Here is a 144179-nt window from a genome sequence, read left to right as displayed (position 1 = left end):
TGGCGATTGCAGCCTACGTGTGATGGGCACGGCTGCTCCCAGCTCGGCAAGGAGCCTCCTACCGCTGCAGGCCCTACACCTGCTCACACAGCCCTGCCTGCACGTAGACCCTGGCAGCCCCTGTGGCATTTGCTGGGTGGGGGTGGGAAGACCATGGTGTCATTTACACACGGGTTGAACAAACCAGGTGCAATCAGTTTGGGTTTGGCTGAAGAATCCTCCACCCAGTGCAAGCTATTTAACTCCTGCAGTGCCAAAGCTTTGTGCATGCCCATAGCAACGAGATCTTGAGTCTGCAGAGAAGAAATCTCTGGGTCAGTCACTGTTCTCCAAGGCACCATGGGAGGGTCAGGTCCTATTGAAGATCTGTTGCCTAAAGACACATAGCCAGAGCTCCAGCTACTGTGCTCTGAAAATTAGTCTAATCTAAACACTGAAAACACACAGTAAATATAGTAAAATCAATTGCTATCAAAGTTGCTCAGGCTGCCCACAGAAGTGGATGCCGCATCCCTGAAGGTGCCTAAGGTTAGAATGGATGGGGCCCTGGGCAGCCTGCTCTGGGAGCTGGCACACCCGTCTGCTTTCCAGAGGCTGCAGCAGCACTTCTGGTGCTGTCCTGGTGATAGAGTGAATATCCAGCAGGGAGCTGAGGAATGGCTTAACGATCTGGTGCTTGATTATGCTCCATGCAGGTTCCGGCACTTCACATGTAGATGATGACTAACACTAAGGGGTGGTTTGGGGACTGCTGGGGAAGCAGCGGGAGCAATGCACTGGACTACCCCTGGACATTGGTTCATATCCACTCCATCTCCATTCAACTGTTGAGGCAAGACTACTGGGCCACAGTTATCTTTGGGCTGCAAGCTGCTTCCTGGAACATCCACCTTTTGCCTTCCCACACACCAAGCTGGCTGGCAAGATCTATGCATCTTGTGGCTTTTAGGAAGGGAGATTCTGGGATGCAGTTTGTAGGGGCTGGACGGTGATCCATGCCTGAGTGTCCATGAAGTCCACTGAGGGCTGCTTACGTCCAGTCTGTTTTGCTGCTTGAAATTAACACTATCATGACAAAACCTTACCATAGAAACCCGTATGGGAAAGCAGATCATCTGGACTGAGAGGAACATGTTTCCAGAAAGCCCCAGGACAGTGGATTTCATTTGAGTTTCTGCTCCAGTTGTTCTTCCAGCTCTTTCACAAAGGCTGTATGAAGCAGGGGAGGGACCTGGAGGGAACTCCCGTCTGAAAGTATCTTAACACCTTGCTGGACCCTTGCCAAATACATTTTCACATTAAGAACTATTAACTAGCAGGAAAAATACTTCTCTCGACCCCTGGGGGGTCAGTGAGATACCCAAGTGCAGACACAAGACAGAGCTAAAATCTGACATAAAAAGCCAGGGTTGCTCACCTCATTCAGGAGCTGAAGCCCAGAGAAAGGGGCACAGCTTCCAGGAGTGGACAAAGCCTGCAAACCCTGCAACAAAGGCTACTTTTCAGCCGCACATAAAGGAAGGAGGGCCCAGCTCTGCCCCTCCAGGCAGACTCCACCCCTCGCAGCGTGGAGGCCTTCGCAGAGCGCCAGGCACATCTAATCAGCTCTGACAGACAAGACAAGGCAGACGGCCACCCGCCATGGGCACCCCCGCCTCTGCTCACCCGCAGGCTTCCCCGCAGCCACACGGGTGCTGCCTCAGTGGAGCTGCTCACGCCGGCCCCATGGCACCACTGCTGCCCCCTGGCCCTCACCCACTCTGGTCAGCACACGCAGCCGAAGCACTATGAGCTGCTGTTTAAGGCACAGCCCAGCGCTGATTAAACAGGAATGGGGGCAAATCCTCAATGATTCGCGTTTCCCTTCAGACAGAAAAAAATCCAAAATTTCAAAGAGTTCACTTAAGCATCTTGGGTACAAACAAGTCAGTGTTGGAGGCAGAGAACAGCTCAAAGGAGTCAGACCTGTCTCAGAATAGCAGGGAAGACTGAATATTTCCTAAAATTGCCTCTCCTCCACTTCTTAGATCAGGGTTCAGTATAGTCCAGAGCAGGGTGAGAATCTAGCTGAATAAGTTGAATAAGCATTGCTTAAAAGGGAGGAGGCAGGAATTCACCAAAGCAAAGAGGAGGAAGAGAAGAGAGAGAGCAGAGGCTCTTTTTAGAAGTGCGGGTACCACTTTAGTCTACAGTGGCCAGGAAAACTGGTTGGAAGCCCCAGGACTCAAGCAAGATACTCAGCCCTGGAAGCTTGAAGAAGAAAGGACTTGGCAGAAAATCCTCTGCAAAGCAAGGAATCATTTCTGCAGCAGAATATTCAGCTTGCCTTGCTGCAAACCAACTCAGCCAGATACTTGATCATGCCATCAGAATATTAGCACTCGACTCCGCTGCTCTAATGTAGTCTGTTGTCCAGTCCCTGTTTCACTCCTTCCTTCAAGAAGCTACAGATCACAGCACATGGAAGGGAGAAAATCACTGCTCTGGAACTGCTCAGATTAAAGAGAGGCCAACCAAATAAGAGCCAATTTAGGGAAGCTTTGGCACCATGCAGGAAGTTGAGACTACCTGTTTGATGTGCTGCTGAACACAATGTATCAGTTTCTCTTTACTCTTCCTCTTTGGGACCAGCTGTCCACAGCACATATCATGGTGCAGCGGTATTAAGCCAAGGCAGCTGGAATGCTTGCATGGAAGCATAGCAGATATAGCATTATTGTTGCACCACATTAATTTTCTTACTGCCTTAAAATATAGAAGGAGACTGAGAGACCCAGTACTGGGCAGCTGGACTGTGTGGCACCCACGTATCACAATAAAGTTGAACTGCACCCACCTATACTGCAGGACACTATTTGCACTGAGGGCTAGGGGTGCCAGCATAAGCCATAAAGGCCATCTGAGAGCTTTGCACACATGCCAGCTAGGACTTGAAGAAGATAATACCACTTCTAATAAGAAGACAAGACACCTAAAAACTTCACTGAAGAAATGACATCCTCATCCTGATTTTCTATGTGTCCCTTCTGAAATAATAAAAAAATAAAGCAGGACAATTTTAGCTTTTAGGGACACTTTCCAGGGCACAGCAACACACTAAATCATCTCTAGTCACCACATCCCAAGGAAACAAAAGTATGCCTTCTAGAAAGATTATAATCAGTTGCTTAGAAGCATGTGTATACTTCTCCCAAATAGGTACAGAAAAGATAAAGCTACACTAGAGCTGTAGTCCTGTTTCAACATGTCAACTAGTAAGACTGTTGCTCCTAGTCTAGCTGTGAGTATCTGGTGGTAGAGAGGCTGAAAATTTAGAGCTAAATCATAACTACCTTGGAAACTTCTTGTTAATGAAGAAATGACTGTGTAAAATGTTTACTAGCATTCACAACTGCATTTTAATTATCACTTCTGTTGAAAAGAAGTATAAACATACCCAGATAGTAGTGGAATGAGGAAAAACTTTGTGGACACATCCTGGAAGGGAAGAACCAAAAATTTAATCCCTGGGAACAGCACAATCAGGACCCAGAAGGCTGACAGCTGGAGTGATGGGTGAGGAAAGAGAAGGAAGGAGACAAAGAACCGGGCTCACTTAGTGATGTTGTGCTGCAGCCTGTTGTGGTTAGTCTCTGCTGCATTACTGAAGATGTCACTGTATCTTTCTACAAGTTTACAATTTCCGGGAATCTTCCCCACTAAACTTCCTGTGACTGCACAGAAGAGCACTGTAATTAAGGTGAGCCACAGAGCAGGTATTTGGAGGTAAAACAACAGAAAAGGCGTGAGGATGAATATAAGCATCAAAGGAATCCAAACAGATCCTGGGCTTTGGGTCAGGGACAATCTGAGAAGGAAGGGGTTCTGCAGACAAATGGAAGGCCCTGGAAAGAAAAAATAGAAGTTCTTTGATCTGAAATTCTGCTTTATTTTAAAACACACATACTGCAACAGAGATGTGCACACACACACACACACAAACAAGTCAAGTATCCACATGTACACAATTGGTTCTGGATACTCCTTCTTCCTTTAATTGGTCCCAGGTGAAGCATCAACAATCACATCTGGAAATTTTTATACAAATGGCAGGAAAGCCAATGACTTGGGTCACAAATATTTCACGCTCTTTCTTTGCCAGAAACACAGGACAAATGTGGTTTACATCTGCCTCCCTATAAATACTCACACTTGCAAGATTCTCTGCTATGGCTAATATTTCTGTTTGCACAAGCAGAGCTGGTCAGCCTGCTACCCTTCTCACCCAGCCTGGATTTGGTCAGACCTGAGAAACTGGACACTACGTGACACCTGCAGACCAGGTCAGCTTCTCATTAGGATACATACCAAGAGATGGCAAAGATATACCAAGTGACTTGAAGATACAATGCACAGGATCAGATTTTATGGATAAACATTTTTAAAGGCTGCTGCAGCCTCAGCTTTCCAGTCTCTCCATGAGACCACAGGAGAGGCACACCCAGCTTCTGCCAAATGTGCAAACTCAGCGTAGCATGCAGAAGCTCACCTTCCAAAGGAAAAAACACCAGTACCCTTCAGTTCCCCACTCTTCCTGCCTCAGCTGCTAGCAGGCTTGCTGAAGAAAGGTAGTACTGGCAGTAGCCGTGATTCTTAGCCACTCATATTCAAGAAGAAATTGTACTGATCCTTGTCCATGATGCACCAAATCACCTAGCTATTTTGGCTTAGTCTGCACTGGTGCTGCAAAACGCTGTACAAATTCAACACATCTCAGTAATAATGGCCTTGCTTTGAGGCATCGAAGACAGGATTCAGACTAAGTCTTAACAGTAGCACTGTTTCCTAGCAGTAATTGTACTCAGCTTCATTTTGAGAAGAAGCCTCAGAGAGAGCACAATGTCCTCAATACTGTCATCATGTGGGCCAAAGGCCATTACTGTCTTCATTACTGTCTGTGATATCTGCGTTCTGAGGAATGCAGAAATGCATTTATCTTTTCTTTAGTGCTAACTGGTTCTTAGAAAAAGCACAAGATCTTTTGGTTCTGTGCTCTTCTGAGATATCCCACTAGTGTAGATGCTAGTGTTAGACCATTTTTAGAAGAACTGCAAGGTCTGCTGGATGCAGTGGTGTGTACAAGGAAGCCACAATTGGGCAAGAACAGCTTACACACTTCTAAGGAGCCAATTCTGATCTTACCTGCGGTAACTCTGTGTTGCTGAAGGGGTAAAGAGACTGCAGCCACGACCTAACAAGATCCCAGGGGGAATCTTCCAGAGCAGTCCATCTGGCAGTTTTTCATTCCTTCAACCCCTGAAACGGTGGATATGGCAGTAGCTATTTACAGAGCTCTGCCAGCCTCTGGGTCGCAGGTGTTACTGCACTGCACTCCTACTGCAGCCTTGGGTCTGCAACTATAAAACCCAGGATGATCACACTGCTTAGTCGACTTAGAGCAAAAAATATTCCCTCATGGAGATTGCCCACAACCCAAGACAAAGATTTACCTACCTCTGAATGGCTGGTGTTATACTTCAAGCAATCAGAATTTGTAATGGACAAAAGAGGATCCAAGCAAGATGCACATTCACTTGAAAAAACTGACATTTTTAAAATACAATGTTTAATTAACACATATAATTTACCACAAGTTTCAAAGCTGAATTTTTATTTATTTATTTAGTTAGTTATTTAAGGATTAAAGAGGTTTGATTAAAGATAGCATCTTCAGATAACTGATTCATTACATTTTCAGAACATTCCATCAGCCAGTCTAAAACATGTGATGCCACTGGGACCTGTCCTAGTCACTCATTCTAAGAACATTTACAGCCTTAACAAACTGCTACTTCATTATCTGTTCTGGAGTTTTCCTTTGGAACCCCTACACAGTTCACTGCTGGAAGAAGATCACTGAGCTGATGAGTGAATTGTTGAAACCATCATGAATTGTTCAAACCACACCATTCACTTCCAGCCCTTCAGGAGCTTTCCTGAAGCCCAGACCAGGCTGGGCAGCATTGCTACAGGACAGAGGTGGTGCGAAGAACCAAGAAAATGAATCAAGTGGGAGCAAAAATGTCCTTTTTCTGAGTACTGATGGGCACTGCTGTGCTCTGATTTATTCTCTGTAACCTTTTTAAGGGCACACATTAAAATGACCTCTCCACGTGTCTCCACCAGTGATCATCTGGTATGCAACAGGTGTGAGGCCGTTGCTGTTCTTAACATCTTTTAAACGTTCTACCAGATGAAGAGATAAATTCCCTTTGTTCCTTGGAGATGGAGTTTCTTTCATTTCCTGCATAAGGATGCAGTCCACACTTCCAGTAGAGGGAACAGATGATGTAGGCCTAGAGGCTAAGGGTGCATTTGCATGGCATGGGTTATCAAGTGTTTCTTCAGTATTAATCATTTATGCCCATTGGACTGTACGTGTCTGGTAACAGCAGTACATTTCTAGGGGCGTGCTCTGTTTTGCAAGAGCTCAAAAGATGAAAACCATCCTTTCAAATCCCTTTGCACTCAAGCCCATGGACACAGTCTCCTTAAAATCAAAGCTGAATTTAAGGACCCTGATTTGACTTATTTGCATACATGATTATGCAGATCATCTTACTGCTTCTTATCCCACTGCAGCAGACCTGCCATACTAGGCTGCAGAAGAGCCCCCAGGTCTGTGCCACAGTGGAGAAGATTGGATTATAAAAATGGACACATGCCTGAGAACAGGTCCTAGCTGCATTTTCACGACTCATCAGCAGGCACATGAGAAAAGTGTGATTTAACCCCTCATTGTCAGAGAGGTAGGGTAGAAGAAAGCATTGCAGCAACCATGGAGAATGCTTAGATATAACAGATGCCTTTGTTTGAATATGTTTAAGGAAAAACTGCAGAGGCATTCTATTCCTGCTGCATGCAAGAGGGTTAATGATCTTAAGCCACCAGCTTCAGCACGAAGTCCCCAGAAATAAAAATGGTAGAAGATTTCCAGTCCCAGGATCATCACAGGGTGAAATGTCCCACTCACCTCATGGTGTGGGTGCACTATCTGCTTGTGCTGCAGCAGCACACACACTGGCTGACTTGAGATGTACATTCTGCATGGCTGCAGAGTTCCCTTCCATTCTGCTGCTACCTTCAGGCCCCCACATTTCAGCTGCCAACCTACATGTGTAGCATGCACACCAACGCTACCTATACTGCCCAGTTGTCCAGGATGCCACAATCCAGTACCTCTTTGCTCTTTTATGGTAGGCTTTACGGGTGAGTCAGTGCAGCAGCACTCCTAGGGTTAATGCATCCCTAGGCCAGAATATCTGAGCATCTGTAGGAAGTGGAACATTTTTAATGCTGTGAGGAAACTGCTGCATGGACAATAGAGACAGAGAAACCAGGCTCCATCAAGTGGAAATAGATTCACTGTTCAGGGATGCATGGAAAGTGCTGAGTAGTCACAAGATGTATTTTGCAAGCTCTAAATAATCTCTTACTAGGGCTAATAAGGCACTTTTCGTAAAACTAATGTGAAAAATAACAAAAGAAAAACATAATTGCCATTTCTGGAGAACATGGCCCTTACGAACCAGTCATCTCCCAAGGACTCATTTCATACCAGCAATAACTTCAAGGGCTTCAAGAAACACTGAAGCAAAACTAAGTATCTGGATTTCTCTTTGTTCTGAGAATTAAACTCAGGCTACTTTTGGCCAAGAATTACTCAGCTTTTAAAGCCAGTATGGCCCAAACTAAAATTTCCAAACCAGGGCAAATTAAGTGGATTTGGCTGAGTTTTCTTTGGAGGGATTCTGCACATGTTTTGTTAACCCTGCCAGGACTAGGAACACAAGGGAAATTTCACCAACACCGCAGGTTGATCAAAACCACTAACATCTTCAAGTGATGATGTTTTTACCCACCCTGGGTCTGTCACCCTAACCTACTCTTTGTAAACATCTGAGAAAGCACGGTGACATGCAGTAGATGACACATGTTAATTCCAACTAAACTTCCTACTGCAAAAGCAGAAACCAGGTGAGAACAAACAGAGTGGAGTCAAAATCAGAATTAATAAAACAGCAGTGTTAAATGTAGCCCTAGGAGTCCCGGAGGACCTTGATTCAAATATCTGCAGTTTGAAATGTGAAAACAAAAATTTCTTCAGTTACAGGACTCCACGTTCTCCTAACTCAAACTTCAGCTTTGATGCTCCTCAAAGAAAAGAACAAATGTACAAAGCTAGAGCATCTGGATCATATCTGCGCTCTAATCCTGCAGTTTAGATGCCAGCTTCCTCTTCCGTGGTAGAAATCCATCTGCAAAGTCATGCTCAGAAACAGGAGATCAAGCAAGCATCAGCTTTTTTTCACTGCTTCTGAATTAATACCAGGGTTTTGCTGTGGGGTTTCTTGCACCCCAGCTGCTCTGCTTTAGCCATGGCACCATACTGATTCTGTGGTCAGAGGGATGACACCAACAGAACAACATCCGTATTGCTCCAGCAAAAATTATTCCGGCAACTTCTAAGATGATTACTAACCTTCCACACATTTGTGTTTGTTTCCTCACAGTGGAATTCAGAGTATGTGGTGGTGGAGTCTAAACAGACTTAGAGGCCTGCACATGACTGCCAGTCACAGCCACTCCAGAGAAGAGAGAGAAAGCAATAAGAAAGAAGGAAGCCAGCTGTCAGAAGGAACATCCATGTGGACAAAGCCATCCAGATAAGTGCTGCAAGGAGGAACAGGGTGCTGAGTTCAGTGCATCCTCAGGGACAGAGCCTGGAAACAAGAAGTGCTTGGATGTTCTCAGCAACAGCACTATGAGCTAGCTGCTGGCAAGAACTATCCATGGCAGCATTCACACATCCTGTTTCTCTTTCCGCCTTTTGAAGGTATCAAAGCCTACACACGCACCATCTCTCTTCTCTTAGGTCTCTTCAGGAATGGACATGGACCTCCCCTGTTGCCTGTAAGTGAATCTGTGTGCTGACTGCTAGAGGCCTCCATCTCCATAGATAGGACTAAGGCAGCTCTTGTCAAGACTGACCAAGAGCTTCATGCCCTAATAGTAGGGCATTCTTCTACTCCTCTGTTCTTCTTCCTGCCCCTCCCCAGCGTCCTGTGGCACCAGATAAAACAGCCCAAGGTCACAGCATGCTTTATCTGGGAGCTGTTGTAGCATCCATAGTGTCCTGTCCCCAGCCCAAGAGTGAACAGTGCCGATGCAAGGCATTCAGCCCAAGCCAGCCCAAGTGTAGGCTCCAGAAAAGTCTCCCCATCCCTGGCTGGCTGTCTCCCATGTGGCAATGCATAGCACTGTTCACTGACTATTGGCAGAGCCCAAAACTGTTTTTATTAGAAAACACTGAGGCAAGCCTTTCCAAGCCTCAGAAGAATCATCTTGTAAAGATCTGGGCTTGAGATGCCAAATGATTGCTGCTTTGGCGGAGTCTGCACATTCATTTTTTATTGGTCACAAACGCTTTCCAGATGCTGGCATGCTGGCTGCAGATTGCAACTCTGGGGACCTGGCTTCCAGCCCTAGTCACTTTGTTAAACTCTTGACCTGCTGTGGGTTAAAAGAAGCAGGGAATGAGACTGAGTCACCATGAGGGCACTGCTAAGAGAGAGCACACTACACAGCAGAGACCCATTTCAGAAGTTTTCTGTGCTCAGCTGGCATGGAAAACATTTAAGGTGGTCCACAGCAGTACAGCTGCCAGAGATGGTGAGAAGTACATGCAGTGTAACACCAGTCTGAGGTTTAGGGGCAGAGACAGAGAAGCTGCCCTACTGCTGGATTTTCCACAGTTCAGCCTAAGCACTTTCCATCTTCTTTTTCCCCTCTACACAAGTGATTTCTCATCCCTGATCCAAGACTAAAGTGATCCTCTGAGCCAGAGCCATGTGCAACATCAGAATGAAAGCTGAAGCCAAGAAACCTTCCTTGGGTTCAGGTTTCATGACAAGCCTGAAACTTGTTCATGAGGGAGGTTTGCGTATCTCTGGTGGTGGGGGGAAGAAGGGGGGGAAGGCTTTCTGGATTTTGAGTTGTTACAGGATGTCCCAAATAAGGGGAAAAAAAGAGAAGTTAACAAGCAGAAGGAAACACAACTTTAATAGAGCTGTTTGATAATTTTTTTAACTGGAAAAAAATCCATTTGAAAAACACAGCTGTTAGAAATATTTGTGTATCGTCCCCCCCCACCCTCCACCCCCCCTCCCAAAATATAGGGGATTTTTTAAACTAACATTTTGCATTTTTTAAATATACTTCTCAACTGAAACTCTTCTGCAGTGGATAACTTTCTTTAACCTCAGTTTTCAAGACGAAAAGTTTCTCTCAGAATCCCAGTTCAAAGAGAGCATGAGCTGAAACAAAACTTTTCATTCTGCCTTGAAACATCCAGCCAAAGTAAGTGTTTCAGAAAAGTACTTCCATTCTGAATTTCTGAAAAGGAAAGAAAATGGTTCCTGGCTAGCTCTGCTGACCTAAACACATCTCTGTCCTCTCCTGTGTGGGCTCCCAGCCATGGGGCTTTGAGGGGCAAGTTCCTGGGCATGGCCCCTGCCCAGAACATCACCTCAAGCTCTGATCAGTGCTCTCCCCATTTCCACAACAAAATGCTGCCTGAAGCACAGCCCTGAAAGCTTCAGGTCTCTCTGCAAGGCACAGATAATGAACTGCACTGCTGCGGATGCCAGACAGGACAGCGGACAAGATGACGGTAAAAGGTGCAGACAAGTGCTGGAGACTCACAGAAATAACACAACTCCCCTGCTCCTCACAAAATGATGTGGTGGTGCCAGTAGCTGCTGACACTTACTCTGCTACTGGTTCAGCTGCAGGAAAACTGGGCAGAGGTCAGACTTGCTGCCATTCATCCTTGTAACTGGAGTTCAAGATTTTCAAGTCACAGGATGCTCAGGGATGTGGGGTGCCTCACTGCTCCTTTTACCAGTTAATCCCTAAGCTGTCTTCAGACCTCCATTGAAAGCTTAGCGTCATCCAAAGGCAATCAGGACCTCAGAGCATAGAGGGCTACTACGGAGTCTTGAGCAACACAAGGAGGAGAGAGTGGGCCAGCATTCCTCCAACCTTCAGCAGCCACTCCAGACACAAGACAATGGCAGGGGATGCAGCAGGTAAGCTGCTGTCTGCTTTTTTGTACTAATTCTCCTCAAAACAGACTAGCTCACAGCAATCCTGCCTGATGATCTGTTCAGCGTACAGAAAGCTTAGTGCTCCTGAGGGGCACTGGGAAAGGTTTTATCACATGGAGCTAGTCCAGCGATACTAATTAAATCAACACAGTAGAACTGGGGGCTTTCTTGAGTTAAGTGTTGCCACTTGAGCCAAATTGAACCTCACATCACAGGCAGGTGTGCTTCCTAGCCTCCAGACAGCCCTGCCAAACTCGTTTCACTTGTGATACTAAGGCCAATTCCAGCACAGCTTACAGAGATTAATAAAATAGTGGAGCAATCCAGAGTAAACCCAAAACCTTTTAGGCTCAGCCAAGTGGAAATCCAGCCTGACTCCCTACTCAAAAACAAACTGAGAAAAATAAAGAAAGTTTTACATAATAATCTATCCAGTGTTACAGCAGACAGGGTTTCTCCAAGGACATTATGTAATGTCTCGTAAGGGCTTTTAGACGAATTATCAGGCAACTTGCACAATTATTAAAGTGAAAAACAGAAAAACAGGTGAGCAGTGGGTGTGAGAATATACATCTCTTCCTGTTGTACATGAGCAGCAGCAAAGTAATTCAGAATCAGTGAGATGCCATTGGAGATAGGCTTACGATACACATTTCAGATGTGGAGCTGACAGGCTGCAAAGTTGCTTAGAACTGACACTTGGTCCAAGCAAGTTCCCTCGAGCACAAGGGAGAACCCCTCCACAGTGCTCTGTCGAGAGACAGACTCCCTGATGTATGTTTGCTGCCCTCTTTATATCTTTAGGCCTTTAGACCAGCAAGCACTATTCTAGGACCAATCATTTGTGCAACAGAGGGACAGAGCATCAACCACATCACTGGACACCCTGCTCCTGTGCCTCACCACCCTCACTGTGAAAGATTTTTTCCTTACACCTAACTTTAATCTACCCTATTTGATCTTGAAACCATTTCTCTTCATTCTATCACCACATACCATGCTAAAAAGTCTGTCCCCTTCTTTCCTGTAGTTTTCCTTTAGATACTGACAGGCTGCTATCAGGTCTCCTCGCAGCCTCCAGGCTGAACAACCCCAGCTCTCTCAGCCTGTCCTCATAGGAGAGCTGTTCCATCATTTTGCTCTCCTTTCTTGGCATTTACTGCCCCTCCTCATGTCCTGGAATATTTATAGGGATTCTCTCAACCTTTCATTTTGCCAAACTGAAAAGGTACATCATACATTCATCAAATGAATGAATGCTCTACTGAATACTTTGCAACAGAACAAAGGAAGAAAAATCTGCAAAGTGCTGTCACAACAGTGATTACTGATGCAACAGATAGATATGAGCACGCAGAAGGCAACAGAAGAATAAGGTGGTTGGTACTGAGAGCCATTTGAAAGAGAAAAGAGTAGGCACTTGGCAGAATGAAGAAGAATTAACTTCCAGGCATGTGGAGAGACCTAATACTGCTTAGGACCAAGCCCCTAGGCAACAAACCAATGATGGATTGCAGTAGAATGAACTTTTCCTACAGAGTGGAAAAAAACAAATGCTCCCAAAATTTTTGTACTAAAATTTCTTTTCAGCAGACAGCTCTAGTAATTCTACATGTGAAATCATGGAACTGTACAACAGTGAACATAAATACCCAATATTCTCATGTGATTGCTAATATCACAACCATACTGTAACCAAACCAGCCAGGCCAGCAAAGGAGAATGTCTTTCAGGTGAATACATGCAAGTCTCACATGATGGTGAGATGAGATGGGAAGGCCTTGTCTTGTCTCCTTCTGGCTCCATAGTGCTTTTCAGTGCAGCAAAATAGCTTATAAGCATATTGTCCTCTCTGCTGTGAGTCCAACCCAGTGATACATATGTGGACCCAAGCCAGTAAATGCAGCTGGCTTAAATACATCTCTGTGAACTGTGCTCCCAACAAAAATTGCCTTAGACTCCATTTTCTGGCCAAATTACTCCTGACATTTTGAAACAGCTTCTACTGGAAACATTTTTAAGGCTAGGTTTTGTACATGGCATAAATAAAATAATTCTATCTGACAGAATTATTCCAGATTTCACCAGGGCAGCTGATATAAAAAATCTCATATTTTGTAGGTCTTATAAACTCTTCTGTGACATCCTGTTGGTTAACTAACTTATGTATTTCACCCCCGGGGCTACTGCGTCAGACTAGAGAGTGAATAACTGAGTTAATCCATTACACTGTGTTGCTTCCCTCAGAGAAAACAGCACCTCACAAGACCACAGACCATGTAATTTAAGGTAAGTGCAACCAGTTAGGTAGAATTCGGGGAGATAGGTCCAGTCACCCAGGAAGCTTTAAAACACAGTCATGTCTCTTTCAAATGCATTTAGAGCTACGTTTTCCAGGTTTAAAGGCTTTTACTAATCACTGCAGCAAGCCACTAGCAACACCTACTGTTTAAATGATGGGTGTCTGACCAACAGATCTTCTGCTCCCCCTAGCACTTGTTCCTATTATTGCAGATTATTGCACTGCCAATTACTACTAATTCGACAGCGTTCTGATTGCAAAGCTGGGTTTCTCTCTCCCACATGAAACCTGTGGGAAGGGAGGATAGGTAAAAGGAGAGCCATGAGAATATTCCCTTGAACCAACCTGGGAACAGCTGGTTTCAGCTCACCCCTATGCAGACTGGCTCACACTGCTCTGCTCTTACAAGTAGCTGCAAGCACTTACTTATGCTGAGGTCTACTATAGGCCAAAGAGGCTCACTGTTTTTGCCTCTGTTCGGGCATTTCATTCTCATTAAATTCTGGATTGCACATGGACTGGGGAAAAGACATGGCTGTAGTGTCAGTGCTTGGATTTGCACTCTCAGACTTACCCACACATGTGCATGACTGCACACACACAGCGCACAACAAAGAGTAAAAACATCCTAGCAGTTCTTCCATGGAATTCTTCCATTTGGAAGGAAAGGAAGAGTGGGTCCAGTGGCCCTTAGCAAGGGCTGAAGACTAAAGCTAATAAAGATGATAACCTCATTCTTAACTAAAACAAGGCCAAGCTGTAAGGAGGATGAGTGAAATACAGAGTTCTAGGGGGCAATCCGTGAGAAGAAAACTCCAGTGGACATACCATTCAGGTTCCCTGTGGCAGGGCAGGAGAAGGTTCCTCAAAACAAACCCTGGGGCTAGGGAGATAGGAGTATGACTAATTCAAGCACATCATACCTCCTCCCTCTGAAAACTAAGGAATCAACACTGACAGGGAGCTCCTGTCAGTTTGGGACTGGGATTCAGTCTCCAGGCATTTCTTAATCTCACTACTTTGTTGACTGGTAGATCAATTTCTGTCTTAAACACTGCCCTCTTTCTTCCTCTATTACTCACCTCTGCTCTTAAGTGTAAAATGAGTCAACTGTGTAGCAAACCAAGAAAGAAAAGGAAGACATGTCTTCTAGGTAGATTTTTACCATCAAAGAGATTCTGGTATCTCTGCACTATGTAGTAGTCACTCTAATTCAAGAACAGAGGAAACAAATAAGATCAGAGACTGATGTTTTATGGAAGTTGAGATTCACCCTCTCTGCATGTCATCATTTACCACCTTAGAGAAAGCCCAATAGCTGTGGGCTTCCCATCCAGGTCTGGCTCCTACCTGGCAAAGCTACAAACTAAATTAGTCACTGACTTCAAGTAAAAGCAGAATTAATAAAGACTTGTCAAGCAGCCAATTCAAAGTGGGAAGACCTGAGGAGGAGGCTGAAAGTTTGATGGCTTTGCTGGCTTGACTGGCTGCCATGATGCCCAAGGATGACCAATGACACTTTCTTGGACAGGAGCCACCTCCCGCAGGGCCCACGCCCTGATGAGAGTCTTGCTCCCCTCCAGAGCAGCTGGCTCCTGCAAGGTTCACTGCCTCAATGTTTGCTTCGTCCCAACTCCTGAAACAGGTCTTACTTGTACAGGAGCTTGGTGTGTCTCTGCTATTGATAATTACACATTTATTGAGCTTGTGCAATCCAAGCTCCAGCTTCAGGCCAAAAGTTCATTGCTAGAGGGGTTCAAGAATTTCCTCCTGAGAATGGAGCATTACATCACTTGCCAAGTGTGTCAGGCAGTTTTCCAGCCTCCTGTTGGGTTACACCCATTTTGACTGCTCTTGTGGCTGGATATTGTACATGCCTGGATGTATCTTTGTGCTCCACTGGGTTCATTGTCTCTGTACACTCCAGACACCAACAAAAACAAGGCAGACTGTCACAGCCCCTGTTGTCACAGCCTAAGGAACCCAGAACAGCTGAAGGACTTCTCCTGAGGTCAGTAAATAAGAATGAAATTCAATTTCCTGGCAGCAGACAACCAACTGTTGAATATTTTGCATGTATACCTCTAAAATATCAGACCATTCTTTGCAAATCTCATCACACAGGCAGTCAAGGTTGGCAATGACATTTTTTCTGATGGAACGCTTAATAGTCTCAGGGACACACCACTTATCATGCTATGGATGGGGCATACATTATAAAAAGTGATGGCTCCTCCCCAAAAATTCCATTTCAGCTAAGCTCGATGTCATGTTCATTTTCCATTATTCTTGTAGCATCAAGAAGAACTGAATCCTTAATAGTATATCATCATTCCACACTTAAGGGAATACAAATACTGGTCATTCTCTTTGCCATTAAACCATCATTGCCTGTCTTTTCACACACATATACCTGAAGACACTGAAGTTAAAAAAACAGCTAATCTTTAATTCTCATGCGTGATGTTATGTCATGCTGCCATGCTGATTAACAGAAAAATCACTGTGCAAACAAACTAGAACTCTTACACAGGCAGTTTTAATTTGTTATGGAGTTTGACACCATTATGGTAGAAAATTAGGGTAGTAATGAGCAGATAAGCCAAGATCTAGCTGTAGATAGATACCTACATTGCTGTAGATACAAGGCTCCTTTTCCCCTATGGAACCTATCTACAAGCTCTGTGCTCCCCAGACTTCAGAGATCTGTATTCAAAAATGCGCAGGGAACTCATAAATACGATTTGGGGATATACAAGCAGCACAGCCTGGTGATTTCTTTCAAAGCCAAGGCTGCCAGCATCAGTATAACCTCCCCAGCTTCAACTCTGTTGCAAGGGACTGCAATGAGCCTCCAAATAAAAATCCTGTTGTTGTTGACCAATAACTGTGCCAGACCACCTTAAATGGACACTGTGCCCATCTGCTCTTCCTCTCCTCCCCCACACCTCCTCCCTCAGGGTTGTAAGCCATCCTGCAATATTTTAAGTAGCATTGTTCTCCTCCCTTCAGAAGCCCCTGGACCATCTGAATGGCTATATATTCTCTCCATGCTGTTTGTTATTCCTGAGGACATGCACATTGCTGAACATACTAATAAAAATTTCATAAAAGAGGTTGCCAAAGGGGTGCATATAAGGGGATTTGTAAAGCACACACAGTCTCCATTTGCCATTAAGAAAGGGCTGCAGCAGGCAAAACCAAGCACTCCTGTACAACAAGAAGGAGCTGTGTTACTGAATGAGACAGAAAGGTCTTAGGTGACAGACCAAAGATCTGTATCATCCAGTATCCAAATTAAACAAATACAAAAGTGAGTTCCTTTGCAGTTCCCAGCAGGTTAAGTGAAAGGTGCGAGGAATTAGCAAGAAAATGCCTGTGCAAGTCATGCCAGTGTAATAACTGCTGTGCATGCGTGTTAATGTACTGCCTGCTTACTCATCCCCTAGCAGACTGCTTGCACCTTCACTGAGCAGAGATTAAAACACAGGGAGTAACATAGTGACTAAAAATTCTTTAATCTGGTCTGAGAGTAGAGTTCAGTGGATGCTGTGCCCCACCTCTAAGCTACTTCTGTGTTGGTGGTGAAGTCGCACACGTTTTATCTGAGCTGTACCTCTGCCTCCTGGATGGAAAGTACAGTGTAAGTATATTTCATTACAATCAAATGCAACCAGTAAAGAAACAAAAAAGCCCACAAGATCTGTAAGCACATGTTTTGCCTACACTCAAGAGGCAGAGCACTTAAAGGATCGTAAATAGATGACTTTGTGAAGCCATACGTTAGGAAATTACTGAAATGCAGGTTACTGGCCTCACAGAGAGTTACAGCCCACGTGGAATGAGTGCTCTGCCATAACCAAGTTTACTCATCATAATGGATTGTAAGTTATATTAAAACATATCTCTACAGGCTCGTCATGATCTGTTCTTGTAAAATACATAATTAAAGAGAAAAAATGTTAGAAATCAACTTTCAGTGTTGGGCTTCCAGTATTTGCCAGCTCTGCCTCAGACAAGCAGAGACAGCCTCTACAGGATTCAGTTTTGTAGCTGCTGCTATAGGAATTACTTAGAAAGTAAAGGAAATACTTATGGAAGCAGCAAGCTTAAAGGAACCTACTATCTTAACAGTCAGAAAAGCACTTGCACACAAAAAGTCATACTGTCCAGAGGTGAAGCCTTCTGGATTATGTGAAATACATTGATCCAGACATAGGCATTTGGGTGGGCTGTTGGCCTGAACCCCTGGCAGGAGGCTGTGACATGAGGGAAATATCTGTAGTGTTTTCCACCCTACCCTCATGCATGATCTACTGATGTACCACAGTGAACATTGGTAACTGTTCTACTGGCAAACAGATGTGTGCTGCATGAAGCACCTTGGCTAGAATTTTACTAATGTACAAGAATGTATTCACTGAGAAGAACAAATTCTTTTCCAGATGACAATTTGTGCTGAATATTTCATACTCATTCACCAGTTCAGCAAGTTCCACGTATGTACATACACAAAACATACAGATGTTCATTATAATTTGCCTAGTGAACATCGTATGTATTTAATCAGTTTTGAAGGTTAACCATATTTTAGTATTTCCACAAATATCTTTGGAGCCAACTTAATTAAACACCTCAATTGAACTGGGCAGCAAGTTTTCCTCAGAAACATTTATAGCAACTATCCTGCAAAACCAGCTACAGGCTCCAAAGCCATCCAGAACGTGCTCCAGAGCCAGAGACCTTTAAAAGCCTCTTCCAACTCAAACGATTCCATGATTCCACAAACATACAAAAACACATGCTCATCTCATAGTGTACATGTGTAACTGCAGATGCCCTGCTTCTCTACACTCATGCAGGACAGCTATTGTATGTCAGCAGTAATTTATGCTGGGTTTTCATATGCAGTGTACATCTTATTTTCACACACCAGCTCAGTGTATATATGATCAGATTGCAGGCACATGTGCACATGCATGTGATGTGAAATACTCTGGAAAGCTCTAGGAAAATGTTCTGTCAGACGTTATGTTGACAGATGTAGATGCAGCGCCTCCTCCAACTTACAGAAACCAGTCCAGACATCACCTTTCCATATGCACAGCCAAAACTGGAGTGTTAAAAATCCAGCACTGACATAACATTCAGTATTTTAATTGTTATCATTTGACCCTTTAGTCCACACTTGTTCAAAGCAGCTTCTTTTTTATTAATATCTCAGCACACCGTGCAACACAACTTGAGTGTCCTAATTTAATTTTAATTAGTGCTGACTTTTTCTTTCCTCGCTAATGAAACAGTGCTCATTATGAAGTATAATTGAAGACCCCTAGGGGGAGGGGCATCTGGAGACCTCATTGTGTTGGTACCCGGCATCCTGCCCAATAAAATTCCCTTCTGAACGAAAGCAGTTTTATCATTAATTCATACTGCAGGGGGGCTGACTAGCTGCCAGCTGCTGAGTTCGTACTGCTCTTAGGAAGAGCCGTTTGTTTTCTCCAAAGAAACAACTCCAATTTTCTAATGACTAGAATACTTACATCATAAATCCTTCACTCTTGTTGTTAAAAGTATTTTTGAACATGGGCTGTTACGAAAGTGTGCCTCTTCATTAGATGCAGACTATTCATGAACTTTTTCTGTTTGTGATTTTAATTGAGCTTGAGTGATATAAATATTGAGTTGTGGTTCACTCCTTTTTAAAAAAATAAATAAGAGAAAGAAATGTGCTCAGTTTAATAGCAGTCTGAGATGACTCAGGCAATTGCAGCAAGAAACAAACTCATAAGAACGAACTGCAGGTAGGTGGTTAAATGACTATCTCTGGAGGCACACATGGAGTGCCAATAGGAATAGATGTCTTTATGCTCAAAGCATCCCCAGAGCCTCAGTTTCTTTGCTCTATAGGTGTGCAATCATTGCAACTGCACTGAAAAATTCTTCAGACGATTGCACGTATTTTGTTTCTGGCAGACTCAGGACTTCTTGTAATCTGGCTTCAGACGTTTCCCTTCACACAGTTACAGGATACAACACAGCTGCCACTGAATTCTCCCTGAAGAATGACAGAGTACCTACAGGGATTATTCAGGGACAGTTATTGCATGTTAAAATCATCTCCTGATTTGATCCAAGCTAAGTTTGGAGCATTTCAAGCCTCCCGAACAACAGGACAGAGCAAAATAAGGCCTCCAAGCTTACCTAACTGTCAGAAATGGCAGTTATTCTGGCACAACAAGTGCCTGGGGTCTGGGCTGTTGGTACCATGTCTTCCAATAGATACGCAGATCTGTTTAGGAAGGAGATACAGATTCACACATACAACTTATTTGATTTTGCATTAGAAGTTTAATTTCCTCAGCACAGGATTAGGCCTTTAACCAGGTTTTAGCTACAGTGAGCTGGCATCTACTGATAATCCAAAAAGTTTATATGAAAAAGGTATCTCCTGCCAACAGGACTGCCAAAAAACACACATCCTTTTTGCCAGCGCTGATCATAAGAAGTGGCTGATTGGGATTTTCCTCAAAACCAGAGGAAGTATGTATCTTATTTAGAGCAGTGGAGACTCAAAGCTCTTTTCCTTCCATGGCTATAAACACCACCACAGATTATATTCTAATAAATAACTAGAGAGTGCGACAACAGAATGACACACAGTAACTCTGAATTTTGGGCCCCCAAAAAATCTCCTATAGCGAATGGCAAAATTACCATTTTGTTTCTGATTCAACAGTGCTTCTCTGGGCTAAGGTTTCCCAGTCAAATTTGGCACATGCACACTGATCTGCAGCACCTTATGCTACTCCATTACAGGGCAACATCTGCCTAACAAAGGTAACTTGTTTCAAAGGTAACACGTTTCCAAATTTTTATTGTCCCAGTTGAAAGAACAAGTATTCTCCAGGGTTGAGACACAGCTCAGCACCCCTGAGAGCATGGGCAGACTGTACAGTGCACTCAAAACATGGAAGAGAATGATATGTTTACACAAATCTAGTCAATTTCCCCAAGCCTCAGATCAATGACTCTTCATTAACTTTCCTCAGATAGCCCTGAGTAAAGAAGCTGCAGAAGATCCATGGACTATCGTGCATTTAGGTGACTCCTCTTCCAGCTTAGTTTTGGAGCTGGACTACAATTTAATTGCATCTTGTAACAGAAAAGCCTGCGTTCTTTGGGCCATTATAAGCTTGGGCTTTGGTGATAGGAAAGTTAAGGGAGACCCAGGGAAGGGATTTTGCCTACTGAATAACAGCACCCATCACCAGCAAAATATCATTTGTAAAATTCAGTTCCTTTAATAAAGAAGTGTCTGACAGACACTGCTGCTGTGTTCCTGCTATTAATCTTATCCCAGTGCTGTTACATTAGGGGATGTAAACTATCTTTTCTCTCTAGCCATTATGGAAACTGTGCAATTCACATCCTCCCAGGAGGGCTCCAATTAGCCAAGCCTGCATCCCTCTTGGCTTTCCATCAACTTGCTGCATTATGCTGGGCTGGAAAAACTAACCTCCTACCACAGGCATGAGCAGAAGGCCTGCAGTAGCGCATCGCTGCTGACTCTTCAGATACATTCTCTCTAAAGTTGTAGGTTTTGGTCTCATCAGCAATTCTCGAACCTTGGAAAGTGAATCCAACGATGAAATATTTTAAAGTAGCTAAGAGACAACAGAACCACACCTGTGAACTGGGTAAAAAAGGCAAAGGCTGCACGTGACCTTAACCAGACTACTTTTACCCACTGAGCACTGTCATACATTAAATGCACAATGAGACAACTGAGAGACACATTTTACAGTCAGCTCAGCTATTAAGATTTGCTAAATTGCATTTCAAAGTACTTCCACTGCAACCCCAGTTTTATACACAAACCAGAGAGTTCTAAGATGTTATTAGAGTGGCTTTACTTTGTTTTGCTTTATCCAGTTTAAAAGTAAATTATTTCTTTACTGTTTCCATAGTTAACCTCATCTTAGATGTCAAGCACAAAATTATTCTGGCTCTCTCAGATGAGATCACATAAGAATGAATCCTGTCCACAGGAAGTGAGGTCCACTTCAGTAGAGGATGGGTGCAGTGGCTGGCAATGTGTCTGAAACTCTGATCACACCTCTCATTCTACATACAACTGACAAATGATGTTGCCAATTCCCTGGTTGCTAATTCCTGCTGCAGCCGGTCTAACATCCAAATTCAGTAAAAAATAATAGTAATAATAATAATAATAATAATAATAATAATAATAATAATAATAATAATAATAATAATAATAATAAATTAAATCATAGTTTTTAGTTATTTCAAAAGAAGAACAACCGTACTGACTATAAAAAGATTATAATGAAACAATGGTCCTGTTACAAGTTGGTTGCAATTGCATTAAGAATATGCTGAAAAGGCATCCATAAATCAATACATCTTTGGTGCTGGCCAGAGACAAGCTTAAGTAATTAAATAACTCAGCTGATTTCAACAGGGCCAAATTTTTAAGCCAGGTCTTATGGAGATCAGGCTCTGTATACCTCCCTTACAGATGAGCCAGAGCTGCAGACAATCCTGAACATCCTCCTGCAACATCTGTAGGAACTTATCTCCTGTGTCTGTTCTAAGCCTGTCAGAAGACACACTTGGGCAGCAGACTGTCCCAGAGGGGCTGCTCCAAGATGTTGGTATACACCTGGGCCACCAGGGAACTGAGTGCTTGGCACAGATGCAGCTGCTCTGAACCCATATCAAAGAAGAGCATGAAAATGCAGAGAAGTTGGCTCAAAATCTGCTTATCCTAGAGAGTACAGTGCTGGCAAACATGTCTCCTTTGTTCCCAGCATTTTAAGGAATGAAGGACTTTTGGAAATAAAAATCAGTGCATCCACTACTCATTTGGAGCCAGGGAACAGATACAGACTGTAGGATGACTGCAAGGCAGCAATTCAACTGCCTCTCCACAACTCTGAATGCATGCTTGCTCTAAGTAGGACAGAATACAGCAAAACAGAGCTGAAAAACCTTTAACCAAACAGTACTAATATATTAAAAATATGTATCTTTTTCTTCACAGAAGGGAAAAAGAAAAAAAAAAAAAAGAAAAAAAGAAAGAAAGGAAAGAAAGAAAGAAAACAACAAAAAAAGCCTGAAGCCAGTATTTCATTCATAGGCTACAGAAAAGCCCCATCCTCAAAGACTGTATGAGCCTAAATGTGTCTGTGTTCTACTTGACATCAATGGGCATGTTTAACGCCATGAGGCATGCATAAAAAGCAAGTTGAGCTAATAGAAGCAGGAAAAACTAAACTAGAATAATAAATATAAACCTTCAGACACAACATAGGTCCTCAAGTATGTCTGTGCACACATGCTTCTTCACTGCCACGTATACATATCTCTCCTTGCATTAATAGAAACCCTCTCCATTTGCCACTTTCTTGCTCTTTGATTTTTGGCCATTCTGCAAGAGCAAACACCTGCAGTGTGATGTTTTACTACTTAGAGGTGTTAAAATGTAACACATGCAAGATGGGTTTAACTAACATAGGAATAGACACCTGCGAAACTGGTGAGGAAAAGAAAGAGGCTTCCAAGTCCTGCATAAACCTGCACTTCCATGCAAGAGAACAATGATGAGGGAAACCTTGTCACCCTGTGTAATTGGAATCATTGAATAACTCAGGTTGGAAAAGACCTCAAGTTCATCAAGTCCAACCGCAGCCTAACCATAGTACCCTAACTCCAACAACCCTCTGCTAAATCATATCTCTGAGCAGAGATATAGGCACAGAATATGCCATGTGCTGGCAGTACAATCAGCATCAACTTAGCTTAACTGAGCACAGGGCCTTGTGGTCACAACTGCAGTAGAAAAGCAAACTGGCTGAAATCTCCAGGCTTAGAAACAATCCTTCAGAAAAGTCCTTGCCTGTGGGTGTTCAGAGCTGGCAGCCCCTGCTGCCACCAGGCAAATCCAAGATCAGCAGTTCTTGGCACTGGTTCCTGCCTGCCCAAAGCTCCTGCTTTTGAAGTATGCCACACTGCACTTCTTGCACATACAGGGTCTGCTTTGCAGGCTTCTTGTTACCTGCTCCTCCAGACAGACTGTTCAAGGCTGTCCGTGAATAACAGTTTGGGGGCCTATCTTCACTATGCTGATCCGATCTGAATTATCAGTCTAAGGTTGCAAAGCCAATTAGAAATGAATTTTTATTTCCAACGGGTTTCTTCAAATTATTAGATCACGAGCCAAAAAAGCAGCTTAGTCCTTCAAAAGCTGTGATTTGTTAAGGACCTGGGGGCATTTTGGCAAGTTCTTCACAGTTCAATTCAAATATTATCTCCTTCTCTATGCTGCCAAATTTCAAGATAAACCTCTCTTCCACAGATCACTCGGTGTCAGTATGTGTCTGGTAGCAAGACTGCAGTCTGCATCTAGGCTGCTGGAACAGTCACAGGTGGGAAGAGGACAGAATGCACATGATTTGATGGGGCTGCAGAAATCTGCCCAGAGATCAGTGTTTGGATGACAAATCTTGCAGAGCACTGCCATTCACCATGTAGTTCTTTCTTGTCCTCATCACTCATTAACATAAGTCTCCATTAAGAAATCTGATATGTTCCAAGTAATCCCAATCCAAAGTATCCATTACTTATAGGCTGATTTCCTAAGAAAACAAGTCCTATGCAATTCAGCTTTGTTACGTGTTTGTGCAAGTTTCTTCATTAATAATCGTGAGATTTATTAATACCTGCATGCTACAGAACCTACAGAACAACCTACAGAACCCAGGAACCTGGGCATCGTACGTCCTAGTTGGAGTAAGTGATATGAGTTTGGACTCACGAACCTCTGCAGATGCCTTTGAGACTCCTGAAATGACAGGGCTCAGTAAATGCTCCAGGAGCACTGCTGCACATCAAGATGCTGCCACCTAATGGCAAGAGAGGAGGAGCAGCAGTCGGGTAAAACTACCATTTACAAGACTCTTAAAGGTCTGGGTTTTCTTGGCAGACTTTGGGAAGGACTGAATTTAAGATTAACTCTGTAGGAAATTCCATTCACTCTCCAGCCACTGCTGCTCTTTCTAGTGGGTATGTGGATCCCTGAATGCAACCTTTCCATGCCACTATTTACTGGTCATATAGTAAGCCACTGCTATTGCCTCCAACCCAGTCCTCTCCATGCATCCTAGTCAGGAAATCCTCCCTTGCTGTGTCACACACACATTAAATATCCATCCCTGTGATCCACACACGACTGACCTCCCCATTCCACATTACAGTCAAGATGAACTTCTTCCACTACATCACATATTTAGTATATCCCTTTACCTCCTTCACTCAGACAAAATGAATCTCCCTAGTATTGTCAATAATAATTTTCTTTATATCCTGACTAACAATACAAGGCAACCTGACGGAGCACTTGGGCAATAATTCAATCTTAGCTTCTCACCGTTCATTAAACTGCATATAACTTCACCAGAGCTGCTGCTGAATTATACTCTCATTTCCTTGTGAGAATCATATATTATTCCCCTGGGAATAGCAGCAATACAGCTAAAGATGAAATAATTTGTTTTAAAAACCCCAGGATTGTATCTGATAGCACATCATTTCTTCATCTCATTACTCACTTTGCATTAGTAATTAGCAGAGGTTATTTCCTCCATTCTCCTCCTCCCTTTTGTTTCATTTAATGTCTGATAACATTAGTCCATGGGAGATACGATGCTGTAAGATTTTAATACAGCTGAAGTGATTGGGATCTTTGCTGGAGGCATGCAAACCCTAGGAAATTCAAATTCAATTTAGCAAACAAGAAAAATCACTTCTCACCACTCTGCCCTGTACTTTGGCATCTACCCCTTCCCCCAGAGAATGGGCCCACTCTGGGCCCTGCACAGCTGCATGGCACAGGGTCAGGTGGTTTCTGCACTGCCTTCATGGCACAGTGTCATTCTCTCAAGTCTAATGATAAGCACATGATTTTTCTGAGTCCACAGTAGTTTCTCATGAGAACTTGGAAGCTATTCTGTGGTACTGCTGTGCAGGGGATAGGGAGAGTTTGCTATATGCTACAGAAACCACAGAGGAAGCTGTAGCTACACACGATCAAAATAAATTAAAAAGTATGCAACTGAAATTTCTGCCTGCCTTGTGCAGTCCCCTCCACTCTTCCTGGCCTTTGGAGAGCTCCCTTTTGTCCAGCACATATAATATAATTCCCTATTTCCTATAACAATGGGACTAGATTGCCTTTAGTAAGATGGCCACTGGTCACAAAGCAACTAAGAGCCACTATGACATGCTGGCATCAACCTCTATCATGAATCTGTCTCCCAGTCTACATCACAGAAAAAAGGGCTAAAGAGCCCTTCTATGGCTCTGGTAAGCTGTGTGCTCAACAGCCAGGCTCTGCCTTCTTCTTTTCCATGAGCTGCTTGTTCCTGGGGAGTCTGGGGACAGAGCCCAAATGTTTCCCCTGCTCCCCCACATCAGTCTCCTGATACTGCACAAGTTGCCTGCTGTTAAACCTTATCCTGCTGAATACCATGTGTTTGATATTAATTACATGTCCGAGCCCCATGAAAGTCATTGAAATTTAATGAGATGCAGGGATAGAACCACTGAGCCAATGGCATTCATTAAGGGTTGCCATGGAGATCAGTTTGCCAGGCTTGACCCATATTAAGTGCCACTGGTCACCACCAAAATAGGAAAAAAAAGATGAAATTATGGGGGGGAAAGTAGCCAATTCCTGAGGGGTCTGAGCACTAGAGCTCTGACCACGTTTAGTCAGCACAGTTCTGGCTCAGCAGCTCAGTGCATGGGCCACAAGTCAGCCAGAGAACAGGGCTTTAATGGAAACTGGGTCTGCTCCTCTGTGCCATCTGCAGAAAAGAGAAAAAAGAGCAATTCATTCACAAAAAAAAAGAAGGCAATGAGCTCTTCACACTTCTCATTTTATCCCTTCAAGTGGTGCAGCTGAACAGGGCTGCCACTAAACCACATTTTGTGTTCTGCTTCTAAAATGATGCTGCTGTTCTTAGCGGATATTGGTATTGTGGCTCTAAGTCCAGGGAGATGGAGTGAGAGCGGCAGAAAGAAAGGCTGCTGCAACTAATCATGGGAATGTTAAGATGGAGAAATGTAATAATAAAAGGCCTCAGAGAGAACCAAGGATTCCCTACAATACAAGCCCTGCAGCAGCTCTGGGAGAAATGATACTTCCCACACAGCCAGTTTGTGCAGCTCCAGCCAAATCCCTCATTCTGTCCTTTCCCTCTTGCCCCATGCAAAACCGGAGTCACAAGAAGTCATTTTTTCTCTCTTTTTGTCTAGTGAGATAGAAGCCAAATTAAAACAGAAAGCCTCCTGCCCACAGGCTTTTCAAGTGCTTGGGGGAAGGGGGAAAGTTGACCTGAGACAGCAATTTGTAGTTTCTCAGTATAAACAGTAATAATAAACAAGAATGAATTAACCAGATCACTAATATGTCTACTTTCCAGACCATCAGTAATCTGTAAGAATCAGGCTAAGATGCAATTGCAGGAGCAGCTGGGTGGAGTCAGGGCTGTCTGCTCAGTGAAGGACTGATGCCCAGGCAGTCCTTACCTCTCAGGTAAGCCTGGTATCAGCAATGCAGCCCCTTACATGGATCTGGATGCAGTGATAGGGTACTGCAGCAGCAGAGCTTCCTCTGGAATCCCACACATCTTGTAATACTTTGTTTTTCAACCTTAGTCCAAGCACTCACATACAATCAAACACACACAACCGTCACATCTTGAGTTCTAGAGAGGAACCTGCAAGAACAGGATGGTTTATGTCAAACTTCATTGAAAAAAAAATGCACTCATCACAAACACAAAAGTGTAAGTTATAGTTTATAAGGCAACTAACCCCGAAGCACAAGGGCCACCCTTTGAAGCACAACCAGAAAAACAAAGAAATTGCAACAAACTTATCTGAGTACATCTGGTTCACCTAAACCATCTGCAGCCCTGGGAAAGAACCTCATTGCCAAAAACAGCTGAAACCTTATCCTTACAGCCTACGGGGGTTCAGATAATTATATCTGACATGAAAACTTGTAGCATATACAAAAAAAAAAACTGGAGGGGGAATAAAAGGTCAACTGTATAAAGATGCAATCACTGCAGAAGGGGCCAAGTTACAGCATGGTGAGCTGTTTAAGCAGCCAAGATAAATAAGACACAATTAGAGTTACATTGGCTCACCCTTTTGAGATCCCACACGTGGGTGTATTAACATAAGAAAAAAGGGGCCAAGTCATCAAGACTTGATGCTTATTTAACTTGGCCCATTTCAAGGCTCTGCGTGTACCAACTTCATTCCATTTCTGCAGCAAACACCTCATTTTCTATATTTTTGTATTTGTAACCTGCTTTCTGATCACATTTCTCTTCTTTTTATTTTTTTTTTTTTCATTAGAAAAAGGATGAGAAAGGGAATGGAACCTGAACTCACGGCCTCCTACACCTAAGTCAGCAGACTGCATCCCTTTGTGCCAGCCAGCTCAAGGCCTTTGGTGAAAAACAAAAGCACAAGACTTTCCAGCATGTTTAATTAACAACCACAGGGAGCGTAATACAGCCTCACAAATGGAATAACGTACTGAAACTGGCAAAAGAAAATAACACAGAGTTGAAGTTTACTTCTGGAAGGATGCTGAATTTCATGAGAACGCAACATCAGCACTCAAAGCCTGGCTCTTGTAGAGATGCCCAGCACCGCGCTTTGGAGCCAGCATTGCACAGCCACTGCAGCACTTCAGCGCTGAATCCACTGTTTCTACATAGCTACCACACTGAAAGGGGCTTGAGTACAGCAGTAAGACTAATACAGAACACTTCGTAGAGCTGGGTCCAGCTCAAAGTTCTTTATAAAGTCAAACATGTATTTAGGTAGTTATTACCATCACAGTCACTCAGGTTCCATCTTGCTACTTTAGTCATACCAATATCACCACTGGCAAAGACAGGAGGCTGGCCCTGTTTCTTGTTTTCAACCCCAAATGCCACTCTGAAGATGCACAGGAACCACATCTCCAAACTTCTGAAGTACCTTAATACATGAAAGAGTACCCAGTTACATGACAGCAGGAAGACTGTGGTGATAACCATTTGGGGCACAGATCACATAGCTGGAGGGATACCATACTGATGTATCATGCTGTAGCGGAGCAGAGGAAAGAATCAGTAGTGAGAATCTTTCACTTAGTGTATCAGTTTTGATAAGTCTGTTAAGGCCCTGTACCTAGCAACAGGATGAGATAGACTTACTACAGGCAAACAGCAAGCCTGCCAAGAGCAGCCTCCCGATGACTTCAGCAATGCGTTACTGTGGAGCTCTGGAGGGTATGCAGTATTACAGGCGCTCTCGTTTTGGTAACTCAAATCCACTCAATCATTCATGGGAAGATAGCTCTCTAATTTTTTCATTACGTTAAGACTGACAAAGTCTCTGGAAAACATATTCAATACTAGTCATCATAACACAGAATGCTATGGGCTGTGAACACAGGAGTTCTGTAGATGACAGTGAACAATGCAGCATAGTTAGCTAAGCTGCAGTTCTGCAGTGTAGTTGCCTAGAATAAGACAAAGAGGATGCTAAAAAAAAAGATGCCATCAATTCTGTAGAAAATACATACTTTAAAGGTTCATCTACACAGAGCACTCTACACAGAATCACACCACAGATGTGCTGGCCCTGTCACTGCTGCAACAAACTTCTGCAGCCTCTGCTGGCTGTCAGTTCAGTAAGCATCTGCAAACATTACTATCAGAACTGGAGCCCCAGAACAACACCATGTGATTTTCTGTGCAGTGCTCTAAGTCATTAGAACTGGGTGAAAGTACTGCTAAATTCATGTTTTGTTCATTGCACATTGTCCTTCAGCAGCTTTCAATCATTTACAAAGACAGCAATGTTTTAGGGAAGAGCAAGTCTGCCTCTTTCTCTAGCATTCGCTGTCACCTTTTCTGCTCTCTGGTCTTGCTCCTGTACTAGATGAGCGCTTTCAAAAAGCTGCCTGACACATGGCAAGCACTTTGCCTGGTTTGCAAGAAATGTGTTGTTTTAACAGAGTGGTGATCTGTGAAATTCTCATCCTCGTGCACCAATGCAACCCCATAGAAGACTAGGGGAAATCTGCTCTCAGTAAAGCACAGAAGCAGGTGATGGCTCATGGAGATCTTCAGAAGAAAGACATGACCAAGGCACTAGCTGTCATCCTCTTTATGCTGGACTCTGGGATGTTTCAGCTTAGGACCTGAGCTTGACAGGCACGTCCTTTGAACTCCCCTGTACCCAGCATGTCTTTCTGGGCCACGGGCACATTCAGACAGGCTACCCTGACACTTCACAAACAGCTAGACGGCCTCCACTGCCTGTGCCTTGGGAACATCCACTCACCTAGTTAATCCCAAAGTTCAAGGGGGATCAAAGTGCACAGAATTTTTAACAGTGGTGCCAGGTTCAAGTGGGCCCTGATACAAGGACATTAACTACTGAGCCAGGATGAGAAAAGCAGAGAAAAGTAGCAGAGGTCTGACCCAGGGTGGCACACAATGAGCCACCCCAGGAGGCTGGAGCCTGTTCAGGGACATCTGGTCCTAAGAGCCACACTAACCTCCCCTCCCTCTTTCCTCCTTTCCCTCCCTCCTGCTGCATATTCCCCCTTCATCTCTGGCAAAAAAACTGGCTTCCTGCAGTCACAAGGAGGAGCAATTACCATATGGGCTTGCCGCTAGGAGACAAGAGGGACGCTCAACATAGCAGATGGATCAGGGTGAATCATGCAGGGAAGAACAGATTCTCCCCATATCTCCCTGCTTCCTCTGCCAGATATTTAGGAATTCCTGCCCAGTTTTATTACACACAAGATGAACCTTATTGTCAGCTCTTACTGCCTCAAGCCAGAGAGGTATTTTTGTTGGGCTATGCTTCTCCCTCCAGCCCCACACTCCCCAAAGCCACAGACACAGGCTCAGACCAACTAACAGAAGTACCCAGAGGAGAAACCCCATCATGCAGCCCCTCTTCCCCTCTCCATTCATCACTGTCAAGCTCCAATAATGGAACATTTGCATCCTTGATTTCCCACAGTAGCTCCCCCAACTCCCCTAAAATTAGCAGTCCACCTATATTTACACAAAAACATATCTGCTATACGTCTGCTTGTAATGAAGGCTGCAGAGGGAGGGCAGAGCAGGAAAGCGTGATTTATCTCTCCTGGTGCTCCACAAACATTTCTGGCCCTGAGTAGCAATACCAGCTTTCATTCTTCATGTTCTCCATCATCCTCCACAGTGTAATGAAGCCAAGCAGTGGTACTGCTGTTACTGGGAGTTTGTTCTCTTTGTTTGCATCATTATCACTTCTCTCCCTCCTTTGTGAGCCTTCAAATGGTAGTATGCAGGCATGGCTAACCAGTTGCCATAGCAATCCACTGGAGTCCTTGTCATATTGCAGGAAGTAATATGAAAAAAAAAAAAAGCTGGATTGTAACAAAGCCAAAAAAAAAAAAAAAAAAAAAAAGAAAGAAAAAGAGAAAGAGAGCAAGCAAAGGAGGAAAGGCATCTTTTCCACTCCTCCTCTATTCCACCACACACCACACTGGCTCTTTACAAGAACACAACTTTTGGGGACTGGAGTGGAAAGTGAGAACATTGCTTCAACAGCCACACTGTCAAAAAGCAACACCCACAGGGAAGAAAATAGGCATCCCTCATTCACAAGTATGTCAGCACACACAGCATGCAGATAACCTCCATCCTTGGAATGCTTTATGCACCACTTCTCCCTCTGCTAAATGATGCACTACTCAACCAAAGACAAGGCTTTATCTAGCACCCCTTACGCTTAGCAAGACCCAGATCCTTTCCACAAAGGACAGGGAAACAGCATGTTTATCCAGATGGTACAACTCTGCTTCAGAAGGGAGCAGCTCACCACCTGGATTTTGCAGAGGCTGATGCTGGTCCTCAGTGACTAGAGGCCATTTATTTCACTGCAGCAATTTCATTTGCTGTTTTTCCTGGGTGTACTTGGGATGCTCATTTGAATAAAGTCTGTACTGTTGTTGTTCGATAAGAATTAACACAGCCCTTTACAGGGCTTGGTACTGGGGCCCATCTTGTTTAATATTTTTATTGATGACTTAGATGAGTCTATTGAGTGTACCCTCAGTAAGTTTGCAGATGACACCAAGTTGGGAGGTGGTGTTGATCTGCCTGAGGGTAGGGAGGCCCTCCAGAGGGATCTGGATAAGCTGGATCACTGGGCTGAAGTGAATGGGATGAGGTTCAACAAGGCCAAGTGCTGGGTCCTGCACTTTGGCCACAATAGCCCCATACGGTGCTGCGGGCTTGAGGATGAGTGGCTGGATGACTGTGAAGAGGAAAGGGACCTGGGGGTGTTGGTTGATGCTCGGCTGAACATGAGCCGACAGTGTGCCCAGGTGGCCAAGAGGGCCAATGGCATCCTGGCCAGCTTTAGAAATAGTGTAGTCAGCAGGAGCAGAGAGGTGATCATCCCACTGTACTCCCTCCCTACAAGAAAGACATTGAGGCCCTGGAATATGTTCAGAGAAGGGCAACAAAACTGGTGAGTGGTCTGGAGCACAGGTCTTATGAGGAGCGGCTCAGGGAGCTGGGTTTGTTTAGCCTGGAGAAGAGGAGGCTCAGGGGAGACCTCACTGCACTCTATAACTTCCTGGAGGGAGGCTGTGATGAAGAAGGGTTTGGCTTCTTCTCCCAGACAAAGAACAAGGACCCAAGGAAATGGTTGCAAGTTGTACCAGAGGAGGTTTAGATTAGACATAAGGAAAAACTTTTTCTCTCAGAGAATGGTCAGACACTGGAATGGCTGCCCAGGGAGGTGATGGAGTCACCATCCCTAGCAGTGTTCAATAGGTATCTGGATGAGGAGCTATGAGATATGGTTTAGTGGCTTGTGGTAGCAGTGGTAATGGGAAGGTGGTTGGACTAGGTGATCTTGTAGGTCCTTTCCAACCTTGTGATTCTATGATTCTATGAAAATAGCCTCCAAACTGAGTATAAGCATCAGCCCAATCACTATGACATACAGCTAAGTGCCATGTAAATGAGTCTTTTCTATAGAGGAGTCTAGTAGAGGAATGCAGTAAACACATTCCCTAAGACATCCTGTTTGACATCAGGTCCAAAACAAAGATTAGAGTGCCTGGGCTTAGTGATGCTGCAGATGATGCTCAAGTCAGCACCAAAGCCATGTGAGTGTCATTTGCTCTCTGCTCCAACTTGTGCTGCTAATCACACACTGTGGATTTGTGTAGTTATGAACTGCATAACTGGGAGCAGAATCCAGCCAATGATACCAGAAAAACAGACTTGGGTTCATCTCCAAGACCAGGCCCTCTTCCATGCCTTCCCTCAGCCCAGAGTCTTCACTCATCTCTTCCTCCACCTGTCTCCCTCCTCTGTTTTAGACATTTTGATTTCCCTGTAAAAATATTTAAGGGATAACGTTGAAGGTTGTTATTTTGTTTACATTGCTGTTCATTGTTCCTACCTTTCCCCCCCCCCCCCCCCTTTTTTTTTTGTTAAATTCATATTGCATAAACAGGTTTAGGAAGCAAGTAGATGAAGACTCCATCCCCATTGGAGAGCATGTGCCTAATGGGTAGATTTAATTCATATGAAGCACGCTGTACTCTTGTAAGCCCTGCCTGGCATATTAAACTGGTGTCTTACATCTCATTCCATGGTCAGAAATATTCATTTCCTACATCTTAAAGACTTGAGACTCATCCATGAATAATAATATTAATAATTAAGCACCTGACTGCAGGGCTATACTTTGAGCATCATAACACTAATCATTTGCTTATCCCATGATAATTATACTCCTCTCTCCTATTTCTACACTCAGCCTTATTGGTTAACCATTTGCTTGCTAGTCTGTTTTTTGAGACTTCATCAAAGTGGAATTCAGATCCTTAAGTTTTGCCTTCTTACCAAACTGATGAGAAGTACTCCAGACTAAGAATCATTTCTTTCTAAAATAACATCTCTTTGTAGCACCACATCAAGACAGGAGAAATCTAATAATTGCTATTACTTTTTAACAGCAGCATAGAAGCAGCATCTTCTATTCCTTTCTTAGAGTCTGTGAACAGTAATGTTCCAAAAGACAGCAGTTAAGGCTCTGCTGATAACCATCATTCTTGCTAGGCTCAAAATCAGAGGTGGACTGGCAATATGGAGCAACATGGATGTGTTATATGACCTACAGTCCTCTAACACTGACACTAAAAGACAAGAGTCAGAATGGCTGACTTCAATTTCAGTGCTAGATTTCAGAGCCCTGAGGTACAGATACATGCAGAGCTACCTCCCAGAAATGATTAACCTCATTCACTGATGTCACATAGAGCACATTAGGTTTTATGGAGGAAGCAGATGCCCATATGGCTTGTGGTTCCCCACATCTCTAAATGCAAGTCACACAATGTAAAACAGTGACACTATTGCTCTTGTCCATAGCTTTGCCTGGGGCTCAGTCTGCATTAGAAAGTTGGACAGCTTTGTTACACTAAGATCCCTACAAATTTCCACAGCCAGCCAGATCTTGTCTTAAATGCACTCTAAGCAGATTTCACTATTCCTGCAGGGAAACTGGGATCGTCATCTCTTACAGCCCAGAGGCAAAGATATGCAGAGGTACACAACATTTTTTCTTCCTTCCCAACACCACACTGCCTTTACCCTCTGCTTTATTGGTCAAACAGCTGCATGGTAAGTACCTGGAAGGAACTTGGAGAATCAGATCAACTAATACCAACAGAAATTGTGGAAAGCACGTTTCTACCTTTTTTTCCCCTCCATAAACTAATGCAAAGCAATGAACTTTCTGACATGTTCTTTTAATATATATTGGCCCAGTCTATACCAAAACATTTGTTTATTTTTACAATTCCTACACACTGTTATAGACAACACTTTTTTGTCTTTTTCCATGAAAATTCACTTATCAAAGATTCTTTTTTTTTCTTCCACCATGTGCCAGAGACAGAAAACTGTATATCAAAGCCATAGTACATTCAAATAAAGTCACTAAGCTCTGCTTTAGATGCCTGTGGATTCTGATTGTGACTATACTAGTCCAAAGACAGCAGCAGCACATATTCAATCAGAGCATACTTAAAAGCTATTCTATGGTACAGTCAAAAGGCATACATGGTGTGAATCGTAATCCCAAAGACTGACACTAAAATTGCCTTAGATGTCTCAGAGCTGAATATAGCTTAGCTTTTACATATTAACCTGGCTTTAAAAGCATTGTATTTCTAGTATTCAAACTGCAAGCATGATGCAGGGGGATAACTTTTAAACAGGTAGGTGGGGTCTTTTTCCATTGCAGACCACTGCTGAGTTTAAGGTTTATAGACCACAGCAAGCTTGCCTCAATTGCTATTAGAAAGTGATGCCATCTTGAAGTAGCACAAAGGCAGGTCTCAAAATAGCACAGTTTCCTTCCATGTACTTGTCTATATAATGTAGTTCACTTTACATGGAGAGGCAGAAGATACCATTTATAACATCATTGTATATCTACATATAGAAAAGCTGTACCTGGATGCTGACACAACTTGGCTACAGTATCTCCACTGTAACTGTTTCCTTTTCAGTCTTTCCTCATAAATTAGTTATTTTCTAAGTTAGATAATGTGCATTTAGTTCAGATGTGAGAGGAAAGCAATTGGCTGTTGGGAAAGACTGCTCTGTGCCAGAGCAGGTTCATTCCACTTTTGGAGAAAAGCTTCCAGATACTGAGGTATTTATCATAAAACACGTCAAATTAGCATCGACATTCATATAATTTAAGAAAAAATAACTTCTACTGGAAGCACACTTAGTTTTCCTTCTCATTCCAAACTCAGCACAGCCTAGTGACAGGTGGGATGGCTGCAGTGATGTAGCCAGCTTCACACTGCTCTGCCTGCGCCAATAGCAGTGCATTTTCCCTGGAGTTCTGTTCAGCAGCTCAGGACCTCACACACTTTGGGATTTCAGTACTTCAAAGTCTGGCATTTTTGTTTGTTTTCCTTTTTGTTAAACAATCCTTAGCAAATATTTAAATGCGAAGAGCTTCACAGCAGGCAAATTACAGAACAATCTGCCCAGAGGGAATGTTCCTCCCTAACTGGCACAAGTTGCAGTTTTGTGCCTTGGCATACACAGTTCCTAGAGCTTTATTGTTTGATGTTACTTTGCCCTCTTTGATGCAGGTGTCCCTGTAGCAGGGGACACACCATTTTCTTTAAGTACTATAAAATATTTGCCTTTCAAATTATGAAATATCTCCTTCCTCTTCTACTGTAGCATGTACAGAGGGGAGTTCCTCAGCATCATCATATTAGCCTTCATTTCACATGCTGGGATAATCCTCCATCATTCCCTCACTCTCCAAATGAAACTGATACAAGATGTAGCAATATTGTTAAGCTTGCTAATGCTCATTGATGGATAGCGCTGCAGTTGTCTTGAAGAACAGAGTCCTTGATGGATAGCCCTGTAGTTGGCTAGAAAACAGGAAGAATCTATGCCCTTGTACTAAATGGATAACAACGATATACTGACTCCTTTATGCCAGGCAGATAGGGAAGTTCTGCTTTGAATCAGCTCATTTTGTGTAAGCAAGGATTGTGTAATCAAGGCAAAGAGCTAACTGAGCATTGGTGAAGACAAGGTTCAACCAGTGAACACAAATGAAAAAGAAATTTCAGTGCAAAATCCATGTTTCCACTTTTCCCCTGCAAGCTTTCCACAAGCCCGAAGTTTAATTATGCTTACTCTGCTGGAAAAAAGGTCAGACAAGGATCCCTCAGCCAGGCACATGAGGGCCAAGCTCTGCACAAGGCTACCCCCCTCCAGTGCCATCCCCAGTGCATGCTGTGACTGCAGAGCAGTCCCTGCACTGGATCCCAGCTGCTGCTCACCTCCAGTTCAGTTTTGCCTGACCTAGCCCACCCTGCAGCACAGGACTTGCACTTTTCACATGTGGGTGCCACAAGTTGATATCCCATGCAGGAGAAGAGCAGGCCCACAAAGGGAAGCATGCTAGGCCCAGCCCAACCTGGAATAATTTATACTTGCCAAGAAGAATGGCCAAAGCCATGGGCAAATCATCTGGTAACATCCTAGGAAGAGAATGAGGAGCAGCTGTGCCAAAGAAAACAGTGTGAGCTGTCTTGTTCCAGTGTATCATTAGCACAATGTATCATTAGATACAATGGCACGTTGTATCCTCTTTCCAGGGATACTAGGACCCAGCAGAAGGTGTCGCTCGAGCAGCAGTCAGGCAGTGACTTCAGCCAGGACTTGCCCTCACTCTTTGGATTTATATATACCACATTGCTCGGCTTTGCTTTGAACTCAGGCAGGGAACTGGGTAATTCCCTCCTCAAGATGAAGCTAGGGTAGAAATAAGAAAAAATGTGAACAAAATTAATCCAGGACAGTGATAACCTGAGGACTGGGGTGGGAGGATTTATTCATTTTCTTGACAATAGCCACAGAGAAGGAAAATGGTCTCCTGCCTCTCCTCAGGGACCTGAATTGAATTCTCAGAGCTGCCAATCAGATCAAGAATTTAACAGCTTTCATTCTGTGGGGAGGCTCTCTGGAGCCAGCAGGTCAGCATCTGGACGCTGCCCGAAGCCTACACAAGCAAAGCAGCCAGAATCAGGAATGTGCCTGGCTTGCCATGCAGTGGGAGATTCTAGAAATGTACAAAGAAACAGTTTCTCACAAAGCTGGAGAACCAGAGAATCCTGAATTATTTCACAGAAACAGCAGGGCACAAGCTTCAGACCAGAAATCACAGGCATTTTGACACACAGTGTTGCTGTAAACCCCACTTTGAGAAATCCAGACCCTGACTCGCTCCTGATGACTGACAACTAACTGGTTCACTGGTTCCCATTTGGAACAGCAGTTTTGGGGGAGCTGTGCCAGCGCGTACAAAGAAAGAGACCCAATGCTTTATGAGGTTAGCTCTTCTTCTAAAAAACTTTGTAAATAATTAAGTGGCACCTTATGTGACTTTTAGACCACAGCTTGCAAAATTAACTGCAATCAAGTGAATGTGAACTGTTCAGACTGCAGGGAGGATGATAAGCTCTTAGGGCCAGTTACTGCAAAGCTGTATTCCAGTTCAGTTGCCACTGACATTAGTGATAATTCCACAAACCAAGTGCAAGGTGCTGCACCTGAGTTGGGGCAATCCCAAGCACAGATACAGGCTGTGTAGAGAATGGCTTGAGAGCAGCCCTGAGGAGGTAGATTTGGGAATGTTGGTTGATGAAAGATGCAACATGAGCTGGCAATGTGTGCTTGTAGTCCAGAAGGCCAACCGTATCCAAGGCTGCATCAAGAGATTCATGACTAGCAGCAAATGGAAGGTGGTGCCCCTTTAAACTGGATGAAGGTAGATTTGGAGTAGATATCAAGAAGAAATTCTTCACTGTGAGGGTGCCCAGAGCAGGTTGACCAGAGAGGTTGTGGATGCCCTCCTCTCTGGAAGCACTCAAGGCCAGGTTGGATGGGACTGTGAACAACCTGGGCTGGAGGGAGGCATCCCTGCCTATAGCAGGGGGTTGGAAATGGATGATCCCAAAGGTCCCCTTCAGCACAAAATATTCCATGATTCTGTGGGTCCCTACCAACACAAATCATTATATGATTCTATGATACATATTTCTATATGTTTAGCTTATATAGGTTAACTGCAGCGAGTCCATCACATACAGTGTTTTTTTCTAAACATTCCTGATGTATACAGTTGCTATATTTATTACTACAAAGTTTGCACAGCTGCTTCTACAGAAACAAACAGGACCACATGGGCATTTCTGATGCTAGCAGTTCAATCTTAACCTCTCTGTGGTTTTATTTCTTCTGCTTTTGATAAATGCTCAGCAAGAAAAATCATGGTGGAAAGAATACCAGCCCCTGATTTGTTCTTTCCTGGGACGTTTACTGTACTGACATTTTTTCTGCTGCTTAAAGCATGGCACAACCTATGTAAGATGCCATATTCTAAAATCCTGGAAAGACTGGGAACCATCATTTACTGCTAGGGAATTTCCTCAGAAATGGGTGAGCCAAAGACAGGATCTTCCACTACAAACACTAGAACTAGTCTCAAACCACAAAATTCCAAAAGAAAATTAGCTATTGAGATCTGCCAAACCCAGCACACAGTGAATTACACAAAGGTATCACTGGCATTGCCTCATCTTTCCAGTGCACCATTACTCATCCAGAATACAAGAGGACTTCATATTCCATTTGATAAGCAAGAATTTTTAGTTACTCCCAAAGAGAAACATTGCAGTAGTACTAGTAAAGACACTGACATTATGCTTTGTATATTGCATGTTTACCTATGTTAAGTCCAAATTATTTTGATATTATCTGTGAGAGGGTGGATATCACCCATTAGAAACTGATCACCTTTCTTTTTAAGGAGAGTGTTTCTATACAGAAAAGAACAGTTGATGGGAAGAAGTACCAAGACTTCATTAAGAGCACCAAGCAACAGGTTATGCAAATAAGTGACAGAAAGGAAGGCTTTATTTTAGTGCAACCTGCAAATGAGAACTCCATATTACTCTTATTCAGTCATTTATGGTCCTGTTTCCACTTCAGTTTCCATAGTAACCTGTTGTCCTAAATCTGCAGTACTTATAGCCTTTTAGTGTCATGGGCTCTTTTTTACAGCCCTAATTATACCATCATCCACAAGGGGAAATGGCTAGGATGCTTTTCCCACCACAGAAACATTCAGGAAGTGCTACTCTGTAGACAGAGGGAATATAAAACCCAACCATAAACCTTCAGACATCATCCTTTTTGGACAATTCCCATATGTCACAGATGTATGTTTTATTGTTTGGGTTCTGAAGTGGGCCACAGCAAAAGTAAGTGTGGAATCTGCAGAGAGGAAAATAAGCTTAAGGTTTAGGTCAGCCTTTTCCTTCCATTTTTTCTAATCTGTAGTAAAGAATACGTAAATATGACTGAAAAAAAAAATAGTTTTAAACTGACTACTTGATTTTACATGGATTTAAATATACATAAGCTTGAACAGGGCTGTCAAGCCATATGGCCCAGAAACACCTCTCACTGCCAAAGGAATAAAGCTCGTGAGCCTGTTCGTTCATTTTCACTCAGCCCTCAGGTCCGTATAAATTTTCTTCTCAGCATACAAGGGGTTAAGGTTCCCACCTATGCATTCCAGATAGACTCAATAAGACTTTTTTGGTGTGCTAATACAAAACACACAGAGACCTTTGTCTTCCTACATGCTGGTAAAACGCCTGTTATGCTACGCAGATTATTACTGTTATTATTATTTCTGGCATGGTCACTCCTAGCTATGGTGCTTCAAAGCGAGGATATTAAAAACATAAAGGCAGGCAGTCCTTTGGAAACAAGGAATTGGAACAGCAACATCAAGAACTTTTATAGTACCCCTTACTGAAACATCTGGGGGAAGTATCATCTAAAGGTTAGTGAAGATAGCTAAAAGGCCAAGACACCTACATTCTGTTTCTAGGTCTATCTTAAGTACCTTAAAGTACTACTTCAAGTACCTTAAAATTACAAAAAAACAGCATCTACCATACTTTGATTTTTTACAATAGGTAAAGAAGTTTTCTAAGATTTACTGAAACTTCCTTTTATAAGCAACAGTAAAGGACTTGTCTACACACAGAGACCCCTCTACTACCACTCCAGTGGTCCAATGTTATTTCAGGGTATAGCCAGTCATCATAGCCCAGAACCAAAGCCCAACTCCTGCAGCTGCTACCTATTCCCTCCATCTCTTCCATTTCTCTTACAGAGAGTAAGTTGCAGTGGAAAAAAAAGAGCACCTCCACAAAAGAAGGTGAACTCCAGCATTTTTTCTTCTCTTTAATTAATAATTAAAGAGGGAAGCACAGCTCAACGCAGCAATTACAATTCCAAAAGTGGGAACTAACTTAGTGGAAAAGGTTGAGTAGCAACTCAGACATGACCCCAATCCAGAATAAACCCAGAAGGGGTCATCAACTCTTTTAAATTCCTTACTATATGCAATATAAAATCACTTACTGATGATGCAAAACATGACAGTACTTGCACAGGCTATTCAAGGAAAATTCATTACCTTGGTGTGCTACATACATATTGCTGCAACAGAGCAGTGCGTGTGAGCACATTTACACCAACTGTGCAGTTAATTTCAGCAATGGGGATATGGCAGAAAAGGGAAGGAAATGCAGAATTGTTGTATATCATCTTTTTTAAGGTATGTTATTAGGCGACCTATGCAGCAAGTGTCCCTCGGAGATGGGTCATGATAAATTCATGAGGCATGTGATTTTGACCACACAGTGCTTTTGTCGTGTCTTGTTTCCAGCTCTGTCTTTTGCCAGCTCTAGAGAGTTTTCTACCTTACACAATAAATGGATGATTCAGATAACAAGAACTACTCCGTGACAGATGGCTCTTCTGACACACCGTGCTCTGGAAGGGAATGGATGCCATAAGAATTCACAAGTCTGGGAGATGGTAGCACAAGCAGGCTAACTGAAGGAGTTAAATCTCACCTGCTCACCACATATGTACAGAAGTACTAACAGCGACCAGTCCTCAATCAGCTGGCCTTAGACAAAGATGCTATCTACTGTACATGTGCAACTAGACTGAATCATTTGTACTCTTGGGGGAGAGTAATCAAACCAGATGTATCACAGAATGATCTATGTCTCAATTTGCCCACTTGTAAAATTTTATAGCTGGGAGACACACAAAGAGGATAGGACTTGCATCAGCCAAGGACTGTGTGCTAAGCTTGAACTTTCTTGCTGGGAATGATATAACCATCACATGCAAGGTGTGTGGAGCAACTTGAAACAGTGGAGGGAAACAGTCACTTGACAGCCCTGCTACTCCCCAGTGTGCTGATGTGGTACTGGTACAGGCTGCAGGTGACTTCTAGCAGCAGGATCCATCTCACAGTGGGGATGGGGCTCCAGTGTCACCTGAGCTGATGTTAGCCACGGACCCAGCATCCTTCTGCCCAGGTGCAGAGAAAGAGAATAGCTTCCCTTCCCCCAGGGTTTTGCCTGAAAGGGACTGGTGCTTTTAATTAATAGTGCTTTTAAGCACTATGTATCAACCCCCCAGCAGCCACACACAGGCACGCCTTCCCCAGCCTTCTTCCTTAAGAGTCTCAGGTGGGATTCACTCACTTGCATTTGCTGCTGCTTAATTCAGTCAGGCTGGTAAATAATTCAGCAGTCACTCAGCCAACAGACTGGGGTTTCTGACAGTGGAGAAATGACAGAAGCACCTTCACTAAATACACACACACACATATGTACTTTTATTATTGCTATTATTATTTGACCCTTTTTTTTGATGCCTCTTTTCTACCAGAGTGACCACCGAGACAGTTGAGAAGCTGAAGAAAAGAACAATTTCTCCAGTAAAAGGTCACTTAATGAACAGAGCCCAGTACACAAATTGGCAGAACAATACAGCATATGAAATAAAACTCTGTACATGACAAAAGCCTTGCAACAAAGTATAGGGGCTTTTATTGCATTCTCTAGATTAAATATATTCAGAAGTCTCTTTTAAAACACACAAAAGGAAAAAATACATTCTTTATGTACATATGAAATACCACATAGCAGGGACCACGTACAGTGCAAAGTATGAACATAGCTACACATGATATCACCACTGTGGACAATTATCAAGGATTTTTTTGAACAATTCAACATTACTGCTTCCAAAGAGAAATGCATGCCCTTCACTTCCATGTTATATTCTGGGATCATGCAGGGAAGTTTCTTTTCTTTTTTTTAAAAGGTATTATAGAAATCCTTGCATCACATGAAAAATTATCGAACTCTACAACTTTACTGCCTTCACACATTCATGATTAGAGTACAATTTATTTTTCTATTTTTTAATCATGATTGCAGCCCAACTCCAAAAATCCAGAGGAAAAAAAATAAATAGAACCTGGTAAGGAGAAAGTAATCAAATAGACTTATTGTTGCAGTGTCCAGGAAACAGGTACCCACATGCACACATGCATACACAAAAGGTGGAAGATAGCAAGGTGTGACTGAACATCTCTTATTTATTACAAGTTTGGAGCAAGGGCATTGGGTTGCTTGTGTCACTTCAGCAGTGAATCTTTAGAGTCACTCAGTATGGGATGTCATTCTGGTAGTACTGAATCATATCATAGGTCCTACTCCTAGAGAAGAAAAGCAAAGCCAGAGGTAAATGATAGTTACAGAAAAACCAAAGCACTGCAACCACTGTCACAAAAAAAAAAAAAAACACAACAGAAAAACATCAAGAATCCACAGAAATAAAATGTGGGTGAAGCTCAAACACTATGTTTTTGCTACACTCAGTTTTGTCAGAGGTCACCTTTCCTTTAACTGTAGAGAGAAGACATCTATAAATGCCAAACCTGTTGCTGAGGAAACAATTCTGGATGATCTTGATAATGAAAGTTGCAGCCTCCCGTTCAGTCATGTTGGGGCTGAATCTGTGTCTATACAGGAAAAACAACACCACCACAAACAAACAAAAACAGGAGTACAAATTAGTGAGGTTTCATTTGAGCATGACACAAATGTGTTTCTGTGAAAGCTCAGCAGAGAAAGCTCTGCCCACATTGAACTCACTTGCTGCAAGTATGTAGATCCTTCAAGACAACCTTGTACGTAATAGTAGTATTTTAAAAGCACTTGTCTTTATTCTCACAGTGGAGACTGAGGCTGCAAACTTTTGACCAGCTGAGTGGTAACAGCAGACCTCTCTTTCAAGACAGCTGTTGCTTGTAAAATACCTCAGTACCTAGCAATGACTGTGAGTTCCAGCCCATTACACTTCATGAATTTGTGCTTATTATTTGTGATTGCAGAGCTATTCTGGAGGCATTAGCCTGAAGGGCTGTTTAAAATATATGTTTGTATAAACTTTTCACATTACAACACAGTCCTTGTTCAGTACTGCATTATCTGTCAAACAAATGTTAAGTTGCTGCTCCTCCAGTTCCAGCATCACTTCAGATACAACACATTAGTTCTCATTAAAGCAGATCTTCCCTTCATGGTCTTGCTTTCACAGCGCTAAGAACTTTAAGACAGAACATGTACTCACACAGTCACTTAACAGGTTGAACCTAATCATATGAAAAGGCCTCTCAAAATCCTGCTTTCTGAGATATCTCTAAAAAAATCTTAACGTTTTTATAACACTAAGAAATGTAAGATATGAGTAGCATGACAACAACACTCGCTGCAGAAATTGTGACAAACATGCTACAAGGAGCAAGCATTATGAACTTTTTCCAATTCATATGCATGCTGACTTACTTTAACAGCTTGATTGTCTGCCCTCGGAAACATGGCAGCCCTGTATCCAGCATTAATGTAACCAGTGAGACTACAGCATCCATGTAAGGCCTAGAACAAAAAAAGAGGACAAAAAGGTGACAACAGCTTCAGTCAGTAAAGCAGGCACTAAAGCTGGACTACACTTTTTTCTGTAATTAAAACATAATCTTCTCACATCTGTTGGCAGAGCTACATCATTGCTTGTGATCTCTTACTTTAATTAAATTTCATTCCTTTATGTTGGACTATCACAGATTCAGAATGCTGCAAGATGAGGAGCCCTCAAGGAAGATTATATAAAGCAAACCTTTGGGAAATAATACTACTTTGGCAATGGAAAGGTTGATCGGTGCATCAAAAGAGTGCAGAGGGCTGAAACCAGTGATACTACAGTAACAGATTATCTTCTAATTCCTAATTACTCTACTACATAATTATCTGCTACATCAGCCCAGCTTCCCTTCTTCCTCCTCTCTTCCCTCTCAGAGGAAGCTCCCACTAATCTATTACCACTCTGCCACCGAGGTGACATTTCTGGCTTGACACAAAACTTTCCCTAGATTGCATCACTTCACAGAAGCAAATAGTGTTCAACTCCAAGACAGCCCCTGCTGGGGCTACTTACTGAGGAAACTAATTCTGTAAGATAACATCAAAAATATTTCACACGCATGATGATAGAACAATCCCTTATCTGGGCTCTGTCATATTGTCCTCCTAGCCACACACATCATTCACTTCACATCCATTTAGTACTCATTCTCCCTGTTAAAGCAAAACCTGTGATGCCAAGTGGGAGCCCACGCCAGAGCAGCCACAAGAACTTGTGGCCCACAAGCACTCATGCTGGACCCTCAGCTCCTCGTCATCTTCCTCCTCCTTGCCCTCTTGTCTGCTTGTTGTAAAGCATAGTAAAGTTACATATCTCTAACATTACTGGCTGGTAATCACAGCTGAAAAGCACAGCCACAAAACCTCTAATATTTTATGGGGGAAACAGTAGCACTTGTTCCACATAATTAACTCTAGCTCAAATGGTGATTAAAATGATTGTCCCATTTGGCAAAGCAAGGTTATGATTCTCCTGAAGCTTCTTGTTGAAAAGTTTTAATTAACAGCATGCTAGATTGAAGAAAGGAGATTATCACAATTATAAATTGAATATAATACACATTCTTCTCAAATGTCCTAAGATCAGGAAAAAAACACTAAGTTAGGCTGCAAAATTTAAGTGTTACGTAGTTTCATGCATCAGTTGGACAGACTCAGACCCTCTACAGAGCAATGTTTATTATTATTTAATGTTCCATCTGGATTTTGTTGTGCAAGCACTTCCACTTTTGAGCAGTGAATAATGCTTTACCTGACTGCCAGATAGCCTCTGACACACATCTCCATGAACCATTTGAATGGAGTTGCTTCCATTTTTCCTCCCATTATCATCACCATCTCATCAGTCAGCTTAATGTCGGGCTCCCAGCCCAGATTACCACCAGGTGAGCTCTCAAACATGAATCCAAAATCTGCACACAAAAGATAAGCAGCTTCAAACATTCTGTTGGTTAGTTGTGCACTGTCAAAACTGAGAGAAGAGAGAAGAGGTGCATTTCACATCATCATAACTATTTTTCTACTAGTATTTCAATGCCAAATGGAAAAAAGCTTTGATAAAGTGTAGAAACACCAACAAAAGAATTGTTTAACATTAAACAATACTCAAGGATGATGACATCAGATAAAGTTAGGCTTAAACATCTGCACAGTTCTAGAAAAGCAAAGCTAATGCAGAAGTTACAGCGTTATGCAATTATATGAATTTACTCATGAAATTTAGTTCACACCTATGCAGCAAAAAAAAGGAACCCAAATATGTATTTATACATCCATACATATTTATATACACTTGTATATGTATGTATTCATAGGTATGTATAAATATACACGTATAATCTACACGTTTTCCCTCCTGAAGCTGGTAAAACCTTGTAAAACTGAAGTTATGCAGAATCAACTAAGACAAATATACATACAATACTAAAATGGCAGGAAAAATGTCCCACGTATATTTAAAAGTTGAAATCTGATTAATCTCGAATTGAAATTCTATTAGCAGTATTTTACAGCAGAAAGAAAAGTTGACTATGACTGACCAATGTGAATGATGTGTCCCTTTTTGTCCAGCATGATGTTGCCATTATGCCTGTCTTTAATTTGGAGCAGAAAAAGGAGAAGACTATATGCAGCCATACTGCGGATGAAATTATAGCGAGCCTGTACAAGCAAGAAGTCAAAGCAAATAAGAACTCAATAACTCACTCATCCCAGAAGCAGATACAGTTAACATTTTTTTTTCCTCTATTCATGATTAGTTTGTATTTATGTTCAATAATATTCTCCACATATCTACAGCTGCAGTAATTTCCTCTAGCTAGCTTACTCATAGCTAAAATTATCTACATCAGAAGCCAGGTACAGCATTACAGTAGTAATTCATTAATTATTTGTCATTATTTCTTACGGCTAGAACATTACTCAGCTGAAATTGTACTATGTCTGCTAACTGATATTTTACCTTCTGGAATGCAAGAGTAGACTCATCTCCATATTGCCTTGTAAAATAATCATACATCCCAAAGTCTGTCTGCCTGCCCAGCTGGTCACGAGACGTACAGTCAGGAATGCATTCAATAACACCACACTGAAAGGGGAGAGAAACAGGTCTGTACAGCACACTCCCAACTCACTCTATGTGGCTCTTGGCAGTCACAGAGGTCTCCCAAGAGATATGGGAAAGCCTGCACATCACCAAATACAGAAGTTCTAGTATGCTCATTAAAAAACCCTGTATCTAATGTTTGAGAATTTCCATTCAACATAAGACACAATCAATTTGTGACTTTCCAGAGACTTGCACAACACTGTCCCCCCAAAAAAAAAAATCAAGCAACAAACATGAATAACTACAGGAAGCAAGATTTCAGAGCCAAAAGCTTTGGAAAAGAAGGAGGAAGGAGAGGAAAAACTGTGTCAGTAGCACTCCAAGTATTTGGCATAAGTAAGGTGCACAATATTTCTCTGCAGAAATATTAACTTACATGTGCAGAAAGTTTTTGGGTTTTTTTTGTTTTTTGTTTTTTTTTAAATTAGGAACTACTTTCTACAGCTGCAGAGTTAACTGCTCACTTACCCCAGGAGCTGTGGCCACCACTCTGTAAGGAAACACAAAGAGATCCAAGCCTACCAGCTGAAATATGTTCTTGAAGAGATCAATGATTTGTAAAGCTAACATGTCCTGTTATGTAAGAAAAAAAATTCACAAGCATTACAGGGGTTACGGACCACAAGTCACATGACAAAAATTCTCTGAAGAAATCTGAAGTGAACATAAGTTTCCCCAGAAGGCTGTGCATACACTGTGGCTCTGGGGAAAACCATGTAAAGAAAAGAGTGGGTAGCAAACAAAACCAAAGGTTTAAATGTTGACAACCTTTGACTAAGAGGGATACTATTAACTTCAGAGATAATAGCTAGCATTCTCCTTTAATCAAAAACAACCAAGCTTTGGTATACAAGATAGTACAGTGTGTCACCTTGGAAATTACTCTGACATTACCAATTGTTCAATTGAAAAATAAGCTCTAAAAATGATTTTAACATTATGGAATTACATGAACTGTCTTGTAAGAATGACATTTGTATCCAAGTCAAATTTTCCAGAAGAGTATAACACAGTTCTCTCCCGTAATCCATACCTAGCAGGGATTCTCAAAATTCCAAAGAAAAGATATTTCCAAGCTAAAATTACTTCCTTCTTTTATATTGTCACCTGCAAATTTGTTTTATATAACTGCAAAGCGTAGTAGCTTTGTACCTGTCTGCAGTCATCACCCACTTTAAAGATAGCTGCTTGCCAACAGATTTTCTTACTGTCCACTCCTTCTTCTGCACTTTCATCTATGGAATCAGAACGACATCGCAGACCTGCACGAAGAGTAAAAAGCAAAACCCAAATGCACACTTCAGGTAGTATTTTCATACCTTGACAAACCCCCTACGCTCAAAACCACAATTCACACTGAAGTACCACTATAAAAATTTCTGCTTTGCAAAATGAATTCCATAAGGCAGTCTCCTTTCTTCATGAGAATTGGAACATATATATAAAAAATCATCGTCATTATTTACCTGATAAATGCTCAAATTACATTAAGCTAGTCACTTAGATTATCATGCAAAAGACCATGGAAAGACAATTTATATGTTAGTCTCAAGTAACTGTTCACATTTTTTCAGGATACTTCTGTGGCATGCTTCCAGAGACTTGAAAAGAGAAGAAAGCAGAAAAAAATACAACTTAAGTTTTCAAAAATTTTCTTCTCTTTTCATTTTATGTATTTTCATTTTTGAGCTGAACCATTGCAAATTAAGTTCTGTATGGAAGTATTTCTTTACTGCAGCAGCCCTGGTCACTAAAAGCAGGCAATTTTAAAGAAAGTGCTGACTCTTACTTAATAGCATCAATGATTAAAACCCATTTACTAACCTTCTTTTTCGAGCTCACTAACTCCACATCGTTTTACTTTAAATTTGGCCAGGTAAGGTGCTTTTGCTGCACTACATTGTAATAAATAAAAAGATGAGTGCAAGTTAGCCAAACGAGGATTTATAGAGAAACTAAATATCATGAATTAAATTAATGGAAGAATACAAGAGCACACTACCTCTGCATAGGGGTTCCTGATTTGTAATCAATGTCCAGAACAATAGCTTCAGGATTGCTGGGCAAGTAGCAGCCTGCAAAATGGAGCAGAGAACAAAGAAAAGATCTATTGGCCAGCATGACAATGATACTTGGAGAACGTTTGTTCTTAGTGTCTACAACTTCAGTACATTCTTTTGAATTAAATGAATGTTAGAGATAAACTGGAAGATATAGTCTGTGTGTCATGAAGCATGTACTACCCTTCCCACTGGTCAATGATTGCCAGAAATTAATAGAATACAGTTTTGAACTAATACTGCAGAATCTTTACCATAGAAATGTAAAGATAGGACTTCTCTTACAACAGTTTCTAGTATGGCGTAGCAGCATATTCCAGAGCACCTTTAGCAAAGGAAAGAAGGCAGAACTGAAACCTAACAGACAGAGGTCAAAGTGCATTTGAAAATGAAGATTCAGATGGGGAAAATACATCTAAAATACATCTACGTGTGTGTGTGTGTATCTGTGTATACATAAATAAATAAAAGGACCTTGAGATAGTCATGTTTCAAGGGCACGTCTGAAGCAAGAAAAAGGATAATGGAAGCAACTGGATATGTTTTACTCTTGAGATAAATTCTTTAGATGTTTAACCTCTTTCAATAAAAGGTGGTTCAAAACAAAACAGTCTACTTTCCCTCATCAGACATACTTTGCTGTTTTTACCTGTGTTATCTAATTTGACAGTAAGCACTTTGGGAAAAGCTTTGGTGCACTGTAGAGAAATAAACAGCTGGTGCAAATATTCAAATTGCTCCATGAGAAACAGTCCAACTGTAAGAAGAACAGCCACCTTGTCACCAGCACCAGAACTGTGAGCTGCCACTTGCCAGGCATTTAGCATTTGCTTACAGAAAATTTTGCACTGACACTGAATGCAAAAAGACCACTACAATGACGAAATTGCTTCTTACCAGGCTGCACCTTCACCTCAGACAGAGCACTCAAACAAGCTTTTTTTCTTTCATCTCCTTTAGGAAATGGCCTAGAAAGATTAATAATATTTTAAATAACTGTATTCCATATACTACTGTGTGTACTACCATGGTGTTCTGTTTCAAATTTATACAATGACAAAGATGTCTTAATACACTGCTGTCTTACTGAAGTCTTTGCAGATATAACACTGATTGGATGTATAAAAGTAGCTGTCAAAACCAAACAGCATAAGAGCAGTGAATTAAATAAGAAGACACTTCCTTGCAGATAAATTTGCACATAAAGTATGCTTTTGTCAACAGTGCTATAGTTATGCAAATATAATTCTGCTTTGTGGAACTTAAACCAGAATAAGAATACTGCTTTGGAGGTGGTATAAGCTAACTGAAAAAGGACAACCCAGCAAAATACCTATGCAATTACACGCCTAATTTGTTCACATACTTAGCATGTCTGCAGGTGTCAACTGGATAATTGGTAACATGGTTAACAATTAGTACATGCAATTACCCAATTTGCACAGGCACTTGTGTTAACTATCTATTGAAGTCAGTCATGCAAATGCACACATTTGGTGTAGCACCATGTAACTGGAAGTTATTACTTATGCTCTAATTTTAAGCAGTACAATAGATTACTGAAGGAGCAAGATAGATAACGCTTATAGTAATGAAACCATCATAGGTTGTACATTTACACATTTATGCCATCTACAAAGCAAACAGCATCTCCTCTGTGTTCTCTTTACATGGGAAATACATAAAAATGTGTCTTTTTTAAAGTACCTGAGTTGAAAAATGCAATGCTAGCAAATACAGTTACTAACAGTTGCTTAATTATGATTTCATGCTACTAAAAAGTGTTTTGATTTCATCCTAAATATCAAGATATTCATACCCTAGAGCCTTCTTTTAACTCATCCTACTGGGTGAAAATATTTTGACGTGCACACTGAAGACACATAGTATTTTATAAGTGTCCTTTAACCCTATGCCTTTACACTCATGGTTTGCAAAGCTTCATTTTAAAGGAGGTATGTTCTAAGAAATATATATGACTTTCAAATATTTTCACACATGACAATGTTCTGAAAATATGCAATAAAATCACACATGCAGATTTTAGAGCTTGTGTGCTGGGCTGCTGCCACCCAATGGCAAGATTGATAAAAGTTAAATAGAGTATCTTGAAGTGAGAATCCCCACGAGCAAGACTTTCACTCTTAAAGATCAAAAATCTGCTTACTCTGAAAGTGGATCTTTCTCTGTAACCACAATTTAGGTACAAAGGGAAAACACGTATGAGAAAAGAACAATTATTTGTATTTCACCACATAATTACATCTCCTTGTGAAAAGTGTCATGCAGCTTTAGCAGAAGGTAAGTTATTTACTGGTACTTCCGGTGTTTTTGTTGATTGTTTTTTTTTTTTTCATGTTTTATTTTTATTTATTTAGAAGTCCATGCAAAATGTGGATAAGATGTTACAATATGAAGGAGAAAAAAAAAAAAAAAAAAGACAGCCAACCTGCCATACCTAAATGTAGGAGTACTGCTTTTTCTGAACCAAACTTTCCAGATTAACAATTTAGGTGACAACTAGATGGATCGAATTTCAACATATATAGGACCAGTTCCAATTACATATGGGAGCACTCTTCTATGGTACTTCATTTCACTATTACTAACCACAATGTATTTATAAAATCAAATTAAATCTGAAATTTACAATCATCTGCTTCCAGAGTAAGAATTAACAGCTGGTTAAGGCAGAACTGCTAGTTCCAAGCATGGAGATTAGGCCAGGTAGAAATTCTCTCTAAGAGTCAAAGTAAAGTGAGACCTTTCATCCTACTATGACCGTTAAGTTACACTTACAGAAGGAAAAATCAATTTCTTATCAAATGAGTAATTAATTCTTTTTTCCTAAAGACACTATTTCAATAAGACTAAAGGCAGCTTAGCCTGTTAACTATGACACTAGTAATTTCCAGAACTGCACCACCAAAAAAGCATAATTTCTGTAGTGTAATACTTACTTGATAATGGCTGACACATTAGTGATTTTATTAAAGAAATCAAATTCCCTCTGGTAGAATTCCTTGGCTGGGCCAGACAACGAGCCAGTTATCTCCTCTACTAGCTGCTCCAGAAGTTCCCCAATGTCAGCTGCACATGAAAAAGAAAACATCTGTGTTAGAAGCTTATTTCAGAAAGCTAAGCGATACATGTGATGGGTACAAAAACAGTAGTGATGCAAACATTGCTGCACCTCTTTTGTCAGGTAGCCCTATCTCCACAAACTAAAGAAGTTTCCAGCTAAAAAGGATTCCCTCCTGCCAGGAGAAAGCAAGGAGATTTAGCCTGAACTGAGGAAAGAAAGGAGCTAAACTATACTATATTTCAAAGAACTCACGATCTTTTTGGTGTCCTTCTTCATCCAGGTAGATATTAGTTTTCATGTTCCAGATGAATTGGTGAGCCAAGAGCTGGGATTTAGCAGCTGCCCACAAGATATATTCTCTAACGTAACCCATCTGCAATCATAGTCAGTCCAAAAAGAAAAGATCATTACAACTCAAGCAGACTCAATGTTACTCCTACTAAGTGATTCTTAAAAGTAAAAAATATTTAACAGATGGAAAGGCTTCCAATGCAATCTCACTCGTTGCTAAAAGGCCTTTGAAAAATAACAGCATACTCTAAAAAGTAAGGAATTGACCTAACCTGTTTTAGCTTTGTTACTGACATATTTCATCACTAACTTTGCACATCTGTAGCATTTTCTCTATGTTCTACACAGTTTTCAAATCTCCTTAAAAATTTGGGAGCTCACAGTATGTGTGCAAACCAGAGGAAAGGCAGTGGAGACACTGGTATTGTCCGGCATCACTAAATGCTCCTGTAATATCAGAAATGCATATGCTGTTTTATAGACTGCACATTTGGTGTAAAGAACTAAGTGCTTGCACAGTTCCACGGAAATTTTCTAGGGAATAAGAACAAACTTAGAAAAGAAGTTGAAGTATACAAACGAATTCTACTCATCCCAGGGACAGCATAAAAGAGGTGCATCCAAAGCAAGCCAGCCTCTAGTGGCATTCATCTTTTATGTATTAGACATACCATAATAACAAGCAGCACTATTTTAAGCCTAAATTTTGCCTGTCTGGCAGTTTTAAGTCTAAAAGCTGTTTTCAAAGTTTGCTTAGTTCATGTGCAGATGTTTCATATCCTCACCTTGTCATACCGCAGTGCCTGCACAATCTGTGGAATGTAGAATAAAATGGCATCCTGAAAAAGATGCAAGAGTTTTTATTGTTATCGTTTTAGTACTCAAGAGGAGAAGACAGGTCATGTGCACAATGAAAAGTTTCTTTCAGTTACGTGATAGAATAAAATCGCAAATACCACCCCCTCTTTATTTTAAACTGTATATACGCCCTCTCCTTAAATACAAGCATTTTTCTGCCTTGTCCAACTTCAAGATATTAACAGTAATCTATTTCATAGTCCACATACAAATCTGACTAGTATTAAAAGTTCTCTGCTGAAAGGTGAATTTGGTACTACTTGAGGGTAATGATGAAGAATTCAAGTTGGTGAGATTTATGACAAAACAATTGCCAAGTACACAAGCCAGTATTTTGTTGGACAATCAACTTTAAGTCTTCATTTCAAACTATTCACGTCCTCCAACAAGGTGTGCCCATTTTGCATAAGAGTCTTTCCACAGTAATAAAACGAAGCCTGGGGCCACGATGACTATGGTGGCAACTGTACCAAAACTTGTCTTACCGGAGGAAAAGACCGCAGGACTTTAACTCCATACTGAGCTGTTAGAGGATGAGGTGGATACATGCTTGAAAAATAGGAAAGGCCAGTTGGTGGATCTGTTGGTGCCCAGCACAGAACATGACTGAGCTCAGGTGCATCAGCATCAATTGTATGCCAGGTAACCAGGTACTGAAAAAACAGGTCAGACTGCATTAGAAACTTACAGCACCCAGTAATACCTAGGAAATGCACATCAGATGGTAATGCTATAATCTAGCTTACTTAAGCAGGGCAAAAAAAAAAAAAAAAAAAAAAGCTATATTTTATTTTACAAAACCACAGCTATTTTATCTTCTTTGGAAATCTAACTATTGGAATCATTCCATCTCCTAGATCACTACATGAAGTTAAGGAGTCAAATTACTAAAAGCATAGTAGAGGATTATGAGGAAAAATAAGAAAAGATGAGTAAAAAAAAAGGTGCAGTTTTCTTGTCTGTTTTAGAGGTGATGTACATAATGCTTTACTGCAGATGAGCAAAACAAGCTTATTCCATTTTAAGAGGCTTGGCATCTCAAGAGAACAGGTTGAGCTTAAAATAACTTCAGTAGCAGTGCTCACCATGACTTGGTCCTGTGGTATTTCTATGCATTATGCAAAAAGAACAGAAATAGCAGGTGTACTGCAACGAGCTCTGAGATATTCTGTGTATAGTGAGAGCACACCTGGGAGCAAGCACTAACTTGCCACCTACTTTTATTCCTGTGATTTTTGCCTCAGCATCTTATTTCCACAGCTGTTTTGTCATTCTCTCCTACAGAAATATGCTTAACATTAGAACATACACTGTGCTAAGGCTGTATTTTCCAGTATAGCTGAACTAAATAGCTATTTTGGGTCCCTGTATGTAAATATTCGCTAGTACCTTTATTGCTTCAGGAACATCACTAACAGCTCCTGGGTCCAACCGAACCAGACGAGTTACTTCTGTTCCAATAGCTTCAGTGTTCTTAAATCTACATACAACCAGGAATACAGTAACCTTATAAAAACTTTGATAGCCTTTTCTATTTACATCAAGATGAAAACAGCAAAGGACAGGAAAGTAAATGCTTAACAAACAAATAGCCCAACCGTCAAACAATGCACACCAAGGGAACAATACACAGTCAAAAAGAGGATTCAGGTTCAGGAACAACTGGTCCTCATCCACTGCTTTTGTACTAATGGCCCATTATTGAATTATGGGCTGAAATATAATGTCTGGGATTTTACAGAAACCTTCATACAAACGAACACAGTTTCACAAAAACTATCACTGTTGTAAGGAGGAGAGAATTTCCTTTCCCTTTCAAAGCCAACTATGCTAAATCTCCTAGCATACTTTTAAAAGTACAAGCCAATATACAGCTAGAACAATTCATTCAAAGATAATTTTAGAGCTGTTTAAATTCTATGCCTGCTAATGATTTAAACACTATTAAAAAATGAACATAATTTCTGCTGAACAAAACACCGTTCATGTCTTCATGTTAGCATCAAATGGATGGAAGACATGGAAATCAGACTCTATCTACTAGATAATGAGCCAAGTTAATACATTTTTAAGTAATCCACTTCTGTTTATGTGAAAGGTCTCAGTCACCTACTGAAGTATGCAAGGAGGCTGTAAGCAGGAGCAAGTACCATCAATACTTCTTGCGTCTGTACTCATTCAACTTCTAAGAAAGGCAGCAGGAATTACATCAGCTTTTTCTTTTGAAATTTCTCACCTGGTAGGCAGCTGTACAGCAAGGTGAGGAGAAATGCTCCAAGCTAGATTCACATTATCCTTCCATTGCTTCTCACTAAGACTGATATACTTCGATCTCCAGTTTGCAACACTACTCTCCCCAGTCTGATCCAACTCTAATTCAGGGGAGGAGAGTGGATTGTACCATGTGATTAAGCGTTCTATCTCAGTAGCCTGAGGGAAACAAGGAGGAAAAAAAAAACAAAAACACATTCTCAGGAAGTAAAAATACTCTCACTTCACTCTCTCATGGCACTTGGTCAATACATCATGCAGAAACAACTGTCTTTGAAACTCATACTGTTTCAATACAAACTCACCAGCAATGAGAGCAATAATGTCCTTCGCTTCATGTAGTACTTGTGTAGCTGCGTACCTCTGTTAGTCTTCTTAGACATTCCTCAAATAAAGGTTAAAAAGGTTTTCAGTGTTTTTTTTTTATTTGGTATGCTAAAGTCTGTTTTTAAACTGTCCATACCTGGCAACTTCTGCATTTAAGAACTGAATCACCATAGGACAATTGTAAATTTACAAATTACATTTGAATGATCTCAGAAAGTCAGCAATGCAGCTAATCATTGTGCTTGCTACAAGCGGCACAGTTTGGGTTTGTTGTTGCTGCTGTTGTTTTTCACCCCTCCACAATCTGGCACTGATAATCAAATACCCTGCCAGGAGAACATGAGCCTAATGTTGAATTGACTGTATGCAACATCAACAAACAAAATATACTGCAAAGTTGGGTATAATTGGCTGGTTACAATTGAGAAGATACCTGATTTTTTAGATATGGTTGACATGCCACTGGACAGAGGGTAGGTATTTATCCATCCTTGCGTAGCCTGCTGCCGAGACCCAACATTGATATCCAGGTTGCTCCTGGTGTCTTGATTATCTAATAACAGAACACAGATCTGATAGAAAAAAAATGTAATCAAATTTAAAAAAAATGGGCTTTTGAAACTTCAGATGAAGGATCTCACCAGGTGGCACAAGTTGGCTTGCTGTGAGATACTTTTTGTCTGAGAACATTGCTGTCCAAAACTTGATCAATATGCTGATATCCTCACGAAGCCTCTTTTCCCCCTGCGTAGGGAACTTTGATGGCCAGCTCAAGAAAATCATGCAAATAATGTTAAATGTATTAAAAATAAAAAAGCAAACAAAAGCAAAAAAAAAAATTCAAGATCATTTTTTTCCCTCCTTTTGACCACAGTCTAAAAGAGATGAGACCAAACGTTATACTGTATTTTATTCTTATTTCTTCATCCTGTCTGCCTGAAGCTTTCCATTATAATTGAAAATGAAGGTGGTAGCCTGTCAGCACTTCGGATTCATTTGAAATTTACTGTTATGATTTAATATTAGGATATTGTCAGACACTCCCATTACTACATTATTTTCTGCTGCATTCGCATCAAACCTGGGAATCAAATTCAGTGTGGTTGTACTCTCAAAATGATTTTTGAAAACAGTATTTCAGCCACATGTTCTGTAATAGCAATTCTTTACATCTTACACCTAGATGCAGTATTGAGTACTGAACGAACTCCAAAAAAAAAAAAAAGGAAAAAAGAACTGCAACATTCCTGAAGATCATGCATTATAGACCACGTATTAAAAATAACTAAATAAATAATTCAAAATTCTATCTAAAAGTCATCAAGACAGTTTATGAACTACAAAGAATTACAAACCAAAGAAAAGTCTTTGTTTGAATAGACAATAAAAAGAAAAAGGAAAGGAAGTTAAATCGCTAGAGAAAGACAGCTTGTGCTTTAAACTGTTGTAGAAGGTTTAGGAAATGTTACATACACACTTTTAATAAGTAGTAGCAAATAAGACAGTACCTGAAATAATCAAAGGCAGTTGAATAAATCTTCTCTCTCAACACATTTCGAATAGTTGCATTTGGAACCACATCAGCATGCAGCAAAGATAGGCCCAGTGTCAGCAACCTAATACGTTTAAGAGAATGGAAACCCTGATGTTCCCAAAACACTGACTAATGTGACACCATACAAACCATACTTAGCAACACTAAGCAACAATTCCATTCAACTTGTTGAAAAGTGCCTGTTTCAGATCTCTTAGAACATTCTTTTATCAGCCTATTCCTAAAGCTGTGATGACCGAACCACAGAAAGCTGAAGCCTTCAAGTCACAGAAGAGAAACTAACTGATAGAGCAGAATTATTGCTAGCCAATACACAGAATTGACTCATGATCTGAATGATTCACTGTATAAAATTATTAAGTTTACTGAAGCACCAGAACTGACTTTCAAAGTAAAGTTAGATACTTGTACTTTGAAAACACGGCTTCAAATCTGCATAATTCCAGGCTTTTAAAAGAATTTCCATCACTTGAAGCCAAGGACAAAATAAACACTTGACATTTAGTTATTTTGTCCCACATTTCATAACCATGCTACTGCCACCAAGGAAAAGAAACACTGCTCACTTGAAACGGGGTCCAATTGCTGCCACATGCCGATTTAAACTGCCCTTTGCCCCTCCAATGTTCAAGGAAAGAGATCGCTGGAGCAGGCTGGAGAAGATCTCTATTTGGTCAGAACTGCAGTACTTGGCTATTTCAAATCTCTGCACCAGAAACTTAGAAAGAAACAGACAAGCTATGCATCCTTTAATTTTATTTTCAATCTCAGAATCAAACAAACTATTTGATTCTCTTCTGTTTCAGACACTTTCATAATAATCACACTCCTATAAAAAAAACAGCATGTATCTGAGCTTTGAGACAGAGGGACTACCATCATGACTCCACTATCTTTCCAAATCACGAGAACAAACGCTACAGAATGGCTTAATCACAGCACCATTCCATCATCATCATAGGGGGGACATTCCAAAAACACACACCTCTATCCAGATGTAATGTGGGGTGACTTCTGGTGGACAAGGCTTTGGTTGGCTTTCCTCTGAGGCTGCTAATGGATCTGCTTCTTTCTGCTCAGCAGAAAACAGGCCAACTTTCTGCTCCACTGTCATTTGCCAGGCTCCTGCCATTTCCCGCATGAACTACAAAAGCAAGATTTCCTGTTTCAAGAGCATCTTCTTGATTGGAAAGCACAATGTTTTTCCACAGGGTGCACAATGGGGGCAGAAAAAAAAAAGACTCCTTCAGAAGTTCTGAGAAGTTCTGTCAATAACAGAAATACCAAGGGCAACAGCAGACAAGTGCTGTATTTTGTTGAGGATGCTGAACTATCAGTATCACATGGTGCTGTCCTTCCTCTGCTAAAAGTAACTACATCCTGCTACAGGATTATCACTTTCACAAGTCTATTTTTTATGCAAGGGAATAACGCCAAATACCAGAGACATTAAATGACAAGCAGAGGTATTACTGACTGCTTTAAAATATCTCTCTATAAACTGCAGTAGTTCAGGATCTAATTAATGAGAAGCACAGGTACCTCAAGGAGCAAAGTAAGTTGTACAGCTGAGATCCTAACAGCCTTCCTTTGCTTTATCATCCCTACTGCTAAGAAGGATCCATTTCCTACAGTCCACATAGTTGATGGTGTTCAGACTTCCAACAATACATAAAGAAAAACTTCCTGAGAGGTTAATGTGATGAACAATGCATTTACTATTCTTATTTTACATGGGTTTACAACAGCTGTGAATCCCTCCATATATTCTTCTTTCCCTTCCCTCTTGCAGGGACAGAGAAAGAGTACTTAAATAGCTTCCTACCGGCACTTCTATTCCATCCTTGGCAGCAAGCAGCCACTCCCAGCAAGCAATTGCTGTTTCCATACCATGTTCGTTGAACATTTGCAAAGGTCCCCAGCACAGATGATGAAGCAGCTGGGGATCACAATCTGAAAGCAAACATCCAAACAGATTTCTACAGCAGAATAAATAAACACATAATTAGCATAAAAACGGCTAATAAACAGGTTCTGGTTTAAGAACATTTTCCCAAATGCAAACCTTACTGAAATAACTTCAAACACAGTTTTGCCTCAAGTTGATGCACACAGAGTTAGTAGGCAGATAGCTTTTGTGTTTACTACACATGGCATTCATATCCAGAATGCAGAATTCCATTTGGTTTTCATTACCTTTGCTGCTTATTAATAGTGCAGTCAACTTAAACATGGCCTGTGTGTAGAATTCAGTCTGGCCTGATTCAAGAGCACTGTTCAACTCTTTGACCATCAGTTTATTCAGGTCAGATGTTCGTCCTGTAGCATTTGAGAACTGAATCATTCCAGAAACCTGAAAAATATAATGAGGCTTTAAATGAAGAATAATATTTCCAGGAGATTTGGTACTGGTCATGTCTTGAGTAAGGAAATCAGTACAAACAGATATCTTTTATTTGTATTTTGCGAGTGCACCTAAGCTTTGCCTGTAATTTATGAACTTCAAACAAGATCAACAGCAAAAGAGCTGCTTAACAACCTAGGAAAATTATACTCTTCTGTCTGTAAGGAATTTAACTTTAGAATCCACACTAGAAAGAACATAAAGTCACAGAATAATTAAGGTTGGAAACAACAGTGTCCCAACACCAGACCTGGTGAACAATCCACACTTTGTGTAAGTGTACTTACCTCCCCTGCATAGCGGTTGCGCAAATTAAGAGAAGCCATGAAGTTGGAATAGTCCTTCTTCACACAAGTAGGTCTTTCAGTTAGCTGGGTTGCCTATGACCAAAGCATATACAGCTATTTATATTGTTCCCATCTAATCACTTATCTTCTTTCCTTTTACACCTTCACCTACATTGTAAGCTTAGTTTCCTTTGTGTTTATAATCAGAATAGTATCAGGACTATAAGGTACAAAAAAACCAGAACTGACAAACATGAAAAAAGCAACATGCGCATGAGTTTCACTGGTACAGTTTGAAATTTTTTCAAAATTTACACAAATACATTTTTTGAAAGATAAAAGCCATGAAAAAAGTAATGAAATTCTATAATCTGTCAACCTTCTGTTACTCAATCCTTAGATTTTTATTTTTTTTTTCCATACAGTTCTTGACATGTATACAGGCCCTAATCAAAACAAGTAGTGTGAACATAAAGAAGGCTTTTCTATTATTTCCTTTGCAGTTTTAAAGTTTCTTCCAGTATGGCTGTAAGATACTCTGAGATACTTGAGATGGAAAGAAATAAGACATCTGAGTAATTTTCATATGTTATGACAAACACAATTTAGAGGCTCTATATTAACTGGCTACACTTCATGTTATAAAATTAACATGACAGCTACAGAAACAAGCAAATACTCACGCCCAAAGTGGTGTTCTGTCTGTTGTAGCCAGCAAAGTGAAGAACACTTTCTGTAGCCATAGCCAGTCCTGTATGCTGGGACAAACCTGATACCCAGTTCTGATGTTTGTTTAGGTACTCCTGATGCACCAAAAAACATTCGTTAGAAAACTACTATGCTTTTTCAAAACAAGGCAGCTCACAGGCAAACACTGTATAACTGCAGAAAATGTAATTACAGATGTATGTGAGGACAAGTAGAGACTGACTACCTCTTGTAGGTACTGCTCTCCAGCAAAAAAAAAATTAAACAGACAAACAAACAAAAAGCCTCATCCTAAATTTGCAAATAGAATACTTGCTTCATTTTGTAAAATGACTGCGTGAACAAGGTAAAACTTCAAATCTGAGATTCTTTTAAAATAGAACCACTTATCACAAAAGACCTTACAAAATGAAGTCCTTTGCATCAGCCTTGAGCATTCCTAGAAATTCTGTTTTCACCTCTAGGTAGACAGAATATTAGTCTAATCTGGACTACGCATCTTCTGCTACTTAGCAAAGAACTTAGATTAACAAAAACAGAAGACCACTGCACTGCAGTGAGACTTCTTGTTTACATAAAGTGTTGTATTTATTAATACATTACAGAAAGTTTTTGCTAAGTAGTTGGTAGGTTTTTTGTTTGTTTTTTTTTTCCTGAACCCTGCCATCTACTACATTCATGTTGAAATTAAGATCTACAGTTTACCATAGATTCATATATAACTTTTTTTTTTCTTTAATTAAAAAATAAACAGCAAGAATGGAAAAAAAACATGCTCCCAAGAAAAGACTTACAACCTAACTACTCATTTCAGTCGAGCTTGTATTTTAAGCTACCTATAACTAAACATTGATAGGCAGAGAATTATGACAAATTTTTAATTCTGAATTTAGTCTGGGATGATCTACTGTTTACAAACCTGTCACATTAAAGATATTCAGGTTTATATCAAAGCAACAATTCTAGTTCTTCTCTGGCATTAAAATAAGGGAAATTTTAGTGAAACAAAATTTAAAATGGAGTTTGAACAGTACGAGAAAGTAAAAAACAAGACAACCTAATTCTAATTTTGAAGATCGACAATGATCAAATTCTTCCACAGAAACAGGCTCATTACCTGTAGATGAGATTTTGTAACAGAAGGAGCCCACTTCATTGCCTCTTGCAGAATCATCCCACAGCGTGCTGCAAAGTCTTTGACTATACTCTAGAATAACAAAGCAGCAACAACAACAAACATCAATGAATTACAGATTATTGAACAAGAAGCACTGATGTTAATGGTGTAATAAGTAACATCGGTACTAAGATGTGTCAGATAGTAATAGAGAACTTTACCTACAGAAGTACTGTCCTTTTAGAATAGCTCAGAGTAAGTCACATCTGATACAAAGAAAATCAAGCACCATTTAGGACTACCTACCTCTCTGGCTTATTCTATATGGAGCATCAGGAATGTCATAGTACGGTTGATCCTTGTGAATATCCTAATAAACAATAATCAGGCTTACAATAATCAAAACAAACAAACAAAAAGAAACATGCATCTTGTATTCCTGATAACACCATTATAAAAGAAACTTACTGCACTAAGAGACAGTGACAATGTCTGCAAAATGTCAAGCATAGTCTTCAGCACAGTTCCGCTCCACAGCAAGTGGGGAAATCTAGAGCAAGACCAGATTGGAAGGAAATTATTTTATTAAGAAATGGAGCTCCTCAAAGAGAGCTAGGTAAACTCATACTCTACAGAAATCACAAAGTTTGCCTTGGCTTACAACAGGCTGGCCCAATTCATGCTTGAAAGCTCTCTGAAAAGCAAGCTAAGTAAAGCTATTCTGCCAAAGAAGATGTTGCAGTTATTTCATGGGCACTTTGTTCTGCTCCATTCATGGGAATGCTAAGCAGACAGATACAATTTAAGCATGGATTCCAGAGACTGGATTAAAAATTAGAAGGTGATGTTTCAGCAGAAGTATCAGCCACTATTTTCCTTAATTGCATGAGTATTCACAAAGCAGACAATGTGAAAAGAACAGTGCGGTAAATTTATACTCACTTGTCTACCAAACCAGATAAGTACTTGTCTGCAACTCTCCTGATCCTCTTGTGAATGTGGTTAAAATTCACCAGTAAGAACTGAGCATGTCGCTCCAGCTCTTCTTCATTCTCTTTGGTTTTTGGCTGAAACACATGCCAAAGAAGTATAAAGCCAAACACATTCTCTTAAAATGAATAAGAACTTCTACATTAACTTTAAAGTTTACATGCTGTGTTACATACTTTATCAGCCATCATTGTCAGGAAAGCTTCAAACACCTTATCAGCAACAGCTATCACACACTGCATCATTCCTGAAGAATTGAGAGAAGTTACAGGTTTGATAAGAACCGAGTTTTCTTAATGCGTAACAGTTAAAAAGCACTTAAGTTTACCAAGACAGCATTAAACCAAGCTGTTCCAAAACAGAGTACTTGGCAAGAATAAAACAACAAGCAATCTAATGAATGAGGTTTTTGGGGTTTTGTTTTGTTTTGTTTTTGGGTTTTTTTTGTTTTGTTTTGGTTTTGGGTTTTTTTTGTTTGTTTTGTTTTTAATTGCTGGATTTGGTTTAATTTTGCATGCCCATAGATAACTTCCATGCATCTCTACTTGGTAAACTTACCAGATTTGTCTTTTTGAATTGCTTTATCCTCAAAATAGCAAAACATGACTTGGAAGCGATCTTGATCAGTTGAACGCAGTACCCTAGGAGAGTAATAGTTTTGCATGCTTTTTTCCCCTCTTTTATTTAAACAACGTCAACTCAAATCTATGTACTCAAACCACATGTTACATACAACATAAGCACAGTAATGATTCATTTCATAGTAACATTAAGTTTCTAATAAGTGTGATACTTTCATTTGTTTCTACATTCAACTAAACAGATCCAAATGTTACGAGGAAAAAGAAAGTCTGTCATCAAGAGAATAACTTTAACACTTTAGAAATAGGAAACCTGATGATAACGCACTTAATCTTCAGTACAGCTATTTTGACTCAAGATACTGATTCACATTTGCCATAGTGTCTGGCAAATCTGACTTGAACATAAAATTTTTTAAAAAAATAATCAGAAGAAAGGTACACACACACATATAAATATATATATATACCTCATGTACTCCAAACGGTAAACAGAAAGGAGATAAGTAGACATGGCAAAGTCCAACTTATTGATCAATGCTGACACTTCTGGAGGAGGATCCAAGAGATTTATTATGGTACTCCGCAATTCATTTAATTCAGCCTAGAGATGAATACATGCAGTTATGTGAAGTGGGAAGATTATATAAGTTTGTGTTCTAAAAATATTCACTTTTAGCTATTAGCCTTTTTATTTTTTAATGTTCACAAATAATTTGCCAGGATGCTTCTGTACGCAGACAAGGACCAACACGCTCTAACACAGCAAGTCAGATTCTTAGTATACAGAATTAAATAGAATACAGGAGTTAAGCTCGTTGCTAAAATATCTATTAGTTTCCAAGCAATTATATCATGTAGAAATACAGTTCCTCTAATTAATGTAATGTAATTTTGATCAATACTGAAATTGTTCAGATTCATAAACAATAGCTCTGAAATTTCATGGAACCGTTTCTTTGATGTCACAGAATTAAGTATCTAGGCACATGCGTACTTATGTATTATTTGGGAGCCAGAGACACCTTATGTGCTGCAGCAATATACTGCCACCATAAATAGCCTTCATGTAAATATCTATCCTGCAAACACTAAAGTAAGCATACTAGTAAAACACAGGAGAATAAAAGAAAGTTCATCTAAAATGCATTTATTTAAACATATCCTTGAAGTGAAAGTGCTGTTTTCTTCCAAAGCAGTTTCTTTTTTTTCCTCCCTACACTTTGAGTTTTGACTCTATCTGATATAGAATGGATGAAACTATTAAAAGGCTTCCATTTCCACAAAGACTTGATTTCTACAGCTAATCAAAATAGTACAGCTGCCAGCCTAAAAATCTATATTAACACACAGTAAAACAATCTTAAACATTTCTATATACTGCTGTCAAGAGTTGTGTAATAAAGGTATTTTTAATAAGAGTAGGCAGGTTAAATGCACACTCTGCCTTTGAAATACATGGTAATTCTTGGTTACTAAATCAGTTAACAATTGCTAACATTAAGAAAGGAGGGAACAGAAGAAACCAACTCTTACAGAAGTCACAGTGTCATTCTTCATGGCAGAATTGTACTGAAGAACAGATCTGAGTGGTTCTTTGCTAGGAAATGTGAGTAATGGAGACTTGGTGGCAATTTCACATACACCCTCATACCATTCCTCTGGCCAGAGACCTGGAACACAAATACGAAAAGTGGAGCAAGGGAGAAAAACAGTATTAAAAGACTCCCAAGGTTAATCAGCACTATCAAGCTCTGCACAACTTCCTTGAGCAAATTCTTCATACTCTTTAACACAAACATGATGATCCATGTTTCAAATATAACACACGTTTAAGTGATTCCAAGTGAAACTTCTAAAGAGATAATAAGTTTCTACTTCTTTTCCCTTTGTACTCCATGCATTTGATTTTCCATTTCAGGAACTTGGTGATCAAAATTAATACTTAAGTCACAGATAATTGCTGTATTAGCTTCAAAAAAAAAAAAAAAAAAAAAAATCAGGCTCAAGGATAAGTTGCACTGTGCTGAATCTCATAGCAAAATAGAACAGTTTCCATCTGCTTATCAGAAGTTTAAATACAAGCAGCAATGTTTTTCTCTTCAAATTCACACTACCTGATCCTTCCACAGCAAATCCCATGAGCACTGAATACAACCAGAAGTCACGGAACAGCTTTTGCAATCTGGGCTTGGCTTCCTTGATGGGTGGCAAGCGTCTTGTGAGCTAACAGAGAAAAGTAAAATAAAATCAGAAATTGGTAACAATTAGAATAACCTAATCCCACGTGAAGGAATCAGCTTCTGTACTTCCATCTGCTATGATTTATAAAGGTAACGTTTTTTGTCACCTGAAGAAACTAATACAATATTACTAATGTTATACTGAAGAAAACTCTATTTTTTCTTAAGACAGCATAAATTCAAGATGACAAAGCTAACTTTATGTGGTTTCACACAGGAATACCAACATACTGATACAGTAATCCAAAGAGAACACCTTATATTAGCATACATCAATTGTAGAGAGGAAGAGACCACACAGTCCTTTAAACTGTGAGCTAAAGACAGCTTCATGAAGTTTTATTTTAGCACAGAGGAACTCAAACTCAAAATATTAGTCAAACATACTTCTGGTTGCTATTGTTTATTGGATTTGTGGAAATACACTGAGGCTCCAATTGGGGATCTTTTATTGTTTTCACCCACGCATACAGTGACATCAGTCCTGGAGAATTTACTATCTAAACAAGCAAGTAAAAGAACATCATTTTCAGCACATCTATTCAAGTTGTCGGATAGCCTTTTCACAGACAGCTGCTACCACTGGAGCAGTTTATACTCTCAAATAACAAGATGACATGGAATTCTTACAAATCTACACTGAAAATCTGACAGTCTTTTACTCTAAAATTGTTAGCAGCATAGACAACATTAAAAATAATAATAATAATTAAAGGAAAGCTTTACTGAACTGTGAGCTTTATCTAATACGACCAGATATTATAACTGTAGACTTCATCTATCTAATCTATACTGAAGAGATTTTTTCTAACTGCAAAATAATTCTGCTGTGGTATGAAAATGCAAAGTACTTCAGTAAAACCTTACATAAAGCTAATTCAGAACATATTTATCTTAGATCAGTCTGCCATTAAAAAAAATAACTAAAAATTCCTATACTGCAGTAAAATTAACCTGAGTCCTAGCTGGTGAACAGCACTGCTGGGCTGACAGCAAATGTCTGCAGCAGTCGCACAGTGACAGAAGTAGCCAGCCTCACAGACCCAGTGGCCCCAACCACATTTGAAGTGACATACAAATAGTAACATAACATCATCTCAGCACAAAACAGTGGTGACATGGTTTCTGCTAGTCTTAAACAGCCAAGTTTATGTGCATACTTGACTGTGAAACTTTACATACACCAATTTTTGCTCAAAGATTTTCCTCAAATATGAGCAAATAAGTACCTGCAAAGCCATAAAAGAAGTTCAACAAACAACAAACCAAGCAATCCAGCAGAGATCACTAGGCAAGGGAGGGATTTTGGCTGACGAAGTAAGTTTAGCAGTGTTTGGTTTAGAGAATGTTTACTTTGGGAGATACACAAAAAACTAGCATCAAAGTTCAGATTTAAAACTTGCCATTCCCCTCACTTGAGCTATTCAACACATCTTTTCCACAGTGGGACTTAAAGGTAAGCCTCATTCACATCCGTTATTTTAGGTAAATCTGACACAAATGCACATATACTGCATAGTATAGGAATGCTTTGTTTGTGTAGGTGGAGATGAGCACCAATTAAACTTTACTGAAGGTGAGAATTTAAAGTTGGGAACAGTACTGACAGCAAATTCTTGTATGGCAAAAGCAGAAAATATTTTTCAGTGGTTAATGGACAGAGAATGCCAGTCGAGAGAGAAAAAAAAAATAAAAAAATCACCTTTTTCTTTTCTGGGGGTGGGGGAAGTAATAAAAGAAAGATGAATTTATGAAGAAATGAGTTCTCCTGACTCAAGTCCTTTAATCACAATGTAAATCTTTCAAAATGCACCTTTTAGTGACCTTTCATCATTGTAAAGACAATTCATTTTTACATGGGATAATCACCCTTTTTTTAAGGTTTCAAGCTAATTACTTTGAGAGGAGAGTTCAGAAAATTAAGTCTTAGCTTAGTTACTTCGATCCTGTTAAGAGCCTGAAAAGTGCTGCAAGCAATGCTTTACAAATTTGTGCATCTATGCATTTTACTTCTACAGCTTCTTGGTCTATTTGCTAATTTGCAAAACATTTTACTCAACCTCTAAGTAAAATTTTACTTGCATCATATTCAACATTTTTTCCTACATTTTAAATCTTTGTGGGGTTTTTTTTGTTGTTTTTTTTTTTGTTGTTGTTTTTGTTGTTTTTTTTTCCTTTACTCAAACAAGTGCTGTGAACTGAAATTGATTTTATAAAATCACCAAATAACTTTCTAAAGAAGCACTGTCAAAAAATCAAGACCCTGGCATTCAGACACCCATTTTGCAGTGTCACCTGACACAGTTATTGTATGCTCGTGTATTGGTCTTTGATTACTGCAGGAAGAAATTAAACTTTTTAAGATTACTGTAATTACTGCAAGTCAGAATTATGGTGAAAACCTACCTCTTGTCAGATGAGTAAGGGTGACAGATTAAATTCAAATTATGTATCTAACATCAGTTCTTGATTTTGAAGTTGTGACAAAAAACAAAAACAAACAGCAATGCACTGCCCAGAGACAAAGAAGAGACCAAGCTCCTTTTTGGGAAAAAAAAAAGCAGGTTCTGCTGACATATACATATGTAAATATGTACATTAAATATTATTTTATATATATGTATATCAAATATTAATATGTATATTTAATGTGTACAGTAAGTGAAGATAGAAATCTATCATCATGGTAACACTAAGACTGGAGGAACAGTTACAGACATGAACTTAGAGGATTTCACACAATGAAGAAAACAAACAACTCTGCATATTGTGCAGTGCTGCATAAAAGTAGAAACTAAGTAAGAAGCAGATTCAAGAATCCAAACGGAAGAGGCAGACAGATGTACCACAGTTGTAAAAAGTGAGCACACCCATGGAGTAACACAGAAGAAAACAAACAGGCCAGAACATTTAAATACTTTACACGCTGCTGTCCCACTAATAGCATAGTGCAGATAAATGTCTACAGCCCAAACTTCCTTTTTTTTTCCTCCATCAAATTTCAGCAGCACTGTTCCAGAAATTCTCCTTTTTTTTTTTTTTTTTTTAAAATAACACAGTCAGTAAACATTTTAAACAATTCTATTTTACACATAAATACATCAGCGTATTTCAGGTAATTAATTTGTCATCACTGGAATATGTCAACCACTACTTAAGCAGGAACTCAACCAATTATCTAACAGGATGGAGACATTATGTATACAAGAATGGTCACCACTAAAACAGGTTACCTATCTACTTAAGACAGATAAATGCTGTCGAATAAAGTAACTGCAGACTTTGTGACTTGACAGAATCCACCGAAGACCTAAACTTACGGAACAGAAACAGACAAAATTCAATTACCCTCTTTCTTCCAACTTTGTTGTCTTCCAGGTTTTCAAAATGAAGTTCCTATTTCGTTTGCTTGCTGTGGCTGTCATCATAACCTCCACGTTTTGTGGAATCAAGGATTTCAGTGACCATTTTGAAAGCCTCAAAGATGCACATACACACGAAAATGGAACCTATGAAATGCCAGACCTACCACTGGAGTTCCACAGAGAAAACACTATCACCAATGACTTGATTCCTGAAGAGGAGGAGGAAGAGGATTATCTAGATCTTGACAAGATATTGGAAGATGACTACAGTGACATTATAGATGCTGCTCCACACATAGTTTCTGAAGTTCAGCAAGGAAATATTCTGGAACTTTTCCAAGGCAAAACCAGAATCCAACGTCTTAATATCCTCAATGCAAACTTTGGCTTCAACCTTTATCGTAGTGTAGCAGACAAAGCCAACTCCTCAGACAATATTCTCATGGCTCCTGTTGGTATTTCCACTGCAATGGCTATGATTTCCCTGGGTCTGAAGGGTCAAACTCAGCAGGAAGTATTATCTGTTCTTGGCTTTGAAGACTTCATTAATGCCAGCACTAAATACGAGCTCATGACTGTACATAACCTCTTTCGGAAACTCACTCACCGGCTCTTCAGGCGCAATTTTGGTTATACTCTGAGATCTGTCAATGATCTTTATATTCGAAAGGACTTTTCTATTCTTAATGATTTCAGAAACAATATGAAAACATACTACTTTGCTGATGCCCAACCAGCTGATTTTTCAGATCCTAACTTCATAACCAAAACCAATCAACGCATCTTGAAGCTGACCAAAGGATTAATAAAGGAAGCTCTTGTGAATGTAAATCCCACAACACTTATGATGATTCTTAACTGCCTTTACTTCAAAGGTAAGCAACCCCAGACTAAACTTAAATAGACTCTATAGCTCAAAATAGACAACTAATTCTCTCTACAAAAACACTATTATTAACCCCTTAGTTTGCATGTTTCTGTAACACATCAATGTTTTAGTTATGCCCTGAAATCATCACATATTGTAGTAGGACAGCAAGAACTTAGACAAATGCTTGTTGTCTAAAAGTGAGACTACAAAACATACATATGCAGAGTAGCCTCAGAAAGCATGGATTCTGTAGGAGTCTTTTGTACTGAGGAAGTACTTTATGTGCAAGTTAATAGATTCAGTTGTACTTCAGGTTACTGACTTCACTGAAACTGCAGCGGTTGATTTCGGTTAAAACATTTAACATTCCTGAAGTATTAAGTATTCAAAGGAACGACTACAAAGACTTAAAGTACATATTTTTTATGTGATCAGATTGCAGTCCTTGTCAGGGAGTCTGTTCAGAGGGCTGAAGACAATAATCAAAACATTCTTCTAAAATTAAAAAAAGAACACATTCACTTCTTGGAGTGTTTCAGAAATTCAGCATGGCCTGTCTGCTGCCATGAGCTCCTACCTGCTCTATGCTCCATTATATACTGAACAATAAGAAATAAAAATATATACACAATATTAACTTTAATATTAATTCTTATTTTCAATTTCTTTACACTTCAGTTTACCATCTGTGGTGAGATTTTCAACTTTGGCTATTTGCCTCAGGTTGAAAGTTCACAATTTTTACTTTATTATATTACTATATTAAATGAGGAAAAAAAAAAAAAAAAAAAGACAGGAGGTGCAAGCAAAAGGGGAACTGAGGAAAAAGTCAAAACCTGTTACTGACTGTGTAAGATGAAATCTGATACAAGTAAAGTAGCGCATCAGGAGGGAAAGAGACATTACCACAAACTGATAGCAGGGTTTTTGAGTACAACATACTGCTTTCCATAAAGGAGTTTCCTTTCTCTCATTATGTCCCTGCTTCCTGAAAACACATACTTAAAGTCTCTCTTCAATCTGTATTCCCAGCATTTGATTTTCCAACAGTGTTCTTCCAGCTTTACACAAGGAACCTTTTTCACTTGCTTGCAAGGCATTAATTGCCTTGAATAATGTTGCTTTCCTCTTTAAAAGACCTGAAGCTGTCAATGAGCATAAAATCCAAATAATCCCTATTTCAAAATACCATCAGAAATAAAAACATTTGTATCCTTAAATACATATCTGATGATAATTACTTGTCATAACAAAAGTGTAGATTTACTATCCATTAAAATACCCAGGAAAATAATAAAATTAAAAAAAAAAAAGGATTACACAAAACAGATGCATTATTTTTCATGATGTAGTCGTATTTTAGAACAAGACATTTTAAATGTGTACTGTGAAATGAGTAAGCGCTTGCACTATCTCAAAAAACTCTTCTGCGGAGTCTTGTTAGTATGAGTTACCACTGTATCTGCTGCTGAGGATTGTAATTGCTAACTCATAAAACAAAAAGCAATCAATTCCATATTGAGATGTCTTATCTTACAGTAACAGTCTCCTGGTAATTCCGTTTCAAGTGAAATAACTTTTCAAAAGCAGGTTCTACTCCTTGTGTACCCAGTCCTTTGAGAAATCACTACATTTTGTCCTCATCTTTCAAAGTACAACATTTATGCTGTTTGTGTCACTGCAAACAAGCTGTACTTAGCCTTCAAAGCCAAGAAACCTTTGTGTATTCTCGTGTATACAGAGAGGCTCAATACAAGAGTCATTGAGCAACAGTATAGCTCCAGATACCAAGAACTCTTAAATTTCTCCTATGCAAAATCCATCAAGAATTAATTGGAAGCTACTCAGTCTTAGTAAGAAAAAAGTTTTATCTTGGGTAGGTATCCAGCATACATCTGAGACCTATTCTCTGCTCCTCCTATCAGTAGGAGCCAGTTATTTTAGCCATGGTAGACCACAGCAGCTTTTGATGACTGAAAAATTTTAACAGGTTCAAAATTGCGTCTAGTCGTGGATACAAGGAAAAAAAACAAAACAAAAAAAAACCCCTACTAGTGAAGACAACTGATTGGTTCTGTCACCCAGATGGAATCCAAAACATCATCCTGGGAGGATTTTAAAGTTAATAAAGTTGGCACAGTGCCAACTGGAAGACTACATGCTTCCTGTTGGAGAAATAGTATGTTATACCAAGACAAACACACTCACCAATGTTAATCCAAGAGAAAGTTTTCAGCTCCCCTCTTTTACTAGGAAGAGCTGATAGACTGCTCCCGTCCCTTAGGAGACAACAGAACTGCTGAAGCTCCCATAACCCTTAAAGGCTTTGAGTCATTACCTAGACCCATGCCTGTGCATTCTGCTCCCTGAAGAAAACCAGACAATGCTTTCTCCTGACAACTGAGGCAATTTAATCCATTTTATATTCCCTTCTCTTCAGAATAACTACAGTCTGACGATCACTTTTGACTGCTCCTAACACATCAAGAAAACATCAGAATGAAAGTCATGCTCGAGGCTTTTTGTTACCACACAGTCAACTTAAAAGTCAAATTAAGGGGCTCAGAATCATTTACGTCTACTTTGAAAGGCTAAAGTTAAGTCTGTAGTCTATCTACACAGTTGCAGTCATACTCCCCACATATTTGCTTGCCAATGACAACCTAAAATCCAAAACTTCAACAGGAAGTACCAGTAGTCCTATCTCCACTACAAAATTCTAGTTTTGTCTGTCTTTTAAGAATGCTCTTAACAGAGCTACAGCTCTAAAGAGAATAAAGTACAACTGCTTTAAAAGGCACTATTTTTTTTTTTATTTTGTGTGTCTGGTTGGTTTTGGTTTTGTTTCTCTGTTTTTCTTCTTTTGATTTGTTTATTAAAATAACAATCAATAAATATTTTGGAAACCAAATGAATCTACACCATCAGGGTTTGAATCATTTTCTCAGCTGCAAAATGTGTTGAATTGCATTCTTTGAGAATAAATTACATGACCAAAAGCATGCTGAAATTGAATCAAACGGGATCGTACAATTAACCAGTAAACATTCAAACTATTCAGAATGTCTTAAGAAGGTATTTTTATTGGCTTGGACTGATTACGTCAAGATAATGCCTTCAGCATATTATCTTTGAAATACTGTGCAAAATGAAAACAGCTATTACATAGCTTGATACATTAATAACATGGCTGATGCAATGTCAAGTGGTTTACATCTGATTATATCTTTTAATTTCTAGATTCCTGATAGAAGAGAAGGGCACACAAAGCCCTTTCACATACCCAGTTCATGTTTTACCTCTGTAATTCAGAACATTAAGATCATATGAATATTAAGCTGGAAATTTTAAAGACAAATCTTACCAAGTTGCATTAAAACTTGTGTTCTCATTCTGGCTTAATTAAAATTAACATTCACCTATAGCAAGTCCAAATTCACATGAATGAAAGTATAACGTATACTGTTACTCTGGGAATATTTTTCTAAATAAGGATATTTGCTTTTTTTTGTTGTTGTTTATCTCTCTTCTGCATTACCAGGAACGTGGGAGAACAAGTTTCCGGTGGAAATGACAACCAAGAGAAGTTTTCGACTGAATGAAAAGCAAACAATAAAAGTTCCTATGATGCAGACTAAAGGGAACTTCCTAGCTGCTGCAGACCCTGAGCTGGACTGTGGTGTGATCCAGCTCCCATTTGTGGGGAACATCAGTATGCTGATTGTACTTCCACACAAGCTTTCTGGCATGAAAGCCCTAGAAAAGCAAATAACCCCTCAGGTGGTGGAAAAATGGCAGAAGAGCATGACAAACAGGTATCTGCAGAAAAATAAGTTTTGTTAAAGCCTTACTATACATTCCTGGTCATATTGACAAGGGAAAGTAGGCAGCATAGAAGATAACATACTTTGACTTAAAGCATTCAGCTCAAGCTTAATGCAACTTTTATAGGTGTGACAAATCACCAGCTACGAACCCCAGAAAATTTCAGTTCATTATAAGCACACTCAATCACATGACAAAATGCTCAGAGCCTATATACTATATGCACAACCGAAGTAAAACATCATGTCATGCTGACAAACTAATAGTATGTTAATTAGTAAGAACAAAGCTTAAAAATTATTAATACCTAATTTGTAACAGTAAAAGCATGGTACAAGTTCTTGTATTATTTGTGCCCTACTTTTTAAAACAAATACATAGCAAAGAAATTATGCAAAAATGTGTTTTCTCAACAACTTTCTGCGTTTTTTGTTTTTATTTTTACTAGAACCAGAGAAGTAGTTCTGCCTAAATTTAAGCTCGAGAAAAACTACAACTTGATTGGTTTTCTGAAATCCATGGGAATAGAAGAGCTGTTCAGTGAAAATGGCAACTACTGTGGTGTATCAGAAGAGAAAGTCTCCATTGACAGAGTATTTATACTTCTCCTTGCCTTCACCTCCTTTCTGATTAAGTGATAGCATCTGAAAACAAAGCACCATAGTAATAATTCAGAGTTTAATAATCTAAAATATTATTTTATATAGTCTTTCTTGGAAGACATAGCGGGGGTTGTGGGATTCTCTGTATGTCCTTGCCTTTTTTTTTTTCCTTAAGATAAATATGTTTAATTAGACGTCAAACTTACGGAAAGTGTTTTGATTGATAGGTCTGTCAGAAACAGGGCTACTCAGAAGCCAAGCCCAAACAATTGCTGCCTCATGGGAGCTACAAGTAGGGGTGTCACAAAAAAGCCATGAGCAGGACATGGCTTCGTTGGGAGGGAGAAGGCTTTGAGCACATCATTAGCGTATAATGAGATCCTCCTTTTTTATTTAATTTTTCACAGTTCAATCATCAAGGCACAATAACTGTGAATGAGGAAGGCACAGAAGCTGGAGCAATAACCAACGTTGGATTCATGCCTCTTTCTACTCAGATTCGCTTTATTGTTGACCGTCCCTTTTTGTTTCTGATCTATGAACATCGTACCAGTTGTCTTCTATTCATGGGTAGAGTTGTCAACCCTGCCAAGCCTTAAAGCAGAGACCACGACCAATGTATAATTATGCATTAATATATCATAGAAGTATCACAAAAGGCAATTTTCTTGTCATATTAGATAATACAAAAGCCATTGGTATTATATCAAGTATGTATAAGAAGTTCTATGTGAATGGACTCGATAGCAGATGATTTGACTGCAGTGTTAGTACAATGTATCAATACCGGTATATTAAGAAATATCTCAAAGTAACTTACTCTGTGTTTTACTTATTTCACTCTATAAAATGTAATCAATAAAATATGAAGACTATCTGGATTCTTGAAGTTCAGATCTAAGTTTTATTGTTGGAATACCTATTCATAATAAATAGGAATAAGAAAATCCTATGTACCTGACTGGCATTAGAAATTTATGTCTCTCCTGCATACTTTTACATACTTTAATAACAGCAGGTGCCAGGGTTCTTGCTTTTGCTTGCACTATTTAACATTCAGCAAACCATGCTACTGACCATGAATTTTACAGGTCAGCAGAACAAAGAGGAGACAGCATCTTGGTGGAATTAAATCTTAATGGATCCACTACCTTTCCCCAGTCTGACTTAGTTGGTTTCAACACAGTTCTCTGATCTCCACCCATAGAAGCAATTTCAGAGTTAGGACAAACAGGTAACTCCTTAGAATACCTTATGTATTGTGTGCAGCTAGCAAAATGGTCTTTTGATCAGTTCAATGTCACCTAATTTTCTCTACAAAAATTGATTTATAGCAATCACAGTGCTAGTTAAGAATTCAGATGCAATCTCCATGCTTAATTCAACAGACAAAACCTTTCAAGTCACGCACTTAGACTGTAAACAAGTTTGTTCCACATCTGAAAAAGTGAAGATTTGCCTGCACACTGTAAAATATTACTACCAACCTGGTATCAGGAACAGAGTTACACCTTACATACAAGTTACTAAAGCCCCTGAACATGCCCATGTCATACACCTTCCTTTGCATCTTAACTTCTAAAACATGTGTCTTTCAGACCAGTGATTTTTTTTTTGTTATATCCAATATCAAATATCATATAAATCTAAGTATATTTGTATTACAAATTTCCCTAATGTTAACAAAAAGCTGCAAAAAGAAGCCATAAACTAACACTTAAAACAGTTTAAGGAGTAAGACAGCTCTTTAGAAGGTGTTTTTCAGTATTAACTTACTGATTGCATGTTACTGACATTTGTAATTTTTCCATCTACTACATTTATTTGCCCCATACATAAAGTCATTTTTAACAGAATAGCCAAAAAAATTAACATCAAACTAAAAACCCAGATGCTTCTATTTCTAGCTTACGCTGTGCTTATTCAAAAGTCAACACTAGGAACATACTTCTTTGCACTAAAGTTTCACTACACATATCATTATAGTTTATGTAAACATTTCACCTTGTTTATTTATATTAAAAAGAATAAATATTCACATCCCAAGTATAATCAGTGTATCACAGATTAAATGAGCTAGAGGATCTGATCTTTTTCCTCTTGTCTCTGCAACCTAAGCAACCAGAATTATTCAAGGAAAGATGTCAAGCATAAAAGCAAATCAGCTACTGCTCAATCCCACGCTCTTCATACATTGTGCAAGAAAGTCAAATATTTGCTTCAACAACCATAATGTAACCATTAACTCTTGCTACATATTCTGGCACTGACTCTATTTAAAGGTCACATTAGTTAAGGAAAATGCAGTTTTCACTGGAAAATGCAGTTTTTTAGGAAAAAAAAAATACATTAATAAGAATGTGAAACAAAACTAGTTCCATAAGTTTTACATTAAGTCTCTAACAAAACACTAATCTTTCTTTTTTTGCCTCCATTATGTAAGGAATGATCTTGCACTATAATCAGTGATGACACTACCAATCGCTTAACTGATAAGTCAAAAATACTACCCTCTAGATTATACATCTCAACATAAGATCTGCTACTTCATTCAAAAGCTAAGCAGCTATTGAATAGTAACCTGAGACATTTACAAATTCATTTCTGCAAATCTAGGATTTGGTTATGTTGGAAACTGATGCAAGAAATGTAGGAAGGTTCTAGGTAATCAGTGCTAATTTAGGGCTCTCTTCCTGGAGAAATTACAGTAAACACTGTGAGTGCAAAATATGAAAAGCATGATCTCCTTAACAGATGTACAGCAAATTACAAATAGGCATGCTTATTGCATGTATATAGTACATTTTCCTCCTTTATTCCACTAGCTGTGCAAAAAATATGCCACAGAAAATTTCAACTTCATGAGGGGGGAAGCAGCCTGATGCTCTTTGTCTTCTAGTAAGCTTGTCTGGATCTTTGATATCTAGAAGTTCTGTAGAAACTACAGTTAGTTGACTAGTCCTCCTGACCTGGGAATCCAGCTTGGGCGTAAACTTTTTGTTAGGAACCTATTAAGGTCACAGACTACTTTTTGGACGGATTAGAAGTCACACCTCATTAAAACAAACAAACAAAAACATTTAGATGGAACAAGAAACAGATAAACAGAAGATGTGAGCCTGGAATGGCCACCAGAATCCTAGAATTCTATCAACATGATAGCCAATTACAGTTTCAGGACAGACAGGATAACTGATAACACTTCCTTCCCCAACATCTCCTTTTTAAGAAGCAGAATTTGCAGCACTGTCAAACTAGGATTTATTTTAATTTTTGGTCTTCACTTTTTCTCTAGGCATTTTTTATTTAGGTAAGTGCTATTTATTACACTGCACACCTAACGTTAGTGTTTTGTTTTGTTTTTTAAATTCACAGTTAAATTATTAACTATACTGCTGCACACTGGATGCCTGTACATTAGCTCACTAGCTGTTAATCAAACCATTTGACTTTGCAACAGTACTGATACTGAATATAAGTGAGAAAAATTATTCAGTTACCCAACTGGGTACTTACCACAGCAATAACAGGAATAAGCACACCAAGATTCCCTGCGCTACTGGAAGCCTGGAAAAGAAGAAGGAAATTATTACCAAAAACCTCTGCGAAAATACTTTGAATACTTGCTAGATGACAAGAATCAAGAATTCAAGAATCAAGCATTCCAATTGCCTAGATCTGCGCTCTAATTCCAGGACAAAAATACATTCTTATTTTTAAGGACATTCAATTTTATGAAGTGTCCATGTAAAAATGTGGTTTTACTGCATGAAACTGAAAAAAAAAAAACAATTCAAACAAACCAAAAACATGAACAATTATCTTACTTTCAGTGCTGGTCCTTTTTCACTTGCTCTCTCACTAGCCCTCTTTCCTTCTAGCCCAAGTTGAACGAACAGTTCCAGCAAGTTCATCAGCAGTTCATCCACAAGGTGCTCTCCTTGAATGTTAGCAGCAATGTTAGCTAGGGCATTAATGACTGCTAAGGAACAGTGTCTGAGAAAAAAGGAAAAAGAAGTTATGAACAAGCGACCTCTCAATACAGACTTCTCTAACTTCAGTCCTTTCCTAGTAATGCTGACCAGTAATTCTTTTATTAAAACCGCTATAGCCACTATTTAAATGAAAAATCATTTGTCAGCTTTGTCTGTGAATGTTGCATTGTTGTTTTTGTCACTGCCAAGAAGAAATTACTTTCTTGTAGCAGATATGACTACAGACAAAAACAGCAGAGGGCTGTTATTCCGCATAGTATTAGCATTCATTTAAGGGACACAACTAAGTCTTACCTGTATCCATGATCCTTATAATCTTTTGTGGCAGAGTAAACAACTGAACTTGCTTTAACACTGATTTGCTGAAACAGATTCCACACCTCCTGATATATATATTGCTATAAAACAAATAAAAATACTAATTAGAGCTTATTGAATACTATGCCTCAGCTATGATGAATGACCCTGTAAAGTACAGTTGTAAGCATTACAAAAGTTCTTCAAGTACATACTTGTAACCTGAACAATAGCTTCAGCTTCTAAAGAACACACAGTTAAACTATTTTCATTAGTGATTTTCACTGCTTGGATGTTTACTTAATTGCTTTAAAAGTACGTACTTACAAGACTTCAAAAGCTAACCACTGATATGAAAACCAATAGCATGCACCTGTTGGGGATGCAGGCCAAGTTTAGAAACTACTTCTAAAAACATGGAATTCATTTTTTAAACTTTCAGAATCTTCTGTAGGGACTAATCTTGTTTACAGACACAGCAGTCTTGCACATTATTATTTAGCTTTTCTTTTATGATGTCTCTGAGACCAGGACTGCAGAAGCATGCACAAGTTAAGAAAACCTTTCAAAACAATTCTTGCAGATGCAGTTTCTAAAGGAAACTAAAGGAAAAAGATTATAAACCAGAACTCTTTTGACCAGTTCTTTCCTTACATTTCCAGTGATGACCAAGCAACCCAGCTGGTCAATGATAAGTACATCAAGATTAGAAGGTGGCTGGCAGAACTTCTGCTGTAAGATCTGTAGGATGGGTTCCATCATTTTCGGTGTATCCCTCAGTGCCACTGCAATGTGCCCAAGAGCACGAATTGTGTGGTCAGGAATCAAATGAGCTTCCCTGTTATAAGACAAACAAAAAAAACCCCACCCAGTCACATGTGCAGTTGTCCAGCATAAGCCCTCAAAACAGGGTACATTCCATATAAGAAACAATTGGTATACTAAATTTAAGCATCATTAAACTTTACTGTTGCCCTCTACACACCCTCATCATTTAGCATTAGAGACATAAACACGCAAATTTAAAAACAAACAAACAAAAAACAAACAGAAACCAGAACCGATAAATGCACTACGCAAGAACCTGTTTGTAAACTGCTCTAGAAACAATAAAGGAGGTAAATGTGACATGCAAAGCATTATTAAGACAAGATGGTTTGGCCAGCTACTGTACAACTTACCCTCACTCGTCTCAGACATTCAATTCAAAGATAATGCTGCCAGAACTTACATCTTAGAATAAGTTTCAGGCTGGTTAAGTGAAAGAATAACTGGCTTTATAACTAACAGCTTACTTATCACTCTCTTGTGAGATGTACAGTCGGTTAGACAAACTGGCAAGAAAGGCTTCAACAATCACTGAATCTATAGTCAAGCCAGCTTTCAAGCACCTGAAATAAAAACAGAGAACATGATACACCAGATAGAGGAAAAACAACAAAAAACCCACAAATATTTCAGTTTGTACAACTGTTCATGAGCACCAGGAATAAGGAAGAAGAGTCTAAGAACAAACTGTTTAGAAATACTACAGATTTATTTAAAAAAAAAACAAACTGGAACTTCTGCTACTGTTTTATCCAGCAACAAAGATGGGAACACGTAAAAAAAAGATAAATTTAGAATCACTTAGATTTGCTTAGCACGCTCAAATCCTTGTCTCTGATCACCAACGTTATGTCTTCCCAAGAGAATAACAATCATCAGAGGAAACAAAAGCCTGGCTGAGCATCAAGATATGAATAGCATGAGATCCACACTGGGAAGCATAACAATGAAACTAAGTGACCGTTTTGAATTCAGGACACATGCAGAATCAAGGGGTTGTCTAAAGAAAAACAAGGTCATAACAGAAGAGGGCAACACTTCTTTATAACGCTGTGCAGTGCCTTCTAAATGGTCCCAGTACTTTTCCTGCTAGGGAAAGAGAAAATACATTCCAAATGGCATACATCTCCTCTGTTATCACACACTTCTTACCTGCAGATATTATCTATGGCAATGTCACGAAGCTGCTCATACATGGATGGCTGACTTTTCTTGCCAGGCATCACATTTAGAGTGGACTCCGAATGCTCACTGGTTACGCTAATCTTGATGTCATTAGCACCTACTACAAACACAGCACAGGAATCATTACTATCCAAAACATCGTTCCCCCACCTCCTGTGACATGAACTCACAGCAAGCATAAAGCAGGCTACCTGACAATTCAAAGATCAGCTAAAGAAATTTGAAACTGCGTTCACTACCTTGCCAAGTTATCACTGTATTTAATTATTCCTAAATTTACTCACCTGCAGTTCTCACTTTATCTGTTCTGCTTTTGCATTAACAAGTAATTTATATTGTACACTTTCTTTTGGGAAATAATAACTTGATATTACAATTGAAAAACAATTGAAAAACAACAATAAACATGCCATCAAATATCCTCCTAATGTGTTGAATCCACAGATCATATTTACTCATTGTCTTTCACCAACACTGCACAGAAAAACCTGCTCAATGTTGGTCATTAGGCAAAAGTTTCCTTGACAATTTTAATACCACTTTAATGTCTTTCAAGTCTAGAGCAATGCGATTCCTCATGGCTGTCAAACCAGGAAAACAATATTTTCCATGGCAACCCAAAAATCACGAGCCACTTTCTCCAAGATTAACACTGAAAACAAACCTGAAAAGGCTAACAGTTTTATGGATTAAAAAGCCAATTCACAACACTTGCTCACTAGTATGTGCAAGCGCATCCTACTGCATACAAAAGCTGATTCACTGTGTGACCAAAAAGTATCAAAGTACAGCCAACATGTTTGCACACTCAGTTATAATTTGCCTTATGAAGTTCACATCCTTTCATCCACTTTATCTTAGTTACGTGCTGTAATGCCATAGTACAGTAGAAAGTACAGCAATAATAGCAGGGTGGCAAAGTCCTAGGCTGCAGCAAGTGAGGATGAGCCCAAGTACAGCAGCTGTGGACATAGAAACAAAGTAAAAAAACTGCTTATCTTTGGTAGGCCTCAGGTAAGCAGGGATCTCCAGCAAGATCCCCTTAACTCCACTGCCAACCTTGAATGATGTCTGGGAAGGGGTGGATCCTGGCTCCACCCCTTCCAGTCTCTGATGTGCAGTGCATGCACTTGAGCTCCTCTGGGCTCGCCCTGGCTTTCCACCATGTGCTCCATCACTGCTATAGGCTGCGACTTTGTATTTCTGCTACACATGCTAATACAAATGTAACACTCAACATGCAAACTGAAAGTAACTATTCTCTGCTTATCAGCACACGCTACACAATAGCACAGTATTTCAAACACACTTGTTTTTCTTGATCAAGAACACAATTCTTTAGTTTTACTTTAAGTTTCATACAAAATAAACCAACATCACCAATAAGTTTGTCATAAGATGCACATAATATAGGGCTCAATAATGCAGATTCACACTACAAAGGCTCTCAAGAACTTTTGCCCTATCTGTTTTAACAACACAGGCACAGTGATGCTGCTCAAAAGATAAAAATTAGTTGTACAAATGCTGTTATCTCAACTGATGGATACACTTCTATCCCAATCTGCATTCCTCCTCTCTATCTCAAAAAAAAAAAAAAAAACAAAAAAAAAAACAGTAATTCATCTCTATTTCCCCCCTATAGATGCATCATCACACAAAACATCTAAAAGCCTCAATAAGCCATAAAGTTGCAAAATAATAACTAGCATATCCCTTCTAACACAGCCTTTCCCTCCCCACCCCATCCAATTACCTGTGTGATATTGACTATGATACTTGTAAAGTTTCACAAGCACTGGGGAAGGTATCACAAGAAAGTCTCTCAAAGATGGGTTGACAGAATGAACCACAACAGGGAACCTCTCACATAAACGACCTAGACCCTAGAAACAAAAAAGGAAAAAAGTGAAATTATTTGAATATAGCAGCATGGGTTTTTATATCAACTGTAAGCTTGCAACATCAGCACAACACAGGAAAAGACAGTTCTGAAGTATTCAATTTTTAGCGGAAGACCTAGATGTTTCATAGAATGACTTAGGTTGGGGGGGACCTCAAAGATCAAGCTCTAACCCCCCTGCCGCATGCAGGGCCACCAACCTTCAAATCTAATACTAGACCTCAAGTCTTTAATTATTTAAAATTATTTGAGAGTGTATAATGCCAGTCAACTCTTGCTGCCTTCTTCATAGTTAAGCTCACAGGAGGCACATGAAATGTGTTGCATGCTCTAAAAAATAAAGTTACTAGACAAGTTCCAACATGTAAAGAATTCTAATAATTTCCTACCTCAATTCTGGAAAATAACACATTTGTAAGAAAGTGTACAACAAGATGACATGAAAATTAGAATAACCAGATCTTGAATATCAGTAATTCACTCAACCCAGTTTATGTAACAGATTACAATACTATTTTAGAAACAAAATACCAGTTCAAAACACTCAATATTACTCTTCAAGATTAAGTAGAGCTAAGAACATTTAGAATGCATTTCTCTGCTGCAGATCTAGTTTTTACAACCAGACCTCTGAAGCCTAAATGAAAGACGCAATGAAAAGTAACACAAACAGCAGATGTAAAATGCTTTCAAGCAACTTGTAATCCCCACCCCCCCCCCCCCCCCAAAAAAAAATAAAAAATACAGTAAGGACAGACCTGCAAACAGCAAATTAGCAGTGGTAAATGAGCAATGATGACTTTGCTGGAAGTTTTCGACTGCAGCTTCTCTGATAGCTTGATGCACAGATTTTCTGCACCTTAGTACCAAAAATTCAACAGAAATCAGTAAGTTTGTTAGTCTCGTTACTAGGCCAAACATAACTCAATGCTTATTGAAATGCCTAAAACACACAGAGAATTTATCAGCTTCACTCTCCTCATACTACAATTTCTTAAAGATATTTAGGACTTTTTTTCTGCAAATGAAACGTTTAGGAATTTTAGTATCTGCACTAACTAGCCCCTCCTAATGCTGTGGCTGAGAGAATGACAGAACTTGAAGTTGATCTTGAGCATACTTCATATTTGACAGAAAGTAAGCATTACAAGGATTAAAAGGAAAAAAAAAAAAAATCACATGCATTCAGAGAATGCATAAGAATTATATAACAAGGAAGAAAACTAGAAAGATTAAGGAGCTTCCCAATATCCACAGCAATAAAGAAGAAACATTTTCAGTTGGAGAAACTTTTAAGACTCTAAAAGGCAATAACTGAAAACAAACTAAAAACAAACAGCAACAACTATAATGCCCCTTCCAAATGAGCTAATCAGAAGATTCTGATTTTATTTATGACCAGGTATTTAGACATCTCTGTACATCTAATTAAACGATTTATTGATGGAAGTCTGACTCTTGAATTCTAAAAACGAAGAGTATTCCACTCATATTTATTTCATATTTCTCTGACATCAGAGTTTATAAATATTTCTACAAGTTAAAAAAAACATAAAGAAGGCAGACATTTCAGAGATGGGAGAGCATTTTTCACCTTGCTCATCTTTCACAGCCCACACCATGAGATCCACACAGGCAGCATTAGCCTGACAGCGCAGTTTTAGGGGACTCAGTTCATTGTGCAGTCGATCAACATCATGAAGGATTTTCTGAAGTTCTGATTGGCTGCTGTTGAATTGTTCTAGCACAAAATCATGGACTTCCTTCACAAATGAGTTTGGAAGGTCTAAAGAAATAAAAGGAGATATCATTAGCATAGTAGAAAGGGATCCAATGTATCAGAAAGAGCACAAATAAAATTAATTGCCATGTTATGACAAATTATTTCATGAAGTTTATGCTCTACATAAAAGATATACTTCATAGCAAAGTACACCAGTAATCAGACAATGGAAATACATCTATTAATCATTTCAGTCACATACAAAGTTTTTTCCTGTAATTCCCTAGCACCTAGGATGCAAAGAAATGGAAACATTTCAAAACACATCCCAAATTACACAAAATACACATATTCTATACCTTTCATGTAATACAAGGTATCTCTCAGCATTTTGAACTGAGCAAGATAAAGAGGATCACTGAACGTTTTATAATAGAGATCTGTATTAGCGCCCATCTGCAAAAGAGAAGAAGCATGCTTTCAGAAAATAAAAAAATTATTTTACATAAGATAAATAAATCTTCACATTCAAGTCACAATGGTCTTCCTCTGCAATGTAAACATTCAAAACATGTATAAAAAGTAACCTCACAAGCTTTTTGTCCTTGCTATATTTAACAGAAGAATAAGTACAACTACGAAGTACATTAAACAAACTCAGCGTACTAAATAAGATTCAGTCAGTCTTTTTGACTTGAAGACAACATGCACGTTCTCTCTCCCTTTTTAGTAATAATAAGTAATAAAAATCATATCTATCATTTTAATGAGAAAGGAGAAATAGAAGCTGTCTCCACTTTGGCCTAAATCTAAATACAGCAGCACTCAAGGGAATGCTAGAGAGAACAGCAAACACATTCTTACAAAACTGAACACACACTTCTTTCAATTCAGCTTTACACCTCCAGTGAAACAGGCCTAACCCCAGAAAACACTGTAGGGGAAGGGGAGGGGGGAACAATTAGTCACAGACCTACAAAAACAAACATGCCACCTCTAATAGTATAGGTCAAAGAAGTGTAACACTACTACACGTCTTGAAACAGAAAGCAGTTATGATTTCCAAGGTAGAATAAGGGGAGGGAGAACTAAAATGCCATCAGCAAAAACCCACGTTCTATCACCATGAGAAAAGACAACAGAGGAAAACAGCCTGGTAAACTAATGTAATTTAGAAAGATAAAAGAGCTCAAGTAGCTCAGTACTACATTTGTAAGAGAGCAACTAATTCACAGAATCACAGAATTACCCGGGTTGGAAGGGACCTCAAAGATCATGTAGTTCCAACCCCCCTGCGATGTTTGTGAAAAATATTTTTCCCCAGTTTTACACAATCCAAAGGTAGAAGTAAAAAAAATGAAATAAATGAAGCAGGAAACTAGCCTTTTGCAAAGGCAAGGTATATCTTATATTTTTAAAATAATTTCCAAGTATTAACTATTAAGACAAAAATGAAGCATACTAAACATTAGAAGGGGATTTAAAAACATACCTCTGCAACTTCAGCTACAACTGCATCTAAGGTCTTCAGCAGAGAATCCTCAACAATCTGTTTTACCTGCAGAGCAGGAAAAAAACTTCCTACGTATAAGATGATAAAGTTTTGCTCGTGCAAAGAAACACCCATTACAACTGCAAAGCATCAGATGAAATTAAAGAATTTTCAGTTGTAACAAAAATTACCATGTTTTGGCCTGTGTGCTCTACTGCAAAATAGCTGATGTGCAAAGCAGCTGGAGCCAGTAGCCCTTGCACTTTTTAGGAACATTACTTATATAGGAATATTATGATGTTAAATGTCATAAAAATAACACTACAAAGGGCTTGGAAGATAAGTGCAGCTTTTTTGTTAGCAATTCTAAAAGTTAAACTGATATTTCTCTAATAAGGATATCTATAATTACTGCAGCCTGCATAATGTTTCAGCACATACCATATTCAAAAGCTGACGAAGCATCTCCAAAGGGATGTTAAATTCTTTATTGTTAATGCCATTAAAGAGAGGAGAAACTGAAAAACTGGAGCTGATGGTAGTGAAGTAATAATCAGGATCCAGTGCACTACCATCAGGAAGATAAGAACCTGATCAGAAAATTAAAAAAAGTTTAGGGAGACGAAGGAAATACAAGTTTTGTTTAATGGCGATGCTGAATCACCATTAAAAAGAGTTATTTTGCAACACATGTACAGACACTAACTTGCAAACTACTTGGAGGTTCAATTCAAAACAATAAAAAAAAAAAAAGCCACATTGAAAACACAGAGAACCTAGAGCCCAACTGTAAACCTTCAACAGGATAGATAGAGTGTAAACAGGTTTTTCTTCTTACTTGGTCACTTAGGAATTATATTTGAACTACTCTGCACCCCAGTGATTTAATGAAGGAAGACAGATGCCACTACAAATGGAAATATAAAGGGGAAATTTAACATGGAAGAAATCTATTTAAGCTACAGTTTCAGAGTGGAAAATGACCTAGAAATATAGAACGCACAAACTTAAAAACCTCAAACTGACAGACAAAAGTCATGAGACACCAAAGCACTCAGGTACAGAACTAGCTTGCCACTGAACTTGTCCAAGTCTTGGTTTACTAGAAGTCCTAGACAAGCCCTGCATGTCACAACATAAAAACCTCAAAGCTAGAACTATATCATAATCCAGTGGCTAAAAATCAACTTCAGTGTTTTTTTATCATCATTTTTAATTTTAGCAAATTGCTAGGTCTTAAACAGTGACCTCTATCAAGTTTACTTCAAGCAGATTCGTTTTAGACTTAGATAGTTGACATAGAGGTCTCAAACTTCCAGATATTAGTCCACAATTCGCTTGTTTACTAGAGTATTAAGATTTGTTTCTGAAATTTACTCAGTATAATCTCCAGAAATATTTTTTGTATAGTTGAATTAAGCTTTGCAGTGCAAGGCACTGCCTGGCATCAGGAAATCATGCCTCTCAAAAGTCTGCCAGAAACAACTAAGCCTGGAAATCAGTAGAATGACTGTTTTCTTACTCCACAATTTTTCTGAACCCTAACAGACACATCCCTGAGAATTTCCGAAAGAATTCTAGAAGGCAGAGAATAAAATCAGAAAGATTTTGGTTTTCAATTTTCTGTAAAGAATAAATAAATAAATAAATAAATAATCACACACTGTTGATTTGCAAAATAATTTACCTTCAAAGTAATTAATTGTAGATCCTCCAGGAGAGCTGGGTGGGGGAATTCCACGTTCAGGACTAACCTGAAATGCCACACAAAAGTCAAACTTTAACAACTACTGAGGAGTCTTCCAGACAGGAAGTTCTCATAGTAAGTTTCCCCTTAACAACAAGCACTGTCAGCTGCATGTAAAACTGATGAGAGCACATGCAGGCTTAGCACACTGGATAACTCTAGATATGTAGTGTCAGTTACCCCAAATTCTCCAATAAGCATAATGCTTTTTTTTTTTTTTGCATGAGAATAACATGAAACATAACACTGTATAACAAGAGGAACAGAATTTGCCAACTGTTCCATATGAACATTAGTACAGTTGTTAGTTAAATTGACATTAATTATTTTAAAGCTTAGTCATGGAACCAAAATAAAGATCACTGGAATGTGGTAAAACACTGCTTTAAGAGAAAATTCTCTTAACCAGGTCTAAAGCTGTCATAATTCCTCCAAGATCATAGACATCTCCACAGAACCAGTTCCAAAACAGCAAGTTATACAAACCTGTGAGATGCTAGACACACTACTAGCCTTTCTCTTCAGTGTTCCTTCTTGGCAAACCATGAGTAGAGAACTGGGAAGAATGGATCTGAAATCATTAAAGGACCGTCGGCGAATTCCTTCAAGCTCTTCTGGAACTTTCAGGGAATTTGGGGGAATTTTTGGAAAAAGTTTTGAAAGGAGAGCCTCCTCTGAATTGCTGTAGCGACCAAAGGCTCGAGAAATTCCTATCAGGCAGGGCACTGCATACTTGCATAAATATTCTGTAGGGAAAAAAAAAAAAAAAAAAAAAAAAATCCCCTTTGTATAATGTGTCCAGAACATTTACAGATGCATTCAGATCTCTCTTTTACAACACTACCTTACATAGTAATATCCTGGCAACACACCACTGTCTTTTTCAAAAAAAAAAAAAAAAAAAAAAAAAGAAAAAGAGACAACAGTATTAAGAGCAACTTTAAGCTACCTCTCCAAAGTTTTGCTATCAGTTCATTGAATTGTTTCAGCTCAATGTGCTTCACAAATATTTATTTGTGGAAGCAGAAGAAAAGCCATGGAAGATAAATTAATTTAACTAGCTGCCATATTTAACAGACAGAAACAGAGCAAGTGTGTGTGTATTGGTGGTAACTATACAGGTGTTAACAAGAATGGCAACTACAAGGATGATAGTAGAAGTACAGAAGGTATAAGGAAAAAAGGGGAACTCACCAGTGATGATGCTAGGAGCTGAGGCGATCTTCACCAGCAAGCAATCTCCAAGAGATGCTGCCTCAGTGAGGGTCAGCCCTTAAATGAGGTCTCAGAGGAGGTGGAGTCGAACTCCACCCCTCCCGGGAGCACAGCTACATAACTCTCACCTGTGCTCCCGCAGCTGACCCCACACTTGCCTCAGCTGATTAATCAGTGGTTCACGCTGTGATTACCAATCTCCCATACATGTGTGCTAAGATAATTCAGAGAGAATTGCTCACATCCCAAGAGCAATCTTCATAATTAGAAAATGCAAGAACTTCAGAGAACAGTTCAGATAAAGAAACGATATTAAGACACATTTTAACAGTACCTTTATCATGCATTTGCGGAGTCTGACACATTCCCAGCAGGAACTGCATTACTTGTAGAACTGCATCCAAAATCTAAAGCAATCAAAACAGACATATAAAAACACATTTTGATAATTAATTTGATAATATTATCATCTTATCTGATATAATTGCACCACATGTGAAACTTGTTTATGAACTTAGAAATGTAAGTATCTCTGTAAGCAAGATTTTGCAACATTGCATGACTGGAAATATATTGCTCTCACTCAGTTTACACATCTTCCTCTCTAAAGTCTTCATCTAACTGGCACAAATGAAAAACTAAAACTGCAGCAGTCCTGGTCTCAGTACCAAAGCTTGAATGCTAAAACTCTGCACTCAATGACAGTCATTCTTGGTACCCAAAAGTAAAAAACAAGCTTAAGAATATCTACTATGTAACCTGAGGGTTAACTAACTCAAGCAAAGTAAAGCAACAGGATAAATGTCAACACAAATTTAAATTCTACCTGCTCTCTGAGAGAGGCATCTCTGTAAGCAACATCTGATAACAACGTTACCAAGCAGAAGCTGAAGTTTTCTGCAACTGGAAGCAAGCCTACAAAGTAACAGATCAAACACTTGAGTACTGTTAGAGCATGGTAAGAGCAAACATAATAAAGATGATGCAAATGACTCTCATGCCATACAATTCTGAGACACATTTCAGATATAGTACAAACAAAATTATAGTATATTCTAGCCATCATTATTTCAGCATGAAGCATTTAAATAATATATTTAATTTGTAAAAACTTCTCCAGGTTTTCAAATACATATAGAAAACAAATTTCTCTCATGAAACAGACTTATTCTTGTATTAATTTTAAGAGATAATAAGGGAGCAAGAAATTAAGTATCAGTATCTAACAAAAACAAAGTATAAACATCTCAGGTTCCACTCTGGTGCTCTAATTACTATGTAATCTTCCCCAATCTAGTACTAAGTTATTTTCAATTGTTTGGAAAATGCAATTTATCATTTAATTTGCCCCTTAGCAGTCAAGCAAGAAAGCTGGGAGGTGTTCAGCTTCCTCTCCATTTCTAAAGAACAATTAATATTAAGACTGTTGAGAACCCCATCACAACTCTCACCTCCCTCTATACCTTACCCTGAAGTGACTTACTTATATTTCTTGTCTGTTATTTATTGAGAATGATAATTAAAAACAATAATAATAAAGTAACACAATACAACAACAAACATCACCTCTGCCTTTCCGTGCACTGCTTTCTTCTATCCATTGGACTTTGGGAAGTCCCTTTAAAAGCCGAAGGAGGTAAGGAACCACATTATCTTTGTGCTAAAAAGCAAAATATTACATTTAAAATGGAGACAAAATGCTGAAGAATATCATCCCAAGGTACTTAAAAGGAGCGAAACCACACACAAAACTCCTTCTAACAATTACTCCACATACTTCTTGTATATGCAAAACAAATTTCAGCATAGGCAAAGGATCATAAACAAATGAATTCAGTGCTATAAACTCAAGCATTTCACTCAAATTAATAAGTTTATTCTTGATAAAAGTTGGGATTAATTAAGTTTCTGGATCTTCTTTCTCCAATTAATGTACTGATTTTCAGCAAAGTCACAAAATAATTTCATGGCAGTTAGACTTCTAGAAATGCCAACCTCTATATACTCTATGAGACCCACCCTATGGCCTTGTACAAATTAGTCTGCACACCCATTTAACAAAATGGGTGTGTTAAATCTACAAATCAAGGGATAATATTTTCCTTCCTTACAGACCTGGATTAATTAAAACTGAAGGCTTTGAAAACATTACAAAAATGCTAAGAGGAATGAATACAATTGCCTTAAGTTTCATACTACAAAAAAAAGTCTACTATGCATACAAGCTGAATCACAGGTGGAAACACAGGCCAATTCAAACCCTAGCGAAACTGAAAAGCACAAAGAAGTCTAATGATTTTGGACCCTGGAGCCAGTATATATTTCCTTTCTGTTTTAAAAAACAATACCACATGCAGTGCTGGAGGACAAAAAACAAAACAAAACAAAAAACAGCTTGTCATAATTAGATACAACAGGGATGCCTGCACACAAAGTCAACTATATAAACTGAGTGTCTGTCACGGGTTACCTAGATTTACCTGTGCCCGTGACAGGGGCAGCTGCCCCGTAGGGCCCCCGGCCCGGAAAGGAAGGGAAAAGGGGAATGGGAAAAAGAACAGCAGCAGCAATCTAAGGAGGAAAAAACTTGTTTTACTAAATACGACATCAGAATACAAGATTAATCCTAGCTAATGCTAAGGCATAATGAGGCTATTACGAACCTGACAGTACGAATCATGCTTCCCCTCATAAGCCACTTCCCTCGTTTACTACCTCAAATTCAATGCTATGTGGTTAATTCATCACCTACCCTTTAAAATTTTTACACAACTGCCTCCGTCTAGTCTACCACCACCTGCAAGCCCACATAAAACTAATTAATCTTTTCTGTCTCTCCTTAATCTGCAACGATCATATGCATCAGTACTGTTCTTGTTTCCTTGTCTCTCCTGCCTGCTCCATCTTTTATTTCTGACCTTTTATCATGCCAACTTTTAGAATAAATAATAACAATTTTTCATTAATTGAATTACTGCATTTGAATTAATCCAATTCAAGTTCAGAAGAGGAAGCCTAACAGAGAAAATACCTGAAGATCAGATTCAATTAGAAAGATTCCCAGAGCAATCACAGCATCTCTGCGACGTTCATCGAGCTGAAAAATTCCATGGAAATCCACTGGACACATACAGAGTAGTTTCTGTACCTGAAGAACAGTGAAATGAAAGAACGATGGGGAACAAGGCCAAAAAACAAAGAGCAGTGCAAAGAAACCAAACAAATGAGCGTTAGGACCATCTTTCAAAGCAACAACAACAAAACACAATAACAGAAAAACAAAACCAAAAAAACAACTCAGTAGACCTTTGAATTTATTTTTTTTTTTTTAAGGACCATCTCTACTCATCACATCCATGTCCCACAGCACCCCAAGCAGAAGTCAGGGCTGCACCAAAACACATGCAAGTATTTTCACAGCTCAGAATCAGTCTTGGAGGCTGTGGATTTCAGCACTCATCCAGAGCTCCTGTAATTGAAGGGGACAGTGCTCTTTCCAGTTCCTGTAGGACACCCAGCTTGGCCACATTCCCCTCCTTTAAGCATCAGTGTGTGAATGAAAACATCTAAGGCCCAAGAAAAAGAAATGAGTAATAGATACCGGGAAAATCTACAACTATTTGACATGGGTTGATTTCAGTTTCCTGCAATGCTTGAGTCAGCTTCTTTTTGTATTTCAAAAGAATTTCAGAAACTTTTCAAAGCATCATAATTACACAGCTCACTTACTGATATCATTTAACTCCTACTGTAGTTTCTCATACTGAAGAAAAAAATTAACAACAGGTAACAGGGAGCAAACAGCAGGATATGAAGAAACAGTGCTCAGGGAGGTGGTGGAACCATTGTCCCTGGGGATATTTAAAAATGTGGAGATAATAGTATCATAGAATAACTCAGGTTGGAAAAGGCCTCAAAGATCACCAAGTCCAACCGCAGCCTAACCATAGCACCCTACCTCCAACAACCCTCTGCTAAATTGTATATCTGAGCATCGCACCCTAACAGGCTCTTAAACACATCCAGGGACGGTGACTCAATCACCTCCCTGGGGCGATGTGGCACAGAGGGGCACAGCTCAGCGGGCATGGCGGGGCTGGGCTGACAGTTGGACTAGACTGTTTCAGAGGTCTTTTCCAACTATAATGATTCTATGATTTTATGATTTGCAGCTAGGTGTATGACCAACAACAGGACTTCAGAAAAACTAAATAAAAGCCCTGTAGCACCTGGGTGAGAACAGCCACGTACAGCAGTTGTTGGTACAGAGCTGTGCCACCCTGCGCGCAGGCACCAAGCTGTGATGCCGTCTCCTCACGGCCACAGCTCCAAGCGGAGCAGAGATCACAGCAGAACGCCTCCCTAGACTGAGACCCTCCTGCTGAGTTCGACATTCGGCAGATGTCTATCTCAGCAAATAACATCACTCTGACTTCACCAAATGCTGCACTCGCGACCAGCTCCCACAAGGCCAAGACCAATTACGCCCCACGAGCCCCAGCCCGGGTTTCGTCAGCGCGCAGCCCTTTCGCCGCAGGCCCACGAGAGCGCCCGGCCGCCCACGGCCAGCGCTCATCCCGCAGAGCCACGCACTGCGCGGCGCTCACACGGGCACAGCCGGGCGCTCTCCCTCACCGCACCCGCGTCTCATTCGCGCCCAGCTCCCACCCGCGCGACAGCCCCCGCGAGTCACACCCCCCCACCTTCTCCAGCGGCGCCGGACTCTGCACTGCCAGCGACCGCGCCAGCGACAGCACCGTATTGAAGTAGAAGCCCCGCGCGGTTCCCACGCCGCTCCCTCGGCCCGTGCCCGCCGAAGGAGCTGCGGCGCCGCCAGTGGTGCCGCCGGTGGTCGCGGCGGCGGTCGCGGCGGCTGCCGCTGCTGCCGTAGCTGCCGCCGCTGCCGCCGCCGCAACCGTCGCGGCCGCCATTGCGTGAGAGACGTCAAGGAGCGGCTGGAGACCTCTCGCGAGAGCGCCCGTCTCGCGACATTGTGGATCGCCAATCGCGCCGAGAAGATGGCGGCGCCCTGCCCGGAGCTCCCCGCCCTGCCCGTCCGCCGCAGAACCGCCCTCGCTGAGCGGAGCGCTCGGCCCGCCCCGGGGAAGCGGTAGTGCCGCCCAGTGCGTGCGGGCGGAAGAGCGAAGGCTCCGTGAGCGGGGTGTGGGGGTTCGCCATGTCGGTCGCGTCGAGGAGCTACAACCCCTTCGATGAGGACGAAGAGGAGACGCGGGGCGGCGGAGAGGTGCGCGGCGCGGAGCGGCAGCGCTCCCTGCAGCAGGAGGTGCTGCGCCGCACGGCCGCCACCGCCGACAGCACCGCGCGCTCCCTCTCGCTGCTCTACGAGTCCGAGCGCATCGGCGTGGCCACCTCCGAGGTGAGTCTGGGCCCCTGCGGCACCGACCCGGCGGCGGGGCCGCCCCTGTTCCCGGCCCGGGCTGTTCCCTCCCGCCGCCCCGCGCCGTTGTGGGTTTTGGTGCTGATGTTTTCCCGTCCTCTGGGCGCTGTCGTTGCTTCTCGGCGATCGGCGTCTCAGAGGCAGCACGCCCCTCCGTGTCACGGTTTGCTGCTGGTGAAGGCTGGTTTTTAAAGCGTGAAATCCCAGTTAGATTCCTCTTACACTGAGAGCAGAACTCAGCCGTGTCAGTTTCTTACTGGGTTTTATTAACAGTGCATATATACTTAGTTTTCAGCAGCTCTCTGATGAAATAAGAAGTCTGCGTGCTTTGTTGTCGATTACGCTCTTGGTTCCACCTCTGTTAATCATTTCCTTAATTCTCACGTGCTTGTTTTGGAGTGCAGTCTATACTCAGACATCGCTAACGAGGGCCTTGCTGTGATGTCATCCGGTAATTGGGAATTTGCCTGAGTGCTGCACCGTGACTGCCGGGGTGGCTCCAGGAGCAGTGCTGGGGGCAGCTTAGCGAGCTACAAATGGCTGAAATGAGGGACCAAGAATTGGGCCTTAGCTTAATGTTAATGGTAATTCTGGAGTTCTGTAGATAAACGCAAGTCCTTGGTTTTGCATTGGCATTAGCTGAGGGCACGTCTTCTGTCAGAATGAATCTTTGGATTGGTTTGGCGTAATACCACTGAAATACAAAATAACACAGCTGTGCATACCAGGATTTATAACTTCTGCACCGTTAGCATTACCTTAAAACTAATCCTGCAGGAAGAAAAAAATTCTAGCTCTATTTACTTTCTTTAACTAGTCTGTTTATAAATCATCTGGAACAACCTAGCAATATGAAAATAGCATCCCTTGTTAATTTCCAGTTTCAGAACTAGACGTAGTTTTTATTTCCCTGTTGTAAACCTTTGCATTTTCACTACATTGTCCGTTAGGTGCAATATTTGTTCCATCAAGAAGCAATACAAACTGACAGAAGGCCAGCATGGGAAGTGCCTGAATCCCTTTTGTAGTACATACCGAGAAACTGGTTGTGCAAAAATTTTGTAGCTGGCCAATGCTGTACCTTACTGCCAGCTTTTCACTGAAATGCCCCAGAACAACAGGAGTGAGTGAAAAGGCTGCATGACTTTAGGAGTAGCCTGCATAGTTCATAGAGGCTTTTTTTTTTTTTTTTTTTTTAAAGCACGTTTATTGAAATGCTTGATGTTTCAGCTTACCTTGGCTTTACTAGCTTCATTTTATCTGTCAATATCCATTAGGAGCTCGTACGTCAAGGAGAGGCACTGAAGCGTACAGAACTAATGGTTGATAAAATGGACCAGGACCTGAAGACTAGTCAAAGGCACATAAATAGCATTAAGAGTGTTTTTGGAGGCCTGGTTAACTACTTTAAAGCCAAGCCACCTGAGAACAAACCAGAACAGAATGGGATGCCTGAATATTATGGCAACAGTAGGTAAGTAAAATGAAAATTTTATCAGGGCATGATGCTGTTTTCTTGGGTTCAAGCAGGGGAATTACCTGTCATCAGAAATCTTCTGAGAGAATCTGGATCTAGAGCAGTTCTTCTAGAGTAAGCCTTGAAGTGGGACGCAGTGCTGTCATATACTCCTCATTCTGTTACTAGGGTCTTGGCTGTCTACAATGTGCTCTTTGATCCCTCTCCAATTATCTGATTTTAAGAAAGAGAGTTTCTTCTGTTTCCTCACAGCATCACTAGTTTCATTCATGTGTTTTTCTCCTGAGCTCCTCAGTTAGACCATTTGCTTTTTTTTTTTCTTCCCCCATAACATCTCTGAACTGTCACCAGAAAAATCAGAATTAACAAATAATGTATTGAATCTGTAAACTCCTGAGATGGTGTCTGGTTCCCTTTTTGCTTTAACTCTGAAAAAAAAAAAAATCTTATATTTCTAACGGTAACAATAACTTAAGATTTTTATGAATTTATTCACAAGTTATTTTTTAGAGTCCCCTGGATCATCATGCTTTATTCAATTGTAGTAGGAAATCATGATTTTGCAGCGTTGGCATGCTTCTTCTTAAATACTATGCATCTTTTTCAACTTTATTTATTAAAAGTTATAAAAAGAAATGAATTACTATGTCTTATAGTACATCTGTGTCTTCAGCTGAGAAATTTATGTAAAACATGGTAGTGCTGCATGGATTGATTTTCCTGCTTCCCTTTTTTATTTTCAATTAGAGGAAAGGAATAGGTTGCCTTCAAGACTGCAGATGTGGTTTTGTTCTTGATATCAAAGCTTACGCTATTTTCAGCACTAGAGCAACTGATTCTGCTTTCACTGAAGATGTGATAATAATTATTTGTAAAGGGACATGTTGGATCATGTCTAGGAAGTTCTCTTTTGTTGGATAATTTTAATGTCTGTTGCTTTTTAACTGATTTAGAATGAAACCTTTGATCTGTAAGAATGCTTTATTCTTTCTATTACCAGATTAAAAGAAGCAATGATGTCTAGCAAAGAACAAGACTCAAAATACCAGGAAAGTCATCCAAATTTAAGGCGCCTAGATAATTCAGGTTTGTTTATTTTATACTAAATGCCTGTCGTCAAAGTGGAGGGAACTTGCTCAGTGGTGAAAGTAGGATCAACTGCTGACTTGTGTTGCTGCCTAACTTCTGGAGACTGGTATCCTCCTAGCATTCCCAATTTGTAATTCTCTAAGAAATGCTTTCTGATAACATCAATATCCATTATGTTTCACGTAACGTTATGAGCCTGTCCAACAGAGGGCAGAAGTGACTCGCTAGTGCCTTTACCTGAGGGAATGCTAAATGTACATGACATCTATATTCAAATTAAGTTTTGATATCTTTCCAAAACACAATTCTTCTTTATTGTATACTTTATTTTGTATTCTTAGCAGATAGTGATTTCAGCAACATAGATTCAACTTCTCCAGTGCAACAGGATACCTATCCAAAGAATCAATGTCTGCAAGCTTACCACAAAAAAATTGATAACAACTTAGGTAAGTGAGAAAATTGAAGCTGTTTGACATAGTACAATTTTCAGTTTTTTTGTTCTCAACCCAGAGAAAAGTAATATATTCGCAATAACTTTTTTTGTATAATTCATGTGAGCTTTGATATTAAAAAAAAAACAAAACAAACACAAAAACGCTTGAAGATTGTCTTTGCAAATCATCTGCACCAAAAGGATGAGTCCTCTTAGGTCGAAAGCAGTCTTATTAAATGTGAATGTGCAAGCAAATGTCTGGTCTTTGATGAGGAAGTGGTGCTGATGTATCCCAGGATAGGTTAATATTTCTTTGAATCATCCTGTAACTTAAATATCATTAGGATAGAATGACAAAAACAAAACAGCCTTATTAAGATACTAGTAGTATTTAAAACAGTAATGATTCTACTTGACATCTGGATTAGAGCAGTATGGTACTTATTACCTCATTATGAAAAGTTTACCAGTTATCTTGAAAGATACATTGCACTTATCAGACTGACAGCTGTATCATGGATGTGTTAAACTGTACATTGATTTGGAACAAGAGAACTTAAAACTGTGTGCAACTTTTGAAATAAATATGTTTTGCAGAAAATAGAACAATTGAAAGGTTCTAAATAATTAAATTGTGTATTTGCTGCATTTTTTTATTACTTCCAAAAACATTCAGCAGGCTTTCTCTTCTTTTTACTGTAGTGTATATACACTAAGTGCCACTTTGCTTACATGTGTCACTATTTAGCAGACCCAGAAAGAAGAGACTGGAATGAAATCAGAAAGGAGTAAATCAGAGAAATAATCAAACGTAAGAGTTAGTGGAAGCACATTTGTTTTACTCCCAAATCGCTCGAAACTTACGAGGTTCAGAAGCATCTGTACCAATCGGTCACACAATAGCATAGTTTTCTTGTAGTCAAATAAATTCTGGAAATTTAATTTTCTCATCTGCGTTAAACAATTAACTGCTTAAATCTTCAATACATTTAGAATATCTCTGCATGCAGATCAGTTGGGAAAAAATAGCTTATAGTTAATACTGAGCTGAGAAAAGATACAGTCCAGTTTTCAACAAGATCTTTTAAAAAGTGAAAACTACATTAGAGGGTGTTTCATCATAAAGATTGAATTTCATTTTAAGCATTTAACTTGTAATGGAAATAAAGACATGATTACTTTCTGATTTTAATGCAGAAGTAGTGTTTAAATTTTGCTTCTTGCATTATTAGAGAATACTTGGACTTAAGCAGTTGTAACTAATATTTTCTATCTCAAGGTTTTGGAAGAGAGGAAATCCTGGTTGTATCCATTTAAAACAATATGCTTTCTTCTGCTTTGAATCCTTATGGTCAATCTCTCCTTTGACAGATGAGATGTCTTCAGGGTTGAGTCGTCTGAAAAATCTAGCTCTTGGTCTGCAGACAGAAATAGAGGAGCAAGATGATATGCTGGATCGGCTAACCAAAAAAGTAGAGATTCTGGACATCGGTATTAAAAGCACTGATAAAAAAATTCGACAACTTTAAAGATGTTACAGATTTTTGTCCAGCATTAGTTCTTCTCAGTTGTCTTCTCAAGAGATCTCTTAAAAAAAACAAAACAAACAAACAAACAAAAAAACAACTTAGATGTTATGTATTTCTCTCTTTTTTTTTTTTTCATGTTAGGCTACTGATTTTGTTGCCATTAAAAGTATTGCATAACACCTTAAGTTCCTTTCTAATATACATGGGAAAAGTGCATTTCGAGTAAAATTTCTCAGCTCTGTTAATTTTTTTTTTTTTTGTATTGCTGTGCATTGCGAGCATGGAGGAATTCAGTCTACAAAGCTTTAGTATCCCTGGCCTGAAAGCCATGATAAGAAAACTAACTATATTTTGCCCTTTTAGTTCCAAGAGGGGCGGGAAGAACAGAATGTATTCCTTTGTTCAGATCAAGCATTGCAAATTCTGTTTATCTGCAGTTATTTAATATGCTGAAAAAATGCCAATATTCAACTGTACAAATAATTCTGAAGTGACTGTCTTCTGGCATTTTTGGGGTGTAAGGAGATAACTGTTCTATGAAAGGTGTAAGAGGTTAACTGTCAAGAGTGTAATGCAAGAATGATAAAATTCTGTGCTTGTTCCTGTTCCCAAGATTACATTTTCTGATAAGCAGTGGTGTTTATGACTGGATCACTGGATACTATCAGCTTTATGCTATTTTCAGTAAAGATCATAAGGGTATGTTATGGTTTACAAGAAATGTTAATTGGCAAGTACCCAAAAAGTTTGGGTAACAAAGTCACAATTTATGCATATATACTTCCTAGTTGAGAAAAAGTGTAGCTAGATCTGGTTTTGTTACATGAAATAAATGCAGAGCTTGATTCCTAGCTAAAATTTTAGTTTATTTAATATAATGATGTCTTAACAGTATGTTGTCTTTCTGAAGTCAGCAGTTCTGTTTTTTAGTCTAAGTTTATTCAGAGAATGAACTCAACAGTTTAGTTGTATCAGCATTGCAAAACATTTCATGCATCCTGAATGACCCTGATGGCCTTGAAAACAAAGGCAAAGAAAAAGGAAATTTTTAAAATCCCTATTTTTGCTTTGATAATCCAAGCAGACTAAGATTTCCAACATATGGAGGTTATATGTAAGTCTGATTTCTTGTGTCTTTAACAATTTAATTTGCTATCTCAGCAACATGTAATACTATAATATGATGGGGAAAGCACAGCAACAATAGCAGGGTGACAAAGTCTTTGGCTTTAGCAAATGAGAACACAAGCCTCAACACAGCAGCAGAAAAAGGGAGAAGGGGTGTGTGGGGGGGAACAGCTGCTTACATTTTGAAGGCCTCAGGAAGGAAAAAATCTGCAGCAAAATACCCTTACCTCTACTGCCAACCCTTAAATTAGGTCTGGGAATGGGTGGATCCTGGCTCTAACTCTTCAGGTCACTCAGGTACGTTGCATTTACCTGAGCTGCTCTGGGCTGGCTCTGACTTTCCACCAGGTGTTCTATCACTGCTTCAAGCTATGACTTAGCATTTCTGCTATATGTTGTTATTTTCTTTTTACTTAAGCTCTTTTGTTCTGTTTTGCTTAGTAGCCTTTTTTAAAAGGATTATTTCATGTGTTGATTTTCCTTTCTTAGGGGAAGAGAAGTGTTTATGGGAATGATATTTGCTACAAACTGAATCACCTTTCTCAGCTTTCATGTTTTATGTTTTCTGCTGATTTACATGAAGAAACAACAGTATTTTGTAAGCATGATGTTTTTTCTCATTAGACTAACTTTTTCTCCTGCAGGAAGGTGGAGATTCTCAGGCAGGAAAAAAAAAATCACTATGATCTTTGCATTTCCAGGAAAGGTCACTTTCTATATGTATATATGTAATGAAGGACTTTCTGTATCTTTCCATACTCTTTTCTGTGATGAAGTACAATTTTATTTCTTTTTGGATACTGTTGAAAAATTTACTTTATATAAAGTATAGGACCTTCAGCAGACTCAAGTGCTAACTTGATAACTTAAATTGTTTTCTCTAAATGTTTGCGTTGGAGTAAGAAATTGATGTTCTTGCAGCAAAATAGCTCTAAGTAGTATTATTCCTATTGGCTTAAGTAGAAAGCCCAGTACTAAGGTCAGAGTAAGAGTGGAAAATATTAATTTCAGTCTTCTTTGTAAAAGGATACGTATTGTTTCTCAGAAAACTTGCTAATAAATTTTGAGGAGTTGTTAAATGCTGGGAACTAGCATACACTTTCTAACATATGTGTAATAGGCTATACACTAAAAACAGGAAGGAGGAAAAAAAAAGGGGTGGGGGGAATAATCAGATACGTTTACTAGTTTCCTCTGTATGTATTATTTGAAGTTGCTTGAATGTAACAGATTATGCATAGCTGAATTTTAGTTCATACTACGAAGATGTGTTGCTGTGCCTGAACTCTAATTGAAATTACTCAGACACTGTACTGTCCCCTGTTGGGGTGTAGCAAGTGTGCTATCCAACATTTCAAAAAGAAACTGCTGCCTTTATTTGGGTTATATATAAATGCTCTCTGTGAATCTGGTCTTTCCCAAAAGAAGGTTTTACAGTTGTTGATGATGTTTTTTGTTGTTGGTATTATTTCTAATATGTGAAAATTGTCTGAAATATTTTGCTGCCTAATAGCTTTTGTGATGTTGTTTGTTAAATGACTAAATAGAAAATATAGCCACTGCATTCTGAACAGATAAACCTTTATAGGCATTTAGAAGCATAATGTTATATGGAGGAGGTGTATTGGGTTTAACTCTGAAATATATTGAGCTTACTTTTCAAATTCACAGGTAATGACTAGTGAGTATTTGTCCACGTTTTTTTTTGTTTGTTTGTTTGTTTTGTTTTGTTTTTGTTTTTTTGTTAAATCTATATATATAGATATAGATAGAGAGATATACAGGACATTATGCCACCCAGGTATATCACTTGTTTTTTCATTTATTTAAATGTTAAAATGGACTGCAATTTAGAAGATTGAATTGAAGAAGTGCTGAGTGGTAAACTGGTTAATAAATATGCTTATTGTTAATGGAGAGATTTTGCATTCTGCCCCCCCCCCCTTTTTTTTTTTCTTATTACAACTTCAGATGTTTCCTTCCTGTAGTAAAATCCACTAAATTCCTCAATATATTCTGTAAATTTTGAGTCAAAATGGAAATTAGTTTGGAACTGGTGGGTTTTGTTTTCTGAGCACAAAAAGAAGACATTAAATTTTACTTAACTCTTGAGTAGATTTTCTTAGATAGTGAAAGTGGAATGCAGATAAGCATTCGTTTATGTAAAACCTTTACTTGCAAAGAGGAAATAGTCCGAGATGAGTAATCTTGCCATAGTTCCTGGTGTTATCAAGAATACAATAAACTGTATGCAGGAAGAAGACAAGTAGGGTAGGAGTAAGACAAAAATAATTGTACATCTGAAAACTTAAAGGGGTCCTGCATGGTCCCAAGTTTTGTGATGGTGAAAGTTTTCAGCTGTCCTCCTTGGCATCTTAATTCTAGATGATCTTTCATTTTCCTGTGTATTGATAGTAAATCTATTCATTCTTTTAATGATTAACAATCATTTGCCAAAACCTTTACTTGGCTTCAGTGTGTCTCATAGCCTTCACAGCTAATACTGAACTGAGTTCAATTAATGTGACCACTAAAATCTGACTTGCTTACTCTGGGATTTGAGCCTTAGATTTCTCTTAGAATAGGTGTCTAACACTAGAATTTGTTTGCATCTATGAAATATTCATCTGGTATACAGGGATTGATGGGTAGTATGATTGAATGTGTTTGCCTTCAGAAATTACCTTGCGTGAGATAACATAGAAGGATGGTAATGCAGTCAGTGGCTTCCAGCGGGCTCCCCATTAACATCAGTTCAAATTAACTGCATACAACACTCATGAAGACAGTCTTTACTCCCCTGTTTTCACCATTGTCTTGTGTTTGGATTGGCCAATCTGTATTTTTGCCCACTGATCCTCTTGGGTGATGATGACAGGATGTTCCTTTCCTCTTTGAGTGATGTCTAAGCAGAAAGGCAGCCAAGAAACCCAGCAAGTGATGTACAAAAGCCACCCCCCAGGGATGGTGACTCTAACACCTCCGTGGGCAGCCTGTTCCAACATACTACCACTACTGAAAAGTATTTCCTAATTCTTCATCCAGCGGGACCTCTGTCCCTGTGCCATCTGCTCAGGGCTTTCCCAGCACCTGCAGCCCTCCAGATTCCCCCTTAGGCTGCTCGGGGCGTCCCCCACTTGATAAGTCTCCAATGGGGATCGAGGTTTTAAATATCAGAAAGCTCTGATTTACGGCTTGCGACGGACCCCTCAGTCCTCAGTTACTCAACAGATTTCCAGTTCACGATGTCATGTCGTGGAAAGATCTGTGTTTCCACTTCAAAGCTCAGCGGCGGGGGCTCCACAACACACCGCTAGCCACCCCTCGGCTCCTGGCAGCTCCTCGTCCTTCTCGTCAGAGGCGGCGGATAGCGCTGACAGCAGAGCAACCCCGTTATCGGCCCCTGCCGCGAATGGGAGCCTCCGTGCCACCGGCGGAGTGAGGAGTGAACGGGACTGACCCACGCCCGTCTCCGCCGTATGGAGTCGGGGAGGGGGCTGAGTCACGGGGTGCTGCGGAAGAATATTGCACTTTGACAATCCAGAACGGAGGACCCCCCAGTCCTAGCAGCTGTTTCCCCGCTGCTCAGAGGGAGCCATGTGGGATGGAAAGGAGGTGCTGGGCTGAGGTGCAGGCGAGAGGCGAGGGAGAGAGAGAGGAGCGGGAGAGGAGACGCGGCGGAACGGGACTATTTGAGAAGACCCTGGCAGAGCTTGTGAGGAGCGGAGTGATCCCACCGCCGGAGTGAGCGGCCCCGCGAGGCAGACAAGGGCGGCGGGGCGCCTTCTCTGTGAGGGTTGTGCGCTTGCGTTGTTCCTCGTTTCCATCTCTTCCCCGCCGCCCCTTGCCTGTGCTGTGTGTGGGGTGCAGCGGTGCCTTCTCATCCGCTTTACTTCCATCTTTTGCCCCTCGCGCCCCTCCCCGCCCCGAGGAGCTCCCCCCCAGCCATGGCTCAGATCCTGCCCATTCGCTTTCAGGAGCACTTCCAGGTGAGCTCAAGGGAAGAGGGAACACAGGGAAGGGGCTGTTCCCTTCTGTCTCCCCCTGCGCCTTGGAGAGGGGCGGCCGTGGCCTAGTGTGGGGTGGGGGGAGCTGTGTGGTGCGGGGCTGCGGGACGCAGCGCCCCCGTCCACCGCCGGGCGCTATTTGTGCAGAGTCACTCGGGGCCGCTCCGGGAGGGGTGAACGGCTGCCGCTGCTTCTGAGGGAGCCGTCGTCTCTCGGGGTTTGCGGGCCTTTACTCTTCTCCACAGCAACTGTCAGCCTCTGGATTTCGGGAGGCCCTGTGGCTGCGGGTTGGGCGTCGGGGTCCTCGGGGGCCTCTGCCTCCCTTCCAGACATAAAGATATGGAAAAGGGAAAGAGCCCTTCCTCAAAATGACACAGTTCTGTTCCTGATGGTCTATGAGTAGCCATCAGTGCTGGAAGAGGTCTGTCACTAATGGATGCCGTGCAGCCAAACCGGTTTCTCTGTTCCTTCATAACCTGGTGCGAAGGAAGGCTTGGAAAAGGAGTGGGAGAACAGTTGCCTGCAAGCATGCAGTGTAAGGCAGGAATTAAAGGAATCTGCTAAATGAACGAGGGAACAGGAAGTAGAGTTGGCAAGTCATCCTGCTTTCTCTGCACAGCCTCCTTCTGTCAAAGCAGTCTTCCATCTCAAAATATGAACTGTGGCCCCATCATCTGGGAGACTTGGTTCTGCTGCAGGCCTTGCAGCTCAGGAAATAGCCATTGCCTGCTCCAGCTCCTTTTTGGGGAGGATTTTTGGGTGACTGTGAGAACTGTCTTGGTCATTCTGGGAGGAGAACAAAATGACTGGGCAAGCGGGTTCCAGAAGTATCTGCTCTGTGCCAGTGGGAGCACACTCCTGCCTCCTCTCTGGAGTTTGAGAGTTTGATGTGGAGAAGAATTACTCCTCCTCCCCCCCTTGACCTTACTGGATAGCAGTGATTTCTGTAATACAATTAATTCATGGCAGCTACAGGGCAGCTTTCTGAGTAAGAAATTGAGGATTGGGGCATTTTTGAGGTCAGTCTTGCCTTAGGAAGAATTTGGTTCTCACAACTTAAAGCTAGCAGATGTCACTGATCCTGATGGTTGTTTTTGGCTGTGCAGTGACAATGAGTGGATGTTATCCTTGACGTTATATGTACAGTGTCTTGCTTTGCAAATTACACAACTGTTTTTGAGGGCTAGTTTTGTCTTGCAACACTGTCCGTGTGAATATTAGAGCACTTCTGGTTTGAGTCAGGGGCTAGTAGCTTCCCCAGGGAGCCCTACTGAAGTCAGATGCTATTTTTTGCCACCACCTGCTTTTGCTCCTAAATGTTTTGATATTACTGGGAGGACCAAGCCTGTGCTGGAGCGAGACTGCACAGGGGAGTATGGGAAACCTTAGGACCATGCCACCAGTGTATGGAACTGGATTGTTCTGTGGGAGCAAATTGGGAAGTACCCTGTGTGTGGTAGGGAGAATCTTTGAATGGGTCATCTAATCGTCATCATTGACACACAGGAACTTGTTTGTATAGGGAGTGGCTCTTTTTTAAGACAAAAGTGTAATTGCAGCTGTAACTAAACCCTGTGATCCTGTGCTCTCGTGTGCTTCAGCTGATGTGTACTTCCTTGATGTTCTGTGCCTGTCAAGATGGGAACAACAACAGGAGGGCTGACAGTGTGGAGATGTGTTGTCCAACAGCTATGTACAATTCCCTATGGGCATGTTGTTTTAGCTTTATGTAGCCACACAAGCTACATAAATGCTTTAAGAAACCACTACCATGTTCTTAGTTTGTATTATGATTTAAATGATATGTTGGTATGTTCTTACAGAGCTGCTAGTAGGTAGTGCTTAATATTTAGGTACCTATAGCTTCTGTCCAAGCTTCGCTCTTGTAGTGGGATTGAAACAACTGTTGATTGAAACCTCTGGAAAGTGTTTCCACTAGAGCTGTGTGGTGCTAAGCTGAAGTGGGATATTTTCTGAACCCCAGAGAGATTTTAAATTCATCAAGTTATGTGAGCTCCAGCATTTAACTGATGATATGTCCCAAGTTTTTTGATATAGTACTAAGCAGACAGTAGGTTAGTCTTAAGAATTTACTGAGAGAGAAAGGGGCTGAGTTTGAAGACTTTGTATCAGTGTCTGAGTTGGTCTTTGCTGGCTCAGTCTAGATCATGTTTTTCTCCAGGAAGAGTGTTACACTAGAAAGACCATTGTTTAGTAAAATTCTCATATAAAAGCATTAGTAAACTGGAATGGGAAAAGATTATTGAATTTCAGATGAACTGTCAGATTTCATCCTACCTGTGGCATTTAAATAATATATCCCTGGATAGTTTTTTATCATTACAGGAGTTATCTGTATCTTAACATTCTTAAAATTATGTTTGGTGGGCAGTGATCTAATCTAGCCTGTAGTAATATTAGATATGTGTTATTTGAGTCATTCAGTGTGATAGTGAAGAAGCAATGCTGGTTGAATATTCCTTTCTTATGATTGTAAAGGGTATCTGTTCCTGTTCTTATGTGTAGTCATAACGAACATGCTTGTTGAACTGCTTCCATGGAGCACGTGCCCTCTGATAAGGGTGCTTACTGTTGTGCTGATGGAAGTAAATCTGCAGTGCTTTCAAATTGCTAAATTAGGAAGCTTGTTTTTACTAGCCAAGACAGTACTTGCATGACCATCTTTTAGGAAGTACTAATATTTTTGCCTTAGGAAATTTACTGACTAGCCTAGTAAGAGGCAGCAATAGTCACACAACATGTGTAGTTAGTTTCCAGAACTTTCCGTAGATGTTATGGCAGTTAGAACTGGAAGTTATGCCAGAATTTGAGGCAAAAGCTTATTTCTTAGAAAATATATCTAAAGTGTTATGGTTCTTCAGTAGGGACCAGATTTTGAAGAGGTTAAGCTTGGGTTTAAAGCTGAACTTGAACTAGACTAACACCTCAAGATTCTCCCTGTACAGAGCAAGTGTCAAGTGGCTGTTATGAAGACAGTGTCAAGCTGAAGCGCAGTGTCTGAGAAGAGTCATTGGAGAGGCTGCGCTTCTACTTCGGTGCTCTGAGTTAGGGTTAATTAAATCAAGACAAGCTTGTGGATGTCCTATGGTTAAATCACTTGTGACACTTCACTTTATCAGTCTTTCATCATAGGTTATATTTTGGTAGATGAACTGAGATCATGCCTAACACTGAAGTATGAATGTGTAATTTTCAATGATAGGATGTTTTCAAGTCTAGAGCATATAAGCAAGAACACTGAATCTCAGGGACTATCGCTTATCCTCCTTGTTCAGGGTCATAGATGACTTGTCTACTATTTGTGTTTATTGGGTAACAAAGTTACTGTATTACTTCGTCGTAATGTGGAAACATTTTCCCTTCCTGATACAGAAGCCTGTAATAGCTACATGCTCTCTGGATAGTTCTTGAGGCTCTAGTCACAGGTTGCTTCTGATATTTTAGTGTCTAAATTTTGATAACCTTTTGTCATGAATGGCACCTACTTCTGTTTACTAGCTTGTATAGAAGTATGTACCTGTAAACTGAGGAGACAGCTGAATGGGTCTTGATTATTGTGCTGACGTGTTCATTCCACCTCCAGATATCTTCTTACACGTGCATACATTTAGCTTGTATCGCATTACTGAAGCTTATGTATGTCAAGATTAGCAACTACTAAGCTGAATAGCTCTTCTTCAGAAAGCTGAAAATAAAATGATTCCTGAGTTTTTTCTTGGATGTGGCTCCAATGCAGTGCTGCATTTCTAAGTATCTTGCTTACTTATCCAATTTAAGGGCTAGTGAGTAGCTTTACATAAGCTGCAGCAAGCCATGGTCAGCATGTTGGGGACCAAAAGGCTCCTGACTGAAGAATGATCCCAGGATGGAACAAAGTTTTAAGGGAACTGATATTTGTGGCTGTAGCAGCAAATATCTTGTTTTGTAGAGGGAGCATGTGTCATGGTTTTGCAGATAATTGTTTTGCAAGCAGGTGTTCCACTTGGGCTCTGTGTTATGTGCTGGCCTTGTGGGTACAACATGCAATGGAACAAACCCTGCAAATCCTGGTGAAAGTCAAAGCAGGAGAGCGGCTGTGGTGGGAATGAAAGGCAAAATGCCCTTTGAAGCAGGGGATGCCCTGCTGGCACTGCCTATCGCATCCACTACCAGCATGTTCCTTCTCTCTCCTTTTGGTTGTTTGCTGTCTCTCAAGGGTCAGTAAGTAACAGTGCACTTGGTTAGGGAGGTTCTGCTTCCTGCTTGTGGGGATTGTCTAAAAATGGATGTCTGCGTGTATATGACTGTATGTATGGGATCTGTTGAATCACGGCCTGAACCTCTGATTGAGCACCTGAGGTGAGCAATTAGTCAGCATTACAGCCTAACATTGGAATGCTTGCTACGGTATGTTTGAGCAGAGAAGCTGAGGTAAAACTTGTGAAGAGAAGTGATACTAACCTGATACTTACCAGTTCCTGAGTATATTCAGATCACTGTAACAGTCTACATTAGGCTGTGGTAATTGAACTACCAGTGCTCCCTTAAATGTCTTGGGAATACTGCGATATTGATTCCATCTAGCAAGAGAAGGGAATAAGTCTGATATCTCTATATATGATATGAGCAACTGCAACAAGAGATCAGATGAAATACCAGGAGGGGATCTTATATGTAGGGACTTAAGTTAGACAGATAAATCTTCATGATAAGGATAATAAAGCACCATTCTCTCTTTCTAGCTCCAAAATCTGGGCATCAACCCAGCAAACATTGGGTTCAGCACTCTGACGATGGAATCAGACAAATTTATCTGCATCAGGGAGAAAGTAGGAGAGCAGGCACAAGTAGTAATAATTGACATAAGTGATCCAACAACACCCATCAGACGTCCAATTTCTGCTGAAAGTGCCATCATGAATCCAGCCTCTAAAGTAATTGCACTAAAAGGTGAGTAACCCTTTATTCTTGTAATATGAAACCTACTATTAGCTTCATTACTGCTCAAGTATGCTCTGAAGTGTAAGAGCTGTGTAAGATTTATATGAAGAAAGTATAGTGAAATGTCTTGCCTGAGCTTGCATGTTATATTTTGTCTGTGAATCTTCTAATACTGAATTACATCAATCAGACAGCTATAATTTGATATCTCAGTGCTGCTACACAAACCAGAATTTCCTCAAGTAGTATACTTAGTTTTTTAACTACACCTTGTAGTTAGTGAGAATGTCTTTGCTTATCAGTTGTTGGTTGGAATGCCATGTAAGTGTAAAGACTCTTTTTGCTTTGGAGGTGGAGGAAGTTAGGGGTTGGGAAGGGTTTCTGTTTTTGTACAAATCAAGAATCGAAGGACACTTGGGTGTGATGTGGCACCAACCCTGCCTTTAAGTTCACCAGAATACCAGGTTAAGCAGAATTGTAAGTAGGCAAGCTACAGGATGGCTATTACAGTAATTCATCAATGATGTTTCTTGGGTTTTGTCATACCAGCTGGGAAAACGCTTCAGATCTTTAACATTGAGATGAAAAGTAAAATGAAAGCCCATACTATGGCAGAGGAGGTGATCTTCTGGAAGTGGATCTCTCTGAATACTGTCGCCCTTGTAACGGATAATGCAGTCTACCATTGGAGCATGGAGGGAGAATCTCAGCCCCAAAAGATGTTTGACAGGCATGCTAGTCTTGCAGGCTGCCAAATCATCAATTATAGAACTGATGAGCATCAAAAATGGCTGTTGCTGATAGGAATTTCAGCACAGGTAAGATACCTGGAATTATCACGCTCCAAATTGCTCAGGAGAACTTTGTTCTGCTTTTCTTCACTTATAGCTGCTATAATTTCTTAACTTTAGTTTCTGTAGTTCAAAGCTTCAAAAATACCTATTTTGAAGAATAACCTGCCCTTTAACGTGATTAAAACATTGGAAGAGGGGATGAGAGGCAGTTGTCTCTTTTTAGTTAACTGTCGCTAAGGTCTTGTTCTATAAATATTTGAAATGTTATCTCTAAAAGCTCACTTTTTTCCTTTTTCCTCTAGCAAAATCGTGTGGTTGGTGCAATGCAGCTGTACTCTGTTGATAGGAAAGTCTCCCAACCTATAGAGGGCCATGCAGCAGCTTTTGCGGAGTTCAAAATAGAGGGAAATGCCAAACCTTCCACCCTCTTTTGTTTTGCTGTGAGGAGTCCTGCAGGAGGCAAGGTAACGTTTGCAACTGTTTTCTTGTTTTGGTTTAGAGTAACTTGTTACTAGTAGAACTACAGCAATTGCATTGTTCAGCTGACATAGAACAGCTTATGAACCATATACATAGTGTATTCAGTTGGTATGCAAATGCTTTATTTAAGTGGAATAGAAACTGCTAAAAATCTGAATTGCTTTAGTGAAGCTTAAGCAAAAGAGCAAACGTAGATGTAATAAGAGCTGAGATCAAGGTTTTCAAGCATCAAGTTATGCTCACATTATGTTTTGTGTAATGAAATCAAGTCATCAAGCAGCCTTTTATGTCTAGAATCTAGTATAGAAGATACTAGGTAAGCCTTAGCATCGTGTGTAGGTTTGCATCTGACTGGTAGGTTCAACAGCTGTTCAATATCCTACAACATTTGTTAGCAGTCTGTGTAGAGCAGAGGTTACGTTACAATTTTTTTTTAATTATTTCTATTCTTGTATTATACAAATTGTTGATAAATTGGCAAATCTGACTCAAAACATCTGGAACAGGTTGAGTGTCTTGAAATAGGAATATACAGTATGCTTTTATAGAAACATATTATTTAGCTTTTCATTTTCATTTAGTATTTGCATTATTAAGTTTTGGAGGACTTCTTCTCTTTCCTCTCATAAAAATCTGGAGCACAATTCCCCCATGTATTTCTTCAGGACTGGACAGATATTTAGTGGCAAAGTGTGACAGATGACTTCACAAGCTTATTTGAAGATTGAAACCTCTTTCATGTGACTGGACTTGCCAGCAATCTTGACATGTAGTCTTTTTCTTCTTAGCTTCACATAATTGAAGTGGGTCAACCATCTACTGGGAATCAGCCATTTGTTAAGAAAGCTGTTGATGTGTTTTTTCCACCCGAGGCACAGACAGACTTTCCTGTGGCAATGCAGGTAAATGCTTGACCAAAGAAGCAAATTGGCATCATTTAAAAAAAAACAAAACAAAAAAACAACAAAAAACAACCACTAAGCCACATTTTCTACAGTTGCTTTGCTGTTATTCTTTCTAACTTTGGAAGTAGTGTTCATGAGTTTATGGGAAGCTTACTAGACGTTAAAACAGTAACTCTCACACAAATACAGAGGCTATATTTATCTGAATATATGATCTTTGGTTGCATTAAAAAAAGACAAAAAAAAAAACTACAAAAAAAAACCACCTATTGCCTTTTGGTCGGATATCTCTGACGTTGGTCGAATCTCTTTTTGAACAGGTAAAAAGTTTGACAAGCTTCTGCTTTGTCTTAATAACAGCAGTCTGAAAGCAACTAGATACCAAGTATTGGAAGCAGTTTGTCAGAATAATAGTACTCATAGTTCTTGTCTAATCTGATAACACTTGTTGATAGCAGGATAATTCTGCTTTTTTTTTTTTTTTTTTTTTAAAGGCTATTGAATTGTCTATTGATGGTCAGGGTTTTAGATATGAGTGTTACAGTGCTTGAGGTAACTGATTGTGGAAGTGGCATTTCATCTACAGTAAATGTCATAAGACAAATGGAATGGAGAGCCCTATATTAGTCTACCTCCTGTAGTAGCAACACAGAAAAAAGATACCTTAGTAATATCTTAAGGGAAATTTTTTAGGAAAAGAACATGACTAGTTACTTTAACAGACCAAACTTCACTTAGCATATGAAAAACAAACCATCTGGGAGCATGCAACTGCTGTCCAGTCCTAGACCTGCTTTGTGAATGAAACAAGAGAAGTCTTAACAAACTGAGGTAAACAATGCAAACTGTATGTGTGACAGGCTTTGTGGGCTCTGAGGACTTGGTCCAATGTGGAAATACTTCAGTCTAAATACAGTCTTGGCTTGAAAGCCTCCTTGGCTTTGAGACTTGACAGCTAAACAGTAGTCCTCAGCGGCTGAGACTGGTTTAGGTTCTGCTAGTGCTTTTGTCAGTCCTTGCTATAAAAGCGTGGGATTATCACACGAGATTTCTGAAAAGAAACTTGTACTGGCATATCCGACCTGAATACTGATTATGCCCAAAGTGCTCATCCTTTGCTGCGCATGAATCTTAATTTTCCTTCAGCCTATGCTCAGTGGAGGTATGGCTCTGAATGGCCAGCAAAGCTATCCATCACTCTGAATTTGTAATGAAGAAGCCTGAAGCTGTATTTGTTCCTAGTGTTAATGCAAAGGCATGTCACTGCAGGACTGTCTTGTGACTAGGCTAAAGGCAGTTGTTTTCACAGAATCACAGAATGAACCGGGTTGGAAGGGACCTCAAGGATCATGTAGTTCCAACCCCCCTGCCTAGCAGGGCCACCAAACATACACCTTTACTAGATCAGTTTTAATTGTCACCATTAGTCTATACTAGTTAAATATTATCTTTTCACAGATTGGAATTAAGCATGGTGTTATCTACCTGATCACAAAGTATGGATATATTCATATGTATGATTTGGAGTCTGGAGTTTGCATCTACATGAACCGCATTAGTGCTGACACTATTTTCGTCACAGCTTCTCATGAACCTACCTCAGGCATTATTGGTGTCAACAAAAAAGGACAGGTAACTAATCCAGCAGTCTGTTTTTGAGTCTTACAAGGCTGAGATGAGATGTAAGTAAACCTGATGAATGACTTGATGCAACGAACATAGTTGAAGGGATCAAGTAACTACTTGATTTTTATTCATTTTTTTAACAGACTGCTTAAGAAGGAGAAACTGAGTTGTTTCCTTTTTGTATAATGCTGCTGCTTCACTGTCAGGCTGAATAGATGTTCAGTTGTGTTATTTACAGTAGCTGTGGAAAGGACAGTAATTCTTAGATATGCCTTTTATCCTTTTCAGGTGCTTTCTGTATGTGTTGAGGAAGACAACATTGTGAACTATGCCACAAACGTTCTCCAGAATCCTGACTTGGGTTTGCGTATGGCTATACGTAGTAATCTTGCTGGTGCAGAGGAATTATTTGCCAGAAAGTTTAATGCACTGTTTGCTCAAGGAAGCTATGCGGATGCTGCTAAAGTAGCTGCATCTGCACCAAAGGTGAGTTATTCTAAGGGTACAGGTTAGAAGCCATCTGGATTGCCTTAGCTTAGTTGACTTGCTTGGGTCACTTTCACTCCAGAACTGAAGAGCTAAAATGCTTCAATACTAACCTAAATTCTAGTTCACTTAATTGTTCTGTCTAATATATTCTCCTGTATACCATCAAGGAGCATCTGCCATACTTTTTCCAACATAGTCTTGACTTTGCTGTTGACTTCTTGCTAGAAGATATTTGGTTTAGGATCGATTAAAATCTCTATCCTGAAAGATTAAGAATAAATTCTTTGGTGTATAGCTGATCTTAACACCTGCTTTGGTTTTTTGTTGTTGTTGTTTTTTCCTCTAATGCTATTCAGCTTTCACAGATTAAATGTTACTTCTCTGTATCATGTGCCTTTACAGGGAATTCTACGTACCAGTGACACAATCAGGAAGTTTCAGAGTGTGCCAGCTCAGCCAGGCCATGCCTCTCCCCTGCTCCAGTACTTTGGAATATTGCTTGATCAAGGACAGCTGAACAAGTATGAGTCTCTAGAGCTCTGTCGACCTGTTCTGCAACAAGGCCGCAAGCAGCTTCTGGAGAAATGGCTGAAGGAAGACAAGGTAGGCTTGATCTTGATACTGACTTAACTGCTACAAGGCAGCAGAATTGTGTGAATAGCTCTTTTGTTCATACTACACATATGAATACTTGTGCTTGACAAAATATCACTTGCCTTCAGCTGGAGTGTTCAGAGGAGCTGGGAGACTTGGTGAAGACAGCTGATCCAACCCTTGCACTCAGTGTCTATCTTCGTGCTAATGTGCCAAACAAAGTGATTCAGTGCTTTGCTGAAACTGGTCAATTCCAGAAGATAGTACTGTATGCTAAAAAGGTAAAGGTGCTTATCACAAGCTGCTAGACTCTATCTTATGCTTAACGTGTACATTCTCAAAATACATCAAATTTGATTTCTCTTACTCAAAAACAGGATAAGTAGCAAAGATTAAGAAATATCAGGATTCGTAGTATGTAACTAAGGTCTAATGATATGGTCTATGAGAGTTAAAATCAGAACCTCCAGAGTTCTGTATACTATCAAATTATGAACTGGCTTAAACTTATCATAAAAAATGACTCTTCCTAAATCTTTAAGGCAGGGATTTTTATTTTTATTTTGTCAGAATTACAAAGTAGTTTGTGTGATGTGCACTTAAAAATTTAGGACTGTGTACTATAATGCCTTGAGACTCCTGGTTTGTTTCTACTAATTTTGTGAGCCAACAAGAAAATTGTTCTAGAATAAGTTCAGTTACTGAATAAGCAAATAATGAGTTTGTGTTAATGTGCAAACAACACTTTTGTCTGGGAATTCTTGGGAGATGGAGAATGGGCATGACAAGCTGCATTGTGGCTCGTAGCACACTACCGATTTTGAAGGCTTAAAATATTTAATTCTTCCTGACATGCATGACTGTTTCTGAAATCTCTAGGTTGGCTATACCCCAGACTGGATCTTCTTGCTGAGAACTGTGATGAGAGTCAGTCCTGAGCAGGGCCTGCAGTTTGCTCAGATGCTGGTACAGGATGAGGAGCCACTGGCTAACATTAACCAGGTGATGCCTACAACAAGAGCACTGGTCTCTTTCTAGACAGAGGTAATAGCATAGTACCATCTTGGGGACTGGTAAGGCCAGTTCAGATCTTTAGTTGGTTTGTTTTGAAAAGGGACTAAACTAGTCAAGTTTGGTTTCCATTAGAGGCAAGTGTTTTTCTAAAGTTCTTGTGCAAGCTGGCTTATTACATTAATCTTGATCCTGAGTCTACCACAGTCTTAGTCTAAGCAATGAAAAATGTTACTGTCAGTTTAGAAAGTTCCTTCTGCTCACTCTAACAGAGTGTACGAGAACTCGTACCGTAGCAGAGGATTTATAGGAAGATGAGCAAATAGACAAACCTAAAATGAACACTGGCTCACAGAGGCCACTTGTGATTAAATCATTAGGCAACAACTTCTGTTATTAAATAAGTTATTTAAAAAAAGGATTAACGTTTTTTTCCAGAAGAGAAGGGATGGGCTTTGCTTGCTTTGTTAAAACTAAATAGTTGGTGACAAGATCTGGCATAATAGGTCAAAGTAATGCACACCTTAAGTTCTAGAGAAAAAGGAAGTGTAAAATTTTTGTCATCTTTAGTATCTTATGATTAAAAAAGTAACTATAGCATATTAAGTCCTGGGATGAGCTGCCTTTCTAGACAGGCTATTAGTGTGTACAGGTAAACATAAAACGTATATACAGACTCCCTTTTCTAACTTGATAATTCTCAACAGATTGTGGATGTGTTCATGGAGAGCAGCCTTATTCAGCAATGCACATCCTTTCTGTTGGATGCTTTGAAAAATAACCGCCCAGCAGAAGGCCACCTTCAGACTCGTCTGCTGGAAATGAATTTGATTCATGCCCCACAGGTAAGGCTCTTAACCTAGTTCTTCCAAAAATGAAGGAGAAAAATCAGAAGGCTTGTGCTAATATTCTGCATTTGAAGTTCTTAAAACAACCTGATGTCTGAAACTGATGTCTACATATGTTTTACCAAAATGAAAGACTATGTGTGCGTCACTGCTATGTTTTTTCAACAACTTTTAGTGTGAGCAATTGTGGTTTTCTCACAGCCTACATATGAAATCTAATCTCCTAGGTTGCAGATGCCATCCTTGGAAACCAAATGTTTACACACTATGATCGTGCTCATATTGCCCAGTTATGTGAAAAGGCAGGCTTGCTCCAGCGAGCTTTGGAACACTACACTGATCTTTATGATATTAAACGTGCTGTTGTTCATACTCATCTCTTGAATCCTGAGGTAAGTCTGTGCAAGTGAAAACATGAGGTTCTGTAGGTGAAGTGTCACTGCTTATCACTTCAGTAGTTACTAAAATTCCTGCAGCAGCTTTAAGAAGTTTTATAGGTAGCTAAGCAGCATGTGTAACTGTAACTCAATAACATTTATCCAATTAATTGTTAGACCTCAGTCTATACTTTTGATGGCTTAAGTTTGCCCTCAGTTTCCTGTGTGGGTGTTTCAGATCTTCCAAGCTGCTTTTTTGCTTTAGTTGTAAATGATGTGTCTGTTAGTCTGTTTCATTTCAAGTCTTTGGTCTTAGTGTGTGAAAGATTTACCTACAGTAGCTGGGGTAGAAACTGGCTAATTGTTACATTTTTAAAAATTGCCTGAATCCTCTATAACTTACTGAGTAAAGCTTCTTTCTCTTCACAGTGGCTTGTGAATTTCTTTGGCTCTCTCTCTGTTGAAGACTCTGTAGAATGCTTGCGTGCTATGCTATCAGCCAACATTAGGCAAAACCTACAGCTCTGTGTACAGGTTGCTTCTAAGTACCATGAGCAGCTTGGCACCCAGTCTCTTGTGGAGCTTTTTGAATCTTTCAAAAGCTATGAAGGTACAGTACTAAAAGGAAGAGCTTCTTTGGAAGCAGATATTAAGGACCCCAGCTTTTATGGGAAAGATGCTTTCACTTGACTGGATCCTAGGATGTGTTTATTCAAGTGCATTCTTGGGATAATTTTGTTCTAGAAAGTTTTTTTAAATCCTCTCTGAGAGAAAGGGAAATCTGGAAGGAAGAGATAAAAACCCACAAAGCTGGTTTTCTTGCAGTTAAATGAAAACTACTCTCAGCAATGTTGAACTAAGTTATAAGATGAAGTTCATAAGTCTGCACTTATCCACCTGTCCTTCTAACTGTATTAAAAATGTAACTCTTTCTAGGACTGTTCTATTTCTTGGGTTCCATTGTAAACTTCAGCCAGGATCCAGATGTTCACTTCAAGTATATCCAGGCAGCTTGCAAGACTGGTCAGATAAAGGAAGTAGAAAGAATTTGCCGTGAAAGTAACTGCTATAACCCAGAACGGGTGAAGAACTTTCTGAAGGTAAATTCTCTGTCCAACAAATCAATCTCTGTAGAGTAGCAGAACTTAAGCCTTTTAAAGGTAGGATACTAACAACTCAAGTTTTAGCTGACATGGCCATAAATAGTCTATGTAAGTAGAATGGGAATCCAGTCTTTTTCCAGGCATACAGAAGCTCCTTCTGGGCTATCTCTGGAAAAACCACAGTTCCTCTAAAATTAACCCTTATCATAGAGCCATAGAATCAGTAAGGTTGGAAAAGACCAGAAAGATCATCTAGTCCATCCATCAACCTTCCCTCATGCCCACATATTGTTCCCTCATCAGTTGCTTTCATGCTTTTGTATTGGCATGATCCAAAACCTGTCCATTTAAACAGCTGGACTGTTGCATGCCAGCCTTCATACCTTTTGCTTGCTAGTCTAGACACAGCTCCAGTGTCTTGAGCTGTGAAAGCACCTCAGTCCCACCAGTCTCCTCCCTCAATTGGTGTACAAATATCAAGTTGAACAAGCTATTTTCACCTAATGGTAGGCGGATCAGTGTTGGCAGAAGGAAGTAACATGCTGACGTATTCACCTGAAACTTTAGCAAAGGCATTGATTTGACAAAGCTTAGTAAAACAGGAGTCAACTGTCATAATGCTTTGCGAACTTTGTGACTGATAAAGTGGGATTTTAATGCCTTTTAATTTTTATATGAAGTTCTTGGCCCAGTAATGGTCTTCTGAATGGATATGTGAATAGATAGTCCTGCTGAAGCTAGGGATGTAGCCCTAATATGTAGACAGTTGAAGAGCTTAAATTTTAAACTCAATTGCTAGATTGACCATGTGATTTTTTTTCATAGTGGTTAATTTGCTTTTGAAGTTTATTGTTTGCTTGGCAGTCTTAAATTTGAATGTTTTGTGATTTCTAGTGCTGGAACAACTCCATTATGCTATACTGCTTTGAAAATGCTTTAACAAATGGTGAATGTTTGTTTTTCTCACTTTTTTTTTTTTTCCCCCACACAAAATATAGGAGGCAAAGCTGACAGACCAGCTTCCTCTGATCATTGTCTGTGATCGATTTGACTTTGTTCATGACCTGGTGCTCTACTTATACCGCAATAGCCTGCAGAAGTATATAGAGATCTATGTACAGAAGGTAAGGAGAATGCACTTTTAAGCACTTGCTCTTTCCTTCCTTCTGAGAAATTTAATGTTTTGGTTTATTAATCGTGGAATTATAGAATGGCTTAGGTTGGAGGGGACTTTAAAGATCACCTAGTTCCAACTCCTCTAGCATCAGCGGGGTTGCAACCCACTGGATCAGACTGTCCAGGATCCCATCCAACATGGCCTTGAATGCCTCCAGAAGTGGGACATCCACTGCCTTTCTGGGCAACCTGTTCCAGCGCCTCAACGTCCACTGAATAAAAAATGTCTTCCTAACATCTAACCTAAATCTCCCCTCGATTAGTTTAAAGCCATTCTCCTTTGTCCTATCACTATCAGACCATGTAAAAGGTGTGTCCCCCTCCTACTTGTAATCTCCCTTCAGGTACTGAAAGGATGCAACGAGGTCTTCCCATTACCTTCTCTTCTCCAAGCTAAACAAACCCAAAATTAAAGCAGATCTGGCTGCATATTTCATGCTCACACTTCTTACGCAGTTGGTTTTTATTGATCAGAGTTTTTCTAGAATTCATGTAACTAATACATTAGTAACTTAAAATTCACTGCTCTTAAGGCATAGTTTAAAATTTTAACTAGAACTTTGTGTGGAAGACTGGGGATGAGTTGTTAGTAGTGCTAATAACTGATTTTAACAGTGGTGGCTTATTCTAGGTGAACCCCAGCCGCATACCAGCAGTGGTTGGAGGGCTTCTTGATGTGGATTGTTCTGAAGATGTCATTAAGAACTTGATTATGGTGGTTAGAGGACAGTTCTCAACAGATGAGCTGGTGGCTGAAGTTGAAAAAAGAAATCGGTAATGAAAATACACCTATAAACACCATTCACAGGCTTTCCTGACCTGGGTATATACCCAGGTTGGATGCAGCTTTTTTTAATGATTTAATATTCCTGTTTGTTTTGTGTGTGTGTGTATCGTTACAGAAAAACAGCTTAGATTTGCTAGCAAGTCTCTTGGTTGTTTGAACAATGTAGGAATGCCCAACAGCAATGCATGATGAATAATACAGCATTTGAACTCTAAATTTATTGTACAGCTATCTATGAGGTGTGCCTTTGGAGTAAATCTAGACAAAATTGTCTTCACAGTGTGACTTTTGGCACACAGCACCTTGTCTAATTAGTTTATAGTACCTGTAAAATGAAGAAAAAAAAAGATTAAGTGTTAAGAACCACTTAATAGAAGTTGAAAAGAAAGATGACAATACTCAGTGGCACCTGCAGACTTCTCTTATGTTTAATTAAAGATCAGATGTGGCTAGATATTAGTTGATACCTGTCAGGCTTCCTCAGTCCAACTTACAAACCTCAAATGTTTGCTTCTTCAAAGGCTTAAACTGCTGTTGCCGTGGCTTGAATCAAGGATTCATGAAGGCTCTGAAGAACCTGCGACTCATAATGCCTTGGCCAAAATCTACATTGACAGTAATAATAATCCAGAGCGGTTTCTTCGTGAGAATCCATACTATGACAGTCGTGTAGTTGGCAAATACTGTGAAAAGAGAGACCCTCATCTGGCCTGTGTTGCATATGAGAGGGGCCAGTGTGATCTGGAACTCATAAAGGTTAGCAAAACTGCATTTATGAACATGTTAAAGAATGTTCTTGCTGCCTGAAGTGGAAGCTGAATTAGCTACTTGTCTAACGTTTGCAGAATCCTGTCTTGCAGTCTCACTCAGGATTTGAGGTAGACATGATTCTTCTGCATGGAGACAGTAACATCATAACAAGGAACTATAATGCTCTATGTCCTAGCTAAAATTATGTAATTATAGATTTAAGGCACCATTCATGTTTTTCATCCACAGACTGCTCAAAATTAGATCAAGTTTGCTGGGCCCAGATGATAAGTATGACAGCTGTTAAATCTTTGTTACCTTTAGGGGGTGTTGCTTGATTGTTTTGAGCCTTGAGCACTTGATCTGCAGAAGGGATAAGTTGCTACCTAATTTAACACTACGGGAGGAAGAAGAATTTCCCTGAAATTTCAGTTTGAAACTAGTAAGGGGGATGTAGTTTTCCTTTGCTGTGGTTGACCCATAGAGAGCTGCTCACAGAGAGCTAGAACGAGGAAAAATAAATGTTGACTGTTGAACTGCAAGGACCAGTTCAGATAGCATTTCTCTCCTGTCTAAAACTTACTGATCCTTCAAACCTCCCTTAAAGTTCAGGATCAAATGAAATTCATATGGTTCTCCAGACAGGTAGTGTCTCGTACTGAGCGCTGGAACTAGTGTCTGCTATGAAAGAAAGCATTCTCCTACCTGCACTTCTATGATATTACGTGCAAAGATTGTCAGCTGTGTAGGGGTAAGAACTGGCTTGTTTTTACCCTGTTTAAAAAAGGAAGTAAACATTATTCCTGGACAGGACTTATACTGTGGCAGTTACAATGGTGGTATTATCTAGTCATTCTCTGAAAAGAGAGAACTTCCCTGTCTGAAACAACCATTTTTGAAGTGATACCTTCTCTGTATCTCCTTCTCTGTATCTGTGAAGTTAAAATGTGTAGCTGGCTGTATTCAGCTTGTTTTTTACTTGAGGATACAAAGGTGGCTCTTGAATTGTTTTGATAGGAAATATTGCTTGGATAAGTTTTAACTTTCTGGATATGTATGAAAGCTCTTCCTTCTGTAAGAACTAGATATCAAACATTGCTCTCTCCTGGATAAAGGCTCAAATCCTGTAACTAGGCAACTCATAAATGTATACTGAAAAATAAAAGTGAACTACCACTCATTTTCTTACAGCAAAGTACTTGAAATTTAAGGAGCTAATTCTGGTACCAACAAAATATGACCAGTTGGTAGAAGATAGTGAATAGGCCTTCAGGTTTCTACTTTTCTAGCTGGGAATATAAACTAGTGACACTAATAGGATTATGATTAATTGCTACTTGTTGCATTTCTGTAGGAAATCCCTCATTTATTCACATTTTAACAAGGGAAACCAAGCCACTTGCTACTGTGAACATTTCTAGGGTAAAACTAATGACACCAAATATGTAACCTATTTCTGGTTTTAAACACAAACAACATTTCTCAACTCACTATAATCACTGCCCAAGTAAGTGACTCCCTTTCTAGATTTAAATTTTAAAGTTCTTCAGGCTTCTGCAGGTCTTCAAACAGAAGCAGATAGTTACTGTGAAGCCACTGTCACAGTATTTGTATGTCCGGCAAAACCAAGAGAAGCTATAGAAATTCTTCTGGAGACCTTCTCCATGTTCTCCATGTGCCTTCCAGATCAAAGGTTGGGTAAGAACTTTGTGGCATTAGCATTGATCAGCAGCTAGTTCTAGTCAGTCTTTTAGAATGTCTGACTCATAGCTAGTTAAACCTGACTTGAGGTTAAGTATCACAATATTACTTCTAATATTAGCATCTTCTCCTTCAGGTATGCAATGAGAACTCACTATTTAAGAGTGAGGCTCGTTATCTAGTACGCAGGAAGGACCCTGAACTCTGGGCAAATGTTCTAGAAGAAAACAACCCATTCAGGCGCCAGCTTATTGACCAGGTACGTTGCAAAGGACAGGCTTTGTCAGTATAAGAATTACTGAGGCCCACTATGAAACCATCTTCTCCCACTAGGTTCCCTGAGGCCTCATCTCAAGTGTACAGAAGTTTGAGAGTTTGAGTGTCAGGTATTAGCTCAGAACATCGTGGTCAGGAAACTCAGTAAGATACTGTTCTGTCCTATCGAATGACGTGCCTCTAGTACATTTGCTCTCTATGCACTCTGAAAATGTGACTTTAGTAGCCATATCCACTTCAGAAGTAGCTCTTTCTTGCTGAGGATGACAGTTCTGAAACCTTACTTTGTTGCTCACTGAAATAAGTTAGTAAGAATCTCATTTGGGAAAGACTTTATACTCTCCCACCTTCAAATCCAGGTTGTCCAAACAGCTTTATCAGAGACACAGGATCCTGAGGAGGTTTCTGTCACTGTGAAAGCTTTCATGACTGCAGACCTGCCAAATGAATTGATTGAGTTACTGGAAAAAATTGTCTTGGATAATTCTGTATTCAGTGAACACAGGTAAGAAGAGAGCTTTTCCCCCTGCAAATTTAGCACATATAGTATGTATGTTTAGGTTGTGAAATAATCCAAGTTATTTGTGGGTTTCTTGGATCTAAGACTTAAACACTCCTAAATGTGAATTGTCAAGTGAAAAAGCAGAATTTGAGGCATTATATGTTTTACATAGAGAGCTTGCTCATGCTATTCAATTTGAAATGATGTGTTGAAAGAAAACAGCACCAGGGCTGGCAAGCCATTTCTCTTGCAAGGCAAATATTGATAATCATCAGTCTGGGGATGAAAGATTGTTACTATCAACGGCAAGCAGCTGCATGTAACTTTTGTTGCATGTACAATACGTGTCACTTAAGAATGTGCTATGCACTGCCTATGCCTTTTGTTCACCAAAGGAATCTCCAGAATCTGCTGATCCTGACTGCCATTAAGGCTGATCGCACTCGTGTAATGGAATACATTAATCGACTGGATAACTATGATGCCCCAGATATTGCAAACATTGCCATCAGTAATGAGCTGTATGAAGAAGCCTTTGCTATATTCAGGAAATTTGATGTTAATACTTCAGCAGTTCAGGTGAGGTGATTACTTCATGAAGTTGTAGAATGCTAGCAATAGAAAGAATGGGAAGAAGTATATTGTTATTGATCCTCCCAGAGCAACTGTAACTTAAATCTCTGAGATGTAACAGTATGGTTCCTATATTATAACAGATTGTAAGGAGAAGTGGGAATATTTGCAAATATGTGCAAAGAATAGCAGAACAAGTTCAAAGTAATAATCTCAGATGCATATCTGCTAAAAGTAATTAAGAATGTTTTTGTGTTGTGCTACTTTCTTGTGTGTGTGCTGTGTTTGATTCTCAGTGGGTACCTGAGAACCTTACACCTGAAGGGGGTAGGAAAATTGAATACTATCATGTGTTATCTTCAGGCCAGCATACTGATTCTTGCTGTCTCTACTTTACTAGATAGAAACAGCTTTTTCTAAAAGCAGTGAACTTTGCATTGTTTGCTTAAAACAACCTGTATACTTGAAGGACAATGTAAGGCTTTGATTTTTTTTTTAAATTTTTAAATTTTCTTTTAACTTGCAACTTTGACTTCAAACAGGTGCTGATTGAGTACATTGGGAATTTAGACCGTGCTTATGAATTTGCAGAGAGATGTAATGAGCCAGCTGTATGGAGCCAGCTTGCCAAAGCACAGTTGCAGAAAGACTTGGTGAAAGAAGCCATTGACTCCTATATAAAGGCAGATGATCCATCTGCCTACATGGAAGTTGTTCAAGCAGCAAATAGAAACGGTAAGCCAAATCATCCTTAAAGTTAAAAATGCTAAGGTATGAATTGGGTCATTCCATCTGCCTTAAGCAGTGAGGATTCTTGAGATTTGCAAATTATGTTTCAGGGTAAGTTGGATGAGCTAAACTATGGATTAGTGAGATTCCTGTCAAAAAGCTTGTCTGTATTACACAAAGGTTTCTGTGATGTAGTAGAGATAATTTAGAAGTTATGGCCTAGTCACAGCCAAGTATAGTGTATCGATTTAGCTGTATTGATGGCAGAATTGATGGCTGCATGAAAGTGGCCCGTTGTTTAGTGGGGAATAACTTATCTCAAGTGCGGTTTGTTTAGTATCATGGGATATTGTAGTGAGAACTGTTCCTAACTCCTAACATGGGCAAGGGGAGCTATACAGAATAACTGAATAGAGGTCATTAAATATTTTTTCTTTCTTCAAGATAATTGGGAGGACCTAGTCAAGTTCTTGCAGATGGCCAGGAAGAAGGCTAGAGAGTCTTATGTAGAGACAGAACTTATTTTTGCCTTTGCAAAAACTAATCGTCTCTCAGAACTGGAGGAATTTATAAGCAGCCCTAATAATGCCCATATACAGCAGGTATGCCTTGTTCACTGTTCCCACATCTGACTTGCTGCTTAGCTGACTTGACTCTTGCTGTTAGCTCTGCTTACTTTGGACTTCTAATCCAGGTTGGTGATCGTTGTTATGAAGAGGGTATGTATGAAGCAGCAAAACTACTCTATAACAATGTATCTAACTTTGCTCGCTTGGCATCTACCTTGGTGCACCTTGGGGAGTATCAGGCAGCAGTGGACAGTGGTCGCAAAGCCAACAGCACAAGGACTTGGAAGGAGGTAACTTTAAAACTTGTGTTTTTTGTTTATAGAACGTGTTTTAGTATTGCTTTTGAACATAACTGGACTCCTTTGCTCTGTCAGTAATGTGGGAATTAAAGAACAGTTGATTCATGTCCATCTACAATGATCTCTGGTAGTGGCTTGCTAACCGTTTCTGGCTACAGAGCATGTCTGTATCTTATTAGCTGTCACTTCCCCAGAATTATAAAGCTAGATTATAAAGTTAGAACATTGTGAAATGGATGGCACAGATGTTAATTTTAGAACAGTCATAGTAATTCCTGTTTGGAACTGGAGTAAGCCTTGAGTAAGGCTTTGTTAACCAACTTCGTTCTTTGATATGAGGAGCTGAAGTAAGCATTCACTATTTGCACCTCTCATTGCAGGTATGTTTTGCCTGTGTGGATGGAAGAGAATTCCGCTTGGCACAGATATGTGGCTTGCATATAGTCATCCATGCTGATGAACTTGAAGAGCTGATTAGTTACTATCAGGTTAGATCACTGTTGATGCCCTAGAAAATTTATACAGCTTACTTATATCTGCTAATAAAATAGCAGTGAGTCTGATCTTTAATGACTGCAGAAGTGAACTGAATACATTTTTTCCATTTCCAGTTGCGAGTAACTTTTTTTATAGTAAACGTAAGGATAGTCGTTTTCAGTTTCACATCTTTTACGATTCTACTACCTCACTGGAGTAGCGTCTTAGGAAACTAATTCAGGGAGGAAAGTTTGTTGAATTAAGCTTTAAGTAGTTGGCCATGAATTTTCAATTAATCCTTATTTTTCTTAATATCCAGGATCGTGGCTACTTTGAAGAACTGATTGCCCTTCTGGAAGCTGCTTTGGGCCTAGAGCGTGCTCACATGGGAATGTTTACTGAACTTGCTATCTTATACTCCAAATTTAAGCCTCAGAAAATGAGGGAACATCTGGAGCTCTTCTGGTCAAGAGTTAATATTCCAAAGGTATTCAGCAACTACATTGCAAGCAAAGTTAGGAAGATGATAGTGAATACGAGTGAGGAAAGGAAGATGTCAGTGAATCAGACTGACTATTTTCTTCTTTTATCAGGTGCTCAGAGCTGCAGAACAGGCTCATCTCTGGGCAGAACTTGTATTCCTCTATGACAAATACGAGGAGTATGACAATGCAGTAATTACTATGATGAATCATCCTACTGATGCCTGGAAGGAAGGACAGTTTAAAGACATAATTGCCAAGGTAAGTGTTCTGCTTTCAGCTGGGACAGTCTGGTATGACTAGTTAACTGAACTGAGGTGCTGAAAGATGCTTTCAGAACTGTAGCAAAATTGCACAACAGAATCCCCATTTAGAAAGAAAGACTTGCTTATGCTACTATTTCCCTGTTTTCCTGCTGTAGTTAAAACAAAGGGGTTTTTTTTGTTTTTTGTTTTTTTTTTTAATAAACACACGTTATTCTAAGCTTGTGTCCTTTGGTTTATGTTGTGCTTCACATCCTGTTGAGTAGCATTAGGTAGGACAGTGCTTTCAGGGTCTGTTCAGGATCATAGATCACTGGCAGGAGGTATAACCTCCTTAGTTTCTTTGACCTGAGTGCTGTCTTCATCTGTGGGTGTAACAATTCTTGAAAGATCTTTGCAGATGTTTCCAGCTGTTTCAGTGGGAGAACTGGACTGGTCAGTCCTATGAATGCAGTGGGGAATAGTGGGATGATGTATAGTTTAGATAAGATTCAAGATTGCATACCTATTCTTACTGGTTTTACAGGTTTTGAGGCAAAAAATATATGCATAATTAAGTGGTTAAGACAGTGGTTACAGCCTTTAGGAGCTGAACACATGGTCACAGTACCTCTAAGTCTACTTAGGTTGCTGGTACCAGGATCTCTTAACATTAGATGAGTTCACGTTGGTTTGGACTACTCCTGGTAGGTTGCAACTTTACCATCTGGAAGCAGGTGACACAAGGAGCACTCGTAAAATTGAACAAGAATTCTGAATGCAAGCTTCTGGCTCATAGAAGGAAAATTACTCTTTTAAGAATCAGATAAACTTTGTGCTGAGTTAAGTGATCCAAACTAAGCAACTTAGGCTTACTTGCATTTGAAATACTAATGATTGTGTAACTGTGCAGGTGGCAAATGTGGAGCTATATTACAAAGCCTTGCAGTTCTACTTAGACTACAAACCTCTGCTGATCAATGATCTTCTGCTTGTATTATCTCCAAGACTGGATCACACCAGGACAGTCAATTTTTTCTCAAAGGTTAGTTTGGGAGATACTGGATAAACAGGAAGTGCAGCCTCTGTCTGGGGAAGAAAGGGCTGGTGTCTGTCAGGTGGCTTTACCTTCAGCATAAAAGACTGAGAAGCAGCCCGATCCTAGTTTGATATGGGAAACACTAGAAGGAGTTAGCATAACTGGCTTAAGAGGCCATTTGATTTTATTTCTGGCAACACAAAATGATATGCTAGCAGTTCTGAAGGATCCTGAATGTAAGCATAAACTCTTCTAATAATGAATGGGAATTTATTCTGACACTCAGTACTCCTGAAACAAGTATACCTAATCTTCTATTAAAAATATCTCGATTCCAGGTTAATCAGCTGCTTCTAGTAAAGCCTTATTTGCGTTCAGTGCAGAACCACAATAATAAAGGCGTTAATGAAGCTCTAAACAACCTTTTAACAGAGGAGGAGGACTACCAGGTAAGCCTCACAAAAGTTGCCATTATTCCTTAGGCCTGCATCTTGTTCTTCAACAAATGAAGACATAGTTTGATTGCTTTCAAGCTGACAAAGCATGATTCCCTTGAGCAGATGGGATCTTCTGCAGTGCAACAGCAATGGGGTTATAGAATCAGATCCTTTGGGGCATGGGTGGGGATTGAGTTACAATATGATTACCTGAAAATGAAGCAGATATCAGTTATATTAAAGACAACCTTCAAGACAAAAGCTTGAAATGTGCACGGCAAACAACTGTAGCCAGCCACGGCATCAACATCCAGCTGGAAGAACCTAAGCACTTGTGAGCCATGCTTGAATGTTTATCTTCTGTAGTGCTCACCTACTGCCATCTGGAAGCATGAGTAACAATTCTCTCTCAAACAGGGTTTGAGAGCTTCCATTGATGCCTATGACAACTTTGATAACATAACTTTGGCTCAACGTCTGGAAAAGCATGAGCTAATTGAATTTAGGCGCATTGCAGCATACTTGTATAAGGGTAACAACCGCTGGAAGCAGAGTGTGGAATTATGCAAGAAAGACCATCTGTATAAGGTGAGTTAATGCAGTTTTTCTTCCTAACTGTCAAAAGTCTGATCTGTGAAGCATAGATCTCCTGGAAATTGAATGAATTCTGTTCTTTTCAAATCCTTAGTTTGTTCTAATAAATCTTAACCCTTCGCTTAGAATTTAAGGAAAGAATCTTAGAGCAGAATAGCTTGCAGTTTCAAATTCATATCTTAAATCAGATTTGATAATGTTATCCTGTACTCAGTATCTACCAATGGCATCTGTACAGATTTCACTGAAAATAAGAGGACTTAACTGGGCACGTATACTGTAACTTAGCTCCTACACATCATGTGTGTTGATATGAAAGGCTATCTTCATGTTTTGTGTAATGCTGCACTCATTCAGCTAGTAGTAGCATGCACATAATGCAGAGAGCAAGAAGCTGACAGGCAAGGGTCAAACTTAACCGTTTTCCTTTTCTGCAGGATGCTATGCAGTATGCCGCAGAGTCCAAAGATGTAGAACTAGCAGAAAAGCTGCTTCAGTGGTTCCTGGAAGAAGGCAAGCAGGAGTGTTTTACAGCCTGCCTTTTCACGTGTTATGACTTGCTGCACCCAGATGTAGTCCTTGAATTGGCATGGAGGCATAATATCATGGACTTCGCAATGCCTTATTTCATCCAAGTGATGAGAGAGTACCTCACCAAAGTGAGTATTGCATAGGCTAAGAAATTGATACTTTTAGTTTGCTGTACAATTTGTTTTACACAAACTGAGTAAAGCTCTTCACGTGTACTTGGAATATTATTATTTCTCATGCTAAACCCTCTGGGAATTTCTCAGGGTCCAGTCACTTCAGGATAAATAGCTAGGCTTCTTAATAGGTAGTTTGGGACTTGAAAGAGATGTAGTTAACTTCTGCTTTCAACAGAGGGGACATAAGCAATGGTCTGCTTTTTAGAACATCTCCATCACTGATTAAACTGAAGATTTGCTAGAGAGAACTGGCATGATTTTTTTATTTGGCAAAACTATGAAAGTACTGCTTTTTCTTGTTACAGAAAGTATAGTTTCTATGTAACTTACAGTACGTAGTTGCTATACCAGCCATAACAGTAGACAGCTGAAAATGAATTTTCATTTAAAACAGAATTTCAGGTGTATAATCTGTACAGTATTGACACCAGTAGTTAGTCCTGAATTGAGAAAGAAGAGATTCTGATTGTGTGCAGTTTTGAAATGCTTGTCTCAAACAGTTCTAGCATATTAAACTAAGATTCTTCCTTAAAAGGCTCCAGGATTGCTTAGATCATCACAATTAAGAATTTTGCTGAAATCAATAATCTAGAAGTGATTGCTTCAGATTGCCTCTAATCAGTCATGTTAAGAATTCCCCTCTGAATTTTCTTGCAGGTCGATGGGCTGTTCTATAAGGTGACACTCTGATTTCAAACTCTGTTCATTTGTGTCTTTCAGTATCCTAGGATTCTTTTACAGGAATCTAGCTGTAGCTTCTGCCAAAAGAGCAGTGTCATTTAGCTCTAACTCGCTTTCTGTTTACTTTCTAATGCTACAAGGATGACAGTTCACAAGCAACTTGAAAATCCAACCAGTCTCTGCTCCTTTTTTTCCATGGGAAATGGAAGCAAGTGATTGAGGACTTGACTGTTGGGGATCCTGGTTATTATATCACAAATATCTTGTGGCAGGGAGGATGATGTTCATAAGATGAAAGCAGTTACCACATAACACAATGTGTTCTAAGTGCAAATTGCTTGTGAAAATATAAATTACTAGAGTTTGTAGTTTCCCAAGCATTGTGAGCTTGACTAGCAAAATGAAGCATCTGTGAAAGTCTTGCACAGATCTTAAACTCCTCATCCTCATATTCTACTGAAGGAAAACTTGCCACAGAAGTCCACTTGTATTCTTCCATACAAGGCTGAAGTTAAGATCATGCGTTTTTAAATTGCTGGTTGGATTTACAAGCGGTCACTTACTAAACACTGGATAACTTGCCAGAAGGAATGGAAGAATGCATGGTGGAAATGGTTTACATTGGAACTAATTTAGTGTGAATTCATTACAGTCATAGTACTAGAGAATGGGTTTTGAGTGTGATATGCCTAAAATTTTGTCACGTGTTTAAAAGTACAAACAAAATCATTAGTTTGTCAGCAGAGCGTATATGCTTTCTGGAACTTTCCTTTGGTTTAATGCATAAGAGAAAGATGTGAAGCGTAGGCTAGCCTGTGCCCCAGAAGGAACTAGGCACACACAGTATGATAGCTTTCATTTAGAAACCTTTTGAAAAACTTCACTTTCAGGCAGCAAACCTGAAAGAAAGATGTTTAGCCTCTGCTGAAGAGCTGCTGCTTTTGTCCCTTCTTCAAGGTATCTGCTCTCAGCATGCTTGCAGTTTTTTTCCAGCAGAGGGAGTAACTGAACTTTTGTTCCAAGCTTCTTTAATGCTTTTGGAGCTATAAAGAGTAAAGACTCATCCAGGAGAAGTGAGAATTACTGGTCATAAGTACAGCAGTACACCTCATTTAAAAATGATAGGTCTTAATTACTTTGCCCCATGGTAATAGGAATAGTATTTATAACAGTAATATTTAGTGTCATTCTGAAAAGCTGTTAGTTTAATAGCTCTAAATTTGGTGTGGTTTAACCCTGCAGATGGCTGAACACTACACAGTTGTTTGCTCATTACCCCCACTCACAGTGGGATGAAGGAGAAAGTTTTTTTAAAAAACAAACAAACAACCCCCAAACCAACAACAAATTAGAATTAGTGGGTTTAAACTACTTATTAAGATATGAAAAAGGAAAATAGTTATGACTGTATAAGCGTATATACGTTTATATCAAGTGATTCACAAGTAATTGCTCGCCACCCCCTGGCTAATGCCCTTCTATCCCCTTGAGCAGCAGAAGAGTACCAGCACTCCCACCCCCTTCAAAACTCTTGATGTTATATGGTATGGAATATCCCTTTGGCCGGTTTAAGTCAGTTGCCCTAATCCTGTTCCCTCCAAGCTCCTTGGGCCTTTCATTGAAAATGGCTTTGGCTTTAAACAACACTGCTTAGCAGTCAACTGTAAACATCAGTGTGTTATCAACATTGTTTTTTGCCTAGAACCAAAACATAGCATCATACCAGACACTCAGAAGAAAACAATTCCATCCCAGCTGAAACTATGACAATGTTGAGTGAGTTAAAGATGAATGGCTGCTTAAGTTATTGAGGAGCAAACTTCAAAAATTCAGGGAACTGTTAAGGATTAGGTAACCTCTTTGAAGTATATTAGAAACCCCTTCTGCAGCACTTGTCAAACTGGATGTGATTGTTTTAGTGGGAAAGGAGGCTGAGGAACAGCTGGGGAAAAAAAAAAAAAAAAAAAAAAGACTGAGCTAATTGAAATATTTTCCAGGATGTTAGTACTGCCTGCATCTGGATATGAATTTGTGTGAGTGTGATTGTATGACTTTGCAGCCTTCATTCTCAATGCTTTGCTTATGGAATATGTAACTCTTTAAACCTGAAAGAAGGAAGGTACTGTTGCCTTTTCTTCCCACCCTTTCATTCTGTTCCCAGTTTAAAGGTTCAGGGTTCCTGCGCTATTGTAACACTTTAGAAAATGAGTTTGTCATGAACAGCTTTATTTCTCACAACTTTGGGTTTTATATGGAAGCTGATACTACTTGAACACATTCTATGATGGCTCTGGAATTTCTTCCAAGAGGCATCTATGTGAATATTAATGCAGTTAAACCAGTGCTCAACTACAACTAGAAATCTGTGTTCCAAAGATCTTAATGGATCTGGAATATTTGCATGTATCTGGGTGCTCATTTTGAAATTGAGAGAGCTTGCAGGTTAATAGGTAACTGTAGATTAGGCCCGTTTGAAATGATCCTTGGAACTACAATCTGTTGGCTTGTTTTCTGGGTGACAGTTAACAGTAAATAGAACAGCACTCTGAAAAACCATGCACTTTTAAAGGTAATGGTGGTTTTTCTCGGCTACTCATGACAGCAATTACAGTAGACTTAATGTAAATTGGGAGGACAAGTTTACACACATGCAGAATCAGTTTGCATGTTCGTGTGTTCCCAGCCATAGTATCCAATCTAGACCAATAATGAAAGGATTCCTTGATAGCTAAGGTACCAGGCATGAAAACCCTCATGCAATAGTACAGTTCCTAGACAAGGCCTTCATACATCTCCTGTTCACTTCAATGTAGGTGGATAATCTTGATGCTTCTGAAAGCCTAAGAAAAGAAGAGGAACAAGTAACTGAACCTACTCCAATAGTATTTGGTATGTGAAATACTTGGTTTTAATTGATAACCTTTTGTCACTCTGGTCTCTTTGTGGAGGTAACTTAAGTGACTTACCTCCAAAGTTAGCTGGTTTCCAGAGGCTAGCAGAGTGGTTGTCTCTGCTAGAAAAGCTGTGCCAGTTGAAGGGACATCTCACTTTTATGGTACATCTAAAGAATTACTTCTCTTACATGGCTCAGAACATTACCTTAGGAGTAGGCTTTTAGTATAGTAACAGGAGAAGTGTATACCAAGGTGTGCCCAACTCCAGAAATAACTTACAGAGCATGCTAATTCCTCCTACTGTTCCTGTCAAAGAGGAATGTGTCTGCTTTTCCAAGTGGAGAGGCAGACTGGCTTTCTATTTCATTCATATTGAGACAAAAGCAGCCAAAAAATAAAAAAAAATGTAGCTGTCCTCTCTCAAGTGTGCTGCTATTTTAGAAGCCCCTCTGAAGAGGCATTCTGCTAACAAGCATCTAGAATTGTCTGGTAAGGGAAGGGTGTAAATGGTTCACTGTCTGATACAAGCATTAACTTCATATTTAACATATGCATGAAGCATGTGTGCTCTTAGTTATGAAGACAAACCTGTTGAGGTGTGTTCAGACTTTTTGCAGCACTCTGTAGATTGAGACTTAACAGACTGAACTAATTCCTTGAATTGCTTTACTGTTCACTTCTGGCCATGCATGGTGTTTAGATAGTATCAGTTTGGCCTTTGATATGGTTTAATCAAAATAAGCCATGATTATCGTGCCCTCAAAAGCAGGCTGATATTCCTCTTTCATCCGAGTTCTGTCTTGCTTTTAGTTTTCTGGTAGCAAGAGCAGATGGCCTAAAAGCCCACTCTGGTGCATGTTGAGTAATAGTGTAACTTGCTAATGTGTGCTTGTACTGTGGCCAATTTTTAGCTAAAAGCCTCATAAAGCTAGCTGTACTATAGGACAAGATTAGGAAAGCTTGGGTACACAAACTAACTCTTTTTTTTTTTTTTTTTTTTTTTTCCCCTCATGCTTTTCCAGGCCAGCAGTTGATGTTAACAGCAGGCCCCAGTGCAGTACCTCCCCAGACAAACTTTCCGTATGGATACACAGCACCAGGATTCACCCAGCCACCTGTTTATGGTTTCAATATGTAACTAGCTCTCTGACAGACATTCATTCTCTTCTTTCTTCCCTTCCCTTTTTAACTTCTCTGAGGAGCGTACAATGGTCCTAGAGGCACAGATGACCTTCTGTTGTCTTAACACACTAGCTGCCCTGCTCAGTGAGGAGACTTCAACAGGATGCCTGTTACTATTATTTATTGATTACTGTCCGTTTACATTTCAACTTTTGAAAGGCAGCTTTTGTTAATGACATTGTGAGACTCTTGTCTGAAGTTAAGGCACTGTTTCACTAACTCATATAGCAATAACTGCTTGATGCCAGGGAGAAGAGAGCATGCTTATCTTTCTTTTGCAAAACCCACTAAAGGTAGCTGGGAAATTGCCTGGTACCAAAGTTGTTGAAAAGCTTTAGCGAAAGCTACTGCAGTAGCACAGTTGTTAACAATTTGGTGAAGCATCTCCTTAATGAATTCATCTGACTACCCCCATTTTGTTTGCAGTCTTATGTGAGAGAAAAAACAATGGGCTTTCTAATATTTGTGTTCTGAATGTTTAGAGGAATAATGGGAAAGTTTCCTTTTCTGGACAACAGTGCCATTGGGGTTCGATGCTATTTGAGTCTATTCTATATTTTCTGGAGTAGATCTGAAACTTAAAAATAAATCTTCTCATGCCAGAGAGCAACTATTTCCCAGATCCTTTTTGTTTAACGAGAGGAGACCATGTTACTTGTTGACATTTAATGGTACTACGGGAAACTTCATTTATGTGTGGAAAGTGAATGTGGGAGTATGTATGGCCTGCCAAAGTTGTAGAGGTGTAAGAGCACAGCATCAAAACTGGGAAGGGGGGGCATATTACTAAAATAGCGAGGCAGTAGGGAAGGACATGATCCTGTCTTTTTATTTGCACCTTTAATTGGTTCTGGTGTTGGCTTCCTGCCACGCTATGTTCTGACCTTGTCTGATGGGCAGTCAGCTCCATCTGAATCAACAAGATGCAGTTATTTAGTTCTGCTATAATGCAGTAGCATCAGTGGTGTCTACCACCCACTTTTTTGAGAATGCCAATGAGGTTGTATTACAACTTTGTGTCACTCTTCAAATACCTGTATCATTAACATTTTATGTACTTAGATTACAATGTATAATTTATGGTTATGAATCTTGTGCTAATCTTAATTATTATAAAAGTCCAACTATAAATGTAAATCTGCAGTATCTATTGTGTGGTTCTAGTCTTCATATCTCGGGGGTGGGGTCTCGTTATTAGTAGTAATCTGCCACATCAAGTATCTTAATCAGACAACTAAGGATGCCAGGCAGAAAAAAGGGGAACTTGTGCCAAAGCACGTAATGTGGAGGGCTCAGCAAGTGACTTAAAAGGGACTAGCAGTCTCTTCACCAGACACATCAGCACACTTTGCCACGTGCAGAGGTGATGCTGCAGGAGGCAGTCACATGCTTATGTAGCTTCATTCATTCGTCTGGAAAATCATAACTTAGCAGCAAGCTGCATCATTTTCTACTTGAATGGGGCAAATCATCTTTAAATGCCAACCAGTACAGAATTAATCATAGAATCACAGAATGGTTTGGTTGGAAGGAGCCTTTAAGATCATGGAGTTCAAACCCTCAGCTATAGACAGTGGCACCTTCCACTAGACCAGGTTGCTTGAAACCCCATCCAGCCTGGAATGTTTTAAAATCGCTAACTGTAGACTATATTTTGGCATAATTCTAACTGTTATGTTGTCTCGCTTGCTGTACTGTGTGATAACAATGGCAAAGAGGTGTGATATCTACCTTTCTAATGAAGGCCAGAATGTTCCAAGTGCTGATGTAATGCTTTGGTTTTGTGCTGATCAGCACTCAGTGGCTAAGCTTGAAATACTGAGCAGCTAATGATTTCAAGCAAATCTGTGCTTCATCCAGACTTAGTCTTAGCAGGAGCTAGCTGGATAGCATGCTATTTTCCAGACAAACAGTGCTTACATTTTGTATGCAGTTTCTTGTGGGTCAACAGCTGTTTGGGTGAGGCAGCTGGAATTGAAGACAAACTCTAAGATTAGTATGACTGTTTTCTCCCCAAATCGAAAATTTAATACAACTTCATAGTGATGATTACAAGCTCATGTTGGAATACAGTAAAATGCTAGATTAAATACTAGAACATCATGTGACCTGTAGAGAACTGAGCTAGCCTGAAAAACTTTAATTGCTTTAGTCTAGAAATCTAATTACAGGAATGACTGAGTTTGAAATAAGGGCAAGGCTGTCAGCTCTCTTAAATAGTTGTGCATCAGTTAGTCTCCTGGTATCTTAAGGTCTTGACGTGTATAGTGGCTTTTATAAGTTCTTTGATCATGTTCCATTCTAAAATGCAGCCAGAAGCATACTCTCAATTGTTACCATGTGGCTGTAGCTAAAATGTGAAACAAATTCTTGCCCATCATTTACTGGGCTAAATGGAAGAATTAATCCAGTTTACTAAGTTGCAGGGTTCATCCAAGTTTTTCAGAAACTCATTATTTGCACCAAATTTCCAATCACTGGCTTTGCTGAGATCACAGAATCGTAGGGGTTGGAAAGGACCTCCAGAGATCGATCATTGAGTCCAACCCCCCTGCTAAAGCAGGTTCCCTACACCAGGTAAAACAGGTAGGAATCCAGGTGGGTATTGAATATCTCTAGAGAAGGAGATTCCACAACCCCCCCGGGCAGCCTGTTCCAGTGCTCCATCACCCTCACTGTAAAGAAGTTGTTGCGCTCATTTCTGTGGAACTTCCTGTGCTCCAATTTCTGGCTGTTTCCCCTTGTCCTGTCTCCACACACTGCTGAAAAGTCTTGCCCTGCCACTTTGCCCTCCACACCTCAGATATTTATAGACCTGGATCAGGTCCCCTCTCAGTCTTCTTTTCTCAAGGCTAACAGACCCAGTTCACTTAGGCTTTCTTCATAGGAGAGATGCTCTGGGCCCTTCAGCATCTTTGTGGCCCTCCGCTGGACTCTTTCCAAGAGATCCCTGTCTTTTTTTGGACTGGGGAGCCCAGAACTGGACACAATATTCCAGATGAGGCCTCTGCCCTGGTAAGGGCAGAGTAGGGGGGAGGATCACCTCCCTCTACCTGCTAGCCACACTCTTTTTAATGCACCCCACAATGCCATTGGCCTTTTTGGCCACGCAGGCACACTGCTGGCTCATGGTCAATCTGTCATCCACCAGGCCACCCATGTCCCTCTCTGCAGAGCTCCTGCACAGCTGTACCAGCTTCCTCAGCACCTGTGGATGCACCCCATCAGGTCCCTTGGATTTATGCACATAAATCTGTGAGTGTTATCATGCAAAATGGACTGTTCGTGCAGAACTTGCTGGAGACTCAGGCTCGTGATACTGCCAAATAGTAACTTTTATTTATTTATTTTGGAGAAAGCAGGCTTTTGTGATTTCTCAGATGTTATGGGGATTTTCCCCAAAATGACAAACTTTAGGCAAGTGTGGGTCTGGCATCAGATGACAAACAATTCACAAGCATTACACTGCAGCCATTCTAATGTCTCGTGACCTAGGTGGAAACAGACCTCTCATTAAATAACTGTAAGGACACGTGCTTATCTTGGCATAAAATTCCAACATGTGTTCAGTTGCTCATTCTGAGCTGGCGCTTACCAATATTCTTTGTTCCCTAACATTTACAAGTGTTCCTGGTTTCTTTTTGTATAAACACCAAGTAAAAGGAAAGGGAAAGAAGAATGTCAAAGAGCTACTTTTGGAAGCAGAATTCTTTTATAGCTGCTGCTGTCTGCTCTGTTCAGTCAAATAAGCCAGCCCTGGAAACTGAAGAGGAAGACATCACTGGGTAAGTTCTGTTTCTTACTGTCTAAATTAAGTTGTGGTGTTTTACAAAACTTCTATTTCCCACCCCTCTTTTTTGAGAACTGTACAATTAGATGGTAGCGTAGCAGAAGAAAATGTTCTTAAATTATGTTATTGTATAAGAAAAAATATAGGTAGATAAAGTCCATCCAATTGATTACTAATTATGGAGGTGATACAGGAAAGATTGTAGTGGCTGTAAGATGTGAAACTGAATTTTCTTCTGTTCCTTCAACTATAAAACTGACAAGGAAATTCAAATAACTTTTGTATTTGAACATATGATACGCTTAGGCAAAGCTGTTTTTTATGCTTCTGCATGGTTGAAGTTTTTGCTCGTGTTTGTGATGTTTTAATTGGCAGGTTGGAACTTAGCTATTGGGAAACAGTGTGATTAAAACAGTGTTGCCAGTGGATCTAATTTTCACTGAAAAAAAATTGAGGCAAACCTTAGAACAAGTAGCATTGCATGTTACAGGTTTCCATAACTAACAATTTGGAAAATGTGCATAAACCTTTGTGATAGAGCATATTTCTTATCTGTAGAAATGCTTCCCATACTTCTTCAGCCTTTGTGTTCTCTGTGGCTTTGCTTGTCACAGTTTCCAGTCTGAGTATATTTCTCCTTCTGTTTTGCAGAGTATGCCGAGAGTGCTTCACTCTCACTTGTTCCCACAAAGTCAAATTGGGTCATCTTGAATCTGTGATAAAATGTTATGGAATGTAAAGCTGAAAAATTATTAACAACACAAGAGTTGCTTTGTAACATGGGTGTCAAATTAGGTTATGGTTTGCAGAGTGAATTAGTACTTCCATAGCAACCTGCAGGTGTACCAGCTTAATGGACTTGGAGTTTTTTTTTAATTCTTTTACATTTTTTACTTCAACAAGCATTCTGCTTTCCAAGAGTTCCTTTGCTGGTATAGCTTTCTTGTTTTTCTATACTGCATGTTTACTGTGGATATATTTCCAAAGGTAAGGATAGATCCTGACTCACTTTTTCCTATCAAAATGCTGTAAAATTGTTAGCATGCATATAGTTCAGTCTAGGCATTTCTATCTGAATCCTTTTAGATCTTTCAGGAGTGCAAACTGTCAGTTTTCTTTCTAGCTAAAATAGATGATTTTGTCAGCTTTGTAAGTATTAAATTTGAATGAATATGAAATGCAGTCAGTGGAAGGTCTTTCTGTCTTTGTTATGCGTCAGAATTTATTTATTTATTCAGTTAAGTGTTCTCCTGCATGGTTCGGTGAGTCAAGGAGTGGAAAGGTGTTGCTGTTTTTTTTCCCCCTGTATGCTGTGGTTTTAATCAAGACTTCAAAATCTCTTTGTAACAAGGATTTCTAATTGCCTCTCAAGAGAGTCAGTCTTGGTAATTGCATGCGTGTTCAAGTGGGAATGATGCAAGTTGTTTCAGAAGAGTATCATCTTTCTCATAGTCACAGTTCCTGCTGCATGTACCTGAAAGCCAGCGAAACATTGACTCACAAACATTCAATACGATCATTTCTCAATGAAGTCTGTTGCACATAAGATCTTTTATGCCTAAGAGAATTGTTTGCTGTGTCAGAGAACCTGAAAAGAACTAACATTTATTAATGTACTATAAAACTCTAAGTGATGTGGATTAATAACATATGAGGAAACTTCTAGTGGTTTGAGTTGTAATGGTTCTGATGGTAGCGCTGTTTATTTAGTGAGGTGAAGAAATTTTCTGTTTCAAGGATATATAGTAGAAAACTATTGGTCATTTCTGGTCTCTTGAAACCATGGTGTGCTTGCAAGTTGTGCCAATAACGAAAAAACTGAGAGAGGATCAGTACGATCAAGGGAGAGATAAGTTGGAGCTGATCAAGCGTGGTCTTTGTTTATGAGCTTTCTAGAATCCAGAATGTTATTTCTGTAATCACTGTGTTCTAAACAAATGAAAAACTATGAATGTTGCTTTCATCTGCAGTAGTTCTCAGTTCAGACAGGTTATAGTAGCACCTGGCTATTCTCCTCTGTTTCTGTGGCAGCAGAAACAAGTGCTAGCCAATAGCAGAAGAAATAGTCTGATTACCAGGCGGTTGTTTGCATGAAAATTTCTGGATTGAGAGCTGTAAAATAGAGGATTAGGTAGAGACAGGTATCCTGTGTCTAACAGTTCCTATGAGAAACTTTTGACCATATGAGTTTGATCAAGATTTCACTTAGACGAAAGCTATAGGGTTTTACAGCACACCTCTTGATGCTTCTGGTATTTTGGAGGTTGCTTATCTTCCTTAAGCACTGTCTGCCTTCAGGCTTGCTGCTAGCAACTGTTGTTAGCAGCTTCCTGCAGGTCAGGCTGAGATAAGATGGCTTGCAATTTGTGTGTAATTAAATATGAATAATCCTTTCTCTTCGTTCAGCGAAGTAAGCGCCTTTGTGCATCATGAGAATTAAGCATGTGGTGAAGTATTTCCTCGGATAGGATGGGATTGTGCACCAGCCTTGCTGATTTGGTTGTCTGGGAATCTGTGACAGTAGGTGTCTGTTCTGAAGGTAACTGTGGGGTCACAACAGTAGGTGTGTATGTGAGTGTGTAGACACAAGCATGCACAATTGTTATGATAATTTGGCAGAAAGCTAGTGAGGAGTTGCAGAAATTGATCAGAAATCTGAATGTGTTTCTCTTTGTTTGCCATCTGTGAAAGCTTTGTCTTATTTTTTGGCATGCCACCACTGTGAGCAGCTGTTATGCATCTGGAATGGGGACTGTGAGTTTTTATTCCTTGGGAATATTTCACATGCTGACTTTTTTTCCCTGTGCTGGATTTCAGGAAGGTGGACTGTATGTATCTGTACAGCTGATGTGAAATCAGCGTGGACATAAACATGAGCATCATGGTGGTGTTCAGCCCCCAGCTCTGTGCCTGTGTAGGGAGTCAGTGCTCATGCAGAGCTGGGCTGTGGTGTGCTCGTACCGCTGGAGGAGTGCAAAGGTCTCTCTGACAGTAGAGCACTTGGCAGTGGAAACAGCAGTCGGGTGTATTGGAGTGTGGAGCTAAGAGCCTTCCTGTAAATCAGAGGAGCCTAGGTGTGAGTTTTCATGCTGAAAGGGGTCTCTAGCTACCACGCATGGTGGCTTTCTCTGGGAGAACTTATCAGTGTGCTGGATGGGTGCGTGCAGTGGGAGCAGGCATGTCATGCGTGGGCTATTTGGCTGCTGTCCTCTGTGAGCATGGGCTGTGCTGAAGATGTGTATGAGAGAGATCTGCCCACTGCAGTCCTACAGACAAGGCAGGCTAAGGTTGTATCAAGGCCTTCACTGTGAGACCACCTCAGCTGACATGCCCCAACTGTTGTGAAACTGTGTAGCTTTCTTGGAGTGTTTAGCAATGGGAGGACGTGTCCCTGTGCTTTTTATTTCTGGCAGAAGAAAGGTGCTTCAGTTTCCTGAATGGTATTCCTGCAGGTGGTCTGTCCACAGAGCTGAAGCTCTAGCACTTGTTGGGAGTTAGCTTTCTCTCACTGACTTGGCTGCCTGTGTGCATGGAGCCTTACTGAGGCAGAAATCACTTCTCAAAATGCATGTTATGCAAGTCTCAACAGGAATGTTTTCTGTGCACGGCTGGGGCAATTTCTTGCACAGCATTCCCTGTTTGGAGCAAGGAGGCTGCTCCAGCACAGTGCAGAATGCAGCTCCTTCTTGCCTCATCCCCCTGTAGCACTCGCTGCTTTCCTAGGTGGAAAAGAAGACAGCGCTGCTGTAAACACAGCTTTCACCTCTCCATTCTGAAGGGCTGTGGGCCCAGCACTGAGCGTGGAACATAAGCTCACATGGTGCGATGTATGCAGGTGCATTATGAGCGGCAGATAATGAATCCTCCAGTGGAACCTGAAAGAAACTCACATTCCTGCATGCTCCCATGCCTCCTTTTAGCTTGAGAATGTTTAGGTTTCTCTTCCAAGCTATATGGTGGGCATTTGTGTGTGATCGCTGCTTTGGGCCTTCCTTTCTTTGCCTTTATCATTGTTTGGGGTGAACTGGTTCTGGAGGAACAAAAGCGCTTTAAAGCACTCTTTGTCCAGAGAAGACCAAATTTTCCTTCATTCAGACACAGCGCAGCGTTGGGAAAACCTCACGGATTGGTTTATAGGGGCATTCTACAGCAAGGCCTGGCTGCAATGAACTCCAGGGGGTTCGGTTTGCAGACAGCAGTTTGTTGCTTTGCTTCAGCAGGACAAAGGCAGCGCCAACAGAGTGACTCGGTGCTGCCCGGCAGACATCTCTTTCCATCCGTCGGGCGCTTCTCACACAGTTTAAGAGCAGCGGGAGAAAAAGCCGCACTGGTACCGCGATACCCCACGGCCGCCCGCCGCCCCCTACGGCACAGCGCCCCGTCTCGCCCCGCAGCGTGGCATGAGGATGTGACGCCACCGGGGCCGCCCCTCAGTGGGCGCGGCTCCGCCGTTCCGCCCTGAAATACGGCGGTGGCCGCGGGCAGAGCAGCAGCTGTGGAGCTCTGCGGCCATGCTCGTCCCCTCCGCGCCTCGCAGCCTCGCTGCCGCCGCCCCCGCCGGCAAGGCCAAGCTGACGCACCCTGGCAAGGCCATCCTGGCGGGTAAGCGCCCGCAGAGCGGGGTGCGGAGCTGAGGGCGGTGCCGGTCGCTAGCGTGGGAATGGGGAGCAGCCCCGGGAGCTGAGCTGGGGGTGCGGGGGGCACCGCGGGCAGCGCTGCTCGAGAGCCGCGCGGCCGAACCCACGCTTCAGAACGCGCCTTCCTGCTCGTGTCCGTGGGATCGCTGCGGGCGCCGGGGAGGTGCCGTTGCTTCCTGCTGCCTGCGCGGAGCGGAGCGGAGCGGAGCGTAGGGGCGGGGGCTCGTTCATCTCCTTTGTGGTTGTTCGTTCGCTCCTCACTCGCAGGACGGCTCTCAGAGCAGAGCTCAGCGCTCGCCTTTGAAACGTGCTCCGCCGACCTGACCTGACCGGCACGTCCCTGGCTGCTGTGTTGTAACCAACGTTCCCTCTTCCTCCTCCGGACGACGCTTTGTTCATCCGCCCGCTACCAGCCCTCAGCCCTGGGAGCGGCCCGGGACCAAGGGAAAGGGCTGTGCCCCCTGGCACTAGGCCTGGGCCTCGGGAAGCCGTCGCGGGGGTGGAGGAAGAGCAGCGTTGGGATGCGAGTCTGCTCCTCGCTCGCAGCAAATCAGAGTAATTGGTGAACGGGCGTACATCCAGCAGGCTCTGTGGCACCTAATTACGTTACAAAGCACAGAAGTGGGCAAGAGCTGCAGTTAACTCCCTGTGCATAACTCCCAATTCCTGTCTCTGTGGCATGCAGTGAGGCTCCATGCTGTGCTCACAGCTCTGATGTCTGAGGAACTGAAGAAGCTGGGAGGCCGTGGGGCTGTGGTCCTTCTGCATTAGATACCTTACTGCCTTCCTGAGCTGTTTGTGCCGTCTGCCAGAGCCAGCACTGTGCCTCTGCCGCACAGTACCTGAAGCTTGGCAGTGTGGGTCTGGTGTCCTTGGAGGATGCCAGCAGAGCTCTTGCTGCCAAGAATTCTCACTGTCTTCAAAGGCAAGCGAAATGTTAAAAGATAATTTGCAGATGGGCTCTTGTTTGTCAAAGAGGCTGCTGCGTGCTAGGGTCAAGTCACCTTGTTGCCTGCCATCAAGCTGCTGAGAGTGCCACAGCCAGGGGTTGAGGGTAGCCTTACATACTGCTGCATGACAGTGCTTTGGCTTGCTTAAGTTTGGTTAAAATCCTGTTAAACAGTCAGGCTCTGTGCTGAGATGGACATTTTCTAGTTATTTGGCTGCAGAGCTGTCTAGGCTGCACTGGAGCTCTTCGTGCTTGGTTTTCTGGTGCTGCACAGCTGGAGGCTGGCTCTCCGGAGCCGTGTGGCAGCAGCTGAATGTCTTGCTTGGGAGGCCCTTGATTATGGTGGGAGACTTTACTTGCCTGGAGCTAAATGCTGCTCAATTTTTAGCTGGCTTTGAGGCCTGGGGTCTGCCTCTTTTCACAGAGAAGCTGTTGCTGCTCTGCTCATCAACATCTTGGTGCTCTCTATGCTATTTTCTTCTTGGATGCTGTCTTATATGGTGCTTGGCTTTGGAAGAGCCAGATGGCCAGATGCAGTTCCTGTTACAGGGTTTGCTATGAGGGGCAGGGAGCCTCAGGGTCAGAAGGGGAGCAAAGCAGCAGCAAAAGCTTCTGTTTCCTCTCATTTGCTAATCTTCTGATGTAATTTTTCTTAGGAAATGGTATACCTGTGAAAGAGAGCAGTCAAGGGCCGTGGGTGTGAAAACCAGGCTCCTTCCCCAGTGTTCTAAGCCCAGGGTATTGCCCCTCCCAGCAGGGAAGGAGCGATGATGCTTCTGGGTGCTGTCCACTGCTCCCTAGGCTGCAAAACTGTCCTGAGATGCTCAGGATCTGAACCCAAGCTTTAGCAATGGGTATTCATTGTTCACCTGCCTGCTGCTCCACAGGACGCCATCATCTTACAGCTGACGTCAGTTGTCAGAAGGAGCCATCCATCCTCCTGGCAGCCACCAGCAGCATGCTGATAGCTCTGGGATGTTGTGGTGCCTCTCATTGCTGAGGGCTGCGTGCATAGCATGCCAATGCAAGGGCCCCCTTCACACCCAGCCAAGGAGTGGTGACCCTTTTCGTGAGCTGCGTTTTCAAGGCTGACTCTGTCTGCAATTGTGTTCTGCTGTCACTGTGCACTTGTGCCCTGTGCTGATGGCTGAGGAGTGTGGACCGTCCTCAGGGCCTTGAGCCTCGCAGTGCTGTGCCATTCACACGCAGTTTTGGTGACACCAGCATGGAACTGTGACCTTGGGGTGCTCAGGATGGCTGAGGTTGTGCCAAGGTGAGGCCAGATTGTGCTGGGGCTCTAGGCAGGGGTGAATAGATCCTGTCATTACACTTGTAGTCAGGGAGTTTAAAATGCGCTATAAAATGTTTTCTTACAATATTAGCTCATTAAGAAGAAAATGCAAGGTGAATGAGCGAGTTGTGGTAGTTCAGGGAAGGTCTCAGCTCCCTGCCCCTAGGGCTGTCCACGGGGCAAACAGCCCACTATGACACAGGGGAGCTCGGTGTTGGCACTGCTATTTGTGCCTGTGGGGTGCAGGGCTCCTGTCAGGCATGGGGATGTTGCTGCAATTAAAGCATTTCCCAATCCGCATGATGAAATGCAGTATTCCCAGCTGGCCTTGCACCTATCACATGGGTGCCCTTCCATGCCCCATGCTGTGAGTGGACATGTTCTGATATTCTGACGCATTGCAGGATGCATTTTCCATTCAAGTAGGGGTGATCTTCGGGTGACCTGGTTTTGAAGAAGGGGCCGTGCTGTCAGTGCAGCCCCCCTCCAACCCACTGAGCAGCCTGGTGTTGCCTTACTCCAGACATGGTGCAACAGGGAAAATAAGAAGGTCTTGGTCTATGGGGCATATTGCAGGAGGAGGTGGCAATGCGCTGGAGGGCTTCCAGATACTGCTGCCATCCCACCCTCAACTCTCTCCCTTGGAGCAAACTGACACCATTGTGTGCCTGGTGCTGATGTAGGAATTGTAGGAGTGTGTTGC

The 144179-nt window shown here is 40.3% G+C and overlaps 6 protein-coding genes across 11 annotated transcripts in view; 5 read left to right on the top strand and 1 right to left on the bottom strand.

The window, feature by feature from the left end:
- Positions 1-30985, top strand: part of HIC2 (HIC ZBTB transcriptional repressor 2) — a 114749-nt gene extending 83764 nt beyond the window's left edge. For 2 of the 3 annotated variants that reach the window (XR_004309017.1, XR_001558443.2), the window contains one exon: positions 8553-9949. The gene's annotated coding sequence lies outside the window, so the exon portion shown is untranslated. Of the gene's footprint in view, positions 1-8552; positions 9950-27903 lie in introns of those variants that run through there. The other variant, XR_004309016.1, reaches the window with a different exon arrangement.
- Positions 30986-41890: 10905 nt separating this feature from the next.
- PI4KA (phosphatidylinositol 4-kinase alpha) lies at positions 41891-93426 on the bottom strand. Its single transcript, XM_015877547.2, is given in 56 exon segments — positions 41891-42783; positions 43006-43089; positions 43916-44005; positions 45300-45459; positions 46087-46207; positions 46509-46634; positions 47124-47228; positions 47808-47917; positions 48480-48550; positions 48658-48730; positions 49613-49683; positions 51676-51805; positions 52053-52173; positions 52877-52930; positions 53435-53602; positions 54339-54429; positions 55186-55379; positions 55526-55605; positions 55981-56100; positions 56189-56316; positions 57056-57163; positions 57669-57820; positions 58088-58246; positions 58928-59055; positions 59299-59455; positions 59794-59886; positions 60477-60596; positions 61619-61708; positions 61925-61929; positions 61931-61988; positions 62087-62168; positions 62561-62685; positions 62785-62855; positions 63167-63249; positions 63660-63793; positions 64726-64862; positions 65307-65415; positions 77612-77662; positions 77923-78091; positions 78385-78488; positions 79042-79225; positions 79683-79778; positions 80368-80500; positions 82157-82286; positions 83062-83162; positions 83898-84089; positions 84386-84482; positions 85519-85584; positions 85960-86108; positions 87206-87272; positions 87752-88011; positions 88815-88887; positions 89307-89395; positions 90047-90140; positions 91512-91628; positions 93184-93426. Coding segments are annotated over 56 exon segments (6360 nt in total). The 5' UTR covers positions 93412-93426; the 3' UTR covers positions 41891-42731.
- Positions 66763-74984, top strand: SERPIND1 (serpin family D member 1). Its single transcript, XM_015877543.2, has 5 exons — positions 66763-66888; positions 68811-69672; positions 73210-73483; positions 73942-74086; positions 74503-74984. Exons 2-5 carry the CDS (start codon positions 68820-68822, stop codon positions 74692-74694), a joined length of 1464 nt encoding a protein of 487 aa, XP_015733029.1. The 5' UTR covers positions 66763-66888; positions 68811-68819; the 3' UTR covers positions 74695-74984.
- Positions 93427-93503: 77 nt separating the features above from the next.
- Positions 93504-101450, top strand: SNAP29 (synaptosome associated protein 29). Of its 2 annotated transcripts, none has more exons than XM_015877546.2 (5): positions 93504-93857; positions 95156-95352; positions 96356-96441; positions 96789-96893; positions 98252-101450. In XM_015877546.2, the coding sequence occupies exons 1-5, from the start codon at positions 93657-93659 to the stop codon at positions 98407-98409; spliced, it is 747 nt and encodes a 248-aa protein (XP_015733032.1). In that variant the 5' UTR covers positions 93504-93656; the 3' UTR covers positions 98410-101450. The 2 variants fall into 2 exon arrangements, with proteins under 2 accessions (XP_015733032.1, XP_015733031.1); XM_015877545.2 differs by having other exon boundaries at positions 96786-96893.
- Positions 101451-101559: 109 nt separating this feature from the next.
- LOC107321044 (clathrin heavy chain 1) lies at positions 101560-133955 on the top strand. 3 transcript variants are annotated; one of them, XM_015877540.1, is made up of 33 exons: positions 101560-103526; positions 108287-108494; positions 109035-109303; positions 109582-109743; positions 110548-110661; positions 112123-112296; positions 112579-112776; positions 113182-113382; positions 113502-113654; positions 114253-114375; positions 115092-115229; positions 115460-115624; positions 116039-116219; positions 116546-116709; positions 117711-117836; positions 118520-118662; positions 119197-119431; positions 121263-121385; positions 121762-121907; positions 122300-122483; positions 123020-123212; positions 123651-123808; positions 123901-124065; positions 124455-124562; positions 124871-125038; positions 125145-125294; positions 126189-126320; positions 126653-126763; positions 127169-127339; positions 127783-128004; positions 128710-128730; positions 131547-131622; positions 132650-133955. In XM_015877540.1, the coding sequence occupies exons 1-33, from the start codon at positions 103485-103487 to the stop codon at positions 132763-132765; spliced, it is 5040 nt and encodes a 1679-aa protein (XP_015733026.1). In that variant the 5' UTR covers positions 101560-103484; the 3' UTR covers positions 132766-133955. The 3 variants fall into 3 exon arrangements, with proteins under 3 accessions (XP_015733026.1, XP_015733027.1, XP_015733028.1); XM_015877541.1 differs by lacking the exon at positions 128710-128730; XM_015877542.1 differs by lacking the exon at positions 131547-131622.
- A 7089-nt stretch (positions 133956-141044) lies between these two features.
- Positions 141045-144179, top strand: part of SLC25A1 (solute carrier family 25 member 1) — an 8715-nt gene continuing 5580 nt past the window's right edge. The window contains exon 1 of the mRNA XM_015877572.2: positions 141045-141201. Within this exon, the coding sequence (XP_015733058.1) occupies positions 141111-141201 (91 nt within the window). The 5' untranslated portion in view covers positions 141045-141110. The remainder of the gene's footprint in view (positions 141202-144179) is intronic.

The sequence above is a fragment of the Coturnix japonica genome, chromosome 15 (genome assembly GCF_001577835.2).
Source record: "Coturnix japonica isolate 7356 chromosome 15, Coturnix japonica 2.1, whole genome shotgun sequence".
NCBI lineage: Eukaryota > Metazoa > Chordata > Aves > Galliformes > Phasianidae > Coturnix > Coturnix japonica.
This window is presented reverse-complemented; position numbering and strand designations above follow the sequence as displayed.

Coding starts and splice junctions, on each gene's coding strand:
- SERPIND1 (XM_015877543.2), top strand. CDS start 68,820: ATGAAGTTCCTATTTCGTTTGCTTGCTGTGGCTGTCATCATAACCTCC. Junction 69,673..73,209: donor TAACTGCCTTTACTTCAAAG/GTAAGCAACCCC, acceptor CTGCATTACCAG/GAACGTGGGAGAACAAGTTT. Junction 74,087..74,502: donor AGAAAGTCTCCATTGACAGA/GTATTTATACTT, acceptor AATTTTTCACAG/TTCAATCATCAAGGCACAAT.
- SNAP29 (XM_015877545.2), top strand. CDS start 93,657: ATGTCGGTCGCGTCGAGGAGCTACAACCCCTTCGATGAGGACGAAGAG. Junction 93,858..95,155: donor TCGGCGTGGCCACCTCCGAG/GTGAGTCTGGGC, acceptor AATATCCATTAG/GAGCTCGTACGTCAAGGAGA. Junction 96,442..96,785: donor AAGGCGCCTAGATAATTCAG/GTTTGTTTATTT, acceptor TTGTATTCTTAG/CAGATAGTGATTTCAGCAAC.
- LOC107321044 (XM_015877540.1), top strand. CDS start 103,485: ATGGCTCAGATCCTGCCCATTCGCTTTCAGGAGCACTTCCAG. Junction 118,663..119,196: donor GAAGTTGAAAAAAGAAATCG/GTAATGAAAATA, acceptor GCTTCTTCAAAG/GCTTAAACTGCTGTTGCCGT. Junction 124,563..124,870: donor AGCTGATTAGTTACTATCAG/GTTAGATCACTG, acceptor CTTAATATCCAG/GATCGTGGCTACTTTGAAGA.